A 139640-nucleotide genomic window follows, 5' to 3' on the forward strand; every position below is an offset into this window, starting at 1 on the left:
AGTTATTGTTGTCGAGCGTCGCGTACACTGTTAATCCAGACGTGATCCAGATAAGCTCTCACTGAGAGAAAATGAAAACGAAACTTAACGGCAGCAAACTATAAAAGCAACACTTCATGCTTGTTTTGCCAACACAACGTGGCGTCTTTGTGGTGTAAACACGGTGACACAAATGAATATTAATGAAGTTGCACAGTAGAGCGCGCTGATTGGTTTGAACCAAGCCTTACTCATGCATTAATGCAGCACACTGTAAGACGTAATAAGACTCACTCTGGCACAGATGCCCAGTCTGCACGCTGGAATACACGCTATTATGTCATGACCGTGACGCAGCTTCAAAAATTCGTTTCAAACAGGAAGTACGAATTTACTGGAAATAACGCAAAAACAACCAATTTACACTTTTTAGTGAAATATAGGTGTCCTAATAGTGTTTTTAGCAGTGTGGGACACATATACCACTGTCAACAGCTCAACACATGTGTTTTGGTGTTTCGTGACCCTTTAATGCAGTTTTAACACCATTGATGAGATGGTTGTTTGTGCACCACACCCATCCCCATTCTACAATTGTTACCATTTGGTTGAGATGTAGTCACCTCAACCAATGCAGAGAGAAGACCCTGTTGACTTCTCTTTTCTAAGTCAGCCCTTTTGGGAAATAAACATCAATTCACCATTTAGAGTGAAAGTTGGGTCGAGGCAGACTCATTTCTTACAGTGGTCAGGACTTGGTTTCACTTAAAGCTTCACTCAGTAATGTCTGATTTTATAAGACATACGTTACTGTTTTCGCCTCATTCATTGTACTCATGTCTGAATTTAATGGCTTCAGCTGATTAATCGCATATTGTATCAAGGTATAAACTTTGTAGTGATTTATCATCAATAAATCAGATTTTTTTGTTTCTTCTCCTGAAGCTCTGCCGCCATCAGTGAAGGACGAAGACAGAGTTTATTGAAGGACAGTGAGAAGATGAGTGATCCAGAACCCTGCACAATTAAACAGGAAGAGACTGAAGAACTAATAGGTTTGTGTTTATTCATTACTCTTCAATAATCAGGCTGGAGAACAGTGAGGTTGTTCATTATTAAGCACTTTCGACTAAATACTCTATTGTCCGCTATGTCCACAAGAGGGTGCAGGTGAGCACAATAAGCAAATAAAAACCAGATCAGCTTTAAAGAAAAAAAAAAATCGCTTTTTAAAACGCATAACCTCTCAAACAGCTGTTCTTAAACAAAATATAATTTCCTTAATGTGCAGTAATAACACAAGAAAACAAGCTTTAATAGTTTCATGTTAGTACAATTATATTAATGCAAAGTAGCAATCTGCCCTTTAGAATCAAGCTCAGTCACTACATCTACATAACGGTAATCAAAAGCACAGAGATTAGCATGAATCTATCGTATGTGGGACAAATAAACGTGAGGTTCATACCTGTCAACATTGGGATGTGAAAATAAGGGATCCCCCCACCCTCCAACATTAAACATTCGGATTAAAGAGCAGCGAATAATTCTCTCATTTAGATAAATAACAGAGGTGTGACTTGTACATGTACAGATCCATAATAAAACCATTCGACCGCTTTCCTTACTTTTTGTGCTCATTTAAGACGTAATTTGTTGTGTTTAAAAGAGAACCCACTGATATCGTCATAATTTGTTTTTAGTGACGTTTTTTCCTCGCCGCTGTCGCCACTGGCTTGCATGGTTCGGGACCCGTAGAGCTGCGCATCGATAGATTTGCTCCTCAGGGCTCTCAGTACTGTATATTAAACCACACTGAACTGAGCTAAACTGAACTGACACTTTACATTTACTATAATGTTCTATGTGAAGCTGCTTTGACAGAATCTACATTGTAAAAGCGCTATAGTAACATAGGTGAATTGAATTGATTCAATGTTGTTATTATTATTATTATTATGTGTATACATTTGTTCAAACACGCACCCAAAACCCAGTGTCCACTTTCGCACCACTTCAAATCGCATGTATAGAATCTGTTTGGAAAACCGTGTCTATTTATTATTATGGAGCGCATCTGACAGTCACGCACCGCTACGTGAACCGACTGTTTTGAGGATTGCATAGGAGGGGTTATTTTTATATTTGTTTCAAAGTGTTTTCATGCCTAAATAAATCGAAAGCACGGGACAGATTCACATTTAAAGGGTAAACGAAACCCCCCTGTCTCAGCAGGCTGTTTTCACACCTTTAGTTTGGAAAAGTCAGGAAAGTGGGTGTGTCTAGCTCTGTTTAGGTGGGAGTGTCGAAGGAGGGAAAGAAGGAAGCTTTTGCACAAAAAAAGGCAACCCGGGCTCATTATGGAAACGTAGTCTGGAGACTGCGGAATACGTCCCGGCGGGTACGTACGGCTGCAGTTTTTGTTTTCACGAATCTGCGAGAGGCCGCTGTTGTGCGCGTCTCAGACGCCTCTCCGCGCCCACGCTGATCTCGCGTGAACCCGCCGGAGGCCACTGACCGGATGATTGACTGCGCGACCGGCCAATCGGCCGACCCGCCATCCTCTTTCCCCGAACCCAACCAATCTTACCGATTGACCCGCCCGCCCGCTCGCTTCCCTAAACCCGAGCAACAGTTTACAAAAGCCGTCCAAAAAAAATAAAAGCCCCGATTTTTTTTTTTTTTTTTTTGCGCGCGTTTTCGGATTTCACCGCGTTCTCACCCTGTCACAAAACTCGTTCACTTAATTTTTGGGATTCTGTTTTTGTCTTACCTGATTGCTGGAACCGATCTTCCCCGGACTCGAAACCGGTCGCCGTGGTCGACTCCTCTCTGCATCTCGAGCCTGCCGACGTACACGGTGAGCTGATTGGACAAACGGGTTACAGCGGGGAATCCCTCCACAAGGAGGTAAGCAGTCGGCCGGCAAGCGGAAAAAGGAACGGCGTCACACCGCCCCGCAGCGTTCGCTTGAAAAAAATAAACGCGGCTGTACGTACCCCCCGGGACATATTCCGCTGTCTCCAGAAACGTCCGCGGGATTACGTTTTCAGAATGAGCTTGGGTTGAAAAAAGGAGTTTCCGTTTGGGCACGCGCTGATTTTCAGGCAGGGGAGAAAGACAGTGACTGTGTTTACATGGACATCAGTAATCGAATTATTCATTCATTCATTCATTTTCTTGTCGGCTTAGTCCCTTTATTAATCTGGGGTCGCCACAGCGGAATGAACCGCCAACTTATCCAGCAAGTTTTTACGCAACGGATGCCCTTCCAGCCACAACCCATCTCTGGGAAACATCCACACACACATTCACACACACACTCATACACTACGGACAATTTAGCCAACCCAATTCACCTAAATAATTCGATTACAGTTTCCCCCAAAGTCCAAAGACACCCGATATGTCTTTGGACTTTGGGGGAAACCGTAATCGAATTATTTGCCAAATTATTGATTTGTCGACTTTAACTGCATTTTAGCACTTTCACTTTCATTCAGGAGCATTTCCTGCATGCCCCCTGTGACAAACGATATATTTGATTCGAGGAGCTGCTGGAAGAGTGTTGTTTTAATGGAATGTTTGATACTGCACGCCGAATGGAAAATAAAAACTACATACACAGTAACTTAGAATTTGCTGAAAATAACGCAAAAACAGCCAATTTTCACTTTTTAGTGACATATATGTGTCCTAATAGTGTTTATAGCAGCGTGGGACACATATACGACTGTCAACAGCTCAAAAAAAAAGTGTTTTGGTACACAGGAAGTATCGGCTCTTCAATGTTTATTGCCACCCTTAGTGAAAAGATTGAGAATACGGGAAAATACTATTATGGGATAACAGTGGGATATAATTGTAAAATACGGGAGAATCCTGGGAAAAACAGGCGGGTTGACGGGTATGAAGGATACAGCGCAAATGAGTATTATAATGTTATAATAAAGCAACTATAGTTTTAGGAAACACTCATCATAACTGTTATGTATTTGTGTTTTTTGTGCTCTGTTTCTCTGTGTTTTTTTTCTCTCTCTCGCTCTGTTCTCCCATATCTGCTTTCATGTATTATCAGGTTCCGTTCATTGGTCCATTCAGCTGTCAGTTAATCCTCCCCGGTTACGTCACTCTTATGTCACATCCAATAAGCAAAGACCACCCGTGTTAAAAGCGCGCGCCAGACCACTCGCCTGCCCTTCCTTGCATTATTCTCTTTCTCTGCTTTGTCGTTTGTTTGTATTTATCGCGTGCGTTTAGAAATAACCCGTCTAACTGTGTTTTCTTGTTGCTCGTTTCTGTGTGCACGTTATCCGTCCGTTATTCGTACATCGTTCTTAGTTTATCGCTGTTTACGAGGCTTGGACGAAGCGGACAGGTAAGAAGGTCACGTGACATACATATTGCAACACATAGGACTGCTCTGCTGTCTAGTACACTAGGTTAGGGGCGAGCGCCACTCCTTGTACTTTTTGGATAGATAGAGTAGATAGTTAGGACTCGGAAGATCTTCGTGTGTTAATTATACTGTTTTTCACATAGTTAGTTAGCTAGATGCTTCTGGGGAGTTAGATTCAGTTTGGGTTTTGTTCTTTTCTTTAGCGCCGCCCGCGTCCCTTCTGCTAGCTCTCTTGTTTTTTCCATCTTTATTTGTCTCAGTGTTGTACATATTGTAAATAGTATATTTTTGCCTTACTTACTTTTTCTTTATTTTTGATTGATCATCTGTTGTTGTTGTTAACTTTGGGATTGTAAATAAAAGCACACATTTTTTGGCATTACTTTGGTTGTCTTTCCACTCATTCACTGTTTATATAAATATATTTTAAAGAGCCCATATTATGGTTTTTTGAAAATTCCCCTCCATGTAGTGTGTAACACCGCTCTAAGTGAAGTGAAGTATCCAGCTAAGGTGTAAATCTGTAAGAATACAGTGTTTAAAACTGTTGATTCATCTATAAAAGAGTCGACTCATAGTGCTTCAAACGATTCACGTGCACGCGCAAACCCGGGAGATTTCAAACCTGAGGCCCCGCCCTCTGACGCAAAAACCCAGACACACACACACACACCCACAAACACACGCACACAAACATGCTGGTCGATTGAAGTCACACTGCAGATGGATATTATCGAGGGTCTACCCAAAGATGAAACCTCAGCATTATAACCAAGCAGTTGGAAACTTCTATGCTACAAAGAATACTTCATCGGCGTTTGTTAAAGGAAGGATCAGTAAAGAGTAACTTACTGATGGACGTCAGGATTATTTTCTTCCTCCATTTCTCAAGTGTAAGTACGTGCGATTTAAAGTTGTTGCCTCGTTGACTCGAGCTTGCAAATGTATTTAGTTGTGATTTGTTACTTGTAACCACGTGTTCTGTATCAGGTTAACTGGCTATGTTCTCTTATCGCGTGCAAAGTCACGTTAAAAACGCGACGCGTGCTGCTTTGTTTACGGAGCTCCGTGGTAGAGGTCTGCAATAAATTTCCGAATAAATCGCTGGAGCGGTCGGTAACGGGTTTAATTTGGGACGGCAGCGGGCTGTCTAGCAATATCACGGATATTGCTATGCGAATGAGAAAGAGAGATAGAGCTTTGCTTGTGTGTCTGCTTGTGTGTGTGTGTGTGTGTGTGTGTGTGTTAGTGCGCACGTGCGCGTATGAGAGAGAGAGAGAGAACTTTGTCTGTTTGTGTGTGTGTGCTTGGTGTTGTGTGTGTGTTTATACAGACAGCTTGGCTGTCTGGACTGTATAGCTGGGTGATTTTTGGTTTTGTTCTCCCCCGCTCTTTAGCGGGATCAGGCGCGGCGGGCAGAAAACGGGGCGGGTCGGGCATCGGGACAACAAATTCTTCATATAAGCGGGAGCGGTCGGGTTCAGGCTAAACCTGGCGGGTGCGGGCGGAAGCGGATCGTTGTCGTCCGGAGGTGTGTGTGTGTTTTTGTGTGTGTGTGGCAGCTAAAGTCCACGCCTACACTATGGAGCGTGTATGAACTGTGATTACTTTTATATTGCTGATTAGCTATTGGGCATTACACTCTCTGACTGAAGGCAGTCGACCAATCGTGACAGACTGTAATCGGTCCAATCAGCGCAGATTAGCTTCGCGCTAAGGAGGGGTTTGGGAACAAATGAATCACTGGACGATTCATACGGGGGTTGCTGGGATAAATAGGTAAATAAATGCAGATTATAAGACCATGAAAGTGTTTTTTGACTTTGCATGCATATTAGACTGTTGTTGGAGACCCTTACAACCAAGATATGACCCAATTTCATGTATAATATGGGCTCTTTAATAAACAGTGAATGAGTGGAAAGACAACCAAAGTAATGCCAAAAAATGTGTGCTTTTATTTACAATCCCAAAGTGAACAACAACAACAATGAATTAATAAAAATTTTGTAACAATAACATTGATCAATTTCTAAATGATGCGTCCATACTGAATGAATAATCCTCCATGGTAAACTAGCCTCCTAAAATATAACTTATTTACTTAATTTTCAGATGTGATATTAAAGGTGAGTGAAGATGAGGAGGAACATCAGGTCAAGAGTGAAGGAAAAACTCAAGCAAACACAGATTATAGTGTTTCAATGGACAGAACAGCTGTGAAATCGTTCACATGCTCCGAGTGTGGAAAGAGTTTCAGACGACCGTCAGGTTTATCACAACATAGGAAGATCCACACTGGTGTGAGAGAGTTTGTCTGCTCTGAGTGTGAGAAGTCTTTTATTAAAGCTGGAGACTTGAGACGACACCAGAGGATCCACACCGGAGAGAAACCGTACAGGTGTTCACACTGCGAGAAGACGTTCAGTCTCTTACAACCACTGAAAGTACATGAGAAGATTCACACTGGAGAGAAACCGTACACGTGTAGTCAGTGTGGGAAGAGTTTCAGACAATCATCATCTCTTTATAAACACTTGAAGATCCACACTGGAGAAAAGAAACACCAGTGTGATCAATGCAGCAAAGCATTTTCGAGGCCTGCAGATCTGAACGTCCATCTTAGAGTTCATACAAAGGAGAAGCCGTATTCATGTTCTGAGTGTGGAAAGAGGTTTACACGGCAGTCAAATTTAACAATGCACCAGAAGATCCACACGGGTGTGCGAGAACTTGTGTGCTTTGAGTGTGGGAAATCTTTTATTAGAGCTGGAGACTTGAAACAGCACCAGATGAATCACACCGGAGAGAAGCCGTACGTGTGTTCACACTGCAACAAGAGATTCGGTCATTTAGGAGGTCTGAAAACGCATGAGAGGATTCACACCGGAGAGAAACCGTACACATGTATTCAATGTGGGAAGAGTTTCACACAGTTAGCACATCTTAATGAACACATGCTGATCCACACTGCAGAGAAAACGCACAAGTGTGATCAATGCGGGAAAGCATTTTTGAGGCCTTACGAGTTGAAGAGACATCTTAGAGTTCATATAAAGGAGACGCCTTTGTTCGGAAAGAGTTTTACACATCAACACAATTCACCTTCCTGAAAACTCTTCTCTGCATTCACAAAATCAGATTTCACAGTTGAATGTATGTTAATGAATTCCAACATGTGCACTAGAGCTTTGGGTTCGGGTGGGTTTGGGCTTAATTTCTATCATTTTAGACCGGGCCAGACTTGGGTAAATGAAAAGTCACGTAATGCATTTCGATTAATGTGAGAAAGTCATCAAATCGTTTGTTACAACATTAAAATCCCTGCAAAGGTGAAACGAATGATGGCGGAGACGTCAAAAAGAGCGAATTTTGAGTGTGGTCATGCCGGCCGCCAGTTCAAAAAGAACGGTCATTCTAGCCGCCAAGGGATTTCGGCGATCGCTCATACACTGCGTATTACGGTTGTGGGTGTAACGAGGAGACTGACACGGAGGGATGCAGTATGCAGTATTTATTAATCACACTCTCACTCAAACATTCAATTTGCACAAAGATGCGAACACACAACAACAGTAGCAGTAAAGGTTTTAAGGCTGGCGGCTGACAGGCACAGAATGATTTACCAGGCATGGGTCAAAAGCAGTCGGCGTGATTCAGAGTCCGTGTATCAGGCTTGGGTCGTGGGCAGGCAGCGAGTATCAGAGTCCGTGTATCAGGCTTGGGTCGTGGGCAGGCAGCGAGTATCAGAGTCTGTGTATCAGGCTTGGGTCGTGGGCAGGCAGAAGGCAAAGCAGAGTCAGGAACAGGCTGGAGTAATGCACAGGAGATCAGGCAGGATATAACGCTCAGTAATGCTGGCCGGGGCTGAACAAGACTTCGCACTGAGTGAAGGTTTGAGTGCGGCTTATAAAGGGTACGTGGGTCATTAACTGAATGGAGAACAGGTGTGCACGATCAGTGTAAGTGGATGATGTAATGCTAGAAGTCCGGAGATGGCGGCCTCTGCTGGCCAGCGAGGGGAATGACTGGGACCGAGTCGGTGACAGTGGGAATATAAATTTATATTTATATAATTAATTTTTTTTAAAGTTGTTTCCAGGGTGTGACAGACCTTAACATGTCTTAGTCTCCGGAGCCCTGAAGGTCTCCAAAGTAATGCAAATGATCAGTTAACTTGTTTTCTTCTTTCGGTCAACTGGATAGGCGGTTTCTGTCCCCAGAACATGATGAGACCAGGCCTGAAAAAGCAGTTTACCCTGCTGACTACAACCTTTCATTTGCATGCTTTGTTTGACTGTCCCGACCTACATGTATCAAACTGTATAAATGTATAATGTTTGCTGTGGAGTTTAGAGTTTGCTTTCGATGACGCCACAGCCACGCCGAGTTCTTCTTATTAAAAAGGATTCCGCTTTGAAGACAACCGAAAGATTCTCCCTGGTTTTTTGGGCTCTTAGAAGTTTACAACACGGTAGAGCGGTAAACAGCAATGAACAACAAGCTGACAGGAAAGATATCGAGGTCACTCGCTTTATTGAAACTGCTGTCATGGAAAATGAAATGGATGTTCTTGGCTGGTGGAAGAAACAATCCTACCCCAAACATGCTAAATTAGCCAGACCAGTACTATGTATCCCGGCCAGTAGGGGCAGCAGTGTACAGGCTGATTTATACTTCTGCTTCAAGCGCACGCGTATGCAACGGCGCAGCCTATGCAGACGCATATCCCTTGCTGTCGGCGTCGCAGACACGCACCTTTAAGAAATGTAACTACACGTCGCAACAACGCGTAGAGCAAGCTCTGTGATTGGTCAGCTTGGTAGCGCTGTCGAGTGTGGGCAAGACCAAGAGCCGCGCAAGCCTGATGGAGCAACTGTTTACAAGTGTGAAGTCCCGTAAAGGAGCTCCGGATGGAAAGTTTTGTTTTGTGTGTACCTCATAGTTAAAGTTGTTGCACGTCCGCCAGTTCCTGCCTTTAAATGAGCTTAAACCACTTATAGATCAAGGAAGTGCTCAGGAAAAACAAAACACCAGCGAAGAAACTCGACACAGAGACACATTAAGATCTCACTGCCAACTAGCGTTTCGGAAGTGTATTGCAGAGCAACAGAAACAGTGAGCAGAAGTATTAATGCACAGTTACGCAGGATTAAGGGTGTTCAGTGCTGATCAGTAAGCGCAGGACTGTGCTAAAGCCATCTACAGTCGATTCAATAATGTTCCTCTATAATAACACGTAGCCTAATCTTGCTGAGTAAAGGATTTCAAAGTCATTCATTTATTTATTTTCTTTTCAGCTTAGTCCCTTTATTAATCTGGGGTCGCCACAGCGGAACGAACCGCCAACTTATTCAGCATCTTTTTCAAGCAGAGGATGCCCTTCCAGCAGCAACACTTCACTGGGAAGCATTCATTCACACTCATTCACACACATGCACAAAGGACAATTTTAGCTCACCCAATTCACCTACCACATGTCATTAGACTTGTGGGGGAAACCGAAACCCACGCGAACACAGGGAGAACATGCAAACTCCACACAGAATCGCCAACTGACCCAGCCAAGGCTGGAACCAGCGACCTTCTTACTGTGAGGCGACAGCACTTCCTACTGCGCCACCGCGTCGCCCGGATTTTCAAATTATAACTAAATATTAATTAAACGATAAAATCATAATGTAGTCAGGGTATACAGGCTAATGTTGGCATTATTATTTCATTATTCTGCTTCACCGTCGCCTTAATGCCACAAATCCTGCAAAGCGTTTATTTTAAGTTCATTATTGCCAAATTCCCGTCATCATTTATCATTTATTTTAATTTCATTTGTTAAGAAAGACTTCTTTTCATTGGTGTTTTGGTCAGTTTAAAGGATGAGTGTATGTACCTAGGCCTGTTTAGATTGCTGAAGATGTTACGATGTTACAGAGGACTTATTTTATTTCCTTGTTCCAACTTCCAAGTGCCCTATAGCCTATGTTTGTTATGAATAAATTATGTTAAAACGCGTATAAACGACTCGTTCATGAAAAAAGGCAAAAGAGCTGTGTGCATGTGCACATATGAATAATGTCGGCTATAAACGGGTTCAGGATTTTAAAAAGCTGTCAATCAAAATGTACTTGTCGGGCCGAATTCTGTCAGACTCGAGCCCTATCGGGCTTAACTTTTATGGCCTGATTACAGATCTGATGTGCACGCTAAATAACAATTAGCATAATCCCCATCTGTGTAATTACATGTCCAGCAGTGCAGTGGAATATCCATTGGCTTGACTCCAGTATGTTTGGTAAATGCCAAAAAACACTTTATGCCTAAAAATGACGGTGGATAAGTGGTTAGCACTGTTGCCTCACTGCAAGAAGGTCGCTGGTTTGAGCCTCGGCTGGGTCAGTTGGTGTTTCTGTGTGGAGTTTGCCTGTTCTCCCCATGTTGGCTTGGGTTTCCTCTGGGTGCTCTCGTTTTCCCCACAGTCCAAAGACATGCGCTTTAGGGGAAATAAATAAACTAAATTGGCCATGGTGTATGGGTGTTTTTCAGTACTGTGTTGCGGCTGGAAGGGCATCCGCTGCGTAAAACATGTCGGAATAGTTGGGGGTTCATTCCGTTGTAGCGACCCCTGATAAATAAGAGACTAAGCTGAAGTCATGGTGGCGCATGATGTCATGGTGGCGCAGTGGGTAGCACAATCGCCTCACAGCAAGAAGGTCGCTGGTTTAAACCTTGGCTGGGTCAATTGGCGTTTCTGTGTGGAGTTTGCATGTTCTTCCTGTGTTTTTGTAGGTTTCCTCCAGGTGCTCCGGTTTCCTCCACAGGCTAATGATATGCGCTATAGGGGATCTTTTAGGGAGACTTTTCCTGTTCCTGAAAATGATTCCGATACCTACATCAGCAATGTTCGTTCAATTGAATAGCTATACATAGAATGGTGTATATTGTAATATACTTTACATGCATTTCCCAAATTGTGTTTTAATTTTTTTTTTATTTGTTTATTATCTGTTTTTGTCCCATCACTGTCATGGAAACTTGTCACAAAAGCAAATCCTCCTATGTGTAAACAAACCTGCCAATAAAACTCTGATCCTGATTAAGTGGCGAGTCTTTTTAGGGTCTTTGGTTGTGTTCGAAATGCCATACTTGCTTTATGCCCAGTATATAGTACACACTGGTTTTGGATGTCTTTGTCTGTCACACCCATTTCAGGTCTTTCAGTCTCTGTTAATGAGCTGATGATCTGAATCAGGTGTGTTTGGTTAGGATAGACATGGTAAGAGTGCAGAGCTGGTGGTCCTCCAGGAACGTGGTTGAGAAACACCGCACTATTCAAACACTTTCAACACAGGCTCATTCTGAAAATGTACCGCTATATACATACTTTTTTTGCCATTTTTGTTTTCGCGAATCCACCAGAGCGCGACGTGTACACTTTTTTCAGATTTCAAGTTTCTCTCTCGAGTGACGTCCGCACCTGCTTTTCTCACATAAATCCATCAGAGGCTGCTGTTGACTCACTGACTGACTGACTGACTGACCGACCAACCGATTGACTAACCCACCCTCCTCCTTTCCTAAACCCAACAAATAGTGTTTTCAAAAGCTCCAATTGACCAGCGCACACCCACTTCCCTAAACCCAACCAACAGTGTTTTCAAAAGCAATCTAGAAAAAGAGTGGCCTCCTGATTTTAACCCCGTTTTCAGATTTTACCACATTCTCACCCTGTTATTTACTTGTTTATTTAATTTTTTGGATTCTGTTTTTGTTTTGCCCACTTTCTGGGATCGCTCTTCACTGGACTCAAACCCCGTCATCGTGGTCGACTCCTCTTTGGGTCTCAAGTCTGCCAATGTACATGGTGAGCCACTGGGCAAACTAGTAACAGCGGGGAAAGCCGTCCACACGGAGGTTAGCGGTCAGCTAGTACATATGAAAAACTACTGCGTCAAACCGCTTCAAATCGTTTGTTTTAAAGACAAATGCAGCCATTCGTACTTCTGGCTACATAATTCACGATCTCCAGAAATGTATATAGGGCTACGTTTTCTGATTGAGCCTATTTTAAACATTTTTCAAAGCGTTTGATGTCTCAACCACAAAATAGCTATGTATTTATAATATTTATTAAGCAATTAACTGGATGACATAATGTACAAATAATGCATTATATGTAGATTAATGTATGATGATAGTGTTTAAAGCTATTTAAGAGATCATATACTGTATTATAAAGTACATTTCAACAGTGGTAATCTGTTTAGCTTAAATGAAATTGGAGTGATCCACATATATTGTGCGTTTGGTCGTCGACATGCGTATCAAATGTATTTGACCTTAATCACAAACTTGAATATACTTTCATTTTAAGATGTCGCTTAGATTTAAGTAAAGAGCTGTATACTTTTACACAGCTGCAGCCTAGTACTGGGAAACACCCATACACACTCATTCTCTCTCTCACACACACACATACACTATGGCCAATTTAGTTAATCAACTCCCCTATAGCGCATGTGTTTGGACTCTGGAGGACCTGGAGGAAACCCTCAGCAACATGGGGAGAGCGTGCAAACTCCATACAGAAATACCAACTGACCCAGCCGCGACTCAAACCAGCAGCCTTCTTGCTGTGAGGTAACCACTGAGCCATCGTGTTGCCCAATTTGTGTACTATTCATTGAAGTATGTGTTACATCCTGCTCGTTGGAGCTTGTGTACTGATTTGAGTTGTATTTAACAGATTCTGGATAATATAGTACCGCATGCATAGAGAATAACATACACACTGAATACTGCAGAGGAGGTATGGCATTTCAAAACACAGCCGTTAGTGCTTCACACTCCAGTCCGGTAGGTGTCGGTAGTGCGGCTTTTACTTGGTTTGCCTGCCGCCGCAAAACAACGAGATAAAGAGTCTTCAGAGCTGAGGTGAGTCGTTGACGCTTTTTCTCGTGTTTACACAACAATAAAACACACTTTACAGTTTATTAAAGCGACAATCTGCGACTAGTTTCTGCATTGAGTTCACCTCTATCTGTGTGTCTGCTGACCAAAACAATACAGCAGGCAGAGAGGAGCTCTGAGAGGACAATATGAGTGAATGTGTTTGTTTACTCTGCTTGTTTAAGTTTATCAACGTTTGTGTTTGTAATATCGCAAAGTATGATCTGTGAAGGGAATTTTGGGAATCATCTGCGGCAGATCTATGAAGTTTGCTGCAGAAAACAGCAAATTAACAGTTTGTGGTGCTTTATATTTGGGATAAATGCTTGGTATTTAAACTAGATGTTGATTTGAATGCAAAATCACGTAAACCCTCAGTATATAAGCTGATCTGCCAATCCTGAATGTTTTTGTTTATTTATTTAGTTTTTTTGAATGATTATTTTTTTTTATTTGCAATCAGGACAGTGGTTATAGGTGTCTCATGTCATTATATACAATATTATAGCCAACTATTATACATTCGTCCATCGGCTAGTAATTAAGGTGTTTTGTGAAGGGTAAAATTAACAAAAATTAAAATTAAAGTAAAAAGATGCATCTTTCAAGATACTTTCTCCAAAAACTCGCATAGAGGATTCCAGATATGCCAGAAATCAGCAGAGCCATAAGTCATTTTTTCCGAGGGTAAGAAAATGGCAATCTGATTTATCCACATGTTGACAGAAGGAATGTTAGGAGAGGACCACAACATAATACATTTTCTTGCGAGATATGTACAAAAGTGTAACAGATTCTGAATAGGTTTTCAGTTGTTTTAGTCTGAGGTTCAACCATATTATCAGAGCTGCTTAAATCCTCTCCATGTCAATAGTTCCTACTTTATCCTCATTCATTGTACTGATGTCTTTAGATCCACAAGTTCATCACATGTAGTTAATTTGCTTGATCTCTGCTGACTTGAGAAACTTACAATCACATGATAGATCACCTGCAAGATTTCATCATTCAGTGTAAATGAATCAGATTTCTCTTTCTTCTCCTGAAGCTCTGCCGCCATCAGTGAAAGACAAAGACAGAGTTTATTGAAGGACAGTGAGAAGATGAGTGATCCAGAACCCTGCAGAATTAAACAGGAAGAGACTGAAGAACTAATAGGTTTGCGTTTATTCATTACTCTTCAATAATGAGGCCGAAGAACAGTGAGGTTGTTAATCATTAACGTAGACATTGTGTGTGCTCACAACATTTGTGCTCACAGCATTTGTCATTAAAGTAACGCCAGAGGTAGTTAGTAGATCTGTGTAAAATGCCTGCCACCACAGCTGGAAAAAAATCCTAAAGGAAACACTGACATACATTGTTGCCATTAAATGAATATTTAGTTCAGTAGTTCAGATTAATCAAGTAAAATAAAAATGTTAAAATGCACTAGATTATCAGTGGATGTGCTCAGTGAAGTGATGATCAGTGTACCCTGTCAAAAACTCGCCTTTTATAATGTTACTTGCTTATATTTCAGATGTGATTGTGAAGGAGGAGAGTGAAGAACTGAGTGAAGATGAGGAGAAACATCATGTCAAAAGTGAAACTGAAACTGAGACCAATGCAGAACACAGTATCTTAATGGAAAGCACAACAGTGAAATGTTTCACCTGCACTCAGTGTGGAAAGAGTTTCAAGCACAAATGCTCTCTCAACGTCCACATGAAGATCCACACTGGAGAGAAACGCTACAAGTGTTCACACTGCGAGAAGAGCTTCATTCATACAGGACATTTAAAACGGCACCAGAGGACTCATAGTAGAGAGAAACCGTTTCATTGCACTGCTTGTGGGAAGAGTTTCAAACATTTGTGTTCACTGCAAAAACATTCAGTCAAGCTTCACGGTAAGTAAATCATGCACAGTTCCATTTGTTCCAGTTGTTCAGTATTTCTGGATTTAGTTTCAGTTTGTTCAGTATTACTGGATTTAGCTTCAGTTTGTTTAGTATTACTGGATTTAGTTTCAGTTTGTTTAGTATTTCTGGATTTAGCTTCAGTTTGTTCAGTGTTACTGGATTTAGTTTCAGTTTGTTCAGTATTTCTGGATTTAGTTTCAGTTTGTTCAGTATTACTGGATTTGGCTTCAGTTTGTTCAGTATTTCTGAATTTAGCTTCAGTTTGTTCAGTATTACTGGTTTTAGTTTCAGTTTGTTCAGTATTTCTGGATTTAGTTTCAGTTTGTTTAGTATTTCTGGATTTAGCTTCAGTTTGTTCAGTATTACTGGATTTAGTTTCAGTTTGTTCAGTATTTCTGGTTTTAGTTTCAGTTTGTTCAGTATTTCTGGATTTAGTTTCAGTTTGTTTAGTATTTCTGGATTTAGCTTCAGTTTGTTCAGTATTACTGGTTTTAGTTTCAGTTTGTTCAGTACTTCTGGACTTAGTTTCAGTTTGTTTCATTATTACTGTATTTAGTTTCAGTTTGTTCAGCATTACAGGATTTAGTTTCAGTTTGTTCAGTATTTCTGGATTTAGTTTCAGTTTGTTTCATTATTACTGGATTTTGTTCAGTATTTCTGGATTTATTTAGGATGATGTCAAACACCAGATGGGTATTCTTGTGTGTCCATGTTCGGCGCGTCTTTGTTGTCCTTTAGTATGACATCATATAATCTTACAGTGTGACATGAGTAAAATGTTTATGCTGTCAGACATGCTGCAGTCTTATAAGATTATTAAAAGTTGCACAATGTGAGCCAGGCTTTTACAGTTAAGACTTATATATGGACATCTGCTAGGGCATGCTATAGGAAATGGTTTCACTTGTTACTGTTTCGACTTAATAAGAGGAGTGTAAACTGCACAGGCTTAATGTTTAATGTGTAAAGTTTTGGATGTGTAACGCACAGCCTACAGCAGAGCTAATCCTTTAATGATGTTCATGCCTAATCAACTGTTGAGAAGATGCATTGATTAAAAGAGTTTTCGACATGTTTGTTGATTAGAGAGTTGCGTGCCTAATTTACATCTCTTTCTTAAAACGTAACTGTTTCTTTATTTAATTTTCAGACCTGATTGTGAAGGAGGAGGTGACTGAAGAACTGACTGAAGACATGAAGGACCACCTTATTGTTCATACAAATGAGAAGATACACTCCTGCTCTTGGTGTGGAAAGAGTTTTATACAGCAGTCGCATTTACGAAAACATCAGAGGATCCACACCGGAGAGAAACCGTGCACGTGTCCTCAGTGTGGCACGAGTTTCACACAATCGTCAAACCTTCTTCGACACATGCTGATCCACACTGGAGAGAAAACACACAAGTGTGATCAATGCGGGAAAACATTTTTCAGGCCTTCAGAGCTGACGATCCATCTTAGAGTTCATACCAAGGAGAAGCCTTATTCATGCTCTGAGTGTGGAAAGAGTTTTACACGGCAGACACACTTAAAATCACATCAGAACGTCCACACTGGCGTGAGAGAGTTTGTGTGCTTCATGTGTGAGAAGACTTTTATTAGAGCTGCGGAGTTAAAGCGTCACATGAGGACCCACACCGGAGAGAAACCGTACGTGTGTTCACACTGCAACAAGAGATTCGGTCAATTAGGGGGTCTGAAAACACACGAGAGAATTCACACTGGAGAGAAACCCTACACATGTACTGAGTGTGGGAAGAGTTTCTCACAATTAGCAGGTCTTAATGAACACATGCTGATCCACACTGCAGAGAAAACACACAAGTGTGATCAATGCGGGAAATCATTTTTGAGGCCTTATGAGTTGAACAGACATCTTAGAGTTCATACATAGAACAAGTCTTTGTTAGTAAGAAGTTTTACACATCAACGCAATTCACCTTCCTGAAAACTCTTGTCTGCATTGTCAAAGTCAGATTTCACAGTTAAACTTGTGTATGTTGATGAATTCCAATCATTTGTTAAAGGGTCACGAAACACCAAAACACATGTGTTGAGCTGTTGACATTGGTATATGTGTCCCACACTGCTAAAAACACTATTAGGACACCTATATTTCACTAAAAAGTGTAAATTGGTTGTTTTTGCGTTATTTCAAGCAAATTCGTACTTCCTGTTTAAAACGAATTTTTAAAGCTGCGTCACGGTCATGACATAATAGCGTGTATTCCAGCGTGCAGACTGGACGTCTGTGCCAGAGTGAGTCTTATTACGTCTTACAGTGTGCTGCATTAATGCATGAGTAAGGCTTGGTTCAAACCAATCAGCGCGCTCTATTGTGCAACTTCATTAATATTCATTACTGTCACAGTGCTTAGACGACAGAGACGCCACGTTGTGTTGGCAAAACAAGCGTGAAGTGTTGCTTTTATAGTTTGCTGCAGTTCAGTTTTGTTTTCATTTTCTCTCTGTGAGAGCTCAGCTGGAGTCACGTGTGGATTAACAGTGTACGCGACGCTCAACAACAATAACTTACGTGTCTAAGGAGGAACATTGTTTACCTGAGAGCTGTTCTCATCTGCAAACGCTGAGATCCGGATTCACTTGTAGTCTCCTCTTAATAAAGACGCGGCTCTAGTTGCTGGTGATTGTCCTGTCTCTACAGATTTGGTAAGTGAGCGACCAGTGCTCTTTATTTATTCAGTTTGTTCGTATCGAACTAAGTTAACTATTGCACCGAGTGTAAACATGTTAGCACCACAACCAAACTTTAACCTCGTGTAGGGTTTTTACCGCATTTAGTGACCGGAATAACACACGCGGCTTTCTGACACTACCTGCCGTGTGCATCTAAGTTTCCGGGAAATGCGGAGGGTTTTTCTCTCATTCGCCGTGCGGTATCAAACATTGCTTGAAAAATACACGCTTAGAGCAGTTCCTCAATCAAATATCTCGTTTGTCGGGAGGGACATGAATGAATTCCCTGAATGAAAGAGTCAAACTGCAGTTAAAGTCCAACATTTAATAATTTGGCAAATAATTCCACTACAGATGTCCATGTAAACACCATCACTTTCTCCCCTGCGTGTGTGGTTGTGTGTTTTGACTCTGAAAGTCAGCGCGTGCCCAAATAGACACTCCCACACCATGCCTCTTTTCTTCCTCCGACACTCCCCCCTAAACAGAGCTGGACACGCCCACTTTTCTGACTTTTTCCAAAGTAGAGGTGTGAAAACACCCTGCTGAAACGAGGGGGATTCATGGCCCTTTAATGGGACAACATCTAGCATAACTAGCATAATCCCCACCTGTGTAATCACATGTCCAGCTCTGCAGTGGAATATCCATTGGCTTGACTTCAGTATGTTTGGTAAATGCAGTTAATGCCTAAAAATGTTGGTGGCTCAGTGGCTAGCATTGTCATCTGACAGCAAGAAGGTCGCTGGTTCGAGTCCCAGCTGGGTCAGTTGGCTTTTCTGTGAGGAGTTGCATGTTCTCCTCATCTTGGTGTGCTCCGGTTTCTCCCACAGTCCAAACACATGCGCTATATGGGAAATGAATGAACTAAATTGGCTGTAGTGTATGAGTGTGTTTGGGTGTTTCCCAGTACTGGGTTGTAGCCGGAAGGGCATCCGCTGTGTAAAACATATGCTGGAAAAGTTGGCGGTTCATTTTGCTGTGGCGACCCCTGATAAATAAGGGACTAAGCTGACGGAGAATTAATAAATGAATGTGTATTGCAATGCACTTTGCTAAATGCTAAATTGTATACTTTTATTTTTATTCCATTATTTTCTGTGTTTTTCTCCGATGTGTGAATAAACCTGGCAATAAAGCTATGATTCAGTTTCGAGTCTTTGGTTGTATTTGTAATGGCACACTGGCTTGCTGCCCTATATACAGTACACGACTACAGTGCTGGCTACTAGATTTTAAAGAAAAGTGTGTAAGGCAGTGTGGACTATGTCAGTGTTTCTCAACCACGTTCATTTGGTGAAGGATCACCAAATCTGCATGTTTTGGATATCTCCTTGGTCTGTCAGGTATTTCAGTCTCTGCTTATAAGCTGATAAACTGAGTCAGGTGTGTTTGGTTAGGAAGACATGGAGAATGTGCAGAGCTGGTGGTCCTCCAGGAACGTGGTTGAGAAACACTGCACAATGCAAACATTTTCAACATTGGCTCATTCTGGAAATGTACTGCAATATACATTTCTGGAGAGCGACAAATACGTCCCAGGAGCTACTTTTTTTAGCAGTTTTTGTTATCATGAATCCACAAGAGGCCGCTGTGTACACTTTGATACCTCAAATTTCTCTTGCAAGTGCTGTTTGCGCCTGCTGTTCTTGCGTAAATCTACCATAGGTTGCTGTCGACTGACTGACTTACTGACCAATCGACTGACCCACCCTTTCCCTTCCTTAATCCAACTGATGTTTTAAAATGCACAGATTAACCAGCACCCACCCACTTCCCTAAACCCAACCGACAGTGTTTTCAAAAGCAATCCAGAAAAAGAAAAGCCCTCGCGTCTGCCTGACTTTCACCATGTTTTCAGACTTTTCCACATTCTCACCCTGTTATTTACTTGTTTATTTTACTTTTTGGATTCTGTTTTTGTCTTACCCGCTTTATAGAAGCGTTTTTTCACTGGACTCTGGGTAAACTCCTCTCTGTCTCTCAAGTTTGCCGATGTACATGGCGAGCCACTGGAAACTGGAAAGCCGTCCACACAGAGGTAAGCGGTCAGCTGGTAAGTGCAAAAAGGAATGTCATATCGCCCCCTAGAGTTTGTTTTAAAGACGTAAGGCAGCCATTCATACATCTGGCTAAGTAATTCGCGATCTCCAGAAATGTATATAGGGCTAAGTTTTTAGAATAAGCCTGTTAAACATTTTTCAAAAAGTTGTGCGATACAAGGTTGTAACATGAAATGCTCGCACTGAATGTTATTGTAGCACAGCTACTCAAATTGTTACATTTACAAATACATGTCTCAACCAAAAAATAAATGTATTTATAATTATTACAAAGCGTTTAACAGTATGATGTAATGTACAAATAATGCATTATATTTCAATTAATGTATTACGATAGTATTTAGAGCTATTTATAATATCTTGCACTGTATTATAAAGTACATTTCAACATTGGTAATCCGTTTAGCTTAAATTACATTGGAGTGATCCACATATATGGTGCGTTTGGTCGTCGACATGCGTATCTAATGTATTTGATCTTAATTACAAACGGGAATATACTTTCATTTTAGGATATCGCTTAGATTTAAGGAAAGAGCTGTATGCTAATTGTGTTATGCTATTGTGGAAATATAAATTTATATAATCTATATATAACTGAAAAGTTGTTTTTAGGGTGTCTTGGTACCAAAATGTCTTGGTTTCCTGAACTCTGACTGTCTCCAAAGGAATGCAAATGCAAAGTCGGTCAACTGGTCAGACGGTTTCTGTCTCCAGAACATCATTTGCGCACTGTTTTCATCCACTCTGCAGATTTACATGCTGATGAGATCAGGCATGAAAAGGCAAGTTACCCTGCTGACTCCAAAACTGAATTTGCATGCTTGGTTTAGCCTTCCCTCCTCCTAAGAACAAAATATAGACATGACATCTCTGCCTTAATTCAGACTTGTGATAAAACTCGCAGACTGCAGACCTCCAGTAGGCTCCTGCAGACACGTGGACTTCTTAAAGACGCTGTATGACTGCAGATTAACCAACACGACTCAATAAAAGAAATTCTGCTTGTTTTCGAGTCTCCTGGACTGGGTTCTCTCTATTCACTCATTTATTTTTTTACAACACTTCTAACAAATCTAATGCTTTACAAAAAAATGCACCTTTAATCTTAATCATCAGATGCGGACATCAGATTTCAGCATCAGTAGTAGGTCACCTGGGAATTTCAGACATACAGAAAATGTCTGTATTTATTCATTCATTCATTTTCTTTAGGCTATAGTCCATGTATTCATCACATGTGGAGGGGTCACCACAGTGAAATGAACCGCCAGCTTATCCAACATATATTTTACACAGCTGAGCCCTTCCAGCTGTAACCCAGTACTGGGAAACACCCATAAACACTCATACACTACGGCCAATTTAGTTCTTCAATTCCCCTACAGCACATGTGTTTGGACTGTGGGGGAAACCAGAGCACACCAAGATGAGGAGAACATGCAACTCCTCACAGAAAAGCCAACTGAACCAGCTGGGACTCGAACCAGCGACCTTCTTGCTGTCTGATGATGGAGGGAACCCACTTCAGAACATGCAAACTCCACACTGAAACGCCAACTGACCCAGCCGAGGCTCGAACCAGCAAACTTCTTGCTGTGAGGCAACAGTTCTAACCACTGAGCCACTGGGTCACCCGCTTTGTGTACTATTCATAGTATATATGTCACATACTGCGAATATAGCATGAGTTGGAGCTTGTGTACTGATTTCAGTTGTATTTAACAGATTCTGGAAAATATAGTACTGCATGCATATAGAACATTTGCGTACTAAGAACAAAATACACTGAATACTGTAGTACAGTAAGAGTAGTTTGATGGTATGGCATTTCCAACACAGCCTTTAATGCTTCACACTCCAGTCCGGTAGGTGTCGGTAGTGCACCTTTTTGTTGGTTTGCCTGCCGCCGCAAAACAACGAGATGAAGAGTCTTCAGAGCTGAGGTGAGTCGTTGACGCTTTTTCTCGTGTTTACACAACAATTAAACACACTTTACAGTTTATTAAAGCGACAATCTGCGACTAGTTTCTGCATTGAGTTCACCTCTATCTGTGTGTCTGCTGACCAAAACAATACAGCAGGCAGAGAGCAGCTCTGAGACAACATGAGTGAATGTGTTTGTTTACAGTGTTTGTTTGATTTAATCACCGTTTGTGTTCGTAATATCGCAAAGTATGATCTGTAAAGGGAATTATGGGAATCTACTGTGGCAGATATATGAAGTTTGAAGCAGAAAACAATCAAGTAATAGTTTATGGTGCGCTTCATTTTCAAAAGTTTAAGAAATCCCAGTTTCTGTGCATAGATGGGCTAATGCTAACTAGCAAATAATTTTTTTAGGAATAAATGCTTGGCATTTAAACTAGATGTTGATATAAATGCAATTTAAGTAATTACAATATCAATGATCGTGTCCTGCAAATCCCAGTATATAATAAGCTAATCTGATCCTGAATGGCTTTTAATTTAGTTTTATTATGAGGTTCAGTAATATTATTAGAGCTGCTAAAATCCTCTTTTTTCATGTCAAGAGTTCCTGTTTTTCCATCATTCATTACATTGATGTACTACAAACTTCCACAATAAGTTAATGTTATTGGTGTAACCCGACTTAAGCAAATCAAATATTGTATCACAAGATATAACATCATAATGTGTTTTTTTCCTCAATCAGTGTAAATAAATCAGATTTCTCTTGTTTCTTCTCCTGAAGCTCTGCCGCCATCAGTGAAAGACAAAGACAGAGTTTATTGAAGGACAGTGAGAAGATGAGTGATCCAGAACCCTGCAGAATTAAACAGGAAGAGACTGAAGAACTAATAGGTTTGTGTTTATTTATTACTCTTCAATAATGAGGCTGATGTACAGTCAGATTGTTAATCTTTACCAGGGGTGTTGCTAGACATAAATCTACTAGGGCATGGCCCCCCTTAAGATCCCCCAACCCCCAGTTTATTTTAAAATATTTAATACAAACAAATATAAATATATTATTAGTCTATTTTTTGTCGTAATAATTTATATTTATTCTAAATACAAACATTATTATTAATGTACAATTACTGTTCTAAATAAATAACAGAAACCAACCCTAAATGTAACTCACTGTAAAGACACAACTGTAGTGATATGCTAAGATCACTTAAGAAATCTCTTGCATGAATATTAATTATGACAATTTAGTAGAATACAAAACAATGTGTTTTCTAGAGTTATCTGTTGTCTTATGCGGTGTTCACACCAGACGCGGAACGCATGGATAAATTGCGCTACTTGCACGTAAATAGCCGCATGGACATTTGCGTTTACTCGCTTCATATGCGCGTCAAACCCCGCTTCATTCGCGCGTCAAATTCCCTTAAGAACAGAAGCGGATTCGCGTGATGGGCAGGGCTTTTGTCTGCCCTGTGACTGTAGCTTCGTTGCTAAAAGGCTAACATGGATTTTATGAAGAAAACAGCGTCGATATGTTTAGGGTCCTGTCTGAGTCCACTACATGCTTTCAGAGGTGCATCCAGCTCTGTGAGCTCATAAATTCCTCCAGAAACTGAACCTGGATAACGGAGGCTTTCAGCGGTGCTTCTGACTGAGCCCAGCCCAGTTTGATGACTTGTTGTCGGTGTCACCTGGAGGATTTCCCCCGGGACACCATCAACAGGTTCTACGTCACAATCACGCCCCCACAAGAGCAAGCTTCTGATTGGTTAATGCGGTGCGAATGTCCGCTAAAGTTCAGATTTTCGAACTTGAGAGATTCGCGCAAACGCTCAATAAGCGTGTCAAACGCGCAAAACGCTCAATTTGCCCCGCGCCATTCGCGCGTATCGCACTATTCGCACCACGCCATTCGAGGGTATCGCACTATTCGCACCGCGCCACAAGATGTCTATTTGCACGTTTGCATTGACGCAGCATCAGGCCCAACAAATTAATGTTATTAAGTCTTTCCTCCCTGACTCACCATCCCTCTTTTCAGCGTCATAGCCATGCTTTGCCAAAATAAGATCATCATCATCATATTTTTTCAACTTTAGGGGCCCTATCATACACCCGGCGCAATAAAAGGCGCAAGACATGAATGGGTATGATTTGTTGCTATTTTCAGACCAGCACAAGCCTAATTTCATGTGTTGCGCCACGTTGATTAAATAGCAAATCCATTTGCGGCACTTTGTGGACTCATGGGTGAGCTGGTCTATAAAGGAGGTGTGTTAAGTGCATTGTTGGAGCGATTTTGAGGAACTGAAATAGGCCGCACCATTGACCAACTAAACGCTGCTCTAAAGTCCAGCACAGAGCACGTTAGTTATGCGCCTATGCATGTTCAAACACTTACCCATTGCTTAATACACACAGGATGAACAGCAAAACACAAATATCTTTACAGATGAAAGAGAATTAAAGGATTAAATTGTTACAAAAATGGTTATTTTCTACATCAATATAAACACCACTGCCTTCATGCCTTCGTCACCTCGGGGTCTTTTCTTAGTTTATTCATGACTATTTGCATTTTTTAATGTTATTATTATTATTATTACCATCTGTGTGGTTTTGGAGACGTCTGCATAACCACATGTGGATATGAGCAGGACGTGTGTTTATATAAATCTCAGTTTTTTGACCACACTTCATTTTTATTGTTCATTTATTCCTTTGCTGGAGATTAGAACTGAATTTAGAAATAGTTTGGAAACAAATCTTTGCGTTTAACAAACTAAGTTAATTATGTGGGCTAATGGATGTCTTCAGTCGAGTGAGTGTCTACAGTTTTCTTACTCCACCAAAGTAAAGAGTAAAAGTAAAGAGGCTGAATGGAGGAGGCTCGTTCTTTATCCTCGCGCTGCAGATGCTCTGTTTAACTGTTTTCTCGCTAGTAAAGCGTTCAGTTTATCCACTTACAAAGTCACCATGTAAATAGCAGACTCTTAAAGGGAATGGGAGATTCCTGCATAAAAGGCTGTTACTCTGGTTTCACAAAGCATGAGCTCCACATATTTTATCAGCGTGCGTGTAAACAACCGGGATCCACACCGAGAGCGGAAGCGGCACATGTTAGGTGCACAGGAATGATTTTCTGCACGCATACATCAGTTTGTTTTCAAGTAAACTACAGTACATTGCTTTCACCAGCGTTGTTTCGGTTGCACATAGAGAATAAAGGGGCGCGCTCCATCGGAAATAACGAACATGATGGCAAATGTGAAATGGCCCCTAACATCTTTATTTATACATCTTTATTACCACTCTAAATTAATACACTTGCATGAAGTAAATCATATCTCAAATTTTTACTGGGGCATGTGCTCCAGTAACTGGGGTCTGGCGATACCCCTGATCTTTACAAATTTGTGATTGTTGTATCTTGTTAAAAACTCGCCTCTTAAAATGTTACTTTCTTATTTTTTAGATGTGATTGTGAAGGAGGAGAGTGAAGAACTGAGTGAAGATGAGGAGAAACATTATGTCAAAAGTGAAACTGAGACAAATGCAGAACACAGTATCTTAATGGAAAGCACAGCAGTGAAAGGTTTCGTCTGCACTCAGTGTGGAAAGAGTTTCAAGCACAAATACACTCTCAACGTCCACATGAAGATCCACACTGGAGAGAAACGCTACAAGTGTTCACACTGCGAGAAGAGCTTCATTCATTCAGGACAACTGAAACAGCACCAGAGGACTCACAGCAGAGAGAAATCTTTTCACTGCACTGCTTGTGGGAAGAGTTTTAAACATTTGTGTTCACTGCGAAAACATGCAATGAAGCTTCACAGTAAGTAAATCATACAAAGTTCCAGGGCTCCATTAAAGGGACATTTTTAGATGCTCGGTGTAGCATATCAATGTAAATAAAATACCATGAAAAAACTCTACCCAGCAGCTTTTTCACAACCAGAACAGAATTTAAAAAATTGCCACAGTTTGTTCAGTATTTCTGGATTTAGTTTCAGTTTGTTCAGTATTACTGTATTTGAAAGGGGTCTGGATGGAGACCTGATGCAGTGCAATCTGAGCTGCATCCAATGCTTTTTAATGCGCTCACCTAACCCTACCCATCACAATGACATTACTCACTCTATTGAGTGCATTGTGTCTGAGATTGCATGGCTGAATGATGCAATCTCAGCTTGCATCATAAAGGCTGCATCCAGATACTATTGCTAGATTCAGTTTCAGTTTGTTCAGTGTTACTGGATTTAGCCTCAGTTTGTTCAGTATTACTGGATTTAGTTTCAGTTTGTTTAGTATTACTGGATTTAGCCTCAGTTTGTTCAGTGTTACTGGATTTAGCCTCAGTTTGTTCAGTATTACTGGATTTAGTTTCAGTTTGTTCAGTATTACTGGATTTAGCCTCAGTTTGTTCAGTATTACTGGATTTAGTTTCAGTTTGTTCAGTATTACTGGATTTAGCCTCAGTTTGTTCAGTATTACTGGATTTAGCCTCAGTTTGTTTAGTATTACTGGATTTAGCCTCAGTTTGTTCAGTGTTACTGGATTTAGCCTCAGTTTGTTCAGTATTACTGGATTTAGTTTCAGTTTGTTCAGTATTACTGGATTTAGCCTCAGTTTGTTCAGTATTACTGGATTTAGTTTCAGTTTGTTCAGTATTACTGGATTTAGCCTCAGTTTGTTTAGTACTTCTGGATTAAGTATCAGTTTGTTAAGTATTTGTTTAGTATTTCTCATTTTGTTCAGAATTTCAGGATTTAGCTTCAGTTTGTTTGGTATTAGTTTTTGGTATTAGTTTGGTATTGTTCTTATATTATTGTTGAGGCATGTTAATGTGAGCAAAACTACAGATTGTTTATTTTTGCTGTGAGGAGTCTTTTCAGAACGTGAGTTAATAAATGTGTCACGGATATATGACGTCAAACTCCTGATGACTTATCTTACGTTTCTGAGTTTGGCGCGTCTTCATTGTCTTACAGTGTGACATGGGTATGATTATTAAAAATTGCACCGTGTGAGCCGGACTTTACAGTCAAGTCTTGTATGGACACCTGGCAGTGACATTGAATCCAAAATGGTGTAAATGCTTTCACTTGTTACTGTTTAAACTCAATAAGTGGAGCATGAACTGCACAGGTTTAATGTTTAATGTGTGAAGTGTTGGATGTGTAACGCACAGCCTACAGCAGAGCTAATCCTTTAATGATGTTCATGCTTAATCAACTACATTGATTAAAAAGGTTTTCGACAGTTAATCGATTGTTGATTAGAGAGTTGCGTGCCTAATTTACAACTCTTTCTTAAAACGTAACTCTGTTTCTTTATTAAATTTCAGACCTGATTGTGAAGGAGGAGGAGACTGAAGAACTGACTGAAGACATGAAGGACCACCTTATTGTTCATACAAATGAGAAGATACACTCCTGCTCTTGGTGTGGAAAGAGTTTCATACAGCAGTCGCATTTACGAAAACATCAGAGGATCCACACCGGAGAGAAACCGTGCACGTGTCCTCAGTGTGGCACGAGTTTCACACAATCGTCAAACCTTCTTCGACACATGCTGATCCACACTGGAGAGAAAACACACAAGTGTGATCAATGCGGGAAAACATTTTTCAGGCCTTCAGAGCTGACCATCCATCTTAGAGTTCATACCAAGGAGAAGCCTTATTCTTGCTCTGAGTGTGGAAAGAGTTTTACACGGCAGACACACTTAAAATCACATCAGAACGTCCACACTGGCGTGAGAGAGTTTGTGTGCTTCATGTGTGAGAAGACTTTTATTAGAGCTGCGGAGTTAAAGCGTCACATGAGGACCCACACCGGAGAGAAACCGTACGTGTGTTCACACTGCAACAAGAGATTCGCTCGGTCGGGTGATCTGAAAATACATGAGATGATCCACACTGCAGAGAAACCCTACACATGTACTGAGTGTGGCAAGAGCTTCACTAGAATATTATACATTTACAAACACATGAAGAGCCACACTGGAGAGAAAACAAACACGTTCGATCAATTATGCTGAACATTTCTGGTGGCTGAAGGATCATATTCAATTTCATGTAAAGCTACATTGATTTCCTTTGCTAGTAAAGAGTTTTACATCAGATTTCACTGTAAAAAGTGTGTATCCTAATGGGATAGTTCAACCAAAAATGAAAATGTACACTATTTACTCACTCTCAGGAGGTTCAAAACTTTTATTCAGTTCTATTAATCTTTATTTCTATAGCACTTTTACAATGTAGATTGTGTCAAAGCAAGTCTAGTAGATTGAAACAGTGTCAGTCCAGTTTTCAGAGTTGAAGCTCAGTTTAGCTCAGTTCAGTGTGGCTTAATTTTCACCGCTGATAGTCCAAACACTGAAAAGCAAATCCATCGATGAGTTTTCGACAGTTAATCGATTGTTTAGAGAGTTGCGTGCAGAATGGTCTTTGTTTGCATTCTGTCAACATCAAAATCTGCAGGACATCCACAAGTCTCAAACCATGTAAGCCAGTGGCGACAAACTTCACCAATCGATGAAAGTGAAGAAAAAAACAAAACCTAGAAAGAAACCAGGCTCTGTTGGGCACGACCATTTCTTCTCTGGCAAAACTTTTTGTGCAGAGCTGCAGTCTAGGCACTGGAGAACGCTGGACGTCCATCGTGGAGAAGCTGCAGATGTGAGTAGGTCACCGGTGGTTGAGTTTCTTTCATCTGCTCAACACAAACAGATATGGTAAAGAAATGTGAGAACCTCTAACCATTGACTTCAATCGTAGGAAAAGCTAATACTATGGACCTCAGTGGTTACAGGGTTTTTATCTTTCTTCAAAATAACTTCATTTGTGTTCAACAGAAGAAATAAAGTCATAATGGTTTGGAGCCATTTATGCAGGGGTGTCCAAACTCAGTCCTGGAGGTCTGGTGTCCTGCAAAGTTTAATTCTAGCCCCAATCTGACACACCCGGGCAAGCTAATCAAGCTCTTACTAGGCTTTCTAGAAAATGTGCAGGACACCAGCCCTCCAGGACCGAGTTTTGGCACCCCTGACTTAGGCTAAAGCCCCTTCAGCAAGGCGATGCCCTGAACTGGACTTAATTCACTAAGTGGTGCACCTCATAAAGAACCCTAAGCTTGCCTGGTGAGGCAGGGTGACTTGTTATGAGAACCAGGCTTGGGTATATATCCAAGATTTCTACCACTCCCTTTAGAAGTCAGATAGCGAACCTGCTAGTGCATTGATTTTCCTTTCCCTGATTTTGTAATGCTCGTCCTTGATAGTGATGGTCTTTGTTTGCATTCTGTCAAAATCTGCAGGTCACCAGCCCTTTGAGTTTGGACACCACTGCACTAGAGGAAGAGTAAAGGATATTAGAATATACATTTTTAGGGTGAACTATCTCTTTAATTTCAGTCATTTGTAAATAGGTAACTCTCAATCAGAGTAAGCTGTAATTTATAGGCGGAGATTATGCAAAGTAATTGCATGTGCAGAAACTATCTATGGCTAAAATATGTTCAATAAAACTGTCAATCTAAATGTTTTTATCCAGTTTCTAAATCTCAGGCACTCTTCAATAAATGTGCAGCTGGTGGCGCTTGAGAACACCAGATGATTTGGTTGCTATGCTTTGCATTCCATGACCGAGGGTACCCTTTTGGGGGGCGTGGTGTACAACTGAAAGTTTCAGTCGATGTCATTCTCATTTGAGGACATGTCTACAGTAAAGCTCAACAGGTCGTTCACATATCATGTAAGCAGCACTTCTCACAACACAGATGCTTTATACACGCAAACACTTGTGTATAAATGTTCATTACTAACTTTTCTATGAACAGGATTTGATTATAACTGCGGATCAATGACAGTGTGAAATAGCCTACTGTAACGTCTGCATATATATTAAATACATAAATTAACATATATAAACACATACAGAGCCTTACAGTCTCCAATATGTTACCAACTACAGAAAAACTACACAGAGCAGACATTTAGTCTCCTGATCATGCAGGGCCCATGCCCTGCGAGCCCGTCTGCTACGCCACTGTGTGACAATACAAAACAATATTACTGCTTCAGACATATGGACATATTGGATAATTAGGCAAAGTCACCGCACATACAACTTGATCTCCCATTGTTGAATTTGGTAAAAAGTGTGCAACATTTTAACACAAGAAAGTATGTTTTTTACATAATATACTGCAACGGCCCCTTTAAATATGAGATTAATGCAGCGAATTTTGACGCTCTTGCTGCCTAAGCTGAAGATAGACAGCGTTGTCGCCAGAGCGACGTTTGACGCTCTCGCCGCTTTCAGTGTGAACTTACAGTTATTGAAGTATCTCTCCATCTAATATTTATTTAAACTTGCTCTTTATTTTTAAAACTAACTGGATACATTTATGTTATACGAGCAATCCCTGCTGAAAAAAAACTGCTTGGCTGGTTTTAGCTCAGGGGTGTCCAAACTTTTTGGGCCGAGAGCCAGATGCAAAAAAACAAGCGTTGTCGCGGGCCAAATTTTACATACATCACACACACGCATATATATATATATATATATATATATATATATATATATATATATATATATATATATATATATATATATATATAAAATATATATATATATATATATATATATATATATATATATATATATATATACAGTTGAAGTCAGAATTGTTAGCCCCCCTAAATTATTAGCCCCCGTTTATTTTTCCCCAATTTCTGTTTAACGGAGAGAAGATTTTTTTCCCACACATTTCTAAACATAATAGTTTTAGTAATTCATTTCTAATAACTGATTTATTTTATCTTTGCCATGATGACAGTAAATAATATTTGACTAGATATTTTTCAAAACTCTTCTATACAGCTTAAAGTGACATTTAAAGGCATAACTAGGTTAATCAAGTTAACTAGTCAAGTTAAGGTAATTAGGCAAGTTATTTTATAACAATGGTTTGTTCTAAAGACTAAAGGGGCTAATAATTTTGACCTTAAAATGGTTCATAAAAAATTTAAACTGCTTTTTATTCTAGCCGAAATAAAACAAGTCTTTCTCCAAAAGAAAAAATATTATCAGACATACTGTGAAAATGTTCTTGCTCTGTTAAATATCATTTGGGAAATATTTAAAAAAGAAGAAATAAATCAAAGAGGGGCTAATAATTCAGACTTCAACTGTGTCTAGATAGACAGACAGACAGACAGACAGATAGATAGATAGATAGATAGATAGATAGATAGATAGATCATAACAAGAACCGCTGCTTAATTGAATGCATATAATAGCGACACCCGGTGGTTATTTATTAAATTACGTTCATTTTTGTATAGCGGGCCAGATTCTATTGATATTTATAAAAAGCCTCGCGGGCCGCCACAAAACAGATTGCGGGCCGCAGATGGCCCGCGGGCCGTAGTTTGGACACGCCTGTTTTAGCTGGTTGATCAGCCATTTTTTTGAGTGGTTTTGTTCCTTTATGGGCTGGTTTTCAGCCTGGTCTTCAGGCTGGAAAATGACCAGCTAAAACCTGCTTGTCCAGCCTGGATTAAGCTGGACATAGCTGTTTTTGGCTGGGCTCCCAGTCCCATCCTTGTTAGATTGGTCGAGCGGGATTTAGCGCGATTTAGCTGGTCATCTCTCAGCCTGACCAGCAAAGACCAGGCTGGAAATAGCCAAAACCCCTCTAAAACCATGCTGGTCAACCAGCTAAACCAGCCAACCAGCCTAGACTGGTTTAAGCTGTTTTTTTTTTTTTAGCAGGGATGACTTATATTAAACATTTTATTTTACATTTAAACAAGAAGTTTTGTTTCTTGACCGATAATTGTACACATTTTTAATTTTTAAGAGTCTTACAGTATTTCACCACACATTAAAATTAAGATGTCTTTTTTTGTACTTTGTTGTTCGGTGCGTTGATTCGCCGTTGCTTCCGCCTCGCTGTGATGACGTCAGCTCTGACGCGTTCATTCAGCGTCGAGTCTTCAGAGCTGAGGTGAGTCGTTGACGCCTTTTCTCGTGTTTACACAACAATAAAACACACTTTACAGTTTATTAAAGCGACAATCTGCGACTAGTTTCTGCATTGAGTTCACCTCTATCTGTGTGTCTGCTGACCACAACAATACAGCAGGCAGAGAGCAGCTCTGAGAGGACAATATGAGTGAATGTGTTTGAGTTTTACATGTTTGTGTCAGTAATATGGCTTTGTATGATCTGTGATGTCTCTTCATCCGACTTTTCATTCGACTGTCTGCTTGGTTTGTCCTGGGCTTTACACGCACCACTTAAATGTACACTCAAAGGCTCATGAATAACACTGTGTCTGTTTTTATTTGTCACTAACCCAACAGTCTATCTGAAGGATTTCATTTTTCAACAGTTTAAATAATTACTGCAGGAGCGGTTCTAGTTTTTTATGGCACCCTGGGCGAAACCACCTCAAACATCCCCTTCCCTATCCCCCATGAAATAAAGACACTATGTGGATGACTTTACATAAATATTAAATAATAAATCTTTATTTTTATATATACATTTCAGATAATTATTATAAATACATCTAAGTATGTTTATTTACTTTCAATAAATATAGCAATTTATTATTATTAATATTATACAATTATTATTCTAAATAAATAACAAATCAATCCTAAATGGAACTGAAAAAACAATGTAAAAACACAACTGGAGTGATGTTCTAAGTCTTTTGCATGAATATTAATTATGACAGATGTATAGAGTACAAAGCATAGATGTTTTATAGAATTATTCTGTTGTCTTAGACCCGACTTATGGTCGAGAATTAATGTTATGAATTCTTAGTTACCGCTCTGACTCATTATTCCACCTTTCTGCTTCATAGCCATGCTTAGTCAAAGTAACATCATCATCATATGATGTGAACTTTAGTTTTGACTTGCATACCAGCGTGCATGTACAGTAAACAATTGGGATTAATAGCGGCATGTGTGAGGCGCATGGGAATGGCTTTCTGTGCATATGCATCACTTTGTTTTCACCAGGGTTGTTTCGGTTGCACATGGAGAATAACAAACTTGCACAAGCAAAAGACGCCAAATGTGAATAGCCCCAAACATCTTTATTCTGGGATAAACACTTTAAATAATACACTTGCATAAAGGAAATCTTATCTCAAAGCTTTTCTGTTGCACCATCTCCCCAGCAAGATGCTGCCCTGGCCAATCGCCCATGCCTAAATCCACCACTGATTACTAGCTTCTAAACAAGATATTGATTTATTGTAATTGATTTATTATGCAAGCAGTATAAAATGAGCTGATCCGCTGCTGATCATGAATGGCTGTTTAATGAGTGTTTAATGAGGCTTATCAATATTATCATAGCTGCTGAAATCCTCTTTATTCATGTCAATAGTTGCTGTTTATCCCTTGTTCATTACACTCATAGATATATACACTAGATGTCGCCTGGCCTATTGTTGTCTATTGGACGGAATGCGTCAATAGCGCCGCCATCTTGCTACAGGGTAGCGCTCCTTTGAAATGAATGCGGGACCAAGGTACAGTGGAGGACTGTGGCCATCCAAAGCCAGAGATATACACATATACACATATATCTATGATCGGGAGTTTTCCTGGATGTTAGTACGTAATTTTTTTTTTTTCTAATTACGAAAATTATATTTTTACATCACTTTTCTATATTGATGGATCAGTGACCGCACGGGCATTCCTGACAAAAAGCTTGTGTTTGTGTGGAGAGAAATGTACTATCCACCCTCCGTGTTAAATTTGATCTAATCATGTCCTGAAACACAGCTCCTCTCCTGCTTTCACTCCTCATACTGACGGAGAGAGCGATTCGCTTGTGAATGAATCCCCCGAACGACTCTTTCACTAACGTTAGCCGACAATAATACAAGTTTCTGGCAGCGCAGCATCTCGTTGTCATATTTCTTTTGCATTGTTTGCTGATTATATTCAACAAAACTAGCATAAGCCGAGTGTTTAGTGCGAGTTGGAGCTGCTTTGGCGTATGGTGAATGCAGTAAGTGACTGTTATCATCAATAACGTTACCTGATTAGCACAAAAGTTCAGAACATACAAAAACAGAAAAAAACATAATATTACCTATGAAATGTTTTGCCTTTGTGCTTTGATTTCTTTGTTTGCTCGTTTCTACACCCGTAGACATTGCTAAAGTCCCGCATCTTCACGTAATAACACTGTTTGACTAGTGCGGTTGAATGACATTTTTCCTGGGAGCACTGTACCAATGTGGCGGCTCTATTGACGCATGCTCAGGGTCCCTATGCGAGATCTAGTGTATATATCTATGCATTACACTAATGTCTTACAATCCACAAATTGCAAGATTGAGTTATTTTTAATAGTCCCAGCTGACTTAAAATCACATTGTCACCTACAAGGTATAAATATAATATGTGTTTATTTCCTCAATCAGTGTAAATGAATCAGATTTCTCTGTTTCTTCGTCTGAAGCTCTGCCGCCATCAGAGTTTATTGAAGGACAGTGAGAAGATGAGTGATCCAGAACCCTGCACAATTAAACAGGAAGAGACTGAAGAACTAATAGGTTTGTGTTTATTCATTACTCTTCAATAATGAGGCTGAAGAACAGTGAGGGTGTTTATCTTTAAGCACTTCATCAGTTTTCGTGTTATTCTTAATTTAGATCTTAAGTGTAGAATATGAAACCTGAATAAATTGTAGGGTTGGGCGATGTTGACCAATTTGGCCTCGTACGATGTCTAATCACGATGGACGATGCCATCGTAGGGGGGGCGGGGGTGGTGGTTGTTAAATATCAATTAATTCATGACAAATTAATTAATTGTCGCCTACCCTTTTCACTACCTGAACCACATGGTATTAGCTTTACCTATAACCAAACCATAAAAGTAACACACAAATAACCACCTGTCAGTCACTTTTTTTCCCCGCGGGACTCGAATACGCAGTGATCTGTGTCCTTATAATGGCTTTTCCCACAGCTGGTGGAGGAGACGAGAGTTCGGTTGGAGTTCACTGTAGTGCAAACATTTTCACTGTTTTCACTGTAAAATCCTCACTGCGTGCGCAGATTTAGGAGACATTTATGCAGAGTGCATCTTTGCACCTTAAAACGCTTAACGCAGCACTCAGGAACAGATAAACACTTGGTATGTAAACTTGCTGAAGTCAAAAGCCTGCAATGCTTGCCCCGCCTTTGTGCTCTTTTTATTGGCTCACTGCTCTAGAACTGAACGCGAATGATTGGTTAATATCAGCTGTCAATCACTCAGTCAGTGCCTTCTGCCTTCAGATGACTGAGATACAACTGCGAAAATGTGAAGATGAGAGAATGAAAATAACACTGACAGATTTACCTACAGTTACTAATAATGGCACATCTGATTAGTGATCATGTGCTGAATGTTAATCCACCATTTACACGTTACAAAGAGTGGATTAAAGACTTCCAGTGGCTTCAAGTCTGCTATGAAAGTAGCTAAAGCCGTTCACTGTAAAGTCTGTGGGACGGGGTTTACAGGTAACAGCGTTTGACACTGAATCTACATATGTTAAGCGTGAGAGGTGCTGTATAATCCTTCATTTAATCCTCACCATGCTGTCAGCCGTGCAAGCGGCAGCTATATGTAACATTTAACACCGCTCGAGATAAGACCGTTATTGTTATTAAGATGACATGCAAATGATAAGTTATATATCAGTATAAATGTGGGGCGGGGTGATGGATCGTGATGCCGGCTCAGCATCGTGAAGATTTTCAGCCATCTGTGATGGATGATGGCATCGTCTATCGGCACAACCCTACTAAATTAATGTTACATGAACAAAATTATTGCATGTTCTCCCTGCATTCGCGTGGGTTACCTCCGGTTTCCCCCACAGTCCAAAGACATGCGGTACAGGTGAATTGGGTAGGCTAAATTGTCCGTAGTGTATGAGTGTGTGTGGATGTTTCCCAGAGATGGGTTGCGGCTGGAAGGGCATCCGCTGCGTAAAAACTTGCTGGATACGTTGGTGGTTCATTCCGCTGTGGCGACCCCAGATTAATAAAGGGACTAAGCCGACAAGAAAATGGATGAATGAAAGAATGAACAAAATTATAAGTCTCTCATGTCTATGTATAGGCCGAAACATCTTGTTTTTAAGTGTATAAAAGCCAATGTGCGAATATATTTGACCACTTACACATCTCAAATGCGCTTATTCATGATCTTTTGACTGTACGGATAAAATATAACATTTTCTTATTTTTCAGATGTTATTGTGAAGGAGGAGAGTGAAGATGAGGAGAAACATCCTGTCAAAAGTGAAAGTGAAACTCACTCACATACAGAGCAAAGTTTTTTAATGAAAAGAACAGGCAAAAATGTGTTCACCTGCACTCAGTGTGGGAAAAGTTTCAAATGCAAACAGAACATCAAGTTTCATGTGATGATCCACACCGGAGAGAAACCACACCGATGTCATCACTGCGACAAAACCTTTTTTAGGCCTTCAGATCTGAAGAAACATCTTAGAGTTCATACGAAAGAGACGCCTTGTTCGTGTCCTTCATGTGGGAAGAGTTTTACACAGCATTCAAGCTTAAGTAAACATCAGAAGATCCACACTGGTGTCAGAGAGTTTGTGTGCTTTGAGTGTGAGAAGACTTTTATTACAGCTGGAGCTTTGAAAAAGCACCAAAGGATTCACACTGGAGCGAAACCATATGTGTGTTCACACTGCAACCAAACATTCAGACATTCAGGAAATCTGAAAATACATGAGAGGACGCACACTGGAGAGAAACCGTTCGCTTGTACTGAGTGTGGGACGAGTTTCAGACACTCATCAGCCCTTCGTCGGCACATGCTGATCCACACTGGAGAGAAAAGACACAAGTGTGATCAGTGCGGCAAAATATTTTTGAGGCCTGCACAGCTGAAGAAACATCTTAGAGTTCATACATAGCAGAAGACTCTAATGCCGAGTTCAGACTGCATGATTTTCAGAGTAGTCGTGTCACAGATGTTTTCACACTGCTTGACTATCTGGGCTAGTGTTTGTCGCTGCTTTGTTTACACTGCAAGATGGATCAGGGACTTTCACATTGCATGACTTTACTATAAGAAGAATCGCCGACAACTTCATGCAAACTATGTCTCACAGCCAAAAACACGTTGTATATCTTTTGTTATTAACTACATAATGAGACAGAAGCCTTTAATGGGGTAGAAAATGTGCATATTTGCTCACCTGGGTTTAAAGGGAATTAGCCATTTCTCCTCAATGTTGATAATAAACTGATTTCTTTCTGTATGAAACGTTAAACAGACACGGTTGCTCCTGAGTCCTGTCAAACCTCCACTAGTTTTTCCTCCATTTCGTGGGTCCAAATAAACCGAAAATGAGCGCTTTTAACTTCTCCCCCAGCCTCCCGCTGGCCTGCAGCAGGTATACACACACGCACGCGCACACACACACAAGTGATTGCCGCTCTCTCATTGGCTGTAGGCGATCGCTGATGTTATTTTCAGTTAAAACTCAATTCACACGGCATGATTTGATTCGACGACAGCTCCAGATATTCAGCACGCCTAATATCTCACAGGCATCGGCGACTCATCGGCGATTCTCTCAGATCGCGTCTTTGATCGTTCATACTGTGTGATTGTCACTCACGTGCACGAGCAGCGATTTGTCTGTGATTTCAGGCATTTGTCGGCGATTTCTCAAAACCTGTCGGTGAGCCAAAATCGGGGCTAAAATCACGCAGTCTGAACTCTGCATTAGTTATCTATTATATAGGCTTTTTTGCATCCAAGTGTTTTTATTCAGCTTCAAAATCTCAGGCGCTCTTTTAATAATGTCCATCTGGGGGCGCTTTAGCGCAGTGTATTCAGTGTCTCAAATCAAATGCTACAAATCAACCGTTAAGGTCAAAGAAACACTCCATTTGCACCGTTTTATTTGCATCACATGATGTCTAATCATGTTTTTGCATTGAATTAACATGTAAATCACTCAAACTTAATGCTTCATGTCCGTCTAGTGTGAACACAACATTAAGGTTACATCACTATAGTACATTGAAGCACTATGAGTCGACTCTTATAAATGAATCAATAGTTGTAAACACTGTCCGCTTTCAGATTTTAGCCTTAGCTCAATATTTAACTTCACTTTGAGCTGTGTTACACACTACATAAAAGGTAATTCTCAAAAACCTGTAATAGAGGCTCTTTAATCAAAACATGAACAGGGCGGGGCATAGTGAAGCCCCTCCCCCTTTAAAAAACTGCCAATAGTGTTTGTTTTTTACAGCTCTGCCAAGTGAGAGTGTTTGAGCTCAAGCGCATCAAATGAAAACCCAATGAGAAGAAGGGGGCAGGGCATGTCAGACACGAAAGCATTTGATTGGTCAGATTTGATGAGAAACTAAAGTATGGGGTGACATCAAATAAACATTGATCCATTTAGGTGGAAATGACAAACTGCATGATTTGGATGTTTATATTTACGTTTGTATCTTCAAAAACGTGAATTTTGTCAACGTTTTGGCACAAACTGGATTACCGAAATCCTTAAAACACACATACTGATACTAACATCTGATTAAACATTCACTTTACGGGACCTTTAAGTCAAACTCTTGTGAGGAGAGTCTGAACCACTCTTAGCGATACCTTATCACACAACTCTTTTAATTTGTAATACACACATTGTTTAATTAGGCTATTTTCAGGCGACATGGTGGCTCAGTGGTTGTCACTGTCACCTCACAGCAAGAAGGTTGCTGGTTCGAGCTTGGGCTGGGTCGGTTGGCATTTCTGTGTGGAGTTTGCATGTTCTCCCCGTGTTGGCGTGAATTTCCTCCGGGTGCTCCGGTTTCCCTCACAGTCCAAACACATGCACTATAGGGGAATTGATTAACTAATTTGGCCGTAGTGTATGAGTGTGTGTGTGTGTGTTTGAATGAGTGTGTGTGGGTGTTTCACAGTACTGGATTGCAGTTAAAAGGGCATCCGCTGTGTTAGACATATGCTGGATAAGTTGGCGGTTCATTTCCCTGTGGCGACCCCTGATGAATAAAAGGACTAAGCTGAAGGAAAATGAATGAATGACTATTTAATCACCCTTAAGTGTTTACAAACCTTTATGAGTTTCTTCGTTTGAACACAAAAGAAGATAATTGGATGAAAGCTGAAACCCTGTAACCATTGACTTCCATGGTAGGAAAATCAAATACTATGAAAATTAATGCTTTCAGTTGTCCTAAAAGTGTCTTTTTTTCAGGACAGAAGAAACAAACTCAAACAAGTAAAGGGACAGTAAATGAGTACATCATTATCATTTTTGGGTGAACTGCCCCTTTAAGTCAACAGTTCCTCGCAGTACTACCATTCACGTCAAATAATTCAGCACCATGGACAGCACCTCGCAACGTCGTCCGTACCGCCCCGCCTCGCCGTGATGACGTCAGCGCTGACGCGTTCACTCAGCGTCAAGTCTTCAGAGCTGAGGTGAGTCGTTGACGCTTTTTCTCGTGTTTACACAACAATAAAACACACTTTACAGTTTATTAAAGCGACAATCTGCGACTAGTTTCTGCATTGAGTTCACCTCTATCTGTGTGTCTGCTGACCAAAACAATACAGCAGGCAGAGAGCAGCTCAGTGTTTGAGTTTTCGATGTTTCTGTTATATGGCAAAGTATGATTTGTGAATGGTAATCTTTTGATATATTAACTGAAGTAGAAAACTGTAAATAAGGAGTTTTTGATGCTTTAATTGTTTGAGTGAAGTTTTTAAAAGTTTATTTTGTTTCACTGTTTCTGTGCATGAATGCTACTGCTAACAATCTGGTTGCTTAATTGGTTTAAAACGTGGTATTTAAACTAGATATTGATATAAATACTTTAAAAAAAATAAATACAATAGTTTATCCTACAAACAGTTATGAAGCTAATAATATGCCAAAACAATCTGAATTTGAATTGTGTTCACGTGAATTATCGACGATTGTAATTTAATAAATGAGCATTTTTATATACGGTTAAAAATTGTTTTGAATTTCTTAACTTGAATATTGAACATCTGAAATGTAAGACAGCTGAATTTTTCAAGGCAGTAATTTTCATTTTTTGTGTTCTGAATCGACAGACTGCAGATGTTGGGTTTGTAAAAACACAGTTTTAAATTTGCAATATGAAAAATTTCAGAACATCAAACTGAACATCCTAAAATTCAAAACCAGAAATTCATATCGTAAAATTTAGATTCAGCAGAAAGTAGATCAGGGGTGACCAACAGGGTAGAGTGGACGATGACCGAAAAGTCCAACAAAGAATCACCCGCCTCTGCTTGATTCATAGTTATAGATGAATTACAGGATGTGAATTACGAGGGTGGGGGTTTGGGGTGGTCTGGAAATAGGTAAAAATAATATATTTTTTTAATCTACATATAGCCTAATGCAAAATTAAACTCAAATACTCACTAATATTTATTTTAGCTTTAGGAATAAGGTAGGCTGCTTTCAGTTTCGGGTCACATAAAACTCATCAAGTGGCTTCTATTCATTAGCAGCGGTGTAGCAACGGGGGAGGGGTGGGGGGGTTGTGCTAATTTAAGAAATTAGGTTAACAAGAAATCTCTGAGCGAGTCATTCATAGTGAGTCACTTAATACATTTATAAATGAGCCGATTCCAATGAATCTGAACGAACAATTCAGTGGCAAAGAGAGAGATTTGGTTGCACTCATTGGACATTTTGGTTTATAATGCTGGTCACCCCTGACCTACTTTCTGCTGAATCTGCATTTTATGATATTCAATTTGATGTTCTGAATTTCTTCATCTTGAAAACTTGAAACTGTATTTTTACAAACCCAATATCTGCAGTCTTTCAATGCAGAGCACAAATAAATCTAAAGATTGAAAATACATCCTTAAAAAATTCTGCCTTGAAAATTTTATTTGTCTTACATTTCAGATGTTCATCCATTTTCTTGTCGGCTTAGTCCCTTTATTTATCCGGGGTCGCCACAGCGGAATGAACCGCCAACTTATCCAGCAGGTTTTTTACGCAGCGGATGCCCTTCCAGCCGCAACCCATCTTTGGGCAACATTCACACACACACTCATACACTACGGACAATTTAGCCTACCCAATTCACCTGTACCGCATGTCTTTTGGACTGTGGGGGAAACCGGAGCAGCCGGAGGAATCCCACGCGAACGCAGGGAGAACATGCAAACTCCACACAGAAACGCCAACTGAGCCGAGGCTCGACCCAGCGACCTTCTGCGCCACTGCCTCGCCCATTTCAGATGTTCAAGTTATGAAATTCAAAGCAATTTTTAGCGGCATTTAACAATTCTTATTTATTAAATTACAATTGTCAGTAATTCAAATGAACACAATTCAAATTCAGATTGTTTGGCATGTTATTCGCTCCATAAACACTCAGCTTAAAGTGAGCTAATCTGCTGCCTATTCTTAAATGGCTGTTTAATGAGTGTTTATAATCCGAGGCTCATCAATATTATCATCAATATGCCAGTAGTCACTGTTTCTTATTTTTATTATATCGATCTCTTCACATTTTCAAATTACCTCAATGAATTATTATTGATTTATTATATTGATATAATATTATTTAGTTCCTCAATCAGTGTAAATGAATCAGATTTCTCTGTTTATTCTTCTAAAGCTCCATCAGTGAAAGACAAAGACAGAGTTTATTGAAGGACAGTGAGAAGATGAGTGATCCAGAACCCTGCAGAATTAAACAGGAAGAGACTGAAGAACTAATAGGTTTGTGTTTATTCATTACTCTTCAATAATGAGGTTAAAGAACAGTGAGGTTAATCTTTAAGCACTTCATCAGTTTTAGCACTTTTTTTAATATTGTTTTGGCCTAAAGTTTAAAATATAATATCGTAGCTCAGTGGTTCCCAACCTTTTTTTTTTTGCCTAAGACCCCCCTTTTCCCCCGGGAAATATTGTAAGGCCCCCGTCAACATTTAATGATATTATCGCACATATAAGTTTGCAGTAATAAAAAGCCTAATCATTTGCGATCTCCAGCAGTTGATCTTCTTCCACAGCCATGCTGCATTCACCTGATTTGTTGACAAATGGGTTGCGAATTCATATCTTGGCAGTTGGTGGGTCATTCACTGGGTCTTTTCCCCTTAGTAAAGAAACTTTCCAAAGACGTCTGTTTCTTACTCATTTTGCTGCCTGTAGGTTAAATTTTGGGTGCTCAAGTGACCAAGATGTAACCCCGAGAGTTCGGTCATTTTTCAAAATAAATGACTTTTCAAAATAAAAGCTCGTTCAGACTCGGATAATAAATAAAACGGAAATAATTCATGATTTCTTGTGCAGCCTGGTACCAGTTGATCTCCGGACCGGTGGTTGAGGAATAGCATGGTTTCCGCTACATTCATTCTTCCATGGCGGGGCGCCACGCTAAAATTCATCCCGCCACGGCTACATCACAGCTTCTCATTCAAAACATTTTATTTTTTTTAATAGCGGGTGATAGTATAGCCGTTTCAATTCACTTCAGGACGCATCAATATCGCTCTGTAGGTTTATTGGAGACATTCATGAACATTTCTAGCAATTCTAATAAATGCTGGAGACATACTCGTTACATAAACGCACTAAATCGCACTTCAGCAGCGTTCATTTGAGAGCGCACAAGAAGATCTGCACGCTCTTGAAGCGGCTTATATTTGAGGGGCGTGCAAGAAGCTTTGTGCACGAGCAGAGGAAATCGGCGCGTGGAATGCAGAGGAACTCCTGCTGCATTTGCATCTGAGTCTGCTGAAACTCGGCTTCAACCGCCCCAATTCACACATATGGTCATTTCAATGTTTGAATGTTCTAAATTAACCAAACTGACTTTAACTATCATGTTTGATATCATTTGAAATGTCTCAGTGCGATTGGTACAATGGTCTCATCCTCTCAGAAATAGACATAATCAACACAATAAATATATAACTTCAGGCATCTTTTGAACCACTGTGAAGGGTGTGACTTTTCCACAGGCAGCACTAAATGCGAAAGCCTTTTGTTATACACACAGCCCTTTCCTTGAGGGAATTCTTGGATTACTTAAGGTAAGGTTTGAGAAAGGCTCAGGGTGATTCTGCCTACTCAGATCAGCCCGTAACATGGAGCTTACGCTCCACCTTATGTATAATTTGAAGTCAGGTCTGCATCTTTTCATCTTGGATTTATCTTTGATAATTTGATGTTTGTATTGATCATTTATGAATTGACTGATTGAATTGGCATAATACATTTACCTGACTAATAAATTGTAATGTTTGACCATATTTTGCTCACTCTGTAATTATTAGTTCTAGTAGATTACGCTGTATCCTTGTTTCCGCACGTCTTGCGTCAGGTCAGTAGACGGACTAAAATCCAGTTGAGATGGAGCATTGGGCACACTAATTGTGTTTTAGGGATCCGGCTGACTCTTGATATTGATTCAAGTGTACTTAGGTGGAAAGGGCGTTAACTTCCGTCTAGGTCAACAAGGTGTTGCACGACTAACCTAGATTGGGTACCCGACCTTTGTTTGAAGGTAATATTATTCTAAATTAAGTTCATATGGGAAACCATGGGCTTGGTGAAAACCAAAGTTACTATAGAGTCCAGTAGTCGGGTACATTTATAATAATGTCCTAACCTCTAATTAGAAATGATATTGTCTTAACTCAAGGGTGTACACCTAAGCGGGACTAACTAAAGTATTTTCGAACGAGCACGCTGGTAGCGGCCATCTAAAGTATTTGTCAATTTACCTCTGTTTAATATTCAAGACTGACCGGAGTGTGACCGTGAGGGACGCCTTCGGCCGGGGCGATTTCTCTGATCGACATGAGCACCCGAATGAACGGATGTAATAGTTACTAGTGAAGACAAAAGGTTCAAACATTTATCTAAATTACATATTGATATAATCTTCTTAATGTTTTATGATTGGAGTCAGATAAAACGAGGATAAATATATTAATATTCTAAACCACCTCATACTAAAATTGGAGTCAGATATGAGTTAAATTCAAGGTAAATCAATATTGTGCACTGGAAAGACCGAACAGGCATTAAACCTTCATCCACCAGTGGACAACGGCATTGGGCCAACTGGGTGGACCTTACATAGGCTATTACATAAATGCGATCTCTACCAGTAATACTGCGCTCACGGCATTTGTCATTGAAATACCGCCACAGGTAGTTGGTAGATCTGTGTAAAAAAAAAAAAAAAAAAAAAAAAAGGCCTGCCGCCACAGCTGGAAAACATCCTAGAGGAAACACTGAATACTGTGTTAGGGGATAAAATGAACTAAGGCAACAGGATCATTCTCCTAATTGTCCACTGCTAAGACATTTTTTAAATATGACGCGACCCCCACAAAGCTCGTGGGCCAGGACCCCCCTGTTGGGAACCGCTGTCATAGCTGACCCACCCTTTAATGTTACTCATTTACTTCATTTTCAGATGTGATGGTGAAGGAGGAAGAACTGAGTGAAGATGAGGAGAAACATCATGTCAAGAGTGAAGATGAAACTCAAATGAAGATCGAGCATAGTTTATCAACGGAAGGAACAGCCGTAAGAGATTTCACCTGCACTCAGTGTGGAAGGACTCTAGCCTCCATGTTCGATCTCAGGCATCACATGATGATCCACACTGGAGAGAAACCGTACAAGTGTTCGCACTGCGACAAGAGCTTCAATCGTTTAGGAACCCTAAAAACACACATGCTGCTCCACACCGGAGAGAAAACACACACATGTGAGCAATGCGGCAAGTCATTTTTGAGGGCTGGAGACCTGAAGAAACATCTCCGAGTTCACACAGAGAGGAAGCCTTATTCATGCTCTGAGTGCGGAAGGAGGTTTTCGATGCAGAGCAATTTAACAGCGCACCAGAAGATCCATAGTGGCGTGAGAGAGTTTGTGTGCTGTGAGTGCGAGAAGACTTTTATTACAGCGGTAGACTTGAGACGACACCAGAGGAGTCACACTGAGGAGAAACCGTACAAGTGTTTACACTGCGACAAAACGTTCAGATATTCGGGACATCTGAAAGTCCACCTGATTATCCACACTGGAGAGAGGCCGTTCATATGCACTCAGTGTGGAAATGGTTTCAAGCGATCAACGCACCTTAATCGACACATGAAGATTCACACTCCCTTTGTCTCACATGAGGATGAACACTGGAGAGAAGACACACAGATGTGATCGGTACTGCCTACCGACCTTGGTGGATTCAATGGTGCCAGCATTAAAAATCATAGGCTGTGGACAGTGTGAAACATGGATTGTGCCAAGGACTACCCAACCATTCTGGAGGATCGTGTGTGTCCTGAAGGCTGTACCGTTCAAATTAATCAGTTCGTCTTTATTTCAATATCGCTTTTACAGTTGAAAAATGTAATAACAATTACAAATTGAAACGGTGTCAGTCCAGTTTTCAGACTTCACACAGTTCAGTGTGGTTTTATATTCACTGCAGAAAGTCCAAACACTGAAGAGCAAATCCATCGATGCGCAGCTCTACAAGTCCTGAACCATGCAAGCCAGTGCCGTGTTATCAGCATAATAATGCACCAATACACACAGCAGGACGGGTGAAGGAGTTTTTTAATAAACATGGAAGTGATGTGGAACATGTCCAATGGCCTGCACAGTCACCAGATCCTAACATTATCAAGTCACTTTGAGTTGTTTTGGGGGAGCGAGTCAGGAAATGTTTTCCTCCACCGGTATAACAAAGTGACCTGAAGAAGAGTCCCTCTGGCCACTATGCAAGACTTGTATCTGTCATTTCCCTGGATGAATTGCTGCTGTATTGGCCCTACACCAGGGGTGTCCACACTCTGTCCTGGAGGGCCAGTGTCCTGTAGAGTTTAGCTCCAACCCTAATCAAACACACATGAACAAGCTAATCAAGCTTTTACTTGATATACTAGAAATTTCCTGGCAGGTGTGTTGAAGCAAGTTAGAGCTAAAGTCAGCACGACACTGGCCCTCCAGGACTGACTTTAGACACCCATGCCTTACACCAGGGGTGGCCAATCCTGTTCCTAGAGAGTCACCTTCCTGCAAATTTCAGTTGCAACCCATATCAAACACACCTGCCTGTAATTATAACGTGGTGTTCAGGTCCTAATTAATTGGTTCAGGTGTGTTTGATATGGGTAGCAACTGAAATCTGCAGGAAGGTGGTTCTCCAGGAACAGGGTTGGCCACCCATGCCCTACACCATATTAATGAATTACTGTGGTCTAAAACCAGGCCTTTAAGTTTCATTGTTCAACCCCTGTTTATCATTACGGAGAAATCATTAATGGCAGCCTTAAATTCCTAAAGTTGACCCTTAGGTATTTGTTCTTGCAACCTAAGTTTTACCACGGGTTCCCTTTTTTAGCTTAATGCATGGGTCTTAAACTTCGATAATTAAAAAAAAACCTTGCAATTTGGTGAAATAAGTGTTCCAAATTTCTGCTCTTTACCCCTCCATAAAAAAATGTTTAGTCCGATGAGGACTAATGATCTATGTTTTTTTTTTTCAGGGGCCCTAAATCCTCTAGTTATGAGGCCAACACTGGACGACATAGTTAATTTACTCGCCTGTCCAGTGTTTGAACTATACCTTGGCCTTTGGAGAAGCCCACTTTGGGGGTCGCTTTAATCTTGAGAGTCCCTTGCCACAATGATGTAGGGCAGGGATGTCCTACACTGGTCCTGGAGGGCCAGTGTCGTGCTGACTTTAGCTCCATCTTGCTTCAACATACCTGCCAGGAAGTTTCTAGTATAGCTGGTTCAGGTGTGTTTGATTAGGTTGGAGCTAAACTCTCCAGGACACCGGCCCTCCAGGACTGAGTTTGGACACCCCTGATGTAGGCTATAAAACACACAGGATCGCTGTCCTTAAGCAGCAATGTATAAGCACAAAAAATCTGTAAATATAAAACGAATATTTATATAATTGTAACTAACATTACAATGTAGGCTAAATGAACTTTATCGCTAAAAAGTGCTTGTTTACCCATCAATAACTTTCTTTGAGCTTTAAATATCTTTTGAGAGATTTATTTTTATAAACAACAACAGCCTACCTGCAGTGCTTCTGAGAGGAATACATCCATATAAAATCAACAAACATGAATAGGTTTCACTTAACAACAAAATAAAAAACCTTGTCAGGTAGCCTATCATTTTACCATTCGTTCTTTAAGTTCAAGATGATGATATTAAGGACAGCATTTGGTTTTGTTATTTTACATAGGCCTATAAAATGGGATCTCACTTTTCACTCTGGTAAAACGTAATTGGAAAATGAGAGAAACACCATTGAAAGGGGTTCAGTTCGGTCAAGTTTACAGCAATGCCATGGTGCTTAAAAAGAACGTTATTAGCCTACTGTATGAAACAAAAAGAAGTACAATGTCACATCATTTGTTTCGGTAAACGAATAAGCAGTAGCCCCTTTCACACAGTGATACCGGTAAATATCTGGAAAATTTCCGGAACGACTTTACCGGTATATTCAAAAAAGCGCTGTTTACAGAGGCAAGGACGTTACGGAAATTTTCCGGAAAAGAGCATTCACACATCCATTCCAAAATACCGGTACATTCTGACATCATTCACCACAAATGAGCTTTAAACGGCTGCGCTTGTGTTTGTAAACATTTGACTAAATTACAAACTCTGTGGATGATCAATATTGTGAACAACTTTCGCAGGATCACTTTCGCATGTCGAGATGTTCATAATATGTGCGTGTGCAGGCGCTCACAGGCTGTTTCACAGGCACACGCAAAGCTTGAAGGTAAACAAACAACGGCTTATCATAAGCATCTCATCGATGATTATTTACACAGTTGGCATTAAGAAGAACATATAAACGTGATCTGACTAACTTCTAGCAGCTAAATGTGTCTGGAAAAATATTCAAAGGTTTTATTCTCACAAACCGCGCGGACGTGAATGCGTCTGACTGTTGTGATTGGCTAAAGCAGACGTCTCACGTCAGCACGTTCTAGACGTGCACGCGCTTATTACGGCAATCTTCCTTCTGCATTCACACAGCGCAGCATTCCGGCAAATTACCGGTAATGTTACAACTTTTCTTTCCGGAAAATAGCCAGAATGAATTTACCGGTATTTTCAAAAAGGACCTGTTCACACATACAACCTTTCCGGAAAATTGCCGCCAATTTTCCGGAAAGGTCTGTATGTGTGAAAGGGGCTAGTGTCTCAACCTACATTTGAAAGTGTCTGGCTGTGACTGTTTGACTCCTCAGTGCCCCCACATCTTGATGCTCATTACAAAAATAGCATGTGTAGTTATCTTTTTTAAATATAAGCTGTGAATCGCCGTCATGCATGAATGATATTTTTGCACTTTTACACATAATAATCCATGACCACATTACACAATACTGAAACCGCACATCAAAATAACACATTGTCAATATTTTTGTTATAGTTTCACAAATCAGGTTTTCAGGGAAGCCCATGTCTAATTTAGGGGAGCATGTAGTTGTAGTTCGCACCCTGCGCCTGTCGGGTATTCCCGAAGCATTTAGTGTATATGTTGTTTATATAGTTAGGGTGATATTAAGACTAAATGTTAATCATTCATAATTATGCACATATTTTTTTCAGAAAAAGCAGCTAATGACATTTTAATAAAAGGCTAATAATAACAACACAAAATTAGTCGCGATGATAATTTGTATCGATGACTTGTGAGCAAAATGGTTGTATACTTAATAATATTAAAAATAACGTGGAAAAAGTACATTAAATGCAAGAAAATCTAGTCTACTCAGACACGCAAACACAATCAGTTTGTGTGTAAAACTCTTAACCAGGTTTAGGATGAAGAAACATCACCTTAAGTTTTGACAGCAGCTTCATTGTGGGATTCAGATCAGCTTATAGATGGAGTTCCTCACCAAACAACCCTATATGAAGCTTTTATTAATGTAGTCGTCTGTCATTTTGCCTCTTGATACAATTCAATCTTGTTAATATTTTGCTTAAAACAAATTGGTAATTAGATTGTTCAACAATGTTTAATGAGCTTCGAGCTGTTATTAAATGTTTTCATTACATATTTTGTTTAAAAGAGTTGTCTTCTGATTGAAGTTACCTCAGGAAACATGTTTATACTGTCAGCGATAACGTGGGACTGTTGCATTGGCTTTTTTTAATTTGTTGAGTGTACTTTAAGCGTTTAAAGTGCCTAATAAACAGTATTTTTCACCTCACGCATGATTACGATGGCCTTTGTTTACGTTAGCAATTGTTTTGACAGCTAATTTGGCGCGTTGTTGATGATCCGCCGTTGCGGCCGCCTCGGCGTGGTGACGTCATCACTGACGCGTTCACTCAGCGTCGAGTCTTAAGAGCTGAGGTGAGTCGTTTTCGCTTTTTCTCGTGTTTACACAACAATAAAACACACTTTACAGTTTATTAAAGCGACATTCTGCGACTAGTTTCTGCATTGAGTTCACCTCTATCTGTGTGTCTGCTGACCAAAACAATACAGCAGGCAGAGAGGAGCTCTGAGAGGAAACATGAGCTCAGTGTTTGGGTTTTTCCACATTTGTGTCAGCAATATCACAATTTATGGTCTGTGAATGTAATAATGGGGATCTACCGCGGTAGATAAAGATTAAAAATATATGTATTATTTATTTACATATGATTTTCTAGTTTATGTTCAGTGATGTGCTTCTGCTAACAATCTAATTACTTTATTGGTATGAATTCCTACTTCATAAAACTTGTTATGAATGCAATAATCTTTTTAATTATTAATTACAATAGTATTCATTTCATCATTGTAGCACTCATTATAAAATGAGCTGATTTGCTGCTGATCCTGAATGGCTGTAAATGACCATTTACTACCTGTGGCTCATTAATATTCAGATCTACATTAAATAAGTTTTGTTGGTGTTCGCTGTATTGAGCAAGTAACATATACACACATTGTGTCACCTGCAATAATATGCTTATATTGTTTCATCAATCAGTGTAAATGAATCAGATTTCTCTTTTTCTTCTCCTGAAGCTCTGCCGCCATCATTAAAAGACAGAGACAGAGTTTATTGAAGGACAGTGAGAAGATGAGTGATCCAGAACCCTGCAGAATTAAACAGGAAGAGACTGAAGCACAGATAGGTTTGTGTTTATTCATTACTCTTCAATAATGAGGTTGAAGATCAGTAACGTTGCAGGGATGCAGACTGAAACACGAATAACAGCATCATTACAATATTAAAAATATAAAATGTGTACATTTTGCATTATAATTACCACTAATATTTTAATGTTGAAACTTTAATCATTTGTTTTTAAAAAGTTTTAGAATTTGTTAATATTTTTTATTTTATATTTCTAGATGTATGTTCAAAACATTTGCTCTGAAGTTCTATAATGAGAAGTAAACTCCATTTACTATAATGGAGTAAATTTCTGTGTATATACCTCAAAATGTAATGAACAAATGGTCCTTTACATGTGGTCAATATACAGTCAAGCGTGAAATTATTCATACCCCTGGCAAATTCTGAATTAAAGTTAAAATTTGTATGCAACCACATAACTGATGATGATTCGCATGTGTGTGTAGGGGTGGGACAACCACATAACTGATGATAATTGGCATGTGTGTGTAGGGGTGGGACAACCACATAACTGATGATGATTGGCATGTGTGTGTAGGGGTGGGACAACCACATAACTGATGATGATTGGCATATGTGTGTAGGGGTGGGACAACCACATAACTGATGATGATTGGCGTGTGTGTGTATGTAGAGGCGGGACAGACACATAATTGATGATGATTAGTGTGTGTGTGTGTGTGTGTGTAGGGGCAGGACAACCACATAACTAATGTTGATTGTCGTGTGTAGGGGTAAGACAACCACATAACTAATGATGATTGTTGTGTGTGTGTGTGTTTAGGGGCAGGATAACCACATAAATGATGATGATTGGCGTGTGTGTATGTATTGAGGCAGGACAACCACATAACTAATGATGATTGTCGTGTGTGTAGGGGTAAGACAACCACATAACTAATGATGATTGTTGTGTGTGTGTGTTTAGGGGCAGGATAACCACATAACTGATGATGATTGGCGTGTGTGTATGTATTGAGGCAGGACAACCACATAACTAATGATGATTGTCGTGTGTGTAGGGGTAAGACAACCACATAACTAATGATGATTGTTGTGTGTGTGTGTGTAGGGGCAGGATAACCACATAACTGATAATGATTGGCGTGTGTGTATGTATTGAGGCAGGACAACCACATAACAAATGACGTACAGAACATGTCTCGAACATGCATTGACCAAATGAGATGATAGTACTTTTAGGTCAAACTAATAAAAAAAAAAGTGTATAACTTGTAATTAGAAATCTTATATTAAACACACATGATTTAAATGTGTTATGTCTATAAAGGGGCAAAAGAAATTGAGTCTATAAAAGCAAATGTGCAAACATATTTGACCGTTTAAACACAAATGCTCTTATTCATGATCATTTCTCTGTATGGTTTAAACAGTCCAGAGCTGCATATGCTGTAAGAAACCAGCCTCTTAAAATGTAACTTACTTTTCAGATGTAATAGTGAACGAGGAGAGTGAAGAACTGAGTGAAGATGAGGACAAACATCATGTCAAAAGTGAAAGTGAAACTTACACAAAGAGAGAAAAAGGTTTTAACTGCACTCAGTGTGGAAAGTGTTTAACCAACAAACACACACTCAAGTTTCACATGATGATCCACACTGGAGAGAAACCATTCAAGTGTTCACACTGCGACAAGAGCTTCATTTGTTCAGGATATCTGAAAACACACGAGAAGACCCACACTGGAGAGAGACCACACAAGTGTGATCAATGCGGCAAAACATTTTCGATTTCTTCAGAGCTGAGGAAACATCTTAGAGTTCATACAAACGAGAGGCCTTATTCATGCTCTGAGTGTGGGAAGAGTTTCGCACGACAGTCAAGCCTAAGACAACATCGGAAGATCCACACTGGTGTCAGAGAGTTTGTGTGCTTTGAGTGCGAGATGACTTTTATTACAGCTGGAAATCTGAAACGACACCTGAGGACTCACACTAAAGAGAAACCTAACAAGTGTTCACACTGCGACAGGAGATTCAGTCAGTTGCAATCACTGAAAATACATGAGAGGATTCACACTGGAGAGAAACCGTTCGTATGTTTTGAGTGTGGGAAGGGTTTTTCACATCAGTCTCATTTTAAAGCGCATCAGCATATCCACACCGGTGTGAGAGAGTTTGTGTGCGTTGAGTGTGGGAAGGGTTTTATTACAGCCGCAGACTTAAAACAACACCAGTGGTTTCACACTGGAGAGAAACCTTACAAGTGTTCACACTGCGACAAGACGTTCAGTCTTTTACAAATCCTGAAAACACATGAGAGGATTCACACTGGAGAGAAACCGTACGCATGTACTCAGTGTGGGAAGAGTTTCAGACAATCATCACACCTTAAAAAGCACATGAAGATCCACACAATGGAGAACACAAATGTGATCAGAGCGGTAAAACATTTTTAAGGCCTTCAAATTTGAAGAAACATCTAATGTTAGAGAAAGTTTATAATGGTGCATTTGTTAGAATTTAATTGATGATTGCCACGCATCTTTTATATATACACTTCATACTTCCGACAATTAGATTATTTTCAATGTAAATAAATTCTATATATTTTTGTAATTCCAGTAACTTATCAATTCATTTAAACTATTATTATTTATAATACCTGTAAACGTATTCTGTTTAGTTTAATTAAATTGTCATTTGGGTAGTAGACCCTTTTCACATCACCTGGTTTCTCTGCAACGCAAGTCGTCAAAGTTGGGAAACTTTGAGCGCAGTGAATAGGAGAATACAACAAATCGTTTTTTACAGTCCTATTTGCTAAATTAATGACCGAAAAACTCCAGGATGGTGTTACCAAGACTTTCAGAAAAAGAAAAACGATAGTGTGAGACTGATAGTGGTAGCCAGAAGAGAGAATAACGTCAAATTTACTGTCCTGTCCCATAGACGCTGTATTAGAAATGCCTCCTACAAGTGGTAATTCGTTTTTCGTCTCGTAATTCGTTTTTTTTTTTTTTTGTAGTTTGAAGCAAAGATGATATAATACATTCATAAATGTATATAAATGCTCATACGTTTTTCAAAATCAAAATATTAAAAACTTACGGATTTAAGATGCTAATGACCCTTATGCCTAGTTCAGACTGCGTGATTTTAGCCCCGATTTTGGCTCGCCGACAAAGCGGGAGGCTGGGGGAGAAGTTAAAAACACTCTTTTTTGTTTATTTGGACCCACGAAATGGAGGAAAAACTAGTGGAGGTTTGACAGGACTCAGGAGCAACCGTGTCTGTTTGACGTTTCATACAGAAAGAAATTAGTTTATTATCAACATTGAGGAGAAATGGCTAATTCCCTTTAAACCCAGGTGAGCAAATATGCACATTTTCTACCCCATTAAAGGCTTCTGTCTCATTATGTAGTTAAGAACAAAAGATATACAACGTGTTTTTTGCTGTGAGACGTAGTTTGGACGAAGTTGTCGGCGATTCTTCTTATAGGAAAGTCATGCAATGTGAATGTCCCTGTCGCCGATCCATCTTGCAGTGTAAACAAAGCAGCAACGAAACGCCAGCCCAGATAGTCAAGCAGTGTGAAAACATCTGTGACACGACTACTTTAAAAATCATGCAGTCTGAACTCGGCATTAAATGCGTCATAAGTCTTGTAAAAAGGCTTCGTTAGATTTCCATATTTTCGATTACATATTTTACATATTAATATATAATATTGGCTTATTGTTTAAGCTAACAGTGTGTGGGTGTTTGTTTGTTTGTATATGTGCTCTTCACTTTCCGATCAACCCCTACTGTTCGTCACTTACCAGCTACTGTCTATTAGGTCTGTGCAATTGTCAAAAATTCTGTTTCGATTTTGGCTTCCAACGATTATGAAAAACCATTAATCGAGATAAACGATTAGTCCATCATATACCGCCCCCTTTTCAGTTGTGCACATTTGTTGCTCTGCAAAGCTCAGTTCCACCTGAAAACGACTAAAAGCATGTACTGGAATGTAATGTCTGCAGCACGGGATGCGCATCATTCATTGAAGTGCTTTTGAATTAATCATGTTTTTAAAAGTGTGAAGTGTGCGCGCTCAGCCTCAGAGACGAGCAGAGCACACACATCTGCAGTCATCTTAATGTGAGCGCTTTAATAATCGAATACATGGAAATTTGTGTCAAAACAAATTTTTTTTAAAGAAATATCAATTAAAAAGTTATGATTTTTCCCATAATTGAGCAGCCCTACTGTCTATAAACTCAATATACTCTTCAAATACTTGTTATTTTTGGCTATAGATTACTTTTCACTGTTTCTTAGACTCGACAACTATATTGGTTATTATCGTTTTGTTCAAATAAAACGATCATTTTTAAAAGCAGAAAGTCTCTGGAGACTCGCACTCTGAATCAAATTTTCAGCCTCTAATGTCATAATAATCGTTCCTCTGTACATTTACAAGCAACATTCTCAAATCATTTCCTTCATTTCAATGTATGAATGTACGTTTAAAGATCGGCCAGTTGTGTATTAATAAAAGCACTTGTTATTCTTTGTGATAAATGATTCCTTTGTTTTAGAGTTCTACACAAGCACATGACTCGAGCAGTCATGCAAAATGTCACATTATCAATTTAAGTGGATTTCTTAACGTTTTTTAAACGGTATTTTACCTCACGTGCTACTGAGTAAACTTTTGTCTGTAGTATGTTGTGTTGCGTTTTTTTTATTCATAAATGTAAATGGGCAGTGAAAAATTTACTCACTTTGATATAGAAACAGGTCATTATCTATGCACGATAAAAGAAACCAAAAATACCAAAGCAAAAAGAACTGTTAATTATTTTAAAGCCTTAAATTTATTTTTTTTTATAATTATTTTTTTCTTTTTATATTGTACTTGATTGGATGTTAATATAATGTTGTTATTGCCCTTGTATGCTCTGTGTTCTAAAATTGCAATAAAAAAAAAACAAAAAAGAAAAAAAAAAGTTGTGTGGTGCGATTTTGACCCGCCTCGCCGTGATGACGTCAGCGCTGACGCGTTCATTCAGCGTCGCGTCTTCAGAGCTGAGGTGAGTCGTTGACGCTTTTTCTCGTGTTTACACAACAATAAAACACACTTTACAGTTTATTAAAGCGACAATCTGCGACTAGTTTCTGCATTGAGTTCACCTCTATCTGTGTGTCTGCTGACCAAAACAATACAGCAGGCAGAGAGCAGCTCTGAGAGGACAATATGAGTGTTTGGATTTATCTGAGTAATTTTTGTCCACGATTGTATGAGTAATTTCGCAAAGTATGATATGTGAAGGGGAAAATGGGAATCTGCTGCATCAGATGTATTAACATCGATGCATAAATGATTGAATTGATAGTTTTTATTGCGTTTTTATGTTCTTAAGTTCTTCTGTACAGGTGCTTCTGCTGACAATCTTAATGATTTGTTATGAATGTGTTCGTAGTATATTAACTATAGATCTAAATACACATCAATAGTAAATTAATCAAGATTTCTCTGTTTATTTTTTGAAGCTCTGCCTCCATCAGTGAAAGACAAAGACAGAGTGAGAAGATGAGTGATCCAGAACCCTGCAGAATTAAACAGGAAGAGACTGAAGAACTAATAGGTTTGTGTTCATTCATTACTCTTCAGTAATGAGGATGTACAACAGGTTGTTTAGCACTTCATCGGTTGTACAACGTTTTCATGTTACCTTTGTTTATAATATGTAGCCTATTTAAAGGGTACAGCTCTTATTTTAATTAACATGAAACCGTAAAATTCATTTTTTGCCACGTTTTATTGATAATTGAGAGACATGCATAAGTGTATGAGTTTATAAATAAAGTATTGAGCTGTTTTGAACTTTGACTGTGGCGCACTCGCTCTGCTGCTCCTATCCAGTAACAAACCAGGCTTTTTATGGTGTAATAAAGTGGATGGGATTCACAGCACATCACTTTCTGTGTCTTGTGTGAAAGCTGCTTCTCTCTGAGCCGTGGCTGCAGCTGGAGGGAGAGTGAAACCAGTACACTGAATACTGCTGGGCAGTGTGGCACAACGTAATAATTAATTTTTTTGATAGAAATTGCGATTTTAATTTGCTCAATATTTGTTGTTTGTTTGTTTGTTTGTCTTATTTATAGAGCACATGATGTTGAGCACATGATGTTATATGAGAACAGATGTTGACCAAAGTGCTTTACAAAAAGACCAGCATACAAAATCTATACCTATATATAAAAATTAAGCAAAATATATAAAACAGATTAAAATTAATTAATTACAATCAAAGGCAAGAGACCGAAGGTGATTTTTTAAAAATAATAAGTAAGTAGTGGCAACAATTATGTGACGGCTCTTAAAAATGATCTGTTTTTGTTTGGCGTCTGTGACTTTGAAACCAAAATATTCCCATATTGCCAATACTGTTTTTCTTTGATGTTAATTAATCTATTAATGCTTGGGAAACACAGATGCCATATACAATAATACAAAATATGCCTTCGAAATAATACATACAGTTGAAGTCAGAATTATTAGCCCACCTTTATTTACTTCTTTTTGTAATATTACCCAAATGATGTTGAAGAGATTCAGGACATTTTCACAGTATGTCTGATAATATTTTTTTCTTTTGTAGAAAGTCTTATTTGTTTTATTTCGGCTAGAATGAAAGGAGTTATTATTTTTGTAAACCCAATTTTAGGGACAAAATGATTAGCCCCTTTAAGCTATATTTTGTTTAGATAGTCTACAGAATAAACCATCGTTATACAATAACTAACCTAATTGCCCTAACCTGCCTAGTTAACCTAATTAACCTAGTAAAGCCTTTAAATGTCACTTTAAGCTGTATAGACGTGTCCTGAAGAATATCTAGTCAAATATTATTTATTGTCATCATGACGAAGATAAAATAAATCAGTTATTAGAGATGAGTTATTAAAACTAATATGATTAGAAATGTGTTGAAGAAACTGTATATGGCCCATTTCCAATGATAGGTATGGTTTGGTATGCTTTTATGGCCGTTTCCACTGTCAAAAGTTACCTAAAACCGAACCATACCCCTTTTTGGGTACCCTTTCGAAAGGGTACCTAGCACAACAAAAGGGTACCAAAAGGCGGAGCTGGACGCGCAGCTGAACGCTATTAGTTTACAGAGATATAAGTGCGGGACTGCGACTGACGCCTCCATGGCTGCTGGACCAGTTGGCTACCCGCACTCATTGGATTGTTTCCATATCCCCTGTTCCCATCCCCTGTGTCAATGTTGTGTCTTGCCGGTGTGCTCATGGCAAGATTGGGTAGTGTTTTTCTGCCTGTTTTCACTTTTCCCATACAAGAGCAAGCTGAGAGGGTGTTTTTTTGGCCTAACTCTCCAGATGTATCTTACGTCCCTTTTTTTAGGTTAAATGCTACCTCCTGTGACCTGTCTTCCCCTGATAATTGTGATGTTTATGTATGGTTGGGGGTAGAGATCTGCGCAGGACTAAATTTTGAATCCCGCTCCCGCCCGGACCCGCCAGGTTTTAGCCCGCACCCGACCGCTCCCGCTTATATTAAGCACTTGATGTCCCGCTGCCCGACCTGCCCCGTTTTCTATCCGCCGTGCCCGATCCCGCTAAAGAGCGGGAGGAGAACAAAACCGAAAATCACCCAGTTATACAGTCCAGACAGCCTATAACAAGCTGTCTCTATAAACACACACACACACACACACACACACACACACAGCACCAAGCGCACACACACACACACACACAGACAAAGCTTTCTCTCATTCGCACGCGCGCGCCCTCTAACACACACTCATAAGCACCAAGCACAAACGCACCCCCCCCCCCCCCACACACACACACACACACACACACACACACACACACACACACACACACACACACACACACACACACACACACACACACACACCTACCTCTCATTCGCGCGTGCGCATACATACATACATACATACATACATACACACACACACACACACACACACACACACACACACACTGCAACAAACAAGCTAAACATAGCATCGTGCTATTTCATTTACACACATACATACGCGTGCTCACTCGGGAGTCGGGAACGATATTGCTAGACAGCCCGCTCCCATCCCAAATTAAACCCGTTACCGACCGCTCCCGTGATTTATTCGGAAATTTATACCCACGCTGTAGAAATCTGGTCGGGTCTCTAGTTGGGGGGTCAAATTCACTATACTAAAATGTATGTGACAAATAAAGGCCTGATTTGATTTGATTTGATTTGAGATATGCACTAGCTTGTGCAACAAGCAAGCCAGAATGTAAACAAAGGAAGTGCCATTTTTAAATACACAGCTGCGACATAACATCGCAATACTATATGCATATAATAATGAGCCTGGGTCGACCTGAGTTCAAACAAACAAATGCTAAGAAGAAGAGCATAATCTACCCAGTGCCTCATAGTTTTTTACAAGGCCGTCTTAAGCGCTAGTGGTTTCGCTTTCTTACGTCTATATATTACGTCTATATCGCACGTCTATATTCGAAATAACATAAACGAATAGGATGGCATGTAAACATCCCTGTTCTTGCATGACCAGCATACTCAACTGGCATGTCACCTATTGAGCATGTTTAGGATGGTCTGGATCTGCGTATACAACAGCTTGTTCCAGTTGCAGCCAATATCCAGCAACTTCTCAGCCATTGAAGAGGAGAACAGTCCACAGCCCACAATCCATGACCTGATCGACTCGATGTTAAGGAGATGTGCTGCACTTTAGGAGGCAAATGCTGCCCACAACAGATGCTGACTGGTTTGAAGTCATGAAAAGTGCCGAGTTTATATTATTGAGTGTGTTTGACCACCTGCAAATTTCACCCAAACACTAGGCTTGGGCGGTATCCAAACTTTGAAACCGTCAATCCTCCTCCCTATTTTACCCCGGAATCCGGTATTACCGTGCATAATAAAAAAAAATGACATAAAGCTCAGACAGCGTCACCAAACTGTTGGCTTGTGCCTAAACTATTCAAAAACTGAATACCGTTTATGCAACCTGAGGTTCGCGGTCAGCTGTTTGTCTTGTTCGTGTTAGAGATCTGCGTGGGACACAGATACACACACAAAGAGCGCGAGAGAGACGCACAACACCACACTCTCTCTCCCTCTCTCACACAGACACACACACACAAAGAGAGAGAGAGAGAGAGAGAGTGTGTGTGTGTGTGTGTGTATGTGTTTCCGGAAAAAAGCGCGGGAGCGGTCGGTACAATATTGCTCCTGAGCGAGCGAGCACACACTTATCCACAAAGATGCTGTGTGTGTGTGTGTGCGTGTGCGTCTCTCTTTCTCTCTCATTTACACACACACACACACAGAGAGAGAGAGAATCAAGCGACACACAGACAGCATGCTCGCTTATTAACACTGTTACGAATTAAAATAAAAATCCTTAATCAAAAAGAGATATAACCAAAACGTAACAAAATAACAGGGATTAAAAAAATATATACTCCCCCGCTCTCTCTCTCCCCAAAATATATACCAAAAACACAACCACTGATAATTAACAAGAAAATATGATTTATGATTAAAAAAAAATATGATTCAGCCAAAATAAATGACAATAAACCAAGCTAACTAAATTAGATTAAACTTCCCTAGAAAACAAATAAAATAAAATACAGAAAACTTACCTCCCTACTAACAAACACAAGAGAAAACGAAAATAACAAACCTAACCATAACAACCAAACCTCCCTGCATGCTCCGAGCCCGACAGGGAGACAGATTACCGGGCTTCAATCGCAAAATTAACAACAACACGCTGCATCTCACATAATCCCACAAAGAGATAGAAGATAGAACACTCATCTGATCGCTAGTCTCCACAGAGCACAAACAGGGAATCGAGAGAGAGTGGAGAGCCATTGAACCCTTGTTCTCTGCAGGTTTTTATAGCCGCCGCCAATCCAAGCGCCAATCAAGATCCGTCCCAACGTAATCCGCTGCACCTGCGAATACTTAGAGCGAGAAAGCGAGAGAAAGAGAGAGAGAAACACCAAACACAAGCCTACACTACACTACTCGTAACAACACACACACACACACACACACACTCACTGCAGGTGACTTGGTGCGCAAATCGAAATCCCATCTCACCTCTCTCTCTCTCTCTCTCTCTCTCCTCCACTTTCCCATCATGACAATCACGCATACGTATTTGTAGGCATTAAATAAATAATATGTATTATTTATTACTTGTCACCTATTTAAGTGCATTGTTTTTATGGCGGTATAACGGTATTGAAACTGACACCGTTGCTATTTGTAGATCCCGCGGTATACCATATTACCGTATTACCGCCCAAGCCTACCAAACACACACTCATGCTCTTATTCAGTGTTTTTAGTTCCTTTTAAAATGTGACTTGTTAATTTTCAGATGTGATGGTGAAGGAGGAGAGCGAAGAACTGAGTGAAGATGAGGAGAAACATCATGTCAAAACTGAAACAATATCTCACACAAAAACCGAACAAAGTTTTTTAATGGAAAGAGCAGCTGAGAATGGTTTCATCTGCACTCAGTGTGGAAAGAGTTACAGCCGCAAATGCGCTCTCAAGCTTCACATGAGGATCCACACCGGAGAGAAACCCTTCAAGTGTTCGCACTGCGACATGAGCTTCTTTTGTTCGGGATATCTGAAAACACACGAGATGACCCACACTGGAGAGAGACCGTTCGTGTGCGCGCAGTGTGGGAAGAGTTATAGCCACAAAAACAACCTCAAGCTTCACATGAGGATCCACACTGGGGAGAAACCATTCAAGTGTTCACACTGTGAGAGGAGGTTTAGTAATGCAGGACACCTGAAACATCACAGAATGATTCACACAGGGGAGAAACCGTTCACATGTGCTCAGTGTGGAAAGAGTTTCACACGGCAGTCGTGTTTAGCACAGCATCAGCAGATCCACACTGGGGTGAGTAAGCATGTCTGCTTAATGTGTCAGAAGACTTTTATTAGAGCTGGGAACTTGAGACAACACCAGATGACGCACACTGGAGAGAAACCGTACACGTGTTCACACTGCGACAAGAGCTTCAGCCAGTTTAAAGTGCTGAAAATACATCAGAGGACTCACACTGGAGAGAAACCGTTCACATGTACTCAGTGTGGGAAGAGCTTCACACAATCTTCACACCTTAATCGACACATGCTGATCCACACCGGAGAGAAAACGCACATATGTGATCAGTGCAGCAAGACATTTTTGAGGCCTTGCGAGCTGAAGAGACATCTTAAAGTTCATACAAAGAAATCTTACTCTGTAAAAAAGCAACTAAGTCCTTCCTGAAAACTCGCCAGACATCAGATTCAATGCTTAAAGGTATGTTAATCAATTCAAATCATTTGTGTAAAGGTCACATGTTCAGCTCAATTGACCCTTCGCAAAGCCACACCCAGGGCGGGTGCATCCATAGAGGTGACCTAGGCGGCCGCCGAGGGCGGCAGAATAGAGAGGGCGGCATCCGAACACTTCCCGCACCACCCGCGACCACAGTTATACCCGCGCCTAGGGTGGCAGAGAGGGCGGCATCCGAATATCTCCCGCACCACCTGCGTCCGCAGTTATATCCGCGCCTAGGACGGCAGAATAGAGAGGGCGACATCCGAACATCTCCCGCACCACCTGCGTCCGCAGTTATATCCGCGCCTAGGACGGCAGAATAGAGAGGGCGACATCCGAACATCTCCCGCACCACCTGCGTCCGCAGTTATACCCGCGCCTAGGGCGGCAGAATAGAGAGGGCGACATCCGAACATCTCCCGCACCACCTGCATCCGCAGTTATACCCGCGCCAAGGGCAGCAGAATACGTTCTTAGCTTTGATAACCGGTCATTTTTGTTTTCACTTTCGTTTGAGGGCGGTGTGATCGTCCTTTGCCTAGGACGGCAGTTCAGCTTGCTCCGGCCCTGGCCACACCCAAAAACCACCACCCACCAATCGTGGCTTAGCAACCGTAGCTACGCGCAGGGGCTCTGTCAAGCTTTCCAGCGAGGGAAACAGGCCAAAGCGTTGTGCTTATTATGGATTGTGCAAATCTAATACCCAGTATCCTAAAAGTTTAGACTGGATGGTGGAATTTTTACCCTTTTCAGAACCAAAAACCCAAGAGGAGAAACGCCAGCGTGGATGAAGCCGTGTGAGGGGCGCTGAAGAAGCGGAGATAAGTTGGTTTTGTTTTGATATTCCAGACACTTTCAGTGATCGACCGACGACAATAACTCACACACCCCTTACCCTAAACAGATCTAAACTGTGTTACAAAAACACAAAGCCGCTTATGTTTCACTTATGTCTCAGGGCTCAACAATAAGGACTGCCCGATGGCCCGGGGCCAGCATGAGAGATGTTCGGTACAGTGGAGAGAATCGTTACTGGCCCGATCAGGCCAGTGCTGCCTTGTCATCAAATTTTTATTTGCCTGCTACTATCAATTGTATGCAAAATTAGAAGTCTTAGAACCGAGAAACAATTTGTGCTTTTAAGTCTCAGAATGCTACGTTTTCTGTAAAGTCGTAAACCCCATATTGCTTTTTGGTTCCTTTTATCTGATTGGTTGTTGTGAGCACGTTATTTTTTTTTTTTCCACAACCTGGTAAAAACCAGAACAGTGAAGAGATGACAGCATCAAATTATGAGGCTAAAAGAAAAAGTCTGTTTCCAACGATGTGGAAAAAGATATTTACATGGGGACAACACAACGAAAAAAACGAAGTGATGTTTTGCATAATTTTCCATCACTTTTAAGTCAGCCACTTTTTGTTTAGCAATGAAATACCTGCACATTTTCTAGATTCAAAGGCATTATTTTTGACACATTATTTAAAATATGTGGCTAAAAAAAATAGCTATTTTTTATTTATTTATTTTGGTGGGGCAGGTAAAAATCTGAACTGCTGGTCCAGTCGGGCCAGTAGAAAATGTCCTTAGTGTTGAACCCTGTGTCTTATTCCTTTTTTTTCTCTTGATATTATGAGCACTGCTCCGTTTAAGCCTTCGCAATATTAACGTAGTCATGCTAATAGCGAATAGGTCATAATGACATGAGTTATTGATCCGGCGGATACAAATCTGTTGCTAACTTTACTGAACTTCTTATCTCCATCTATTTCAAGCTACGAATATTTGAAATTACAAATCAACAGAACAAAACCGAGAGATGATCACAAACTGAGCACTTGCGATCAATATACTTTACCCCCAGCTGTTCCTCAGTCATTTATAAAGAGCAAACATGCTGACAGTAATATCTACTGTACATTGTTATTGGTCAAAGATGCTAATATTCAGCACAAGTCCATCAGTTTCCCCTTTCTGGCTGCTCTTTCTATGATTGACCTATGTAGAAGCTCTGTCCATGCGTGTTTCTTCGTCGGTGAGTAACGCTGTATTTCATTGCAACAATTAATCTATCAGGCTTTTTGGCTAACAATAGAGAAATCTCGGTTTCATTAGTTATTATTCGATTATTTTTAAATTTCTCCTCTCCTGCTGAGCTGTTGAATGGTTAGCGTATGAGGCTAATCAATTTTGATTGAATTATTCTCTAATCTGTTGCCTATTATGTGGTGAATATACCCCTGTCATGCATACTGCACTCCTTTTTTTTATTTGGCTTTCTTGGATATCTCACCTGTTCACCAAAAATGCCGAATTATATCCCTGGCAATGTCTGACACCGGCGCACACACATTGTAAAAGCCATGCCAGGCACGAAAGCTTGACAGGCTTGGCAACAGTAACTAAGGAGGGCGGGGCTTAGCGAAGGATCAAATACAATTAGCATGTGTTTCATAATTATACAAAGAGGAAAGCGGGTGTTTCCAGTCATCAAGCCCTTCAGTTCCACTCGAGGTCTCCATGACCTCTGACCTAGTTTCTCGCCTCCTGAAAATAGAGTGACAAAGAGACCGGCAAACACACTGAACATTCTTATATTAAGCAATGTGCTAACTGCATTCATTATTCAGTAATCATATTAATAAAGTTATGAGAAAGGATAAATGTTGATCCATGCTGGGATGGATTGGAAGGCAGAAATCCGAATTCATCAGTACACAAATTGTACTAAATCTGATACCTTAAAATAGTTAGCATTCATATCTTAAATGTCCTATTGTTCTGTTTGATCCCCTTGAGGAGAACCACCCCATGACAATCTTTGTACTTTTATTTTGGAGTGCAGATTGAGTTTTATTCATATAATTTTTAAAACTGAAACTGAAACTAAATAGTTTTCGTTTGTCATTTTTATAACTATGTTACTATTTTCCCAAGTGTAAGAAAATATCAGCGTTTGGTAAACACTGTCAGTATCACCTTTGTTTGAAATGACCTGATCTGATCCTGTTTATATGACATATCTAGCCATGACAACAGCTCTCGGATGAGTTTTGAAGAACGAAACGATGGATCGTGTCAACAACTAAATCCAGCTAGTTAAGTAATCTACGTACGAAGAACAGACCCCAGTGTGTTTCACATATGCAAACAAACACTTTGTGAAGTTTATTCATAAACTATTTTCAAGAGGAGCACGTGATTATGATTGAACACGGCTGGTTCTTCATTAGCATGCACGATCCACCAATCAGGCCATTCCTAACCCACTATACAGAGTCAGGGTTTTTTCACTACAGTCATCTTCGATTTGAAGAATCCCCCCTTCCACCCCTACCTTTTCACCTTTCCCTCCATAGGGCAGCACGGTGGCCCAGTGACTAGCACTGTCGCCTCACAGCAAGAACGTCACCGGTTCTAGTCCTTCAACAGGCCGGTGGTCGTTTCTGTGTGTAGTTTGCATGTTCTTCCCGTGCTTGCGTGGGTTTTCCCCGGGTCCTCCAGTTTCCCCCACAGTCCAAAAACATGCACAACAAGTAAATTGATAAATCTAAATTTGCAATACAGGTAATCTCTCATAATGCAGCATATCTTTTATTAGCATTCAATTTTTAGTCATCAGCTCATATCAAGGGGAAGTTGTCGAGATCTACCTGAGCTCAAGGCTCCCCTCTCTTCCTCCAAACGGGAGGGAGCCCAGGGCTCAAGAACCTTCGAGCTCAGGGCTCTCTCCCGGGACAGCATGCCAAACTTGCTTATAATCAATCATCAGCTAAGTGTGAACTCTTGAAATGGCTAATATGTACTGAATAAGTGTGAGAGACCATATGCGGCATCCTATGCCGAGTTCACGTGTGATTATTTTATTTTGTGTCCTGATTTTTCTCGTCTGAAGCTATGAAGTGAGTTTGGTGTAAAAATGTGTTGTTATGTGGAGTAGTGTCATGTGTTTAGTATTTACAACTCGATACTGGAAATCAACTGGCGCATTAAATGTTTTTGTTTATTAAACTGTTATTTTAATTTTTTTTAAATGTGATTATATTAGTAATTTCATTAAACTTGATATATGCGACAGCAAAATTAGTATTACGTGTTTATTTTTTTCTATTTTTATTTTCAAAAAAGTGAATTTCTAAGTGTTTAAGTGCCTAATAAATAGTATTTCACCTCACACATTGATGTTTGTCTACATTAGCGATTGTTTTGACTTGTCGGCAGTCAAGTATTAAATATTGGCATGTTTTTTTTATGTAATTATTTTTATTGCAATTTTAGAACAGAACATACAAGGGTAATAACAACATTATATTAACATCCAATCAAATACAATATTAGAAGAAAATAAAAAAAATACATTTATTCACAAAACAAAATTTAAGGCTTTAAAATAATTTACAGTTTCTTTTATCGCGCGTAATGACCTATTTCTATTTTAATGTGGGTAAAATTAGTTTTTTTTTGCTGATTTACATTTATGAATAAAAAATTCCATTTAAAATGAGCAAATTAACATTATGCCAAATTTTGAAGTCGACTGCATTCGCATAAAAATAAACATCTTTTTCTTTGAGTTCCAATCCAATATTTGTACTCTGCTTAACAAAAAAAGAAAAGATCTCACCAAAACCTTTGTGTATAAATACAATCATAAAATGAATGAAAGCACATTTCACATCAACATCTATCCTGTTTACAGGATAAATACGTTGAACAATTTTAAATGACACCTCTCTAATTATATTTGTTAAACAAAAACGTCTGGAAATCTTAAAAGTCTTGTTCCAGTTAACATCTTGAAATTGAGACCTCAAATAACCAATGGCTGAAGGAACATTGACAATCCGGCAAGTCATTCTAAGATAATTATTATTACATTTTTTCTTTTATATTCATGCCTTCCAACTAAAATATACATTTGTATTTTGAACTATAGCATTTACTAATAATTTCTTAAGCTCAGAGGTAATACCATTAATTACCATCATATACTCTTTAACAGGTATATATAAAGGGAAAGTTTTTCTAGAAACTCTAAATAGGTAAGCGCATGAGCATTATATTTTAAAAGTTGTGCACTGCAAAAAAAATGCTTTTCTTAATTAGATTTTCTGTCTTGTTTCTAGTCCAAATATCTACAAATTCTTAAATCAAGAAGCATTTAGATAAACAAAACATATTGTCTTGTTTTAAGAAATAATATGCCAAAATGTAGTGAGTTTTTCCTTAAAACAAGCAAAATAATGTTGTTTTTTGGTTTGTGATAATCTATTCGGTGTGTAATTGATCTATTATTCCAAATTAAACTTTTGTGAGGGGACAAATTGTGTTTGTATATAATCATCCATGATAGCAATGCCTGTTTGTGAAAATTAGAAAGTTTTATGGGAAGCTTACTAATATTAAAATTGCAATTAAGAAATTCAATGCCACCTACTGTTTCAAAAATAATATTAGGTTAAATTTTTTGAGCCCACTATTGTTGACTCAATATTGAATATTGTTTTGTGTCCACTTAATTTTAAAAATAGTGTTAGATATTTCAAAGTCTTGATTAAACGGAGATCCTCCGTTGCGCCCGCCTCGCCGTGATGACGTCAGCGCTGACGCGTTCATTCAGCGTCGAGTCTTCAGAGCTGAGGTGAGTCGTTGACGCTTTTTCTCGTGTTTACACAACAATAAAACACACTTTACAGTTTATTAAAGCGACAATCTGCGACTAGTTTGTGAAGGGTGTAATGGGAAACGTTAAATTAATAGCTTGTTCAGCTGTTTATTTTCTCATTTATTTTTCTGTACAAACGTGCTACCGCTAACGACCTGAGTTATATTTTATGGATACTTGAATGGTATTTTTTAGCAGATATTGATGTAAATACAAGGGATTCCATGTTTACAATGTAGTTAGTTTATCCTACAACCGTTTTATAATGAGCTGATTCTTAATGGCTGATTAATGAGTGTTTATAGTCTGGGCTCATCAATATTGTCAGAGCTGCTGAAATCCTCTCATGTCAGTAGTTCCTGAGTTTACCTCATTCATTATATACTAATGTCTAAAGATCTACAAGTTGCCACATTAAAGGTGCAATATGTGATTGTGCTGGTTGAAAGATTCTTCACATCCCAGTAGTAATATTACTACTAGTTAATAATCATTGTATGCATAAAGTATAACACTTTGCTTGCTACACAACTGAAAACATGCTAGATATAATATACTTTTTCAAAAAATGTTTGAATGTTTCGAATTGGAGATTTACATCAAGTTTTACATGATTTAATACATTAAATGTTATTGGTGTCAGCTGACTAGAGCAAATCACATATTGTATCACTTACAAGATATAACATCATATGTTTGCTTTCCTAAATCAGTGTAAATGAATCAGATTTCCCTGTTTGTTCTCCTGAAGCTCTGCTGCCATCAGTGAAAGACAAAGACAGAGTTTATTGAAGGACAGTGAGAAGATGAGTGATACAGAACCCTGCAGAATTAAACAGGAAGAGACTGAAGAACTAATAGGTTTGTGTTCATTCATTACTCTTCAACAACGAGGATGAAAAACAATGAGGTTATTAATATTTAAACACTTCATCAGATTTACTAATTCAAATATTATCTTACATTTCATCTTAACAATATTATGTGTTTAGAACATTGGAAAATGAACTGAAATTAACTTTACGGCTCAGATAAATTTTTGGTAGTACTTTAAAATAATGGTCCACTAGTTAATGTCAATTAATGCGTTTTTATTACAGGAACAAACAATAAGCAATACATTTACCATGGTATTTATTGAACTTTATTAATGTTAATCATAGTCAACTGGACTGACACATTTTCAGTATATACTAGAACTTATATGTTAAGCTGCTTTGACACAGTATACATTGTGAAAACGAATGGTTTCCTACATTCATTCTTCCATGGCGGCCCGCCACGCCAAAATTCATCCCGCCACGGCTACATTACAGCTTCCCATTCAAAACACTTTATTTTTTTAATAGTGTGTAATAATCGCACCAAAACATGTTAAGGGTAAGTGAATTATAACAGCGCAAACTTTTCTTTAACCGTAATAGTGCTGTGCGTCATTTGTTTACCCTTTAAGGTTACGTACTGACTGGCTGACTGACAGGTGCGTGATGCGTGAGGCCAGAAAACACGACGCATAGCCGTTTCACTTTAATTCAGGACGCATTAATATCGCTCTGTAGGTCTATTAGAGACATTCATAAATATTCCTAGCAAATCTAATAAATGCTGGAGACATAAATGTACTAAATCACACTTCAGCAGCGTTTATTTGAGAGCGCACAAGAAGATCTGCGCGCTTTTGTCCCGGCTTATATTTGAGGGGGCGTGCAAGAAGTTTTGTGCACGAGCAGAGGAAATCAGCGCCCCCCAGAGCACAGAGATTCGCATGCTGTAGGCTATTACATAAATGCGATATCGACTTGTAATACTGCGCTCACAACATTTGTCATTGAAATAACGTCACAGGTAGTTGGTAAATCTGTGTAAAAAAAGGCCTGCCGCCGAAAGTTAACCACCCCCTTGTGCTCCATCATGCTAACATCACAACTCAGAAGACACCTTTTCACCTCAGTGTGAAATCTCATCGCTATTTAATCTCACAAGATCTTTCGACTTGAGATCTCGTCACACCCTTATGGCCCTATCCTACACCCGCCGTAATAAGACGTGTATGGCGTGATTTGTTCCTATTTCCATACCAGCGCAACCTTAGGCCCCGTTTACACTAATGCGTTTTAGTTTGAAAACGCATAAGTTTTGCTACCGTTACGCCAACCGTCCACACTACTCCGGAGTTCTCGAGCGCTGAAAACGGAGCGTTTCGAAAACGCTGGAGAGGCCGTTTTCATTCTGAAATGCTGCTGCTCCGTCTCAGTGTGGATGATGGAAAACGGAGACATCTGAAAACGGAGGCGGGGCTGCTGACATTCGCCTCTCTGATTGGGGCTTTTCCTGAATATTAAGTAGCCCACACACAGTTCAGTCCTGCATTTTCTCCGTGAAAGTTCAGACTTCGCATGTTTGATCAAGGCTGCAGTCTCCCCCTTCTCAGTTTGATATGGAAAACAGACTATACCGAGGACACGGGTAAATCTTCAAAGGGAACAGTGTACTTTATAACTTCATTCACATCACCCTGGCTACGTTGTTTCACTTTCTCAACAATAAATTGTATACATGATTTAAGGAACTGCCTATTTTTATTTTAATATTAACAACTAAACAGACAGCAGAAATGTTGAGGCGCCGTGCTGCATGAGCGTCATCTTCACTGTGTGGATATTTATAACAAAACGGAGCCGATAACAACTGCCTCCTTTCAATTTCAGTGAAAATACGAAACACACCCTCTCTTCTGCTGAATATCAGTTTAATAATCAATAATGGCCATTATAAAAGTATAACATACAATAAGTTTATACATTATAGGAAATAAAGGCAAGCGATCAGTCAATATACAGAATACGTGGTTTCATCAATCATTAACTTATCTTTGCGCTCAGCCAAAACACGTTACCTGAGAACAAGTAAGATTCTAATGACCAAAGTCAGGGAATATGTCGTTAGATAAAGACAACAAGATGAATGAAATATCCCGTTTAATAAATATAGTGAGATATTAGATCCAGCGGTAGATGCTTGATGAGAAGTCCGACTAGCAGAGCTCTCATCTGGGTAGATGAGCTGCAGCGCTTGCCAGAGAGTGTGTGTGTGGTCACGTGATGTGCGTTTTCAGCGTTTTGGTGTGGACGGAGAGCAGTTCAGAATTCTGGGTAAAACGCGAGTGTGGACGCGGATCGTTTTCATTCTACAACGCCGTTTTAAAACTAAAACGCACTAGTGTAAACGGGGCCTTAATTTTCACGTTTTGCGCCACGTTGTTTAAATAGCAAATGGGGATACTCAGTTCGGTTAATTTTGCCAACCAACAACCACCGCTCTTTAATCGAATATTAACCGTTAACTGGTCAAATTAATATTAAATTACTATTTAATTATATAAATAATTGACGTGTCTATTTTGTGTGACGTATTAAATATTGAGTTTTAAAATACTGATTTATTTTAATTTTCAGATGTGATGGTGAAGAAGGAAGAACTGGGTGAAGATGAGGAGAAGCATCATGTCAAAAGTGAAGAAGAAACTCACATAAAGATCGAGCATAGCTTTTCAGCGGAAAGAAAAGCTGTAAACGGTATCACCTGCACTCAGTGTGGAAAGAGTTTCAATCAGAAAAACAATCTCACTATTCACATGAGGATCCACACTGGAGAGAAACCGTACACATGCACGCAGTGCGGGAAGAGCTTCAGACACTCGACATCGTTTAATAAACACATGATGATCCACAATGAAGAGAATCCACATGAATGCGATCAGTGTGGCAAAACATTTCCAAATAACTTCGAGCTGAGGAAACATTTTAGAGTTCAAACAAACGAGAAGCCTTATTCGTGTTGTGTGTGTGGAAAGAGTTTTACACGACAGTCGCATTTGAGGAAACATCAGAAGATCCACACTGGCGTGAGACGGCATATGTGCTTCGAGTGTGGGAAGAGTTTTATTAGAGCTGCAGACTTGAGACGACACCAGATGATCCACACTGGAGAGAAGCCGTACGTGTGTTCACACTGCGGCAAGAGCTTCAGACATTCAGCACATGTGAAAACACACGAGAGGATTCACACTGGAGAGAAACCGTACTCATGTAGTGTTTGTGGGAAGAGTTTCAGACGCTCATCAAATCTTAATGAACACAAGATAATCCACACCGGAAAGAAAACGCACAAATGTGATCAGTGCGGCAAAACTTTTTTGAGGCCTTGCGAGCTGAAGGAACACGCTAGAGTTCATACAATGGAGAGGCCTTATTCATGCTCTGACTGTGGAAAGAGTTTTAAAAATGTGTCATATTTAAATAAACATCTGAAGCTCCACACTGGCCTGAGAAAGCATGAGTGCTTTGAGTGTAAAGAGACTTTCATTTATTCTGCAAGCCTGAAACGACACCAGAGGACTCACACCGGAGGGAAACCGTACACATGTACTCAGTGTGGGAAGAGTTTCATACAATCATCGCACCTTAACAAACACATGAAGATCAACACTAGAGAGAAAACACATATGTCATCATAACATAACGCAACACTTTCCTTTAAGGGTATTTAAGTAGCACATTTATCTATTAGGTGACAGGACGACTGGTTGCCATCATTCATTCATTTTCTGCCGCTTTTCCGGGGCCGGGTCGCGGGGGTAGCAGTCTTAGGAGAGAACCCCAGACTTCCCTCTCCCTAGCCACTTCCTCCAGCTCTTCCGGTGGGATCATGAGGCAATCCCAGGCCAGCCGAGAGACATAGTCCCTCCAGCATGTCTTGAGTCTTCACTGAGGCCTCCTCCCAGTGGGACATGCCTGAACACCTTCCCAGGTAGGCGTCCAGGAGGAATCCGAAACAGATGCCTGAGCCACTTCAGCTGACTTCTCTCGATGTGGAGGAGCTGCAGCTCCACTCCGAGCTCATCCCGGGTATCAGAGCTCCTCACTCTACCCATAAGAGTGCGCCCTGCCACCCTGCGAAGGAAACTCATTTCGGCCGCTTGTATTGGAGATCTTGTCCTTTCGGTCATGACCCAAAGCTCATGATCCTTGGTGTAAGTAGGAATGTAGATTGAGCGGTAAATCGAGAACTTTGCCTTTCGGCTTAGCTCCTTCTTTACTACAACGGACCGGTACATCGGCCGCATTACTGCTGTCGCTGCACAAATCTGCCTGTCAATCTCACGCTCCATTCTTCCCTCACTCGTGAACAAAACCAAGAGATACTTGAACTCTTCCACCTGGGGTAAGGACTTTCCTCCAACCTGGAGATGGCAAACCACCTTTTCCCAGTGGAGCACCATGGCCTCGGACTTGGAGGTGCTGATTCTCATCCTAGTCGCGTCACACTCTGCAGCAAACTGCCCGAGTGCATGCTGAAGGTCCATCTTCGATTAAGCCAACAGAACAAAATCGTCTGCGGATAACAGAGATGAAATCCTGTGGTCCCCGAACCAGACTCCCTCCATCCCAAGGCTGCATGTTGAAATTCTGTCCATAAAAATTATGAACAGAATTGGTGACAAGGGGCTGCCCTGTCGGAGTCCAACATGCACTGGAAACAAGTCTGACTTATTGCCGGCAATGAGAACCAGACTCCTACTCTGTTCAAACAGGGATGAGACGGCCCTTAGCAGAGCGCCTCTGACCCCATACTCCCCGAGCACCCAAAAATGGATTGCAATCCAGCGAAAGATAAATGCGGTACAGGGATATTCTTCTCCAGAGCACCTAAGCACACAGCTAAAATAACAAAGGAGTGGTTTCACAACAAGTTCTAGAATGGCCCAGCCAGAACCCTGACTCAAACCCAATTGAGCATCTCTGGAGAGACCTGAAAATGGCTGTCTACCAACATATATCATCTTACCTGCCAGAACTGGTGACGATCTGCAAGGAGGAATGGCAGAGGATCCCCAAATCCAGGTGTGAAAAACTTGTTGCATCTTTCTCAAAAGACTCATGGCTGTATTAGATCGAAAGGGGGCTTCTACTAAATACTGAGCAAAGGCTCTGAATACTGAGGACCATGTAATATTTCAGTTTTTCTTTTTTTAAATAAATCTGCACAAATGTCAACAATCCTGTGTTTTTCTGTCAGTACGGGCTTCTGTGTGGACATTAATGAGGGGAAAAAATGAACCTAAATGATTTTAGCAAATAGCTGCAATATAACAAAGAGTGAAAAGGGCGGTTCGAATACTTTACACTGTATATAACTTTTCCCCAACTGTGGTGATGGGTTCGGTAAGCTATATGGAACGTGATTATGGCTCTGTTATGCTGATTTCCCCGTTTATTTAATGGTTTTATTCATTCATTTTCTTTTCAGTTAGTCGCCTTATTAATTCGAGGTCGCCACAGTAAAATGAACCGCCAACTTGTGTATGGGTGTTTCCCAAAACAAATGCTGGATAAGATGGCGCTTAATTTTACTTAGCCCATATTAATAAAGGGACTAAGCTGAAAAAAAATTATTGTATGTATGCATTTGTTTTAAATGGGTTGTTTTTGTTCCACTCACATACATTAAACGTTTAAATATCTATTAAATATGGTACTAATATTATTTAATCTGTTCACCTAGTGTGTGTACAGGCTGTGTCGGTGTGGTAATGGGCTGGTGTGGCTACAGTGCCAGGGCTGAATTTTTGTCCCAGTCCGCCCCTGATGTGTTAGTGTCAATGATCCATCTGAACGATAGAGACGGTAATGCACTTGCTAGTCTGCGATCCGCCGTTAAACCACAAGAAGAACTCTGTCCGTTGCTTCCGCCTCGCCGTGATGACGTCAGCGCTGACGCGTTCATTCAGCGTCGAGTCTTCAGAGCTGAGGTGAGTCGTTTTCGCTTTTTCTCGCGTTTACACAACAATAAAACACACTTTACAGTTTATTAAAGCGACAATCTGCGACTAGTTTCTGCATTGAGTTCACCTCTATCTGTGTGTCTGCTGACCAAAACAATACAGCCGGCAGAGAGGAGCTCTGAGAGGACAATATGAGTGAATGTGTTTGAGTTTTACTTTGTTGGTGTGTTTGAGTTTATCAGCGTTTCTATGAGCAATATCTCAAAGTATCTGAATGGAAACAATGGGAATAAATGTGTATCAAGTTTGATGCAGAGACGCTTTTTGGCGCTCTTTTTTTCCCAACGGTTTTTCTGATTTCTCAGTTTCTGTACAGACGCGCGACTGTAGTATTTGAGTTATTCCACGTTTGTGTTCGTCATATCGCAGAGGATTATCTGTAATGGGAATCTACTGAAGCAAATATATGAAGCTTGATGCAGAAAACTGTAACTTAATAGTTTGCGAAGCTCTTTATTTTTACTATCCACCTTTTTTGATTTCTCAGTTTCTGTACGTACATGTGCTTTCACTGATATAAATACAAGAGTTTAGATATATTTTAAATTTACCATGTTATTTGTGAAATGTGTTTTTGTGTGTTGTTTGCTCTATATATGTGTATATTCATATATACAGTTGAAGTCAGAATTATTAGCCCCCCTGACTTGTTCGCCCCCCTGTTTATTTTTTTTCTCCATTGTCTGTTTAACAGAGATATTTTTTCAACCCATTTATAAACATAATAGTTTTATTAACTCATTTCTAATTGATTTTTTTAGTTTTTTGCCATGACAGTAAATATTTCACTAGATCTTCTTCAAAACACTTCTATACAGCTTAAAGTGACATTTAAAGGCTTAACTAGGTTAATAGGCAGGTTAGAGTAATTAGGCAAGTTATTGTATAACGATGGTTTGTTCTGTAGACTAATGAAAAAATATATAGCTTAAAGGGGCTAATAATTTTGACTAAAATGGCTTTTAAGAAATTAAATGCTGTTTTTATTCTAGCCAAAATAAAACAAATAAGACTTTCTCCACAAGAAAAAGCATTATCAGACATACTGTGAAAATTTCCTTGCTCTTTTAAACATAATTTGGGAAATATTTAAAAAATAAAACAAATTTAAAGGGGGGTCAATAATTCTGACTTCAACTGTATATGATCAATTCTAGCGTTATAAGTGTAATGTTTGCAGTAAAAACTCCAAACATAAATTAGAAAAAGTATATGTTGACATTAGATTGAAACATTTCTTCTGTTTATATTTTCCCAAACAACTTATTCTGGGATCAGAAAAATATTAATCTGTAAAAAAAAAAAAAAAGTATACTTTAAATGAGAAAAATCAGCATGCGTTTGGATGTGACAAAAAATGTTAGCGAGTTAAAAATATGCAACACATAAAAATGTATAAAAATTCTGTGAATTAAACTGCACAACCCAAAAGAAATAATTCTCATCAAAAGGACAAGAGTCGGCGCACTGTAGAACAAAAATTATTGATTTTATTTTATTGAACATTTTTGCATTTATAGGGAAAAAACTTTATTGTGGATGTGACAGATGTGAAGTTTCCACTTGTGTGACTTAAATATGTAAATCAAATATAATAGTTTGAAAACATTGACAGAGACATTTTTGAGTATTTTTACAGTACTGTAGAATACAAGCCTACACAAAAACCCTATAAAGGGTTTCGCTATTTTGGTAAAAACTTATTTTTTTTTCATGGCAAGGTTGACATTTGCATGCAATTGCTCATATATATATTAATTAATTAATAATTAATAATAACATAATAATTAATTAATCCTGCAAAAACTCTGTCTGTTTAATGAGTGTTTATAGTCTAAGGCTCATCAATATTATCAGACCTGCTGGAATCCTCTTTATTTCATGTTTTATTTCATTTATTTTACCGATGTCTCCAGATCTACAAAATACCACATGAAGTAATTTTCTTTTTTGTGTCTGCTGACTTGAGAAAATCACATAATCACATATTGTATCCCAAGATATAACATCATAATGTGTTTATTTCCTCAATCAGTGTAAATGAATCAGATGTCTCTGTTTATTCTACTGAAGCTCTGCCGCCATCAGTGAAAGACAAAGACAGGGTTTATTGAAGGACAGTGAGAAGATGAGTGATCCAGAACCCTGCAGAATTAAACAGGAAGAGACTGAAGAACTAATAGGTTTGTGTTTATTCATTACTCTTAGATAATGAGGCTGAATCTCCAGGTCTCTCTGTGAATAAGCTTGAGTTTTCTCCTTTAGTGACTGATGAGTGTCAGCATGTTCAGATACTGTTGATTCTCAGTGCCAATTTCACCTAGTGAAGTTTCACAAACTTCAAGAGGAGCGCGTGATATGATTGATCACATCTGGTCTCTCATCTGTAATCATTCCAAACTCTCTATAAATAGCCCGACTAGCATTACTCACGCATCATCGTTTTTTGGAAGAATCCCCCTATCCACCCCATCTCCACCTTTCCTCCTTTACCAGGGGGAGCTCCCGAGAACTACCTGATCTCTTACCCCCTCACATGCTCATTGACCAGCCGGGAGCCCTGGGCTCAATTATCTCCGAGCTCACGGTTCTCTCCCGGGACAGCATGGCAAACCTGCTAATATTATCAAGCAAAATCTAAGTGTGAAGTCTTGAAATATTAGAGAGCATTTAGACACATTGTCTGTAGACAAAATAAAAAGTTGATAATTTTATACTTTGTTCAATTGTTTAGTCACTAAAAAAAAAAAAATCCAATAAGGATGCACGATAAATCAGTGGCTATATTATTATCGGCCGATAAATGCTATTTTTAATGTTATATCGTTAGAAGTTTGATGTCAAAATTAGGCTGATATCTATAAGTATCTCTGTATCTCTTTGGCTCGAGACTGCGGGTCTTATTCACTTCCATTCATTTTTAGATGTTTCCTTCTGCAGTCTGATATTTTCTTACATTATTCTGCGTTGTCTGTATTGTCATGCAAGCATTTGTTTGTAGAGCGAGTAGTTAAACTGTTTTCTGCAGTTGATTATTTTTAGTCATTTCTCCCATAGGCGACTGAATCAGAATTTTTAAAACAAACGCAAAAACAAGCGCACATCGCATTTCAGAATGAGGTCAACAACTGAGCTTTCCGTACATTATTCATTCCTTCAGAGTCCGCCCTTTCTTTGTGTGCTATTGCTGTGCGTTAATTACTCAGTTAGTAACCATGAATCTTATCACTGTAGATATGTTTGACAGAGTGTCATTGTGTATGTTGCTTGCCATGTGTGGTTGATGTAAGATTGCATTCAGTTTGATCTGCATATTTATAATGATTATAACGAGCCCTTGTTATAGCTATAACCACGCACACATAGTGATTCGATAAGCCATTTACAGCAACCCAAACAGCAGCAGGGGAGAGTGCGCGTGTAAAAACTGAACACATATTCATAAAACATTTAACATTGTTCAAATAAATCAAACCATAAACAAAACATACCTCGCTCTGCTTGCCAAAGGGATATTAAGGGTGCTTTCACACCTGTGGATCAATTCTTATGTTCAGAAACAGGAATTAAAACTGTTACATTGTTGCTCTTTGTTTTTGGTGCGGTTTGCTTTCACACGGCAAAGTTTCTAAATGGACCAAAAGAGCTAAAACAAGTCACGTGCGAGTATTACGAGTCCTTATTTTAATTATGACATTGAGCAATAAGACATTATAAGCGAAAAGCTGCGCTTTCATTTTGAACGGTGACACCCACAGGTAATATTTTTTCATACATAGCAGTTGGCTCGAATTATGCATTGTAGGCTTTACATTATAGAGGGAAATAACAGATAAACCAAGACTGCAGTTCGGTCAATTTTCCTAAAGGATAAACATCTCTTGTTAATAGGTAACATGCTTTCACTTTCATATTTGACATGAAACACACATTTACAGGTAGGAATGACATCCCGCCCTACTCATAATTCCCTCTTCATATAGCTGTATATATACTTATTACATATCCATAATACACTGGGAAATAGCCTGGTTTGGATCGTATCGCTTTCTCACTACAATCAATCCGCTCCAGAGTTTGTTTCAATCGAGCCGAGTCTACCTCATTCAGACAGTCTTGGACCAATTAATTTGGCGCGGATCCGAGCACGATTGCTGGATTCACATATGCCAAACAAACTGTGCTAGCTGGGGAAATGTGCCAGGTTCCGAAACAAAAGTCTAGGTGTAAAAGCACCCTAAAGGCTGGTTTATACGTCTGCGTCGAGGGATTGCTGTGACCCACGGCACCTATCTTGCACGTAGTCATGCATTTATACTTCTGCAAGCTGGTTGTGTTGTTCTGCAATAACACTTCTGAAACTCTAGCTGGCTCTAGGTTTTTATGTTCCTCTGTGTAGAGTTTCTTCACGGGTGTTTTGTTTTTTCTTAACGCTACCTTAAAAGTAGCTAAAACGCGCTCATTCAGAACGTGCAACAACTTTTATCAAAACGTAAACACAACACAAAAGTTTCAATCTGAAGCTCCTTCACGGGACTCTTGTAAACACTGGCTCCAACAGGTTCACGCGGTTCTCTGTACTGCCCACACTGGCCGCAGCTACTAAGCCGACCAATCACAGAGCTTGCTTCATGCATCGTTGCAATGTATAGTAAAAAAAAATTTGAGACAAATGGAGACAGTCCCCCCACCTTCCCTTTTTTGTTCTTCCCTTTCTGCTGCAACTTCTAGCCTCCAGCCCCCCGGGGGCTCTTGATTTTCTTCCGTGAAACCCCTTCCCACTCTCTTCACTTCTGTCTGCGACAACCCACAACCTCATCAACACTCCTCCCTCCTCTTCACTTTGGTCGGCAACATTCCCCAAAACACAACAACCATCCCAACCATAAACACCCCCCAAAACCGCCCTGCTCTACGCTTGCATGAGGGTGGCATGAGCACCCAAAAGGTGGCACAGTCGTCATTTGCTTAGAGCAATTGGCTTGCACAGCTTTTGGGTGCAAATGCGACTGCGACTATTGACGCATAAGTATAAATCAGCCTCTTAATTGTTAAAGGATTTAATTTAACCACTCTAGTGTGTGCAACCCCTAGTTTATAACGTTTCAAATGATTTCTGGATTACCTCCAAGATTGCACGATGTTTGTTGTATGGTGTCTCATTTTATATATTGCCCTTTCTGCCTGCTGTTTATGTAGCCGCCAGGCCAGCAATTTGATTGCATTTGGGCCTGCTTCATACAACTGCCGCTATATAAAACTGCCCCCCCCCCCCCCCCCCCCCCCCTGTCTTTTTTAATATTTGATAAATTTCTTGTTTTATAGCTCTTTTTTTATCAAGGAGCAGACTGATCTTCTGTTTTTTTAACTGTCTAGCTATATTTTTTTCTCTAATTTAGGGTTTTGCCGTGTCCAACAATATAACTGCCGTGTCCAACTGAAAACTGATCTTCAGTTCTTTATTCATGGGTTCTACATTTAATAAAGTGATTTGCTCATGTTCAAGTTTATCATTAGCTAGGATATATTTACTGTCTCAGACTAGTTCGAAATAGAGTGAGTTTAGTATTAAGATTGAAACTTCCCTTTTCTTACCGGCTTTAAATGATGAGTAAAAAGTAAGCCACATTTGTTAAGTTTTTCATGTTCATCTGTAGATGTACGGCATCCCTGCAGTGCTTCTGTTTGCTCTTTCAATACCAAGTTTGTCCCCCTGTAACAGATTGCCTAGTTCTACGTTTTCCAACACCTCATATTATTATTATATCATAGTGTATCTTCCAGGTCCACTAACACCAGGTTCGACTGAACTGTTCTTTGATTGCAGAGGAGCTGAAATAGGGTGCTGGGATAAACAGTTTTTTTAAACAAGTTTAGCAGCGGCCAGCTAGTGAAGTGCTGTGCAAGTAAACCTCATGCCTCCAACCTGTAAAGGAGACAGACGCTAGAGGCCAAGACCTCCTTGGTAGAGCAACTGACTTCATGCGGAAGGTCGCCAGTTCAATCCCACCCTGGAGCGGGTTGCGTGGCGTAGGACCGGAGGGGTTACATTGATGCTGTGACCCGGATGGGAGTGAGGTTTAGAGTGTAGTAGACACCAGCTAGTGAAGAGCAGTGCAGGTAAACCTCAAGCCTCATTCACGCTATGAACAAATCGCAGCGGGAAAGCAACAATCGAGCGTTCATTTTAACAGGGAGCGAGAGGCTTTCGACGACATCCGTCTACGCATGCGACAGTGACTGTTGGCGACCAGGTGGACATGTCGAACGACACAACAAAATTGAGAATACTTCAACTATATTGAAAAAAAGATAAAGAGCGACTTTCTCAATGAAGAGCGATCCTCTCTCAGCTTGGTCAGAGGCCGGTTTTATTCATCCTGTATATACCAACACAGACCTGCATTTGAAGCAGGTCGCCACCCAGAGCGACAGGCAGAGACAAAGTCATTGCTAGTCTGAATGAGGCTTCACTCCTTTGACATCTAAAGGTGCTCTAGCAACATACACTAGAGGCCATGGTCTTTAGCCTACTTGGTAGAGCAACCGACTTCCATGCAGAAGGCCGATCTTAACCTAGAGAAGGTTGGGTGGTGTAGGACCGACGGTGTTACACAAGGACAAATGAAAAGTAATGTGCTCTTGGCAAGTTGCTTTTCCAGGATTATTTTTGTGGCATGTCTTCTGCACAATCACTGCAAAGACACAGGTGTTAGTCATTTGCCAATTGATCAGCTTAAAAGTCGCCATTCCGATTCATTTTTCATCATTTCATCAGTTCATCACTTGACTGTACTATTAAAAACTAGCCTAGAAGTGGCATCTGCTGTAAAACTAGCCTTTTAAAATGCACCGTATTTACTTAATTTTTTAGATGTGATGGTGAAGGAGGAGAGAGAAGACCTGAGTGAAGATGAGGAGAAACATCAGGTCAAGAGTGAAGAAGAAACTCGCATAAAGATTGACCATAATTTTTTGATGGAAACAACAGCCGTGAAAGATTTCACCTGCACTCAGTGTGGAAAGAGTTTCAGCCAGAAATACAATCTCAACGTTCACATGAGGATCCACACTGGAGAACAACCTTACAAGTGTTCACACTGCGACATGAGATTCCATTGTGCAAGAAACCTGAAATCACATGAGATGCTTCACACTGGAGAGAAACCACACAAATGCGATCACTGCAGCAAAACCTTTATAAGGGCTACAGATCTGAAGATGCATCTAAGAGTTCATACAAAGGAGAAGCCTTATTCATGCTCTGTGTGTGGAAAGAGTTTTACACAGACGTCAAGTTTAAGGAAGCATGAGAAGATCCACACTGGAGTGAGAGAGTTTGTGTGCTTTGAGTGTGGGAAGAGTTTCATTAAAGCTGGAGACTTGAAACGACACCAGATGATTCACACCGGAGAGAAACCGTACAAGTGTTCACACTGCGACTTGAGATTCAGGTATTTAGGACACCTAAAAGCACATCAAATGAATCTCACTTCAGAAGAACAGTTGGCGTGTACTCAATGTGGGAAGAGCTTCAGACAATTAACAAAACTTAATCGACACATGCTGATCCACACGGGAGAGAGACCACACAAATGCGATCAGTGCTGTAAAACATTTTTGAAGGCTTCAGGGCTGAAGAAACATCTTCGAGTTCATACTAACGAGAGGCCTTATTCATGCTCTGTGTGTGGAAATAGGTTTACGCAGGCGTCAAGTTTAAGAAAACATCAGCATATCCACACTGGCGTGAGAGAGTTCGTCTGCTCTGAGTGTGAGAAGAGTTTTATTACAGCTGGAGACTTGAGACGACACCAGATGATTCACACCGGAGAGAAACCGTACAAGTGTTCACACTGCGACAAGAGATTTCGTAGGTCTGAACGCCTGAAAGCACATGAGATAACTCACAGAGAGAAACACACAAATGCTATCAGTTTTGCACATCAATGAATTTTTTTATTCCTGAAAACTCTTGTTTGTATGTTAATGAATTCCAGTCATTTGTAAGTAGGGCACATGTAGCTTAATTACAATTAGCATATCTCCAGGCATGAATTGCAGCTGTGTAATTGTTTGTCCAGCAATGCAGTGGAATATTTATTAGTTTGGCTCAAACAACAGATCATTTGTTTGCGATGATTTGTAATCCATGATTGTTAAGTAGTATCTTGCTTTTAAAAATAACACTGTAAAATATAAAAAAAGTAAAAGGTCATTCGTTTTAAAAGGTTAGAAAAGTGTAGCAGCCAGTATTATCATTTATTAAGTATGTACAAATTGTTGCTTGTTAAGGATCTTTACACTTATCTATAAACAATACTGTTTATACGATACATTGGATGTTTTTTTTCATTATTTTTTTATACTTTCTTCGAGCTGTTATTTAAAAAAAAGTTTTAGATTACATTAAGAATTTTATACACGTTTTACAGGTCTGCAAAGAAGTACTACGTTTTTTTTTTATTTAGTGTATTTATAAAAATGTTTTAAGTGACTAATTAACAGTTTTCACCTCACACATTGAATAAAACAGATTTTTTTTTTTGGCCTACATTAGCAAATGTTGTGTTTGTCGAGGGTTAAATTATTATTTATTACTATTATTATAAGCTTTGAAACATTGCATACAGTAATTATACAAATTCAGATATATGCTATATCCAGGAACATTACAAGAATTGCGACAACAACCAGAAATGATAATGAAGCAAAAACAACAGGGGAAAGAAAAAAAAGTATTACAAAATACTCATATACATATAAACAAAAATAATAACTTAGGAGACAATCATCAACTACAGCGGGGGATCAGTACCAGAGAAAAATTCCTTCATAAAATTGAACATTAAATCACTCTTTCTGCTTTTAATGTGCATTAGAGACTTTTTCAAAGTTTCCATTTCTAATTTAAAAAATTTGCATTTTGGTATACATTTCGCAAATTTCTGTTCATGAATAAAATATTTACCTTGCAAGATGTAAAAATTAACAAAATACTCGAATGTTCTTTTTGTGTGTGGAAAAGTGCAAATGACTTCTTTTGAAGAGAGCCTGTAATTAACATTTCTTTGCCTGAATAACACGACACTAACATCACTCCAAAATTTAAGAGAGACATCACAGTTATAGAAAAGTTGAGACAAGGCTTCCTCATGTATATTGCAAAATGTGCAAGATTATCAATATCCATGAATTTAGATAAAGTGACTTTGCAAGGATACATTTTGTGAATTATTTTAAAGTGCACTTATTTTAAAGGCAAAATTTAAAAGGGATTGATCAAGTAGCTTTTCAATTAAAATCAATATTTTTTTTTTATTCCAATGATATTTCCCTCTAGGAGACATTTTGTGTTTATATAGAAACAATTGTTTAGTTTGTTTATTATTATATGATGGAGAAAGTATGTCAAAACTGTCAATTTTTAATTCTGGGACTATTTTTTTAACGCATCTATAAGAAAAGTGATTATTAAATTAGTTGCATTACACCAGCTGGAATAGCCTTTACCACTTGGTGAAATTCTTTAAAAGGAATTAGAAAGTTATGCAACCTCATATAATCTTCATAACAGAGTGTATTTCCATTATCATAGAAGAAATCTGTAACAAAATGTTTCTTTGAAACGATTTATGTAAAAATACAGATTTGTTTCTAGAGGTAAAGAGATAATTATTCTTTTATATATTTTATGAGGACGTTTTGACGATCCGCCGTTGCGCCCGCCTCGCCGTGATGACGTCAGCGCTGACGCGTTCATTCAGCGTCGAGTCTTCAGAGCTGAGGTGAGTCGTTGACGCTTTTTCTCGTGTTTACACAACAATAAAACACACTTTACAGTTTATTAAAGCGACAATCTGCGACTAGTTTCTGCATTGAGTTCACCTCTATCTGTGTGTCTGCCGACCAAAAACAATACTGCAGGCAGAGAGGAACTCTTTGTGGTGTTCATAATTTTCTAAATTTCTTTGTGATTTCCCAGTTTCTGTGCTGCTGCTAACAGTCTAAATAATTCATAGGTACGAAAACGTACTTTTTGAAGTAGCTACTGATATAAATGAAATTTTTAATCATTATTTACAAAAGTAACCAGTATAAGAATGAACTGAGTTGTTGCTGATCCTAAATGTTTGTTTAATGAGTGTTTATAATCTGAGACTCATCAATATTCAGATCTACATCAAGTTATTTTTACTGGTGTTACCTGACTTGAGAAAATACCATATTGCATCACAAGATATAACATCATTAAGTGTTTTATTTAATCAATCAGTGTAAATGAATCAGATTTCTCTGTTTGTTCTCCTGAAGCTCTGCCGTCATCAGTGAAAGACAAAGACAGAGTTTATTGAAGGACAGTGAGAAGATGAGTGATCCAGAACCCTGCAGAATTAAACAGGAAGAGACTGAAGAACTAATAGGTTTGTGTTCATTCATTACTCTTCAATAAAGAGGCTGAAGAAGTGTGGTGTTAATCTTTAGGCATTTCATCAAATTTATTTTTCCCCATATGACCGTTTATTCTAAGAACTATTGTGCTTAGACTGTGTGTAGTTGTTTAGATTGCTAGAGAATCGTTCAAACACTAGCTCTAAAGTGACGTTAGTGATTTAGTAACGGCTTCTGCTGTTCTGACGTCAGCAGATGTGAATGAATGGCTGAAGAAAGTAGTTCCTCTTACAAAATGGTTTTGAAACTAAACGCAATATCACGAGTAGCAGTGCAACGTGGCTGTATATCGTTACTGGTGGGACACCTAAGGCATTCGGCCTGCGGCTTTGTGCCAATGCACACCTCCTACCAATGCTGATATACAGCCACATCGTGTAACAGAGGCCAGCCAGTTAATGCTGTGCAGGTAAAACCTTACTCCTCTGGCCTCCAAAGGTGCTCAAGCAGACGCTAGAGGCCATGGTCTTTAGCCTCCTTGGTAGAGCACCCGTCTCCCATGCGGAAGGTCACCGGTTCTGAGCCTTTACTGAATGAGCACTGTGCTGCGTCCGACAGATTGCACTATAATGTTTTTCTCTTCTTCTTCATTCTTTTATATCACATTTTACCTGTTTTTATGTTTTTTTAATTAGTTTTATTATTTGTTTTTATTTATTTATTTATTTTTATTCGTTTATTTTTTTATTATAATTTTTTTATTCTTGTTTATGTAAAGCACTTTGAATTGCCACTGTGTATGAAATGTGCTATATAAATAAACTTGCCTTGCCTTCTATACCAGCTCGGAGTGGGTTGGGTGGCGAAGGACCGGCGGCATTACAATTGCACTGCTACTCATGTGATTATGCTCATATATATCACCTAAAATTATTGAACTCATGTATATGTGTAGTTCGAGAAGTCCATATATTGATTATCGTGAAAGGCCTAAAAATTAGAATAAAATAATATTCGATTTTGGGTGTAAAAAGTAACCTCTCTGTTAGGTGACTGTGCGAATGTGTGATGTTAATGGGTTTTACCATGTTATTACATTTAACAATTAATTCAATCATTTAAAGGGCCATGAAACCCCCTCGTTTCAGCAGGGTGTTTTCACACCTCTACTTTGGAAAAAGTCAGAAAAGTGGGCGTGTCCAGCTCTGTTTAGGGGGGAGTGTCGGAGGAACTAAAGTGGGATGGTGTGGAAGTGTCTATTTGTGCACGCGCGAGTTTCAGTCAAAATACACACACATGAGAAAGTGATGCTGTTTAACCTACATGGACATCTGTAGTGGAATTATTTGCCAAATTATTAAATGTTGGACTTTAACTGCAGTTTGGCTCTTTCATTCAGGGAATTCATTCATGCCTCTCGCGACAAACGAGATATTTGATTCGAGGAACTGTTCTAAGCGTGTATTTTTCATGCACTGTTTGATACCGCACGGCGAATGAGAGAAAAAAAACCTCCGCTTTTCCTGGAAACTTGCACACGGCAGGTAGCGTCAGAAAGCCGTGTGTGTTATTCCGGTCACAAAATGCGGTGCTAACATTTCTGCACTCAGTGCAATAGTTAACTTAATTCGATACGAACAAACTGAATAAACAAAGAGCACTGGTCGCTCACTTACCAAATCTGTAGAGACAGGACAATCACCAGCAACTAGAGCCGCATCTTTATTAAGAGGATACTACAAGCAAATCCAGATCTCAGCGTTTGCAGATGAGAACAGCTCTCAGGTAAACAATAATCCTCCTTAGACACGTAAGTTATTGTTGTCGAGCGTCGCGTACACTGTTAATCCACACGTGACTCTGAGCTCTCACAGAGAGAAAATGAAAACGAAACTTCACTGCAGCAAACTATAAAAGCAACACTTCACGCTTGTTTTGCCAACACAACGTGGCGTCTTTGTGGTGTAAACACTCTGACAGTAATGAATATTAATGAAGTTGCACAATAGAGCGCGCTGATTGGTTTGACCCAAGCCTTACTCATGCATTAATGCAGCACACTGTAAGACGTAATAAGACTCACTCTGGCACAGACGTCCAGTCTGCACGCTGGAATACACGCTATTATGTCATGACCGTGACGCAGCTTCAAAAATTCGTTTCAAACAGGAAGTACAAATTTGCTTGAAATAACGCAAAAACAACCAATTTACACTTTTTAGTGAAATATAGGTGTCCTAATAGTGTTTTTAGCAGTGTGGGACACATATATGACTGTCAACAGCTCAAAAAATGTGTTTTGGTGTTTCGTGACCCTTTAAAAAAAGTACATTAAAGACACTTATGATGCTATGCTGAGGGTGTGAATCGCAAACATTCACAAGCGCTTGATTTAAAATACACTGTTTTAAAAAAGTCAAAAGTTAAATAGCCTCCTTGAAATGTTACCTATTTACTTAATTTTCAGATGTGAAGGTGAAGGAGGAGAGTGAAGAACTGAGTAAAGATGAGGAGAAACATCATGTCAAAAGTGAAACTGAAAGTGACTCAAAGATTGAACATAGTGTTTCAGTTAAAACGACAGCTGTAAAACGTTTCAACTGCACTCAGTGTGGAAAGAGTTTCGTACAACCCTCACACCTTCATCAACACATGAGGATCCACACTGGAGAGAAGCCTCACAAGTGTTCACACTGCGACAAATCATTCAGCCATTCAGGACATCTGACAGTACATGAGAGGACTCACACTGGAGAGAAACCGTACACATGTACTCACTGTGGGAAGAGTTTCAAATGCTCATCACACCTTAATGAGCACATGATAATCCACACTGGAGAGAAAACACACAGATGTGGTCACTGCGGCAAAACATTTTTGAGGCCTGCAGTGCTGAAGAAACATCTCAGAGTTCATACAAAGGAGAAGCCTTATTCCTGTTCTGAGTGTGGGAGCAGCTTTACACAGCAGTCAAGTTTGAGAAGACATCAGCAGATCCACACTGCCGTGAGAGGGTTTGTGTGCTTTGAGTGTGAGAAGACTTTTATTACAGCTGCAGAATTGAGTCGACACCAGAGAATCCACACTGGGGAGAAACCGTACACTTGTACTCAGTGCGGGAAGAGTTTCACGCAGTCAACACACCTCAACAAACACATAATGGTCCACACTGGAGAGAAACCATTCACATGTACTCAGTGTGGGAAGAGCTTCACACAATCATCACACCTTACCAGCCACATGAAGACACATGGTGCAAACCATGTTTGAGGCTTTCAGAGTTGTAGAAACATCTTAGGGCCTTGATATATGTTGAACTAAGTTCTGTCGTTCTCTGTTTGAGGGCAGGGAGAAGTTTGTAGGGATGGCTGACGTGAAACTGACGTTTCGACACAGTGTTGTGATCCTGAAGCCTGAGTGTTTCAGATCACTGCACCAAAGCATGATGTGAAATGCCCTGGTCACGTGACTAAAGTGTTTCAAAACACCAGGCTGCGTCCGAAACCGCCTACTACTTAGTAGGTACTGCATTTGAATTTAATAGTACTACTAACAGAATTATTACTTATTGGGCCTAAATCTTGCACACAGCAGATCTCGCAACTCAATTTACAATTAGAGGGATACAAAGTTAGCTTTAGCTCTACTATAAAAGATCTGGGTGTCATATTAGACAGCAATCTAACTTTTAAAAACCATATATCCCATGTCACAAAAACTGCCTTCTTTCATCTGAGAAATATCGCTAAATTACGAAATATGCTATCCATCTCAGATGCAGAAAAGCTAGTCCATGCTTTTATGACTTCGAGACTGGATTACTGTAATGCTCTATTTGCTGGCTGCCCAGCATCCTCTATTAACAAACTTCAATTAGTGCAAAATGCAGCAGCCAGAGTTCTGACCAGGTCTAGAAAATATGATCATATAACCCCAATTTTATCCTCCTTACACTGGCTGCCTGTTAAATTTCGTATTGAATTTAAAATATTACTTCTCACCTATAAAGCTCTAAATAATCTAGCTCCTGTTTATCTAACCAACCTTCTGTCTCGCTACGAACCAACTCGCTCCTTAAGATCTCAAAATTCAGGGCTTCTGGTAGTACCTAGAATAGCAAAATCAAGTAAAGGAGGTCGAGCCTTCTCTTTCATGGCTCCTACACTCTGGAATAGCCTTCCTGGTAATGTCCGAGGCTCAGACACACTCTCCCAGTTCAAAACTAGATTAAAGACCTATCTGTTTAGTAAAGCATACACTCAGTGCATCACCTAGCAGGTTCCACACTGGCTTCTACATCTTGCTTATATACACTATGAACAGCAGCTACGCTAATTATTCTCTTTATTCTCTATTTTCACCTGGGGATACTCATCCCGAGGTCCTCAGATTAGGCGGAGTCACTGATTGGATCCAAGACCAGCGACGTGATGATCCCAAGGATTCCATATCCGGGACCAGGCCATATCCTGAGCTGCTGCTGCGCTGATGGTCGTGGGGAGTGGAGAACATGAGTCTGATTCCAGCGACGCTCCAGGGACAGACGAGTCTTCATTGAGGCCATCTTCCAGCATAAACCACGGCGAATGAAGTTCTGCACAAGACTTTTGGCCAGCGGAGAAATTAAAATGGTCGTGCCCAACTGAGTCTGGTTCTCTCAAGGTTTTTTTTCTTCACTCCCATCAGGTGAAGTTTTTTTTCCCTCTCCGCTGTCGCCACTGCCTCGCATGGTTCAGGATTGGTAGAGCTACGCATCGTTGAATTTGCTCTTCAGTGTTTGAACTCTCAGTAATGATTAAATCACACTGAACAGAGCTAAACTGAACTGAACTGAACTTAAACACTAAAACCTGAACCACACTGTTCCAGTTACTATGACCATTTATGTGAAGCTGCTTTGACACAATCTACATTGTAAAAGCGCTATACAAATAAAGCTGAATTGAATTGAATTGAATACTCTGCCTTTAGAAAAGTGCGTTCTATACAGTATGAATGGAATTCGGACATACTACATCCGCCATTTTTTCATGGTCACGTGACCTTCCCGCGTCAGTTGGAGTTCAGTTGCTGGAAGTAGTAGGTCATCCGGGTACTTTTCGCATACTGATTTTCGAATTCTACGAATTCACACATACTACTTGGTTCGCATACTGATTTCAGCATACTATATAGTATGGAAGTATGTGGTTTCGGACACAGCTCAGGTCAATTCAGAAGTGTTTTGAGACCTGGCGAATCTGCGTTTGACTGACAGGGTCAGAAAAAAATATCTCATGTAGCCTAGTGGACTGTGCGTGTGCACAGAGTATCTGTGCTGCAATTAGCCCGAGTTCAAATCCCGACTTGCACAAATACACTGAAATTATGACTTGATGATTTTTAATAATGTAATTTTTATGACCAAAACAAGACGTATATATATTTACAAAGTGTCCATTCAGATGTCAAACCAATGCTAAAACAAAACATGTTACAAGAACAGAGCATTTCAAACCTAACATCTATAGCTTCATCAAACCTGGATTCAAACCTATTATCTCTGCAGGCTAGTCAGGAACTCTCATCGCTTCACTAAATCACTCAAAACCTCAACTCTACAACGTGGGGTTTAATACCTCAATTAGCTGAACTGTTTCTTTGCGGAAGCTGTTTCAGAGCAGTACATAAAACATGACCACATGGTGTCACTGTAGAGACGGGATTCGAAACGATTCGTAGCTTTGACACTTGATTTGACTGAGTTTGGGCTTTATTTTAACGACCTAGAGTCTAAAGTGCAGGGGTCAAAAGCATTAAGGGCGTGTCTGAATCCATTTTTGCTATTTTAAGGATGAAAATATGGTTTGCGCTGTGGCAGGGTTGTGTTTATTCTCTTAATGAGTTCTGGGTGTGTTTTGAGAATAAACCAATCAGAGTGCTATCTCACATTCCATTAAAGAGTCAGTTGCGTCGCACCATAGCGCATTTTCTATTTACATGGCGTACTTTGTAAGTTAAAAAACTGAACGCTTCACTAGCAAGAAAACAGTTATACAGATCATCTGCACTGCGAGATTAAAGAACAAGGCTCCTCCTACTTTGACTTTCACTTTCCTTTTTTCGTGGATTACGAAGCTGTGTTGTACACAGACATCCGTTAGCCTACATAATTAATTAAGTTTGTTAAGCACAAAGATTTGTGTCAACTATTTCCAAATTCAGTTAAAATTTCTAGCAAACTATTAAATGAACAATAATAACAAAGTGTGCTAAAAAAACGAGTTATATCCAAACACACATGCTGCGCACAGCTTATGCGTTCTGTGCTGAACTTTAGACCTGCTTTCAGCTGTTCCTCAAAATAGCAACGCACCACTAATGCGCCTTAACACACCTCCTTTCTAGACCGGAACACCCATGAGTCCACAAAGTAAAGCAAATAAATTTGCTATTTAAACTATGTGGCGCAAAACGTGAAAATTAAGGTTGCGCTGGTCTGAAAATGGCAACACATCTGGGAAAACATGTCTTGCACCTTATTGTGGCAGGTGTATGATAGGGCCCTTAGTGATTCATGTAGCCTCACTTTGCCCATCACGAGAAGTTTGTAAAGACTGATTGTCAGTATTGACCTGCGATGCTGAAGTGCGCTCAATTTTTAAATGTGTGTTAGAACTTCATTTTCAGTTGCCTATAAGAGAAATGCATAGCCACAATGCATAGCAGAAAATGGTCAAACTTGCTCTACAAACGAGTATGAAGTCATTATGGAAAATAGTAAAATACTAAGCTAGTTTTATTTGTATAATGTTACGTTTTTTTTTTTTTTTTTTAACAAATGTTCATTGCTTGTATGTTTTATTGAGTTTTTTTAAACTTGTGTACATTGTGCCTACTTTACACTTTCAAAGGATATACACAATATGTTTGTTGTTAATGTGTCATTAATTTTTAATCTGCTTTAAGCTGTTGTTTTTATTTATTATATTATTATTATATTTTGTTTAAAAAAAACTAAACTTGTTTACTTGTCGGAAAAGATCATGTTATGCTTGCTGTATCTGTCAGCCATGAAAGACATTTTCTTTTTAGATTTCTTTTTAGTGTCTTTTAAACAACATTTCACCACACATTACTAATTAAAATGGCTTGATTTGTCCAAACTAACGATTGTTTTGATTTATCAGTAGTTTGGTGGATAATTCTGTTATTTGGCTTCAGGCCCGTAGCCAGCCTGGTAACATGGGTGGTTCTTTTTTTCTCAAAAAGTGGACCTTTTTACAGGATTTAAAGATCCAATTTATTAAATGTATACTTGAGATTAGCAAAACTGATAACCTGTTTTTTTTTTTTTTTTTTTGCAAAACTGATGACCGTTTTTTTTTTTTTTTTTGGAGGAAACATAACTCTTTATTATTCACTTGCACACTAACTTTTTTTTTCTGAGTTTTTTTTTTTATTGTTTCAAGAAACTGTATAATACAATTTAGAATATAGTAAAAGATAACAGTTCTTTTACACAACAATCACATTACATACACAAGATAAGAGTAAAACTACAACACAGTACATAAAAAAACTAAAAAAAAGACAGTATAATAAAAAAGAAATAAATATTCAAGTAGCATGAAAGATCTCATCATATTTGCTCAAGAAAGAAGTACATTTCTTATTTTCAATTAATCTAAGAGATTTAATTAAATGTTCTATTTCACATAAGAAGTCAATAAAGATTGGATTTTTTTTAAGAAACCTCTGTTTGTAAAAATAAAATTTCCCAGCAAGTATAAGAAAGTTCACAGTGGCTTCTAACGCCTTGTTTTGGTTTTCAAAATAGCAAATAACATCCTTAAGGTACAAATTACCACTCATATTAACCTTGGAAAAACAATATGAGCTTAAATCATCCCAAAACAGTGATGATACATCGCAAGAAAAAAATAAGTGACAAATGTCTTCACTCTCATTCTTACAAAATGTGCAAATATCAGTAACATCACAATATTTGGATAAAAGTGCATTACATGGGTAAATATTGTGCAAAATTTTAAAGTGCACCTCTTTCATTTTATTAGGAATACAGAATTTATATGGTAATAACCATGTTTTCCTCCATTGAATATTAACAATTATGGATCGCAAAACTGATGACCGTCGTTGCGCCCCTCTCGCCGTGATGACGTCAGCGCTGACGCGTTCATTCAGCGTCGCTTCTTCAGAGCTGAGGTGAGTCGTTGACGCTTTTTCTCGTGTTTACACAACAATAAAACACACTTTACAGTTTATTAAAGCGACAATCTGCGACTAGTTTCTGCATTGAGTTCACCTCTATCTGTGTGTCTGCTGACCAAAACAATACAGCAGGCAGAGAGCAGCTCTGAGAGGAAAACTACTTGTGTGAGGAAACTCCTTTTCCACGTTTGTATTATCAATATCGTGAAGAATAATCTGTGAATGGAAAGAGTGGGAATATATGGCGACAGTAGAGGGAGAAAACATTACATTAAGCTCTTTATTCTTAAAAGGTTTTTCTGTTTTCCCAGTTTCTCTACATAGATTTGCTACTGCTAACAATCAAAATACTTTATTTGCTATGCGTAACGTTACGTGGATAATATTTAAACTAAGTATTGAGGTAAACGTGAAAATATACAATTTAATTAATTACAATAGTAATTGTTTTATCCTTTAAACATAAATACAATGATATATAAAAAGAGCTGATCTGCTGCTGATCCTAAATGGCTGTTTAATGTGTTTACAGTTCATCAATATCATCAGAGCTGCTGAAATCCTCTTTATTTCATGTCAAAAGTTAGAGTTATTCCAATATTCACTATACTGATGTCTAAAAAAATCTACTAATTGCCACATTAAGTTTGTTGTATTGGTGTCAGCTGACTTGAGCAAATCACATATTGTATCATAAGATATAACTCAGGCCTGTAGCCAGCCTGGTGAAAGGGGTGGGGGTTTTTCCCAAAAGTGGACCTTTTTGCAGTTATTTGCTTTATTTTATATTTAATTAGGAGGTTTAAATACTGAATTTTAGTGACATTTTAAGCACTATATAACCACATGTTTTGATGTCAAAAACATTTTCTAAACATTCAGAGTAAAGAAATATAAAAACTATACTTATTTTTATTATTATTCAAATGTATACATCATATATCATTGGAAAATAATTTGAATCTGTTAAAGTTTAAAATTAAAACTAGCCTGTTGTCTTATTTTAGGCAAATAACAAGCTGGCCAGCCAGCACATTCAACTTTCTTCAGCCATGACGAAGCGACAGCCAACACAGGATTCCTCTCAAAACCTTCTCCGATGGGTTATTTTCACAATTTATTATAGAATACCTGTAAAAACAGGACAAATGAGCTCATGTATGGGACAAATTCTGGACCTTTGTCAGTCAGGGCTGGGTCTTTCGAACCACCTGAACCCACCCTTGCTACGGGCCTGTAACATCATAATGTGTTTATTTCCTTAGTCAGTGTAAATGAATCAGATTTCTCTGTTTGTTCCCCTGAAGCTCTGCCGCCATCAGTGAAAGACAAAGACAGAGTTTATTGAAGGACAGTGAGAAGATGAGTGATCCAGAACCCTGCAGAATTAAACAGGAAGAGACTGAAGAAAAAATAGGTTTGTGTTTATTTGATACTGTGTTATATATATTTGGCTTGTGCAATATGGCATAAATATATCACGATTTTTTCCACAATCTTTCTGAAATGGGTTTATTTAAAACGGAAAATTAAGATTGCGCTAGTTTGAAAATAACACGTCGGGCCAAACAAGTCTTGTGCCTTTTTGCGCTGGGTGTATGATAGTGTCCCAAAGGTGGATGTGGCAGAACTTGATTTGAGTGGGCGGAGAGATCTAGCTCCTCATTTGCATTTAAAGCAGAGATGCCCAAACTATAGTCCACAGGCTAAAGTAGGCCTATGGTAACCTTTGATTTGGACCGTCATCCTATCTGAGAAAAGAGGAAGGAGATTGTAGGAAATGCCTTTAACAGAGATCATCATTTCTAACTTAAACCCTTTGTTTAATTGTTGAGCTACAAAAAAGCTAACTAAAATTAAATTTTTCATTTAGATGTTTTGAATATTCATCAAAGGCGGCAACACCAAAGCTCCAAAAATACAAATTTATTAAATTAAAAAAGCTGACACAAAGTGTGTAACATTTTGAATAAATTATTTAACGTTTTGAATAAATCAGATTTTTTTTAAAAGTAAATGCTGTCAGTCGACAGAGGACAATGCAGAAAACATCAGCGACCAAATCAAGGCAAAGGCAGCATCACTCCGCATTAGACTCTATTGTTATAAATAGGATTGTTTATGTCTTATTGGAAAAACTTCATAATAAAATGTACAAAAATGTATCGCTATTAATACGGTTCAAGTATTTTTTCCTATTTATCTTTGAAATATCAATACATTTGGAAAATACCATGCCAACTTTAATGCAGTACAGTTTGGTATATTTACCGTCGACCCATAGCCCTCAAAAGAAGATTAGTATTTGCACTTTTCGTAACAAAAAGTTTGAGCACCCCTGATTTAAAGGCACAACAACGTTACAATTCACTTTGACATTTTCAACTGGGTATAACAAATGATCTGATGTGTATATTGAGCTGAAACAAAAGCCCCTTTCACACATACAGACCTTTCCGGAAAACTGTAAACAGGCTCTTTCTGAAAATAGTTCCAGCTATTTTCCGGAAAGAGAAGATGTAACATTAACGGTAATTTGCCGTAATGCTGCATTGTGTGAACACAGAAGGATTGCCGGAAAGAGCGCGCGCAAGTCAGGAACGTGCTGACGTTAGACGTCTACTTTAACCAATCAGAACAGTCAGACGCATTCACGTCCGTATGGTTTATGAGAATAAAAGCCTTTGAATATTTTTCCAGACACATTTAGCTGCTGGATGTAAGTCAGATCACGTTTATATGTTCCTTCTTAATGCCGACTGTGGAAATAATTATCGATACGATGCTTATGATAAGTTGTTGTTTGTTTACCTTCAAGCTCTGCTTCCTTCAGTTGCTTGACGCGTCACGTGTGCGCGTGAAGCAGCCATGAGCGCCAGCACGCACACATATCATGAACATCTCGACATGCGAAAGCGTTCCTCTATATTTTCATCGAAGTTGTTCTTAACACTGATCCATCCACAGAGTTAGTAATGTAGTCAAATGTTTACAAATACAAGCGCAGCTGTTTAGAGCTCATTTCTGGTCAGTGATATCAGAATTTACAGCTATTTTGGAGTGGCTGTGTGAATGGTCTTTTCCGGGAAAATTCCATAACGTCCTCGTCTGTGTGAACAGCGCTTTTTTTTTATTTACCGGTAAAGTCGTTTCGGAAATTTTCCAGATATTTACTGGTATCACTGTGTGAAAGGGGCTTAAGACTATAGAATACACAAGACATGCCACTCGTGAACTTTTGAATGGGGAAAAGTGTAACTGCCAATATGGCGAATGAAGCCCCGCCTTCTAATACAGGAGCCAATCAGCTATTGCTATATCAAGAATAAAACCCGCCTTCTAGTACAGGACCCAATCAGTGATTGCCATAGAATGACAATTCTCTGGGGGAGGGGCTGGGACCAGACATCAGTTTATGCAGATTTTGTGTGATACGAATATTTAGAAATGAAACTAAATAGACAGATGTTGTTTAGTTTTATTGGTTATTCGTTATTTTAAGTTTAATCGTAAGCTTGGCAAGTAGTTTTGGAGAATTTGATGTTTCCATATTCAAACAGAATGCCTGAGTGATGGCCGCCGAGTGAAATGACTTGCCTTAAAGGGACTTTAAGGAGCGCTGAAACCTCACAGACACATTCTGGAGACATAAAAGACTTATTTAGCGTCTGGTTAAATGGCCATAATTGGAGCCGATTGACTATATAGGTAAAAACTAGACTGTGTAAATGTAACTTATTCACATAATTTTTCAGATGTGATGGTGAACAGTGAAGAACTGAGTAAAGATGAGGAGAAACATCATGTCAGAAGTGAAACCCAAACTCAGTCAAAGACTGTACGTAGTTTTTCAATGAAGAGGACAGCCGTGAAATGTTTCACCTGCACTCTGTGTGGAAAGGGTTTCAGTTATAATCGCCCTTTCAAGCTTCACATGATGATCCACACTGGAGAGAGACCGTACAAGTGTTCACACTGCGACAAAAGATTCAGTCAGTTTGGACACTTGAAATCACACGAGATGATCCACACTGGAGAGAAACCGTACACGTGTGATCAATGCAGCAACACATTCCTGAGGCCTTCAGACTTGAAGATCCATCTTAGAGTTCATACAAACGAGAAACCTTACTCATGCCCTGAGTGTGGAAAGCGTTTTGCACAGCACGCACATCTAAAACTGCATCAGCATGTCCACACTGGTGTCAGAGAGTTTGTGTGCTTTGAGTGTGAGAAGACTTTTATTACAGCTGGACACTTGAAGCAGCACCAGATGATCCACACAGGAGAGAAACCGTACACGTGTTCACACTGCAGCAAAACATTCAGTCATATAGGACACATGAACGCACATGAGCGGGTTCACACTGGAGAGAAACCGTTCGCATGCACTCATTGTGGGAAGAGTTTCAGAGTTTCATCCTCCCTGAATTCACACATGCTGACGCACACTGGAGAGAAAACGCACAAGTGTGATCAGTGTGGCAAATCGTTTTTGAGGCGTTCACATCTGAACAGACATCGTAGTGTTCATACGAAAGAAAAGCCTCCTTCTTGTTCATTAAGAAAGAGTTTTAGACGTTGATTAACTTTTATCTTCCAACCATTTATTACAAACTTATTGATACACATCAGTTTTCGCCATTAAATTATGCGAATGTCAATGAATTCCGATCGTTTGCTAATAGGGAATTGTACCCGATTAGGGATGCATGGTTAAGCTGCGGTCACACTGGACTTTTTTCCCCACAGACTTCAATTCATACGCACGCCAATGCATCAGACTGGATACGCAAGGTCGTGCATCAAGTTTCGCAGTTCACTGCTGAGCAAAGTTCAAGCTTGGCGAACTCTGACCTGCGAAATCACATCACTTGACTGTGTGAGACCAATCGACAAGGCCGGATTAACCAATGGGCCTTATGGGCGCAGGCCCAGGGGCCCGTGCGCACTAGGGGCCCCTGCGAGGGGGGAGAAAAAAGGCAATTTCAGAGTGTCTTTTTAGACTAATTGCAAATAGCGCATCTTGTTGGAATAAGCTATTCAGGGTTTATGACCATCGATGCCTGATTGATTGAGACAAGATGAGTAAAGAGCGATTCAGCACTACAGTCTCAGTGGCGCACCTCGTAAAGCGCACAGCATCATCTTTTGACGCGATTGATCATCAACTCGGTTTGAATCCACCATCAGCTGAACTCGTGCTACTTTTTTTCTCCCCATTACATATCAGATTGGAAATATATTTATTTTTAACAGGAAGGAAACATTTTTTTAAAATAATGCAAATGTGATATAAAGTCACAAGTGTCTCGCGGAAACGTCAGTTTTGAAATAACCCGCACTTAACTGAGCGGACTTTAGTGTAACGTTAGTATCGGTCATCATAAATCAAAAATGAGTGGACAAGTGGATTTAGCAAACGCGAGAGAAAGAGGAGAGGAGGCATCTTATTGAGGCATTTTCCATACACACCTTCTTCAAACAGACCCATGATCAGAAAAATGAGGGTACAGAAGAAGACGTTATGTTAACGTTAAATAAGTAGCAAGAATTAACCAGGCAGAGGAGGCTAACGGCAGCGCAGCGTGGACTGGATTTATCATGTGAGAGACAGACAGAAAAAGGAGAGAGAGAGAGGAGAGAGACGGAAGAGAAGAGGTATAGTGTGTGTGATTTCGGATACTTTTAGGTTTATAATCAAGTCTTCATCACTAGAAGAGTAGAGAATACAGAAAAATACAGAAAAATACAGGGAGAGGAGGAGAGAGACAGTAATACATTAATAAGTGTGTATTATGAATCCGATTCATAGAACTCAGATTCATAGAACTGGATTGGAGAAGCATTGTGTGTTATATGCTATGCCAATATGCTTTATAAGTTTGTAAAAGCAATACATTAAAATACCCTTTTTAAAAATTATATACTATAGTTTTATATATACTAGTTATATTAGTATTTTTATTAAATGCTTTGAAAAATAAGTTAAATCTTTGTAGACTATAAATATAAATGTAATATATATCATTTATTTAAATATGTGGGCAACAAATTGAAGATTCATTTTATTTAAAAATTATTATATTATTCTTATTTATTAATTCAACTATAGGGGTGCGGCCAGGTAGGGGGCCTTACAAGACAATGGCCCAGGGGCCCCTGAGTTTTTAATCCGGGCCTGCTAATCGAGGATCAAAACATGTCCTCTCTGGACAGAAATGTAAAATATAGAGCAATCGCTCGCTTTTTTAATGTCTAATTATCTTGTTTAATTATCCTGTACAACAGAATTTCGCAAGCTCAAACTCTAGTGCGACCGCAGCTTTAATCAAAAAAAGATCACAATCTTGATTCTACCCTAAACACGATCCTAATCCAGCATCTCTATGACTCTGCCAATTATATTTTCTAGGTCAGGAGAGAAGCATGAAGGAGGCCGCACAAGTCTTCACATTGTTATATATACTTAGCTCAGCAACATGGACACCTCTAAATGGAGATGAGAGTCACATACTGTAAGCAGAGGTCGCGTTAGACTTTCTCATTGTCCGTCATTTTGATAGAGAGGGTTGTAAAAATCCCGTCATAACCTCTTATTGAGCGTCATTTAATTTGCATATTTTCTAATTGCTTTGTTCATTCATATTTTAATAATGATCTTGCATTCCGGGAGATACGGGACATGGATCGGAAATACGTAAGACTCTCGGGAAAAACGGGAGTGTTGACAGGTTTTTGCAACTACACACAATTACAAGAGGAGACAAAACAAGGACAATCGCCATCACCTGGACAGGAGTGGGAATTACAGTTAGCTACACATTACAATAGATCCCTTTCAGCATAATCCGTCAAAATGACGGATCACCTTCAGATTTTTCCATCACTGCTGAAAAAAATCTGTCAATGACGGAAAATATTTGGTTAACGCGACCTCTGACTGTAAGGTATAATTCACCCAAAAATGTCATTTCTGTCTTCATTAAATGACGTATTTGTGGCTGTGAAATCGCACAAGAGCTGACCGTGAGCTGTGTGTTTAGAGAGGTCGTGTGCGCCCCTGTGTACTTTAGTAAACAGAACCTACATAGGCTGTGAATATCAGGTAATAAAGTTGTAAATATCATTCAGTTTGGAAGCCATGCATGAAGTATAGTTTGCATGTGTGTTTTTTTGTGATGTGATGGCAGACATGAAATGAACAGCACTCGGAAGTGAAAGTGAAACCGAAAGTAAACACCATATTTCAATGAACAAATCACATTTTAAAGCTATAATTATGACTAGCATACGTTTTTCTTTCATAGCGAACACAAAGTATTGTGCATGAGAATAAGCATTTAACAGTGCGAGTATAACTAGTCCAGTCTAATTAATGTTGAATGTAATGCAGGAAGGAGTCTGATAATGATGAATGTCTTATTTCGCTACTGATAAAAAATGGTCTAATAATGTTTTCAATGACAGATTGCAAGCATGTCTCAAACATAATAATTCAACTTCATAATTATATATTGTTGTATTCTGATGTCATCACTTTACTGTGCATTAATGACCAGGACAAATGTAAAGTCTGTTCAAGTCCACCATTCCAGGCCTATACAAAATTGAGCATCTTAACCAACAGTACACCTACACATTGTCCTAATATCAGTATTGTTTATTTTACCATATGTTTGAGAATAACAGTAATAACAGCCTACTGATATTAACGGAATTATTTTACATCTACAGAAACCTGATATTGCGATGTTTAATTTTTCTGCGAAATATACATTTCCATATCAATAGAATTTCATCAGATGTTTGATTGTTCCCTCTCAGACCATTTTAATAGCTGTTTTTCTGGGAAGTCTTAACAGTGTTCAGGTAGAGATATTGAATATTGAATGCTTTCCCAAATATCAGAATTATTAAATCAGGGTTCTTTAAAAAGTACAAAGAAATTGTTTTCAGAAATAATAATGAAGTAATTTCCTTACAACAAGCTAAATAATCTGCCAATGGTGTATTATATATATATATATATATATATATATATATATATATATATATGACCACATTTCTAGAACTGCTCGATCGTGCAGATTCGCACTCTATAACATCAGAAAGATCCGACCCTACTTATCTGAACATGCAGCTCAACTCCTTGTTCAAGCTCTTGTTCTCTCCAGACTGGATTACTGCAACTCTCTACTAGCCGGGCTTCCAGCTAACTCTATCAAGCCTCTTCAACTGCTCCAGAATGCAGCAGCACGGATGGTCTTCAATGAACCTAAAAGAGCACATGTCACTCCGCTGCTCATACGTTTGCACTGGCTGCCAGTTGCTGCTCGCATCAAATACAAAGCTCTGATGTTTGCCTACAAAGTGACTTCTGGCCTAGCACCTTCTTATCTGCTCTCACTTCTGCAGATGTATGTGCCCTCCAGAAACTTGCGTTCTGTGAATGAACGTCGCCTCGTGGTTCCATCCCAAAGAGGGAAGAAATCACTTTCGCGAACGCTCACGCTCAATCTGCCCAGTTGGTGGAATGAACTCCCTAACAGCATCAGAACAGCAGAGTCACTCGCTACTTTCAAGAAACGACTAAAAACTCAACTATTTAGTCTCCACTTCACTTCCTAATCTGCAATTGCCTCTTTGAACATCACACTAACTGTACAAAAAAAAAAAAAAAAAACTAATACTACTAATACTTCCCTTCTTAGACTTTACACACCTGAAACTTGCCTTTAGTACTTATTCATTGTTGCTCTTAGTTGTGTAAATTGCTTCCTTGTCCTCATTTGTAAGTCGCTTTGGATAAAAGCGTCTGCTAAATGACTAAATGTAAATGTATATATATATATATATATATATATATATATATATATATATATATATATATATATATATAGTAATTTTTTAAATGTAGATATTTGGACAAGAAAATGGTGTGAAAATATGTGAAATAACTCTGTATAGTCTTTATCGTCCAAATAATTAAATACAACTAATGTGTATTGCACCACCAAACGTTATTATTTGTTGTGCCCAAATGTTTGAACTCTTGAAATGCTCAGAGTCACAGGCCTAAAGAACATGTGCTAGTAATACTTTCACTCTATAATGGATAAATCTACAAATAACATCTTAATAATGGGTTAGAACAGCGACGCTTTTATTTTAAATGAGATTTTACTGGAACCAGCATCACTGAAAGATTGGACATGAAAATCATCTTCGATTAATCGCCCCTGTACAAAAAGTGTTTTGCATTAGACGTAAATAAATTTTAGAAACAAAAAACTTCTACTTAAGTCGATGGAGATTAAACCAGAATAAATAGCTTTGCTCTTGACATGTAAATAATTAAATATCATTATATGATTAATTTATTATTCTGATTCTGTAAGAAGCGAGGCAGTGGCGTAGTAGGTGGGGCTGTCGCCTCACAGCAAGAAGGTCGCTGGTTTGAGCCTCAGCTGGGTCAGTTGGCATTTCTGTGTGGAGTTTACCTGTTTTTCTCATGTGCGCGTGGGTTTCTTCCGGGTGCTTCGGTTTCCCTCACAGTCCAAAGACATGAGGTACAGGTGAATTGGGTAGGCTAAATTGTCTGTAGTGAGTGTGTGTGGATGTTTCCCAGAGATGGGTTGCCGCTGGAAGCGCATCCGTTGCGTAAAATTATTTATTCCGCTGTGGAGGCCCCGGATTAATAAAGAGACTACGCCGAAAAGAAAATCAATGAGTGAACCTGTAAGAAAAAAATGCTGTTATGTTTTATTAAAAACAATTTTATTACTTTAGGAATGTACAGTTTTAGACTTATGCCCGTCAGCTATGAAATAAGCCTATTACGTTTGAATTTAGTGCATTTTAACAGCGGTTTTAGTGCCTAAAAACACCTTTAAATTTGGCGAGTTTTTGTTGATCTTCCTTTGCTCCCGCTTCGCAGTGATGACGTCAGCGCTGACGCGTTCATTCCGCGTCGAGTCTTCAGAGCTGAGGTGAGTCGTTGACGCTTTTCTCGTGTTTACACGACAATAAAACACACTTTACAGTTTATTAAAGCGACAATCTGCGACTAGTTTCTGCATTGAGTTCACCTCTATCTGTGTGTCTGCTGACCAGAACAATACAGCAGGCAGAGAGGAGCTCTGAGAGGACAATATGAGCTTAGTGTTAGTTTTTCTGTGTTTTTATTTGTAATTTCACAACATATAATCTGAGTATTTGAGTTTTACTTTGTTAGTGTGCAAGAGTTTATCAACGTTTGTATGAGGAACATCTCAAAGTATCTGAAAGGAGACTTCAGGATGTGAGTGATGAGTTTAATGAATGTTTATAGTCTGAGGCTCATCAATATTCAGATTTTTAGATGTAAGTTAATGTCACCTGACTTGAGCAAATCACATATTGTATCACAAGATATAACATCATAATGTTTATTTCTTCAAACAGTGTAAATGAATCAGATTTCTCTGTTCTCCTGAAGCCCCATCAGTGAAAGACAAAGACAGAGTTTATTGAAGGACAGTGAGAAGATGAGTGATCCAGAACCCTGCAGAATTAAACAGGAAGAGACTGAAGAACTAATAGGTTTGTGTTTATTCATTACTCTTCAATAATGAGGCTGAACAACAGTGAGGTTGTTACATTTCTCTGCATTTCTTGAATATCTGCAAACAATATCGAATATTAGATTTTCAGACACATTTGCTGGAGCGAAGCCCAGCTAGAGGGTAGACCAGCGGTTTCTAAACTGTGTGAAGCGCGCACTTGAGTAAATTATAATGATGATTTTAATGCGTTTACTAGAGGGAATATAATTAATGTCAGGTACCTGTAGAGTTAATGCGTTCAGGTAAATTATATACAAATAAAATGGAGCAGGTGCTTTTAAAAATAATAACTGTGAATGAAAGTAAAACTGGTGAGCCATCTGACGAAAAAGTGCCCTCCTGAATCAGATCAGCAGTAGGCTGTGTCCTTCTGGATCTTTCACTTACTTTAAAGAGACATACTGACTACGTTTACATGGACATCTCTAATAGTTATTTGCCTTAATCTGAATAAAGGCTCCTACACACAGGGACGTTTTTAGTTTGCGTTTATCGTCAGCGTTTTACGACACGTTTTTCAGTGTTCAAACCCAATCGCTTTTCATTGGCGTCAAGCAGAAGAGTATGCTAAATCACTCTTTTGACGTTAAGGCTGATTTATACTTCTGTGTCAAACGCCGGCGTATGCTACGGCGCTGACGCATAGCCCTTCGCCGTGGCCGTCAGCGTCGCTGACGTGCACCTCTCAAAAAATGTAACTACACGTCGCAACGACGTGTATCGCAAGCTCTGTGATTGGTCGGCTTGGTATCGCTTACGAGTCTGGAGAGAGCCGTGTGAATGGTGCGAGCCTGATGGAGTGATTGTTTACAAGTCTGGAGTCCCGTGAAGGAGCTCCGGATGGAAAGTTTTGTTTTGTGTTTACCTCATAGTTAAAGTTGTTGCCCGTCCGCCGGTTCCTGCCTCAAAATGAGCGAGTTTGAGCAACTTGTACATCCCGGAAGTGTTCAGGAAAAGCAAAACAGCAGCGAAGAAACTCGACGCAGAGGAACATTTAAACCTCACTGCCCACTAGCGTTTCGGAAGTGTCAATGCAGACCAACAGAGACGGCAGCAGAAGTATAAATGCACAGCTACGCGTGTTGCATGCGCCGTGAGTTACGCCGGTCACTTGACGCAGAAGTATAAACCAGGCTTTAGATGGCGCTGCACAACTATAAGGTTCTGACACCCGGTTATAACACAGAAGAAGTGGAGGAGCGGAAGTTCACACGCTTGCTGTTAAATTTACTGGTGACTCGAACAAGCATGGATGGTTCAAACAGCAGCTCCAGCTCTAGCGATGAAGAAATGATTAGTGTTCACTGAGCAATAAGCATCTCCACGTTCATATCGCCTCTGGGCATCTTCTTCAATGTGCGCTCGCATTGACAGTAGTGAAAATTGGACAAACTTGATGGAAGGTATGTGTCCTAAAAGTTTGAAAACCCCTGGGGTAGAGTAGTTATTCTGACACTGTTAAACGCTTGTGTGCAATACTTTGTGCTCACTATGAAAGAAAACAAATCAAATGCTTGTCGTAATCAACTCTAAAACGCGATATGATCATTTACATCAGGGGTGTCCAAACTCGGTTGGAGGGCCGGTGTCCTGCTGAGTTTAGCTGCAACTTGCTTCAACATACCTCCCTGGAAGTTTCTTGTATACCTAGTAAGAGCTTGATTAGCAGGTTCATGTGTGTTCAAATGCGGTTGGAACTAAAATATGTATGACACCGGCCCTCTAGGACCCAGTTTGGACACCCCTGATTTAAATGATTTGCACTTTCGGTTTCACTTTCACTGCCGAGTGCAGTTCATGTCACGATTAGCTGACAGCGCAGCAGCATAATGACACCAGTATGGATAAAAGCTAAACTCTTAAAATGTGACTTATTAATTTTCAGATGTGATGGTGAAGGAGGAGAGTGAAGAACTGAGTGAAGATGAGGAGAAACATCATGTCAAAACTGAAACCAAAACTGAATCAAAGACTGAACACAGTGTTTTCATGGAAAGAACGGCTGTGAAAGGTTTGACCTGCACTGAATGCGGAAAGAGTTTAAGCTCTCAATTTGATCTCAAGCATCACATGATGATCCACGCTGGAGAGAAACCACACAAATGTGATCAGTGCAGCAAAACATTTTTGAGGCCTTCAGAGCTGAAGAGACATCTTGGCGTTCATTCAACGGAGAGGCCTTATTCATGCCCTGAGTGTGGAAAGAGTTTTAGACGACGGACCGATTTATCACTACACAAGAAAATCCACACAGCAGTGAGAGAGTTTGTGTGCTCTGAGTGTAAGAAGACGTTTACTAGACCTGAATACTTGAAAATACACGAGAGCATTCACACTGGAGAGAAACCTTTTGAGTGTTCACACTGCAACAAGAGATTCCGACTGGCTGGGATCCTTAAATATCACAAAATGATTCACACTGGAGAGAAACCGTTCACATGTACTCAGTGTGGGAAAGGTTTCACACAAGTATCAAACCTTAATGAACACATGATGCTCCACACTGGAGAGAGACCACACAAATGCGATCACTGCGGTAAAACGTTTTCGAGGCCTGCAGACCTGAAGAGACATCTTATAGGTCATACAAAGGAGAAGCCTTATTCATGTTCTGAGTGTGGGAAGAGTTTTGCACAGAAGTCACATTTAAAAGGCCATCAGAAGATCCACACTGGCGTGAGAGAGTTTGTCTGCTCTGACTGTGGGAAGAGCTTTATGAAAGCTACAGACTTGAGACGACACCAGCTGATTCACACTGGAGAGAAGCCGTACGTGTGTTCACACTGCAACAAAGCATTCAGAGATTCAGGATACCTGAAAGCACATGAGAGGATTCACACTGGAGAGAAACCGTTCACTTGTACTCAGTGTGGGAGGAGTTTCACACGATCTTCCACTCTTTCTGAACACATACTGACGCACACTGGAGAGAGAAAACACAAATGCGATCACTGCAGCAAAGTATTTTTGAGAATTTCAGAGCTGAAGAGACATCTTAGACTTCATACACAGGTGAAGCCTTATTCATGATCATTAAGAGAGAGTTTTACACCTCAACGAAATGAAAACTCTTTATATTAACACCAGATTTCTCAGTTAAACAGCCCCTGTTGTGCATTATAAAAGGTAAAAGTTTGGTTTTGGGGTCTCCAACAACAGGCTGATGTGAATTCATGTTCAAAGAACACTGTCATTGTCTTATAATATGCATTTATTTTTATCTAATGATCCCAACGACTCCCATTTGATTTTAAGCGTTCAGTGAGAAACTGAAACGAAACTCACACCGCGGCTTATTAAGAGTGACAGCGCTCATGATTGGTGTGTGGGGTATTACAGGTCTGCATTTAAACTGAGTGTAGAAAGGTTCTTTGTTGTGGGAAGAAGAAGACATGGTCGGCGATAAGATAAGAGAAAATTATTCTTTATTTTGAGTGTCCGATAGCACAAGGTTTAAAAGTGCGTGCAGTGGCTCGGCTCGCTCTCTCTCGACTGGTCTCTCCAGCTCTCTTAAGGCAGTGGCTGCGTCCAAAACCGCATACTTCCATACTTATATAGTACGCTAAAATCAGTATAGCTGCGTCCCAAATGGCACACTATGCACTCATGCACTATGTACTTACACACTCAACAGCATAGTATATGTATGTAGTGTCGTCCCAAATGGCGCACTAATGTTTTTTTACTAAGCGGATATTCAAAACGTTTCCCTGATGATGTTTGACGGTTGCCAAATCAGTGAAATAAACGACCGAATTATCAAATAATACCTGCCGTGAGTATAACCGCATTCACCATCGGAAGGCGCTATAATAATCGCTCTCGTAGGATAATTTTGCTTTCATCATCCAAAATAAATAAAGTTATCCAACATGTGCGCCCGATAGCTCCGCCCCTTCCGCTACGTGAGCAAACCTGCGGTCGTTGAGTGCGTGAAGTGTCCATCATTACACACTTCATTTTAGCGGCCGAATGAGTGCATCATCCGGGTAATTAAAGTGCACTTATTATTTTTAGAGTTTTCAGTGTGAACACACTACTTACACTATTCATACTACAAAATGGCATAGAATAGTGCATAAGTATGCCATTTGGGACGCATTTATGTCTGAATTCATAGAATTCGAAAATCAGTATGCGAGAAGTACCCGGATGACTTACTACTTCCGGCGAGATTCTGGAGTGCGCATCCTATCACATAATGCCCCACGAGAGAATTAATGAATGGGAGTAGAGCGACGCAACTGACGCAGGTAGGTCCTGTGACCATGACAAAATGGCGGATGTAGTACGTCTGAATTCCATTCATACTTTTCACATTCATACTGAATAGAGCAGTGGTTCTCAAACTTTTTTCACCAAGTACCACCTCAGAAAAAAATTGTCCCTTCAAGTACCACCATAATGACCAGTATTGAAATACAGTAGCGTAGTAGGCCCAGTAAGGCAGCTACAACTCTGCAGTTTAAAATCGTGACAGATTAACTACTATTATTAAGAATTTTTATTATTATCAGCCACTTTAAACATTATAAATAGTTTGAACATTAACACTGTACTGTGCTTATATGTAAAAAAATAAATAAAACAACCTGGAAATGTTGCTTGGACCTCATAAATATAGGCTATATGTCATCATATTCATATATGAACCATTTTTGATCAATTTTGAAATATATGTTGTATATATGACATTGATATTGGATTACTCTGCGTACCACTAGAAGGAAGCCTGCGTACCACTAGTGGTACACGTACCACAGTTTGAGAACCACTGGTATAGAGCGTACTTTTCGAACGGCCGAGTAGTGCGTTTACATTTAAATGCAGTACCTACTGAGTAGTAGGCGGTTTCGAACGCAGCCAGTGTCTCTCCGGCTCAATCACTAGAGAAAACTGGTGTTAATAATTCTTTCTGATTGGGCCACTGACCAGCCGCCGGTGTCTCCACTCGCTCTCTCCCCTTTCTGGGTGTTCGGCCACGCTCTCCCCACCACACTGAGCATCTCAGAAGATCTGTGTTTGTGCATTAAGTGAAGACTAATATTGAAGCTCGAGAACTGAAACTGCAGGAGAGTATTCAGACTGAAGAGAAACCGTAGAGTTTTGGCCACACACATTACATTACAAATACAGTCTTTAGAAGAAAAAATGCTTCTTTGATGAGAGCGGCTGCTTTTTCAAGTGGAAATACAGACATTACTTTGATACCATTGAGCTAAAATATTGCTTGGAAAGTCAGTCTTATGTCCAGAACTTTCCATCGCTTTTAACTCGACCAGTTTCTTGTTCAAGCACTTAAACAGAAAGCATTCGATGACAATACTCGTCATCAAGGAGGACATTGGCGCCCAAAAACACAGTGGCACAACTCGGCGTAAACAGGCAAAATTGGATTTGTGTGCAGGATCGGAAGTGAAGGTATCTTCTGAATGTGAAGAGGATACCTCACTGCAGTGATTTTCATACTATGGATACCAGTGGTATCCTGTTTTCTTCATGTGTTCTTTTGTGTTAAAAAAAAAAAAAAGACAAACAGCTTTGGAATAGTGAATGATGAGAGAATTGTAAGCTTTGGTTGAACTATCTCTTTAAGTCTTATGTATACGTCAAACTGCTGTGATCGACCCATTGTAATGTTTCTCAGTGAATATTAAATAACTAAAAGAGCTGCAGTTTATTTTGTATTTTTATAGGTATATTTGATATGTTTTAAATGTAACTTCAAAGCAGAGTAATTAGTAATCTGATTACTTTTTACATGAAGTAATTAGTAATGTAATCAAAGTACAATTTTCCAGTAGTAGTCAGTAACTTGTCATTATTACTTTTTTAAGAAACTGGCCTCCAACACTGGCCTCCTGATATAAATATAATTAGGTACACGTAAAATTTTTGAAAGTTTTCAGGCTGTTAGTCTTTTATTGACTTTTTCAACAAAGAAAAGCTGTACACTTTCAATGAAAGATGTGATACTTTTTTTTTTTAATTCGGTGTTTGTAAACAACTTAACATTCTTACATTTTATTGAAAACAAATTTCAGTTACTTCAGCAATAGTTTATTTTAGAAATATCTCATTCAATCATGAATTGTTGTTTTGGCTTGTCAGCTTTTAATTTGGCGGGGTTTTGTTGCTTCACCGTTGCTCCCGCTTCGCCGTGATGACGTCAGCGCTGACGCGGTCATTCAGCGTCGAGTCTTCAGAGCTGAGGTGAGTCGTTGACGCTTTTTCTCGTGTTTACACAACAATAAAACACACTTTACAGTTTATTAAAGCGACAATCTGCGACTAGTTTCTGCATTGAGTTCACCTCTATCTGTGTGTCTGCTGACCAAAACAATACAGCAGGCAGAGAGCAGCTCTGAGAGGACAATATGAGTGAATGTGTTTGTGTTTTAACATGTTTTTATTTGTAATTTCACAACATATAATCTGAGTATTTGAGTTTATCAGTGTTTGTATGAGCAATATATGAAGGGAGATAATGGGATTGATGTGAGTGTGAGTTTAATGAGTGTTTATAGTCTGAGGCTCATCAATATTCAGATTTTTAGATGTAAGTTAATGTTATTAGCGACACCTGACTTGAGCAAATCACATATTCTATCACAAGATATAACATCATGTTTATTTCCTCAATCAGTGTAAATGAATCAGATTTCTCTGTTTATTCTTCTGAAGCTCCATCAGTGAAAGACAAAGACAGAGTTTATTGAAGGACAGTGGGAAGATGAGTGATCCAGAACCCTGCAGAATTAAACAGGAAGAGACTGAAGAACTAATAGGTTTGTGTTTATTCATTACTCTTCAATAATGAGGCTGAAGAACATTGAGGTTGTTAATCCGACATTTGTTTTCGCCTCTGCGTGGATCATAACTGGAGAAAACTGGACTCTTGCTATATATATAAATAAATAGTCAGAGCTCTAAGGTTATTTTCCTCATGGTTAGTCATCATCATTCAGCCCACAACATCCAAATGAACTCCAAGACATGATTAGGAGGTCTTTTCTTGAAACTGAAGCTCTTGTTTGACATCAGAAAATTAGTTATTGAATCGTTCCAGCACGAACAAATTTGACAGACTTTGGTCTTACACAGGGAACCATTTTCCTCTCTACAATCTATAAACTCTCACCAAACATTACATTCACCAAATCGTCCTCAAAATGATGATAGCGGGCTTTAATGTAGCGTCATTTTATTTCTTTTGTTAACACCTGAGTCTTTTATATGTTGACAATGCATTGGTAATGCAAATTAGGGCTGGGACACACCAAGCCAGTGGTCGGCCTTTGGGCTTCATTGGTCAGCGTTAGTCTGGCTAGTTTGTTTGGTGTTGTCCACATGTCACCTCCCGTCGGATTAATGTCTGAAACGATTAGCCCAATTCAGTATGTTGAATCGGCAACGGCTGAAGAGAGTGCTCTGATTGGTTACTTAGCAAATAATCAGAGTGTAAGTGTATCGCAGTAAAGTAACATAGCAAGTCAACAATTCAAATCAGGAAGGAACACAAGGAAGCCGGCTGTAATTTTGCTGCATTTCTTCAATATTTGCAAACAATATTGAATATTATATTTTCAGGATAAACACAGATACATGGACACAGGGCCGGAATGGGACTCCTTTTCAGCCCTGGAGTTTCAAGCCTCAGACCGGCCCACCTCAGTTCACGACTGACTATATTAAAATAAGGTCATTTCCAAATCAGTTTCTAATGACACTATCACGTCTTTTTTTGAGAAAACAGCTTATTTGGAACTTAAAATGTTCAACAACCCTTACAGTATTATATGTCTTAACAATAAAAATGTAAAAAATAAATTACTCAGTCGAGGATCGAACCCGGGTCTGCGGCATCATAAACTAACGTGCTATCCACTGAACCACAACAGCTATATTATAAGTTATATCATCATTAACCTGCAGGCTGCAACCTGCTCACTGAGCTGCGAGAAAATAGATAAAAAGAGTAGAGATGAGGTAAAATGATGAATAAGAAGGCTGTGGTCAAGTAAATAAATAAAGAAAGAAATTTAAAAAGTGTGACTGCTGAGAGCAACAGATTCTGGAGCTAGGGATGCCGGCCCTCGCGGCCAAAAAACGCACCGGCCCACCGGAAATTCTCCCGGTCCTCCCGATTAGCCATTCCGGGCCTGCATGGACACCGGAGCATTTTTAAGTCACTTCAGTCAGCTGGTTTGTCTATAAGCTGACATACGAGCGATCGGCTGATGAATCTCAGCTTTAAAACACTTTAGTGTCCCTGTATCTGTGGTTACACTCAGTGGTGAGTTTGGTGAACCGATGACCTTCACGGCCAATCACAGTCGTTTCTGTTTAGTGCGTGAACAATGGCAGTAGGGTTGCGTGATGTTGACCAATTTGGCATCGTACAATGTCTAAAGTGAAACGTTGCGATGGACAATGGCATCGTCATCATGTGAGGAGGGGGGGGGGTGTTGATAGAGTGCGCGAGGAGGGATCCAGGGGTGGACCAGGAGGGAGCCGCACGATATCCAGGAGATTATCACTCGTTTGCGGGCATTTTGAGTCCTGCAAATGCTAAGAGTCCCGGAACTTCCCGGAATGTCTGAATGTCACGTTTAACAACTAAAGTGAGACGTGATCCAGCGGTACATCCTTTTTTTTCTTCGCTCTCCTATCAGGTGAAGTTTTTTCTCCCTCTCCGCTGTCGCCACTGGCTCGCATGGTTCAGGATTGGTAGAGCTACGCATCGATGAATTTGCTCTTCAGTGTTTGAACTCTCATTTATGATTTAAAATCACACTGAACTGCGCTAAACTGAACTGAACTGAACCACTAAAAACTGAACTACACTGTTCCAGTTACTATGACCATTTATGTGAAGCTGCTTTTACACAATCTACATTGTAAAAGCGCTATACAAATAAAGCTGAATTGAATTGAATCCTTGATAAACTGTCCAACGTGCACTGCACTCTTGAGCTCAGAGGAGCACATGAGAGTGTGTGGCTGTGTGTGTGTGTGTGTCTGTCTGTGGTCACGTGATGTGCGTTTTCAGCGGACGGAGGGCTGTTCAGAAATGCTAAGTAAAACACGATGTGGATCATTCTTGTTCTAAAATGCCATTTTGATACTAAGAGGTATTGACGTTAACGGGTATATCCAGAGTATATGTGTGAACTCAATGTAGAGAATCATTAAAGCAATGCAGTTAAACACCAGCTTATCACTCTATCCTCAACCATAACCCCAATTAATAGCAATGACACACCCGTTCAGTCTGAATGGTAACAAACTCAACTGATGAAAGACAAAGTCCAGCATTCTACAGCTCTCTTCACAAAAATGTTTGCAACATACAAACAGCTTGGTTGTATCTGTAACCCTGATGGCATCACGGGGAAAGCCATGCAACAAACCTTGTGGATCATAGAAACAAACATCTACGACCCTTCATTTCTACCTAAATGCTGCATGCTGTGCACAATCTCACGTCCATAGAGGCGACCTAAGCGGCCGCCTTGGGTGGCAGAATAGTGAAGGCAGCGCCCGCCACACTTTCGTCCATGACCCAGCTGACTGTATGGGTAAAAACTAGACTCTTAAAATGTGAATTATTAATTTTCAGATGTGAAGGTGAAGGAGGAGAGTGAAGAACTGAGTGAAGATGAGGAGAAACATCAGGTCAAGAGGGAAGAAGAAACTCAACCAGAGACTGAAGATAGTTTTTTGGTAGAAAGAACAGCTGTTAAAGGTTTCACCTGCACTCAGTGTGGAAAGAGTTACAGCCGCAGACAGACTCTCAAGCTTCACATGATGATCCACACTGGAGAGAAACCTTTCAAGTGTTCACACTGCGACATGAGATTCAATCATCCAGGAAACCTGAAAACACACAAGCTGCTCCACACAGGAGAGAAAACACACAAATGTGATCAATGCAGCAAAACATTTTTGAGGGCTTCAGATCTAAAGAAACATCGTAGACTTCATACAACGGAGAAGCCTTATTCATGTCCTGAGTGTGGAAAGAGTTTTACACGACAGACAGATTTATCACAACATAGGAAAATCCATGCTGGTGTGAGAGAGCATGTCTGCTTTGAGTGTAAGAAGACGTTTACTACAGCTGTATACTTGAAACGGCACCAGAGGATTCACTATGGAGAGAAACCGTATGAGTGTTCACACTGCGACAAGAGATTCAGTCATTCAGGAAACCTGAATTCACACCAGATGATTCACACTGGAGAGAAAACACACACATGTGATCAGTGCGGCAAAGCGTTTTTGAGACCTTTAGATCTAAGGAAACATCTTAGAGTTCACACAACAGAAAAGCCTTATTCATGCTCTGAGTGCGGAAAGAGTTTTAGACGACAGAAAAGTTTATCACAACATCAAAAAATCCACACTGGTGTGAGAGAGTTTGTCTGCTTTGAGTGTGAGAAGACGTTTACTACAGCTGAATACTTGAAACAGCACCAGAAGATTCACACTGGAGAGAAACCGTATGAGTGTTCGCACTGCGGCAAGAGATTCAGACTTGCAGGTACGCTTAAATATCACAAAATGATTCACAATGAAGAGAAACCGTTCAGATGTTCGCAGTGTGGGAAAGGTTTCACACAAATATCACACCTTAATGAACACATGAAGATCCACACTGGAGAGAGACCACACAAATGTGATCAATGCGGCAATGCATATTTTAGGTCTGCACAGCTGAACAGACATCTTCGAGTTCATGCAAACGAGAGGCCGTATTCATGTTCTGAATGTGGGAAGAGTTTTACGCAGAAGTCACATTTAACAGAGCATCAGAAGATCCACACTGGTGTGAAAGAGTTTGTCTGCTCTGACTGTGGGAAGAGCTTTATGAAAGCTGCAGACTTGAGACGACACCAGATGATTCACACTGAAGAGAAGCCGTACGTGTGTTCACACTGCAACAAAACATTCAGACATTTAGGATACCTGAAAACACACGAGAGGACTCACACTGGAGAGAAACCGTTCACTTGTAGTCAGTGTGGGAAGAGTTTCGCACGATCATCAACCCTTAATGAACACAAGCTGATCCACACTGGAAGGAAAACACACAAATGTGATCAGTGCAGCAAAACGTTTTTGAGGACTTCAGAGCTGAGGCGACATCTTAGACTTCATACACAGGTGAAGCCATATTCTTAATCTTTAAGAGAGAGTTTTACACCTCAGTGATTCATTTACTCCGAACCGTACTTTTGCATGATGCTAATCTCGGGGTGATTGGTCTGATGACCCAGTGTGTCGTGATTGGTCGACTGCATTCATCTTGAGACTGAGAAAATGCCCATCACAGCTTATCAAGAGTGAGAGACGGTGATCGGTGTGTGGGGTTTTACAGGTCGGCTTTTAAACTGAGCATCTCAGAAGATCAGTGTTTGTGCATTAAGTGTGTGAAGGCTATTATTGAAGAACTGAAACTGCAGGAGAAGATTCAGACTGAAGAGAAACCGTAGAGTTTTGGCCACTCGTCTAGTCTACTCAGACACCAAACACAATCAGTTTGTGTAAAACTCCTCACTAGTTTTAGGATGAAGAAACATCATCCAAAGTTTTGACAGCAGCTTCATTGTGGGATTCAGATCAGCTTATAGATGATGTTCCTCACCAAACAGCATAACTGAAGCTTTTATTATTGTAGTCGTCTGCCAATTTGTCTCCTACAGAATTAGGTTTAAAGGACACCTAGGTTACCCCTTTTTTCAGATTTAATATAAGTCTTTTGCGTCTCTAGAATGTAGTTTCAGGTCAAAACACCCATCAGATTTTTCATTATACCTTTTACAAGATCCTGTTTTATACATTTCTCCACCAGGGGGTGGTTTTGTCGTACTGCGCCTTTAAGGCGAGACCTCTCCAGATTAGCTTTGCGCTAAGGAAGGGTTTGGGAACAAATGAATCGCTGAACGATTCATATGGGAGCCGCTGGGATAATTGGGTAAACACATGCATATTATAAGACAATGATTGTGTGTTTTGACCTAGCACGCAGATCAGCCTGTTGTTGGAGACCCATAAAACCAAAATATGACCTTTTTCAATGCAAAGTAGGGGCTTTTTAACGTGTTCAATTCAACCAGCAGTAAAATGTATACAGTTTTTTACAGATATGAGGAAAATCTAATAAATGGTACTGAAACTGACCAATCTCCAGGGGCCTCATGTATCAACGCTGCGTACGCACAAAAACTTTGCGTACGCCAGGTTTCACGCTCAGAATCGCTCACGTTTGGATTTACTAACAATGAACTGAACGTGGGAATGTGCGCAGCTTCACGGCAGCTTTCTGGCTGGCGTACGCACATTTTTTGTGCGTGTCTGTTTTATTTCCATTGGCGACTCCTAGAGGCAGTTGTGTTAAATTCCTCTCTACAAAGTGTCTGAGCCGTGCAATGGCAGCTGTATGAGACGGGTTCATATAGTAGGTATATAAGGTTTCCATACCATGCAGTTGACCAGCTAAACATTAAAGCACAATTTGCAGCGGTCGCCTGTTTTCCCAATGTAATCTGAGCAATCTACTGCACGCACATTGCTATAAAGACACTATCTGAAGATGAATTTGCATGCGTGAATCAGAAACATTTCCATTCAATAATGTGCAAATAAAATATGATGCACAAACTTATTAATGATTCCTACTTCTTTCTCGTGATAAATAGTGGGCAAAATCTGATATGTAGCGGGGAAAAAAAGAAGAAAGTGTTCATCAGACGCTGGATTCGAGCCGAGTTCATGCTTGAACGTGTCAAAACATGTTGACATGCGTCTTATGAACTGCGCCACTGAGACTGCTAAGGGTACTGCAACATTTTACAGATATAAACCACATTATTTCTTTTTTTTTAATGCACTCAGTGCGATGTTCAGACCCAACTGTGTTAACCGCATCAGCTAAACTCTCCCACTCTATTTTTTTTCTTTTGTTGTTAATTCCGGAGAACAAACTTGCAAATAACACCGCTTTTCTCCGGTCTACCTCTGAAAGCAGCACCTCCAATTCACATTCTGTTCAAAGTTTCTCTTCTTGCTTGCTTTTGCCGTTGCTTTTTCGTTGGTTTTTTCCATTAGCATAGTCATTAGCATATTCATACGGGGGAGGAGGCAGGGAGGGGTTTTGTGCTCGTGCATGTTGCGCTCAGTTTCACGTTCATTCGGATGTTCAAAAGAATATGCGTGACACTCGGCGTACGCAGTGTTTCATACATCTGAATTTTTTTCTGCGTACGCACATTTACAGCTTTGAGCGTACGCAATGTTTTAGTATGATTTCCACGCAAGTCTTCGTACATGAGGCCCCTGGTCTCTTCAAGAGCTTGAGTTTTCTCCTTTAGTGACTGATGAGTGTCGGTGTGTTCAGATACTGTTGTTTCTCATTGGTTTTCTGGTTTATAAGCATGTTCAGTTCAATTGGTAACATGCAGAAGATACCTCTATGCTAATCACATGGTTATGATAACATGTACAGATAAAAACTAGACCTAAAATGTGACTTTTTCATTTTCAGATGTGATAGTGAAGGAGGAGAGTGAAGAACTGAGTGAAGATGAGGAGAAACATCATGTCAAGAGTGAAGAAGAAGCTCAGTCAGAGACTGACGATAGTTTTTCGATAGAAAGAACAGTTGTGAAAGGTTTCACCTGCACTCAGTGTGGAAAGAGTTACAGCCGCAAAGAGAATCTCAAGCATCACTTGCTGATCCACACTGGAGAGAAAACACACAGATGTGATCAGTGCAGCCAAACATTTTTGAGGCCTTCAGAGCTAAAGAAACATCTTAGAGTTCATACAAAGGAGAAACCGTACTCATGTTCTGACTGTGGAAAGAGTTTTAGACGACAGAAAAGTTTAGCACAACATCAGAAGATCCACACTGGTGTGAGAGAGTTTGTCTGCTTTGAGTGTGAGAAGACGTTTACTACAGCTGAATACTTGAAACGGCACGAGAGCATTCACTCTGGAGAGAAACCTTATGTGTGTTCACACTGCGGCAAGAGATTCAGACTGACTAGTCTCCTTAAATTTCACAAAATGATTCACACTGGGGAAAAACCGTTCACATGTACTCAGTGTGGGAAGAGTTTCACACAATCATCACACCTTAAGGAGCACATGATGATCCACACTGGAGAGAAAACACACAAATGCGATCGGTGCGGGAAAACATTTTTCAGGCCTTCAGAGCTGAACAGACATCTTAGAGTTCACACAAACGAGAAGCCGTATTCATGTTCTGAGTGTGGAAAGGGTTTTAGACATCAGTCACATTTAATAGCACATCAGCATATCCACACTGGTGTGAGGGAGTTTGTCTGCTCTGACTGTGGGAAGAGTTTCATGAAAACTGCAGATTTGAAACGACACCAGATGATCCACACTGGGGAGAAACATTACAAGTGTTCACACTGCGACAAGAGATTTAATAATTTAGGAAACTTGAAAAAACACAAGCTGATCCACACTGGGGAGAAAACACACACATGTGATCAGTGCGGCAAAACATTTTTGAGGAGTGCAGAGCTGAAGATGCATCTCAGAGTTCATACAAAGGAGAAGCCGTATTCATGCGCAGAGTGTGGAAAGAGTTTCACACGACAGACAAGTTTAAATGAACATGAAAAGATCCACGCTGGTGTGAGAGAGTTTGTGTGCTTTAAGTGTGGGAAGAGTTTTATTACAGCTAGAGCCTTGAAAATGCACCAGCTGATCCACACTGGAGAGAAACCGTACAAGTGTTCACACTGCGACAAGACATTCAGACATTCAGGATACCTGAAAACACATGAGATGATTCACACTGGAGAGAAACCGTTCACATGTTCTCAGTGTGGGAAGAGTTTTGCACGATCTTCATCTCTTACTGAACACATGCTGACGCACACTGGAGAGAGACCGCACCAATGTGATCACTGCAGCAAAACATTTTTGAGGACTTCAGAGCTGAGGAGACATCTTAGGCTTCATACAAAGGAGAAGCCTTATTCATGATCTTTAGGAGAGTTTTACACCTCAGTGATTTTTTTTCTTTTGCATGATTCTAATCTGTGGTGGTTGGTCAACTGCGTTCAACATGAGTCTGAGGGCGTACTCACACTAGGCTGTCCGAACATTGCCCAGGCCTGTTTCCCAGATGGTTTGAGAAGTGTGAATCGGGCTCAGGAGCAGTTCACTTGGCCGGCTCTGGCCCGGTTGGAAGAGGTGTGCCAGAGTGTGGTTCACTTGGGCTTTGGCGTGGTACACTTGTAATGTGAGTGCAAAGCCCACCTAAGCCCGAAACTGAAGACAAGACGTGACTCTTAAGGGACTGTTTCATATGTGTTAATTAATCAGTCTTACTGTTCAGTGAACGCAAACTGTCGTAGATTATTAAATACGCAAAACCCCTCACTGCACGACAGCTGCACCTTCAGCAAACCTCCTAACTCCTGCAGCACGAGGACTTTGAGCGTCAAAAGTGGCTGATCTGTTCGGCGAAATATTTGACTGCATGTCAAATGACATAACTAAAGAAATCTCCACTGTGCTGAGCGAGAGCGCGTCTCTACTGAACAGCTCATCATTGAGGATTTAAGCTTGCTCGGGCCTGAATGCGATGCGAGCGCAGGCTGTCAGGGGGAGAAGGATTCGGGACAAGCGTGCTTCGGCCCGGTTTTAGGCAACTGTACATAGTGTGAGTACGCCCTGATAGAAAACGCCCACCACAGGGTTTTACAGGTCGCCCTTTAAACTGAGCATCTCAGAAGATCTGTCTTTGTGCATTAAGTGTGTGAAGAACTCCTCACCAGCTTTAGGACGAAGAAACGTCGTCTAAAGTTTTGACAGCAGCTTCATTGTGGGATTCAGATCAGCTTATAGATGGACTGACTTTACTGGCACCTATTCTTCTCAATATCTTTCTGTTTTTGAAACTACAACAAAGAGGGGGAAAGTATATATATATATATATATATATATATATATATATATATATATATATATATATATATATATATTCACTTACTTTAACATGTTCAATTCAACCAGCAGTAAAATGCACATAGTTTTTATAGAAATCTCAATATGCATATGAGGAAAATGAATCAAATGAGGCCATTTGAATTGAATATTAGCAGAAAAGCGTATTTCTTACACCACCAGCGTAACGTGTAAGCCATGAAAAAGTGTTTGTTCAATAAAATACAGGCGGTATAAAACTGATAATAATCAAATGACCCTTGCATATTTACAAAAACAGAGCTTTAGTAAAATTAGAGCACTTTTAATTTAAAACAGAAATAATGTGCATTGGCGACCACGTGAAAAATGAAAGTAAAACTGAAATACAGTTTAAAATAGAGCAGTCCTTTAATTGGCCAATAGGTGGGGGTCAAAACCATACGTGACCATATGCACAACAATTATAGTGATTCAAAACAAATGTTTTGGGGGCCGAATCTTGTTATATTTTTAAACATCAGTTGCGGGCCGGAGGAGGGAGGGGGCTGTAAATGGCCTGTGAGCCGGGAGTTTGAGACCCCCTTGCATTAGAAGAAAAAAGGATTCTTTTACATCACGTTTTCCACTGCAACATCAGTTAATGAGCATTCATTCATATTGTCATGGTTCTGCCACTCTGGTCTTGTAAATTCTTGTTTTGGTGGCAGAGCTCTGACACTAGCTCAGTCTCGTTCTGTTTCTGTCATTGTGTGTCTCTGTGTGCTTGCTGCGGCCGCGCGGTCTTTGCGTGCCTCAGACGCGCGCGCTCTTGTACTCGTGTTTGTGTTTTCGTCTGTCTGCAGCGCGGAGTTTCATTCCCAGCGTCTCAATCCAGTTGGTTTCGGTTTTGGTCGGCGCTGGGATGAAACATGCACGCTGCGTGTGTGAGCGCACGGTGAGTGTTGTCATTCATCGTGTGCTCGTGTCTTGCGTCTGTCAGAGCACGTGGCTATGTGTTTACATTGTGGTCACGTGCTTTTCTCGTGTGCTTCAGTGTTGTGTTTGTGTTGTCACAAACATGCGGTTAATGAGTTCTCTCATTGGCTGCATGTTCTTGTCCTGTTATGTGAGCGCATGGCTTGTGTTGTCTCTCTGTGTCATGCGCTCTCCCGTCTATTGTGTTGTCCCACCCTCCTTGTTATCCCATTATTAGTTCATTGTGTTCACCTGTTTGTGTGAATTTTCTACAGTTCCCCTCACATTTGCTGTCCTGTGCCTGTTTGTCATCACATGTTGTTGTTCGAAGTCTTGTCCTGTCCTGTTTCCAGTCCTCATCCTTGCCAGCCTGCCCAGTCCTGTTTGTATGTGTACAATTTGTTTTGCTAATGTTTTCCCCCTCGGGGTAGTTTATTTTGCATTTTATTTTATTTTTATTATTTAATAAAATCCCATTTCCCTGCATTTGAGTCCTCGCTCCTTTTTCCCCATTTCCCATCCACAACCCTGACACATATATCATTCATTTTCTTGTCGGCTTAGTCCCTTTATTAATCCGGGGTCGCCACAGCGGAATGAACCTCCATCTTATCCAGCAAGTTTTTACGCAGCGGATGCCCTTCCAGCCGCAACCTATCTCAGGGAAAAGTTAATGAGCATTCACTATTAAATTGCTGGAGAACGCAAGCAGAAATGGCTGCTGACGAGAGCGGCTGCTTCTTCAAGTGGAAATACAGACAGTACTTTGATTTCATTGAGCGTAAAAACTCAAATCTAGTCTCTAAAGAACTTTCCACTGATTTTAAGAGTTTTCAAACCTTTGTTTCAGAACCTGGTGCGTTTCTCCAATTAGCGCGGTTCGTTTGGCATATGTGAATCCAGCAATTGCGCTCAGATTGCGCCAAAACAATCGTTTCGAGATCGCCTGAATGAGGTGGTCTCTGCTCGATTGACACGAACTCTTGAGCAGATCGATTGTAGTAAGAAAGCGATATGATCCAAACCAGGCTATATCACAGTGTATTACGGATATGGAGTAGGCATATATGCGGCTATATGAAGAGAGAATGAGGAGTAGGGCGGGATGTCATTCCTATATTTAAATGTGCGTTTCATGTCAAATATGAAAGTGAAAGCATGCTGAATTATTAACGAGAGCTGTTTATCCATTAGGAAAAGATGACAGAACTGCAGTCTGGGTGTATCTGTTATTATTCTTTGTAAAGCCTATAATGCATAAGCCAACTGCCATGTATGAGAAAATCTTATCTCTGATCTATATTTGGTGACGATGTCTGTGGGTGTCACCATTCAATATTAAAGAGCAGCTTTTCGCTTATATTGTCTTATTGCTGATCGTCATGACTTTAATAAGGAAATAAACTCTAAAAAACAAACCCTGACACTCTGACCAATGTGAGGAGAGTTTACTCACACGTGACTTGTTTTAGCTCTTTTAGTCCATTTAGAAACTTTGCCGTGTGAAACCGAACCGCACCAAGAACAAAGAGCAACAATTTTAATCCCTACATTTAATGTATAATTGTATTTATTGTAAATTCTTTCTCAACATTCTACTTCTTGTATTAATATTATATGTTAGGCACCTATGGTCTGACAGTAACGTAATTTCTATTCTCTGTATGTCCTGTACATGTGGTTGAGTTGACAATAAAGCTGACTTTGACCATAAAGCTGACAAACCGGTTTGGAACGAGTGAATGATGAGAGAATTGTAAGTTTTGGATGAACTATCTCTTTAAGTCTTGGTATATTTCAAATGTTTTGAACGTAGCTTCAAAGCAAAGTAATTAGTAATCTGGTTACTTTTTTACATGGAGTAATTAGTAATGTAATCAAAGTACAATTTTCCAGTAGTAACCTACCCAACTCTGGTCTCCTGATACAATTCATATTATTAGGCAAAAGTATTGAAATTTAAATGTTTTATTTGTATAATGTTAAATTCTCATATGAATGTTCATGGCCTGTACTTTTCTGTTTTTAGGCCAGGTGTGGGCAAACTGTAGGGCCAGTGCAGGCCCGGCGCCAGGAAGTCAAAACTGAGGGGGCACTTTAAATCCATAGGGGGGCACTAGACCTGGTGACTGATTTTGGTCTCTTGTTTTTTTCATTTAGGCTATTTATTCACATTTATTATTACTTTGCATTACTGCCTAAGTTACTGACCTAAGGCAGTAATATAGGCTACGTTTTAATAGTAATAACAATATGCAGTTTCGCTATTACGAATTTTATTAACGATGGTAATGCATACCGCTTATTAATGCAGACGGATCATGGCTTCAGTGCCAAACGAGTGCTTTAAATCATATATGTTATTCTCCTTATTTCCATTTTATTTCAAATAACAGGCCTATGAATGTTTAAAGTTTTAGGTAAAGACGTCAAATTATGCCCACACATGCACGCTGACCCACGATCTGACTATTCATTTAACTGGTAAATTAATATAGTGAAATCAGCTTAACCGAGTCATCACGCTTCACGTAGCCTATTATCCAACCAACATCACTGTTAGGGAAAAGCTAAATGTTACAATCTAATGTCATTTAAAACAATTACTGAGTTACATTTTAATGCATTAGTGTAGCCAGAAAAATACCTAAAAAAGATACCAAAATTCACATGTTATTACCGTGAAAATTGGTTAAATTTTGGCACGGATAACAGGCAACTCAATATGCTATGTGACTTTTTTTTAAATCATTTTAAATGTAAAAACAAAGATTTATCTTAGGCTATCATAAGTGTGCTTTTTTCGTGATATTGTAAACCATCATAAACCATTAGGTTACAAGGCCTACCCGTCATTTTATTTATTAATTATTTTATTTATTAAGCCTTTTTTAATAGCTTGTTTTCAGGTTATTTTCATTTTAGGCCATGAGCTACAAGTCAAAACAAACTCGATATGTTGTATTTTATCTCTCAAAATAGATCTACAATATATTTTATGTTGTTTAATTTTGCATGAGCCAATAGCAGTATAGCATAAATTACATATTTTTAAAAGATTATCATTCAGCCTACCTGCAGCGCACAAGGTTTCTCGGTTGATCTGCGGTAAATCCACTTAAGCACTATATTCCATTTATAACACTGCAAACTTGACTTCGCAGGCCGTTCATCTTTAAACCCAAAAGGCATTTATTATGTGTTATACCTTGACTGCTGCTGCATAATGGGATGTTTCTCTACACAACTGTAAAAGTGCGCTTTTTAGCAAAATGAAAGCAAACTTTCAAAGGGTTCTGCGTTTTGTCAATTTTAGCTTAATTGTAATAATAATAATAATATTAATAAATAAATTTAAATATTATTTATAGTGTAGCCTACTGTGGGACTGTGCAGTAAACTATTTATTTTTATTAAAACATTTTTATTAGGCTACATCTTCCCGAACTAATAAATGACTGGCATTTGCGTCTCTGCTAAAATTAATTTAACAGCAAATTTCTTATGTGTTTTTTCCTTTTAGAGCTCAAGAGAGTTGTGTTTAAATAATTAGTTAACTAAAGCATGTAATGAATTAAGCTGCTCCTATCATGTCACACACTTTTCTCTGTTGTGAGTTGAGTGCGCCTCCATCGCCGTGTGCGCGTTTTAAAGGCTATTTACGGGCGCACCAGACCTGACGCGGGGACCGGATCTCTGAAATATAGGACTGGCTTTAATCTCACCATTTTCATAATTCAATTGCTATGTCATATATTTTAAAATATTTAAATGTGTGTTCTGAAGGTTGGAACGACGGGGGTGTTAATAATTAATGACAGAAATAATTTTCAGTTTGAGTGAACAAACAGTTTGACTAGTGTTGGAACAGAACTCTGCAGGGACACCGACCCATCGAGGATCAAGTTTGCCCATCCCTGTTTTAGGCTGTTAATTTTAATCAACTTTTTTTAACAAAGAAAAGCTGTACACTCTTAATGATACTTTTGTTCTTTCGTTGTTTTAATTTTTTTCATTTAAAAATATAATTTTTGATTTTTTACATTTTATTAATAACTAATTTTAGTTACTCCAGCAATAGTTTTAGACATATGCCTGGCAGCCATGAATGCCTATTATGTTTGCTTTTTAAATTTGTTAAATGCATTCTAACGTTTTCAGTGCCTAATAAAACGTTTAACCTCGCACAATTGGGTGAAGTGTTGTTTCGTCTAGATTAGCGATTATTTTCGGTTGTCAGCTTTTAATTTGGCGGGTTTTTGTTACTTCACCGTTGCTCCCGCCTCGCCGTGATGACGTCACCACTGACGCGTTCGCTCAGCGTCGAGTCTTCAGAGCTGAGGTGAGTCGTTGACGCTTTTTCTCGTGTTTACACAACAATAAAACACACTTTACAGCTTATTAAAGCGACAATCTGCGACTAGTTTCTGCATTGAGTTCACCTCTATCTGTGTGTCTGCTGACCAAAACAATACAGCAGGCAGAGAGCAGCTCTGAGAGCACAATATGAGTGAATGTGTTTGAATTTATTCATCAGCGTTTGTATTAATGATGTTATAAAGTATCTGAAGGCAAATGAAAGGAATAAATGTGTATGAAGTTTGATGCAAACACGTTAAATAGTTTTTGGCGCTCTTTATTTTCCAACGGTTTTTCCAATTTCTCAGTTTCTGTTCTGTTCGCGACTGCTGACAACCTGATTACTTAATTGGTGTGAATACTTAAACTAGATATTGATATAAATACAGTGTTTCAATTAACTACAATAGTGATGAGCTCATCCTGCAAAATGAGAAGATCTGCTGCTTTTTAATGAGTGTTTATAGTCTGAGGCTTATTAATATTCAGATCTACAAATTTAAATTAATGTTATTGGCGTCACCTGACTTGGGCAAGTTACATAATCACATATTATATCACAAGATATACCATCATGTGTTTATTTCCTCAGTGTAAATAAATCAGATTTCTCTGTTCTCCTGAAGCTCTGCCGCCACCAGTGAAAGACAAAGACAGAGTTTATTGAAGGACAGTGAGAAGATGAGTGATCCAGAACCCTGCAGAATTAAACAGGAAGAGACTGAAGAACTAATAGGTTTGTGTTTATTCATTACTCTTCAATAATGAGGCTGAAGAACAGTGAGGTTGTTAATCTGACATTCGTCTTCGCTGCTGTATTGATCATAACTGGAGAAAACTGGACACTCACTGACCGCAGTGAAACTGACCAATCTCCAGCTCTCTCTGTGAATAAGCTTGAGTTTTCTCCTTTAGTGACTGATGAGTGTCGGTGTGTTCAGATACTGTTGTTTCCCAGTGTTTTGATTTTCTAGTTTGTAAGCATGTTCAGTCGGTAACATGCACAAGATAAACACTAGACTCTTAAAATGTGACTTATTAATTTTCAGATGTGAAGGTGAAGGAGGAGAGTGAAGAACTGAGTGAAGATGAGGAGAAACATCATGTCAAGAGTAAAGAAGAAACTCAGTCAGAGACTGAAGATAGTCTTTCAGTGGAAAGAACAGCTGTGAAAGGTTTGACCCGCACTCAGTGTGGAAAAAGTTTCAGCCAACAGACTCTCAAGCTTGACATGATGAGCCCCACTGGAGAGAGATCTTACTCATGTGATCAATGCAGCAAAACATTTTTGTGGCCTTCAGATCTAAAGAAACATCTCAGAGATCATACAACAGAAAAGCCTTATTCATGTTCCGAGTGTGGAAAGAGTTTCAGACTGGCTAGTTTCCTTAAATATCACAAAATGACTCACACTGGGGAAAAACCGTTCACATGTACTCAGTGTGGGAAGAGTTTCACACAATCATCAAACCTTAATGAACACATGAAGATCCACACTGGAGAGAAAACACACAGATGTGATCAATGCAGCAAGACATTTTTGAGGACTTCACAGCTGAACAGACATCTTAGAGTTCATGCAAACGAGAGGCCGTATTCATGTTCTGAGTGTGGGAAGAGTTTTACACAGAAGTCACATTTAAATGGCCATCAGAAGATCCACACTGGTGTGAGAGAGTTTGCCTGCTCTGACTGTGGGAAGAGTTTTATGAAAGCTGCAGGCTTGAGACGACACCAGATTATTCACACTGGAAAGAAACCGTACAAGTGTTCACACTGCGACAAGAGGTTCAATAATCCAGGAAACCTGACAAAACACATGCTGATCCACACCAGTGAGAGAACACACACATGTGATCAGTGCAGCAAAACATTTTTGAGGCCTTCAGAGCTGAAGATCCATCTTACAGTCCATACAAAGGAGAAGCCTTATTCATGCTCAGAGTGTGGAAAGAGTTTTACACGACAGTCAAGTTTAAAAGACCATCAGCAGATCCACACTGGTGTGAGAGGGTTTGTCTGCTTTAAGTGTGGGAGGAGTTTTATTACAGTTAGAGCCTTGAAAATGCACCAGAAGATTCACAATGGAGAAAAACAGAATGTGTGTTCACTCTGCAACAAAACATTCAGACATTCAGGATACCTGAAAGCACATGAGAGGACTCACACTGGAGAGAAACCGTTCACATGTTCTCAGTGTGGGAAGAGTTTCACATGGTCATCAACCCTTAATGAACACAAGCTGATCCACACTGGAGTGAAAAAACACAAATGTGATCAGTGCAGCAAAAGGTTTTTGAGGACTTCAGAGCTAAAGAGACATCTTAGACTTCATACACAGGTGAAGCCTTATTCCTAATCTTTTAGAGAGTTTTACACCTCAGTGATTCATTCAGTGATGCTAATCTGTTGTGATTGGTCAACTGCATTCAACTTGAGACTGGTAGGAAACACCCACCACAGCTTATCAATAGTGAGAGACGGCACGTGTGAGCAGTGTGTGTGGTTTTAAATGGCTGCTGACGAGAGCGGCTGCTTCTTCACGTACAAATACAGACATTTGATTTCATTTAGAGTAAAAACTAAAATATTGCTCTGAAAGTCAGTCTATGTCCAGTCTCTAAAGAGCTTACCACTGCTTTTAAGGGTGCTTACATACCTAGACTTTTGTTTTAGAACCTGGTCCGTTTCTCCAGTTAGCTCGATCCGTTTGGCATATGTGAATCCAGCAATCTCATTCGGATCCGCACCAAAACAATCAATCCAAGATCGCCTAAATGAGGTGGTCTCTGCTCGATTGAAACAAACTCTTGAGCAGATTGATTGTAGTGAAAAAGCGATATGATCCAAACAGGGCTACATCACAGTGTATTACGGATATGCAATAGGCTTATATGCTGCTTACCGTCTGACCCAAGTGTGCCGCAAGCCTGTGTTTGAGTGAAGGTCTCGGCCGTTAGATCGCCCCCTGGGGGCTGGCTGCAGTACAAGTCATAAAGCCCGCCTCCTCCGTGTTAATGAAGGAGACTTGAGCCCAAATAAAAAAAAATATTACACTTGCAATAAACTGTCCCGAAAGATGGTTCTGGTGGATTAAGGCACTGGTTATTGTGCTGAAATAGGTGCAGATCTTCATTTTTGTAAACAGTTTGTTTTTAGCAGTAATTTAATGCTGGGCGTGTCATCGTGATTGACAGTTGTGATTGACAGTTTCTCAAAGCAGCGCGTCTGAGCTTCGGCAGGAGACTGAAGTGTTACTATTCGATTTCTGTGTTATTTTACCATGACAAAATGAGTTCAGCAGTAAACTATAGTTTCTGACATGCATGATCCTGGTGGAACACTGTTTATTCGCTAAGGTCAGGGCTTTTTTCGGGCTTTATTAGTTTGCTGATACACGCCTAACCACCCAGATAGCAAAATACACTCGGGCCAGTTCCAGCTAGATTCTAGCCTGCCAGAGACTTACCCCTCAGACTGACTACCTCTGCTGGACCTACTCCGGATGCCTGGACTCACTGCCCGATTTCAGCCCGAGTCAATCGAGCCAGATGCGGCAGCCGAGCGAGCCGGCGCTGCTGCATGCGAGCCGGAATCAGCCCGCGACGCCGCGAGTAGGTTATGCGCTGCGGTCCGGAGCTGGCGCGATTAAATATATAAAACCCTCATATTTGTTAACGTTATTACATCCATTTGTGTTGATATGACAGCAAACGCATGCTGAGAAGTTCGGGGGGCATGGTTGATTTTTCATAAAGCGTTTGGTTGGAAGCTCGACTCTGCTCATTTTCGCGGCTCCTCCTCTGGCTCCATCAGACAGTCCTTCTGCGCATGTCAAGGCTCCAATTTCAGCAGTGTTTTGCGACAGTTTGTGCCCGTCAAGCAGGCGTTTTGCCCTCAAGGCGTTCAATGGGAAAAGGGGCTGTCGCGTCGTCCATATTTTTTACAGTCATTGGTCTGACCACTCAGTCAAGAATTCTGATAGTAAGCAAAACTTATAGGTCATGTCTTATTGAACATTTATAGTTGTTAGGGCTGTAACGATTCACGATATGAAATCGAAATCGCGACACTCAGATCTACGATCCTGTGTCGCGGTGTGATGAGGGGGAATCGCGACACACCCCGTGACTACCTTTCCAATAACGTCACGCGTGCCTGCAAAAGTTGAGCTAGTTGAAGAAGAACGTGAGGAAACACTTTTTTTTCCGCTCGACATTACGAGCACTGCTACGTTTAAGCCCTCGCAATTAGCATTTAGCCGGGAGAGCTCGCACGGAGCTCTTAGTAAGGGACTGTCTGAATGTGTCAGGAATATCAAAAACAAAACCAACTTAACCCCGCTTTTTCAACAGACAACGGCAGAAACATTGCCAGTGCTGTCAAAGCATTGTTGTTAATGTGGCTGCGCAGAGAGGGATGGGCGTTCACCAGATGCCCCGACTCCTCTGCAGAGGAATCTTTTCTGTAACCTTGCTGTGCGCTTTCTGTTTAACCCTTTGGGAGTTAACGTTACGTGCTGACTGACAGGTGCGCGATGCGTGAGGCCAGGAAACAGGACGAAGCTTTCAGTTAAGATGAACACAGTTTCTACAGTTATACTTTATTTAGAGATAAAGGTATATGGCTCTGCATATAATCACTCTATCTTGCTGGAGTTTATAGCCGCTTCGCTTTACTTCAGGACGCATTAACACTGCTCTGAAGGTCTAATCGCTGTTTTAAGTTATCCAGAGCTGTATGAATGTACAAATCTTGAATATCACAATAGTATTAAATATTACAATTGTAACAACACAGACAGCAACACTTTTGCACAATCGATACCCAGCTGATTCAGTCGTTTCATAAGAGGACCGCGCCTCTTCTCTTCTTTTTTCCTTGTCAACATAAAGACAGTGAGGTGCGCCTTGTTTTCGGCTTATAAAGCATGTATGCACATTAATGCAATAGCATATTTAAACAACAAAACTGTTTACAAAAAGTCTACATATGCGCGCGTTGTTGTCTTTTCATCAAGCAGCGCGCGCACTTGAACCACGAGGGAGAGAGAGGAAACCATCAGGACATATTCTTTAAAATAATGATTTCTATTAAAAATGTAAAAGGTTTTGTTATTAAAATAATAACAGCGGGGCATTAAATAAATGCATATTTTCCGTGGAGCGGGCAATTTGAGGAAGTCTGCGATATTTGTTTGACGGAAGAAAAATGATTGGAAAAAAACAGCCTATGCCGGTTATTAAAAATAATCAGTCAGTATTTTCGTTTTGTAATATAACAGGGTTCAACGCTAATGATTTTTTATACAGGTCCGATCGGGCCATTGCTTAAGATTTTTACTTGCCCTGTCAAAATTTTCACTAGCCCCACCAAAAAAACTAAAAAGTTAATAGCTATTTCTTAGCCACATATTTTAAATAGTGGCAAAATTATGCATGTGAATCTAGAATTTAAACATTTTAAATATGTTAATAAATGTATAATGAGCAAAATTCAAGATTCAAGATTTTATGCAAATGAAAGAGCAGTATGAAAAATGTGCTGGTGTTTTAATGCAATTCTAAATAACTTTTTATAAAAATGGCTTGCCAAACTGACAACTGTTTTTTTTGTTGTTCTTTTTTTCAGTTTCTTAATTTTGTACCCATGTAATGGTCTGCTTCTAAGCCTTTAGAAACGTTTTCTTTTAGCCTCATTGTTTAAATTTGCTACCATGTTGCCATCTTTTCACTGTACTGGTTGTTACCAGGTTACAAAAAAAAACAAACAAAAAAAACATTCTCATCGTTACTGGCCGATAGGGGCCAGTAACAATCCTGTCTACTGTCCCGAGTGTCTTTCACGCTGGCCCCGGGCCACCGGGCAGTCCTTATTGTTGAGCCCTGTATAAAAAATAATTATTTAAATGAAAATAATTTAGGGCAGTCCTATTTATTTTATTCATTTTATTTAGATTATTCTGCTCTTCTGTGCTAAACACTGCAGGTGCGTGAAGATGCTCTGTTGTTCTGTTCTGTTATTAATATGCTAACATTTAAAAATAAATCGGTAGCCTATGTTAAAATGCAATATTTAATGTGTCAGACACAAAATAGACACGTCAATTTGTTTAATATAAAACGAATAGTAATCTGACCAGTTAACCGTTAATAACCGATTAATGAGCGGCGGTTGTCGGTTAGCAAAATTAACCGAAATGAGCATCCCTAGAATTTACTTTTTCTATGTAAGAGAACTTGATTGAACCATCTACACAATGGAGTTTAGTTCTGTTTGGTTTTTCAACAGTATTTTGTTACAAAGAAAACGAAAGTGATGTAGCTTTGGCTATTTATATTGTTAATAATTTGCATAGTTAATATTGTTCTTTGATGTTTAGTTTATAAAGATTTTTCAAATGTTATTTAATAAAAAATAGTTTTAAAAATCTTTTCCCACCCCACACGAAAAAAAAAATCGTGATACGAACCGAATCGTGGGTCAAAAATCGTGATACGAATCGAATCGTTGGTTTGGTGTATCGTTACAGCCCTAATAGTTGTCCCTAGGTATATTTAAGAACATGAATCAACATATAAGCAATTACAAGCACATTATTTAGACAGTTTTAAGCTATTTATGCACATAGCATCTACCCGAGGTGCCCACCGCGTACGGAAGCTCCGGCTTCCATAGCCAGAGAATCTCCTCCATGTTCAGCTGCGCTAGCTGTTAGTGATGGGTAGGCCCACACGGAATCTGCGCGCGCAGATTTCCTGCAGATTTCCACAGATTTTTAGCCCGTCATTAATTCTGTTTTTTTACTTGAGTAAATGTGTGTACATCTATATTTATTCAGTTTTTAAATAAATTTCAGTAATATTATTGACTAATATGAAAATCTTCATCTGATTTTTGTACAATGCAGTGTGTACAGTAATACTTTCTGTCTTTTAGTAGAGATATTATATGAGAGACTTGCTTTGTTTACCAAATACAGTGAATCTAATTGGATTTGCATTTTAAACATTGAAAAAAAGTTACAAAGGTATTACTTTTTAATTCACTTGTTAAGGTTTTAGTTATGATACTCCCAAAATAATTCCGCAGAAATCCGCAAATTTTTACCAAAATTCTCCGCAGAAATAGCAAAAAAACGTTGGCAGATTCCGTCTGGCTGTGTGCATTCAGAGGAGGGGGGGGTCAGGGGAGGGTAAGAGCAGATGAGGGTCAGAGAGAGGTAACATCTCACTGCCTCTCCGTTCATTAGTCTTGCGCGCCCTCTTCTGGTCACGTCGTGCTCTACGTTCACACTTGACTGATTCAGATCAAGATGAGCCCTGAAGTATTGGAATGTCAGAGTACAGGAGAGGTTTGCGTTTGTATCTTCTTCGTCTCACATTAATAATGGCATCATTTACTAAAAATATGTCAAACTGCTGTGATCAACCCATTGTAATGTTTTTCAGTAAATATTAAATTGCTAAAAGAGCTGCAGTTTGTTTTGTATTATTATGCGTATATTTTATGTTTTAAAAAAGTAACTTCAAAGTAAAGTTATGCCTCGTTTCCACTGACTGGTACAGTACGGTACGGTTCTGGTCGGTACGGGTCACCTTTATCAGGCTTGCGTTTCCATCACAAAGGGTACGCTTTTGGTGGGCGTGGTGTATGACAAAGTTTAAATCGACGTCATGCTCGCTCGAATTAATGTCTACAGGAAAGCTGTACAGGTCTTTCACTTATCATAATGAGCAGCACTTCTCACAAAACAGATGCTTCATACACATAAATACTTGTGTAAAAATGTTTATTACTAACTTTTCTATAAACAGGAGTTGATTATAACTGCAGATCAATGACAGTGCGAAATAGCCTACTGTAACGTCTGTAATTATATAAAATAAATACATAAATGCAACATATATGAACACATACAGCCCCTTACAGTCTCCAATATATTATTAATTACAGAAAAACTACACACAGCAGACATTTAGTCCTTATTTAGGTTCATAAACAACATGCAATATAGCCCACAGTCAGCGCAAACCTCTCATCTGTGTCTGTAATCTTCACCAGCACATGTAAGCTCTGTAAGAGAGTCATTTTGTCATACCCAGTTCATAATAGTCCAAAAGGCAAAGATAAACACGGCAGTTTGTTCATGATTCAGGTTGCTAAAACAATTTTGCTCCTGTGTTTTGACAGCTTTTCTTCGTTTCATTCTGGCTTCACTCTCGCGCTTGTCCTTTTTTTTTGAATGGATCAGATGACGGACACACTTCAATAATCACACACACGTTGTTAACATCTGCTCAACAAGTTCGTTATGTCAAATATAGAAGCGCTCGTATAAGGTCAAATATAGGGCTCGTAAAGCAACAACAGGACACGGCAGATTTTTCTTCTTGGCTTTGTGTCTGTTCATCGAGACAACGTCAAGGTTTGTTTGAGCTTGGGTCATCCATGGCTCGTTTTTAAATGCATGTAGTATTTCCATGTAATGTCTCGGCTTTGTATTTTTAAAAAAAGCATGGCGGTTCCTTTGTTTACGTTGTGTAGCTCCACGAGCTCGTGACGTATCTCTGTAACCAATCAGCGTTCAGCTGCACGTTAAGCTCCACCTTTTGGTACCCATTCTCCTGTTTGGTACCCTTTCGAAAGGGTGCCGAAAAGTGGTATGGCACGGTGTGGTATGCTTTTTGACAGTGGAAACAGCCATAAAAGCGTACCGAACCGCACCGCACTGTACCACTCAGTGGAAACGTGCCATAATTAGTAATCTGGTTACTTTTTACATGAAGTAATTATTACTGTAACCAAATGACATTTTTCCTGTAGTAATTAGGCAAAAGTGTCGAAATTTAAATGTTTTATTTGTATAATGTTAAATTCTCATATGAATGTTCATGGCCTGTAATTCTCTGTTTTTAGGCTGATACTCATTTATCGACTTTTTCAACAAAGAAAAGCTGTACACTCTCAATGAGAGATGGTATATGTAATATTAGTTTTTTCATATTTATTTTTATTTGGGTTTATTTAAAAAAAACATTTTTAGAATCTTACATTTATTAATAACCAATTTTAGTTACTTCAGGAATAGTGTATTTTAGACATATGTCTGGTAGCCGTGAATGCCTATCATGTTTGCTTTTTAAATGTATTAAATGCGTTTTAAAAATGTTTTCAGCGCCTAATAAAACGTTTCTCCTCGCATGATTAAGTAGGGTGTTGTTTCATCTACATTAGCGATTATTTTCGGTTGTCGGCTTTTAATTTGGCGGGTTTTTGTTGCTTCACCGCCTCGCCGTGATGACGTCACCACTGACGCGTTCATTCCGCGTCGAGTCTTCAGAGCTGAGGTGAGTCGTTGACGCTTTTTCTCGTGTTTACACAACAATAAAACACACTTTACAGTTTATTAAAGCGACAATCTGCGACTAGTTTCTGCATTGAGTTCACCTCTATCTGTGTGTCTGCTGACCAAAACAATACAGCAGGCAGAGAGCAGCTCTGAGAGGACAATATGAGCGAATGTGTTTGACTTTATCAGCGTTTGTATTACTAATATTATAAAGTATCTGAAGGGACACAATTTAAATAAATATGTATGAATACAATATAAATGTTGCTGACAATCTGATTACTTTATTGGTGTGAATACTTAAACTATATACTGATATAAATGCTATTTTTTAAAATTATTCACTATAGCAATGATCTTATCCTGCAATCACTGTAAAATGAGCGGATCTGCTGCAATTTAATGAGTGTTTATAGTCTGGGGTTCATCAATGTTCAGATCTACAAATGTAAGTTAATGTTATTGTAATCACCTGACATGAGCTAATCACATATTGTATCACAAGACATAACATCATAATGTGTTTATTTCCTCAGTGTAAATAAATCAGATTTCTCTGTTTCTTCTCCTGAAGCTCTGCCGCCATCAGTGAAAGACAAAGACAGAGTTTATTGAAGGACAGTGAGAAGATGAGTGATCCAGAACCCTGCAGAATTAAACAGGAAGAGACTGAAGAACTAATAGGTTTGTTTTTATTCAATTCTCTTCAATAACGAGCCTAAAAATCAGTGAGGTTGTGCGTGTGTGGATATATAGGGCTCGAAATTGCGACCATTTTGGTCGCATATGCGCCCGAAAATTAATCTATGCGACCTCATAATATATTTGGGCGCATTAGTGCGATTGCAGATAATGGTTGTGGTGCGACCTGTTTTGTTTTTTTTCTAAAAACGTGCTGAATCGCTCTTCCCTGCCGCTATATTGGTTCATATTAGCTGTAAATCACTCAAGGTATTCCGCTGTCAGATGACAGGGAAGGAGCTTTTATGACCACGGGAAATACAAACAGCTGAAGAGTAAAAACTTAAAGCACACAGGTTTGCAAACCCCACCTAAAGTTGAGGCGCAGATGAAAGCGATCATGACACGTCACGTGGTGAATAATGATCCGCCAGCTGTGATCAATTGAGTACGCGCTTCTTGGAGAAGTCGCCCGAATCTCCATGTGTTGCATTCACTGCGTGTTCAGCGCAAATGTCTGCTAAAAGTCAAATCTAATACTGTACATATCATCGCCAAAGAAGCTCGCCTTTACTAAGTTTACACTGAAACAGCGGCTCATAACAAAGACCGGTATTGCGCTGATGGTCACAGCAAGAATCCTGCTCTGCCTGCTCATAAATTGGGTCGGCTGACTCGCCAGCTCTTCCACAAACACAGAAACATGAAGATCAGCTCAGACTGAACCTTTAAATTGACACAAACTGAAACCAAAACTTTTAAAGAGTGATAGAAGTGAGACTTTACTTATGGCAACTTTCTTTTGTCAATTCTTTTTTGAGGTGTATATTATTATTTTTTTTATTTACTGATGACTGCTTTGCAGCTTTCATCATTGAATTGAATGATTTATTATAATCTTTTGTTTGTTTTGTAGCAGAAATATTATTTATTAAATTGACATGCATATAAAAACAGCAGTACAAAATCAATATTTCTTACTGCAATGCTTCATTTTTGTTTGATGCAAACTATACAATTATTTTTCATAAAGGAACAGACTTTTTATAGCAGATAACCTACATTCAAGCACATTCAAGGCAGCATCATAATGAGAAATGCAATTCATTGTTACTATTATTGTCATTTTTTATCATCATTAATATTCTATGGCCTAATTATTAGACATTCATTTTGGAATTATTGCACACAAATATCAATGTCTTCGCAGCTTTAGTTAGATAGTTGTTTCTGGTTTTTGTCAGTCCTATTAATGTTGTTTTAAAATACAATAAATCCCTTAAAAAAACAATTTGCAGCGGTGCTCATTCATTTTTGGTGGGTGCTCCTAAATTTTTTCTGTTGCTCCTAAATTTTTTTTTGGTGCGCCTAAATATTTGAAGTTGGGAGCACCGGTGCTACCAAGTAAAAAAGTTAATTTCGAGCCCTGAAATATATATATATATATATATATATATATATATATATATATATATATATATATATACATAAATATATATATATATATGTATGTATATATATATATATATATATATATATATATAAATATATATATATATATATATATATATATATATATATATATATATATATAWAWATATATATATATATATATATATATATATATATATATATATATATAATCTCAATATCTCACAGTGAATCAATAGTATTAAACACAGTACACTTTCAGATGTAAACCTCAGCTGAATGTTTTCATTCACCTACAGCTGTGTTACAGACTGCATGACAGGTCATTTTCACAAACTCATAATAGGGACTCTTTAATCTTCTGCTCCTATGGGGTTCATAAAATGATATGGCTCGATGGATTTTGCTTTGCGTTAGACACCCTAGACATGAACCAATGGGACTTCTTCAGTCAACATCATGGCATTTATACTGTTTTGACACTTTTTACATTTTAAACTTTGGTAAAACAGTTAATACTAACCAAAAAGAACTGCTCAACCGCGAACACATCCAGTTCTTGCACAGTCACCTTCGGTCAATCATGACGATTGCGCCCGGTCTCAGTGAATCATGCGTAGTGAGAGTACATCTTCAAATGTGTCATGACTATGAAGATCTTGCACATCTCAGCCAAACACATTCTTCATGATTATTTCACTGCACAGATAAACTCTAGACTCTTAAAATGTGACTTATTCAATTTTCAGATGTGATTGTGAAGGAGGAGAGTGAAGAACTGAGTGAAGATGAGGAGAAACATCATGTCAAGAGTGAAGACGAAACTCTCGTAAACACTGAACATGATGTTTCAGTGGAAAGAACAGCCCTGGAATGTTTCACCTGCACTCAGTGTGGAAAGAGTTTAAGCTCTAGATGCCATCTCAAGCGTCACATGATGATCCACAGTGGAGAGAGACCACACAAATGTGACCAGTGCAGCAAATCGTATTTGAGGGCTTCAGAGCTGAAGAGACATCTCAGCGTTCATACAACGGAGAGGCCTTATTCATGCTCTGAGTGTGGGAAGAGTTTTAGACATCCGACACATCTAAAAGACCATCAGAAGCTCCACACTGCTGTGAGAAAGTTTGTCTGCTTTAAGTGTAAGAAGACGTTTACCACAGCAGAATACTTGAAACGGCACGAGAGGATTCACCTTGGAGAGAAACCTTATGAGTGTTCGGTCTGCGACAAGAGATTCAGACTGGCTAGTCTCCTTAAATTTCACCAAATGACTCACACTGGTGAGCGACCGTTCACATGTACTCAGTGTGGGAAGAGTTTCACACAACTATCACACCTTAGGGAACACATGCTGGTCCACACTGGAGAGAGACCACACAAATGCGATCAGTGCGACAAAACGTTTTTCAGGTCTTCAGAGCTGAACAAACATCGCAGAGTTCATACAAACGAGAGGCCGTATTTATGTTCAGAGTGTGGGAAGAGCTTTACACTTCTGTCCCATTTAAACGGCCATCAGAAGATCCACGCCGGTGTGAGAGAGCACGTGTGCTTTGTGTGTGGGAAGACTTTTATACGAGTTTCAGACTTGAGACGACACCAGAAGATTCACACCGGAGAGAAGCCGTACGTGTGTTCACACTGCGACAAAGCATTCAGAGATTCGGGATACCTGAAAACGCATGAGAGGACTCACACTGGAGAGAAACCGTACACATGTGCTCAGTGTGGGAGGAGTTTCGCACAGTTCGCTCACCTTAATAGACATTTGCTGGTGCACACTGGAGAGAAAAGTCATGAATAAAAACAAAACCTTTTTTAAGGCTTCAGAGCTAAAGAGACATCTTAGAGTTCATACAAAGGAAAAGCTTTATTCATGCTTTTTAAAGGGCATCTATGGTGAAAAATCTACTTTTCAAGCTATTCGGACAGACATATGTGTGTATATATAGTGTATAGACCAGGGGTCACCAATCTCGGTCCTGGAGGGCCGGTGTCCCTGCAGGTTTTAGCTCCAACTTGCTTCAACACACCTGCCTGGATGTTTCAAGTATACCTAGTAAGAGCTTGATTAGCTTGTTCAGGTGTGTTTGATTAGGGCTGGAGCTAAAATCTGCAGGACACCGGCCCTCCAGGAACAAGTTTGGTGACCACTGGTATAGACCATCATATTGGGGTGATATAAACACACTCAGTCCTTTTTTTTTCAATTTAACAACATATAAACGGTGCACCAATTGGAGCGGTTTTTAGACCGACTGCAACTTTACGTAGTAGTGCAATCCCCCCGCCCACAGAATTCATTGACAGCTGTGCGCATTAACATGTCCCGGTAGTCACCTGTTTATGTCAACAAGGCCAAGCAGACATACGCATAGCAACCGGGAATAAAAGGTCTGTTCACTAGGATCAGCAATCATCATCAAATGTGATTAAGAGTGAGTTTCACATGTTTAAAGTGTTTTAAAACAGAGCACGTGTGTAATTAATTACAGCGATTTACTTCAGCTTTACTTCATCAGCACAGCCGCGTGTCAAAACAATTATAAAAGAAGACGCTTCAATCCCGGTTTGTGGACATTAAATCAGGTTTATTTTGTACAATAACATAACAGACATCCACACAGCAGTGGAGGTTAGCCTGTATCCTGTCACATTTGAGTGCAAAAACAGTGCAAAGCTAAGCGCGCTCTGTTTGTCGGCCTGTGTGTTTGTGTGTGCATGTGTAACGCTTCTCTTTCTGATGACGCAAACACAGAACCGCGTTCTGCGTTGTTTATTCTGTAACAGAAATATACATCCTCTGGCAACAGTATGCATTTAAACATGCGTCGCCTTTCTGTATTCAGCAACCATTTTCTGCTGTATTGCCACATAACGTCATTTTAAAAAAACATTATTTATTTACAAAAGTTCAACATACCTGTAACAGAAATACACATCCTCTGGCAACAGTATGCATTTAAACATGCATCTAAAAAAAACAAACAAATAGTAAGACATCACCCCTGCACATATTAATGTCATCATTCCAGCTACACATAGCATGAGCAAATTTAACCACACAAAGTTGGTCACACACGGCAATCACTCGACAGATTTAATCTAAAACATCACTTAATGTTCGTATTGGGGCTTGTATGTGTTATTAATATGTGTTAAAATACAAAAATTGTCACATTTAGCTGGATCACATTTTACCTACCGCCTTTCTGTATTCAGCAACTATTTCTGCTGTAGACGGGGCTTTGCAGGTGAAAGGTGAAAGAAACAATTACACACTGTTGCCACAAGAGGTCTCTCAACAACCACAAAATAAGCCATTTTGGTGAAAGACAATTAAACATTATTTTAACCCTGTTACAAGTGAACTTTGAAACGATATTGCATGTGACTCAATGCAACTTCACAACAAATACTGATTAAGTTTGTAAAGTTCTTACTGTAGTATTTCTCACAAACGCTACGTGAGACCTTCTTCCTTTAAGTCTGTCTATTGTCTGACCCAGCCGAGGGAGGAGATTAGCACGTGGGAAGGGTCGTAGAAACAGTAGGCGGGGAAGACTCGTCTT

General features: G+C 39.6%; 10 protein-coding genes across 26 annotated transcripts in view; all 10 read left to right on the forward strand.

Moving 5' to 3' along the window:
• The window catches only part of si:dkey-1b17.9, a 22592-nt gene extending 3510 nt beyond the window's left edge, over window positions 1-19082 (forward strand). The window contains exons 2-7 of the mRNA XM_009295810.5: window positions 925-1034; window positions 6494-7488; window positions 13236-13309; window positions 14373-14482; window positions 14847-15215; window positions 16378-19082. Of these exons, the coding sequence (XP_009294085.2) occupies window positions 925-1034; window positions 6494-7488; window positions 13236-13309; window positions 14373-14482; window positions 14847-15215; window positions 16378-17123 (2404 nt within the window). The 3' untranslated portion in view covers window positions 17124-19082. The remainder of the gene's footprint in view (window positions 1-924; window positions 1035-6493; window positions 7489-13235; window positions 13310-14372; window positions 14483-14846; window positions 15216-16377) is intronic.
• A 2825-nt stretch (window positions 19083-21907) lies between these two features.
• On the forward strand, window positions 21908-29472 carry znf1159 (zinc finger protein 1159). The gene is made up of 4 exons (XM_021469388.3): window positions 21908-21935; window positions 22706-22815; window positions 25403-25765; window positions 27278-29472. Exons 2-4 carry the CDS (start codon window positions 22761-22763, stop codon window positions 27970-27972), a joined length of 1113 nt encoding a protein of 370 aa, XP_021325063.1. The 5' UTR covers window positions 21908-21935; window positions 22706-22760; the 3' UTR covers window positions 27973-29472.
• A 2415-nt stretch (window positions 29473-31887) lies between these two features.
• znf1169 (zinc finger protein 1169) lies at window positions 31888-54868 on the forward strand. Of its 4 annotated transcripts, NM_001386829.1 has the most exons (7): window positions 39120-39471; window positions 41664-41767; window positions 44481-45225; window positions 48499-48566; window positions 49412-49418; window positions 50082-50191; window positions 51648-52775. In NM_001386829.1, the coding sequence occupies exons 1-7, from the start codon at window positions 39422-39424 to the stop codon at window positions 52613-52615; spliced, it is 2052 nt and encodes a 683-aa protein (NP_001373758.1). In that variant the 5' UTR covers window positions 39120-39421; the 3' UTR covers window positions 52616-52775. The 4 variants fall into 4 exon arrangements, with proteins under 4 accessions (XP_073792252.1, XP_073792253.1, XP_073792254.1 ...); XM_073936151.1 differs by lacking the exons at window positions 39120-39471; window positions 41664-41767; window positions 44481-45225; window positions 48499-48566; window positions 49412-49418 and adding an exon at window positions 31888-31946 and having other exon boundaries at window positions 51648-54868; XM_073936152.1 differs by lacking the exons at window positions 39120-39471; window positions 41664-41767; window positions 44481-45225; ... (2 more) ...; window positions 50082-50191; window positions 51648-52775 and adding exons at window positions 31920-31946; window positions 34439-34532; window positions 36225-39052.
• Window positions 54869-55189: 321 nt separating this feature from the next.
• si:ch211-255f4.6 lies at window positions 55190-73325 on the forward strand. 2 transcript variants are annotated; one of them, XM_073936263.1, is made up of 6 exons: window positions 55190-55240; window positions 55701-55795; window positions 60620-61530; window positions 67150-67226; window positions 68002-68111; window positions 70706-73309. In XM_073936263.1, the coding sequence occupies exons 1-6, from the start codon at window positions 55191-55193 to the stop codon at window positions 71764-71766; spliced, it is 2304 nt and encodes a 767-aa protein (XP_073792364.1). In that variant the 5' UTR covers window position 55190; the 3' UTR covers window positions 71767-73309. The 2 variants fall into 2 exon arrangements, with proteins under 2 accessions (XP_073792364.1, NP_001410476.1); NM_001423547.1 differs by lacking the exons at window positions 55190-55240; window positions 55701-55795; window positions 60620-61530 and having other exon boundaries at window positions 67174-67226; window positions 70706-73325.
• On the forward strand, window positions 71760-83876 carry znf1154 (zinc finger protein 1154). 6 transcript variants are annotated; one of them, XM_073936154.1, is made up of 5 exons: window positions 71760-73153; window positions 73815-74061; window positions 76168-76277; window positions 80969-81971; window positions 83794-83876. In XM_073936154.1, the coding sequence occupies exons 2-5, from the start codon at window positions 73940-73942 to the stop codon at window positions 83801-83803; spliced, it is 1245 nt and encodes a 414-aa protein (XP_073792255.1). In that variant the 5' UTR covers window positions 71760-73153; window positions 73815-73939; the 3' UTR covers window positions 83804-83876. The 6 variants fall into 6 exon arrangements, with proteins under 6 accessions (XP_073792255.1, NP_001373763.1, XP_073792257.1 ...); NM_001386834.1 differs by lacking the exons at window positions 71760-73153; window positions 83794-83876 and having other exon boundaries at window positions 73913-74061; window positions 80969-83082; XM_073936156.1 differs by lacking the exons at window positions 71760-73153; window positions 83794-83876 and having other exon boundaries at window positions 74011-74061; window positions 76130-76277; window positions 79922-82648.
• znf1179 (zinc finger protein 1179) lies at window positions 83816-91631 on the forward strand. Its single transcript, NM_001423344.1, has 3 exons — window positions 83816-83882; window positions 84409-84518; window positions 86954-91631. Exons 1-3 carry the CDS (start codon window positions 83833-83835, stop codon window positions 87754-87756), a joined length of 963 nt encoding a protein of 320 aa, NP_001410273.1. The 5' UTR covers window positions 83816-83832; the 3' UTR covers window positions 87757-91631.
• Window positions 91632-92652: 1021 nt separating this feature from the next.
• znf1184 (zinc finger protein 1184) lies at window positions 92653-108982 on the forward strand. Of its 7 annotated transcripts, none has more exons than XM_073936885.1 (4): window positions 92653-92832; window positions 102830-103065; window positions 103181-103284; window positions 105193-108982. In XM_073936885.1, exons 3-4 carry the CDS (start codon window positions 103230-103232, stop codon window positions 106335-106337), a joined length of 1200 nt encoding a protein of 399 aa, XP_073792986.1. In that variant the 5' UTR covers window positions 92653-92832; window positions 102830-103065; window positions 103181-103229; the 3' UTR covers window positions 106338-108982. The 7 variants fall into 7 exon arrangements, with proteins under 7 accessions (XP_073792986.1, XP_073792982.1, XP_073792980.1 ...); XM_073936881.1 differs by having other exon boundaries at window positions 102830-103003; XM_073936879.1 differs by lacking the exon at window positions 92653-92832 and adding an exon at window positions 102642-102692 and having other exon boundaries at window positions 102938-103003.
• A 482-nt stretch (window positions 108983-109464) lies between these two features.
• Window positions 109465-121041, forward strand: znf1002 (zinc finger protein 1002). Its single transcript, XM_073936769.1, has 6 exons — window positions 109465-109520; window positions 109992-110095; window positions 112930-114476; window positions 115084-115096; window positions 116857-119277; window positions 119322-121041. Exons 1-5 carry the CDS (start codon window positions 109471-109473, stop codon window positions 118335-118337), a joined length of 3195 nt encoding a protein of 1064 aa, XP_073792870.1. The 5' UTR covers window positions 109465-109470; the 3' UTR covers window positions 118338-119277; window positions 119322-121041.
• Window positions 121042-124511: 3470 nt separating this feature from the next.
• LOC108181160 (uncharacterized) lies at window positions 124512-130198 on the forward strand. The gene is made up of 3 exons (XM_068216530.2): window positions 124512-124581; window positions 125225-125334; window positions 125648-130198. The coding sequence occupies exons 1-3, from the start codon at window positions 124532-124534 to the stop codon at window positions 126955-126957; spliced, it is 1470 nt and encodes a 489-aa protein (XP_068072631.1). The 5' UTR covers window positions 124512-124531; the 3' UTR covers window positions 126958-130198.
• Window positions 130199-133895: 3697 nt separating this feature from the next.
• LOC100536344 (uncharacterized) lies at window positions 133896-138901 on the forward strand. 2 transcript variants are annotated; one of them, XR_012397596.1, is made up of 4 exons: window positions 133896-133948; window positions 134525-134634; window positions 136812-138034; window positions 138188-138901. XR_012397596.1 is itself a non-coding variant. In XM_021469408.3 (3 exons), exons 1-3 carry the CDS (start codon window positions 133899-133901, stop codon window positions 137870-137872), a joined length of 1221 nt encoding a protein of 406 aa, XP_021325083.2. In that variant the 5' UTR covers window positions 133896-133898; the 3' UTR covers window positions 137873-138901. The 2 variants fall into 2 exon arrangements, 1 of the variants encoding a protein (XP_021325083.2); XM_021469408.3 differs by having other exon boundaries at window positions 136812-138901.
• Window positions 138902-139640: the final 739 nt, after the last annotated feature.

Source organism: Danio rerio, chromosome 22 (assembly GCF_049306965.1).
Source record: "Danio rerio strain Tuebingen ecotype United States chromosome 22, GRCz12tu, whole genome shotgun sequence".
NCBI lineage: Eukaryota > Metazoa > Chordata > Actinopteri > Cypriniformes > Danionidae > Danio > Danio rerio.

What these genes read in the sequence shown, in the direction of transcription:
- znf1184 (XM_073936879.1), top strand. Translation starts at nt 102,643, where the DNA reads ATGACGTCAGCGCTGACGCGTTCATTCCGCGTCGAGTCTTCAGAGCTG. An exon ending in GTCGAGTCTTCAGAGCTGAG is followed by an intron (nt 102,693 to 102,937) that starts GTGAGTCGTTGA and finishes TTACTTTGTTAG; the next exon opens with TGTGCAAGAGTTTATCAACG. An exon ending in AGAGACTGAAGAACTAATAG is followed by an intron (nt 103,285 to 105,192) that starts GTTTGTGTTTAT and finishes ATTAATTTTCAG; the next exon opens with ATGTGATGGTGAAGGAGGAG.
- znf1169 (NM_001386829.1), top strand. Translation starts at nt 39,422, where the DNA reads ATGACGTCAGCGCTGACGCGTTCACTCAGCGTCAAGTCTTCAGAGCTG. An exon ending in TGGAGAGAAGACACACAGAT is followed by an intron (nt 45,226 to 48,498) that starts GTGATCGGTACT and finishes TTCACAAATCAG; the next exon opens with GTTTTCAGGGAAGCCCATGT. An exon ending in AGAGACTGAAGCACAGATAG is followed by an intron (nt 50,192 to 51,647) that starts GTTTGTGTTTAT and finishes CTTACTTTTCAG; the next exon opens with ATGTAATAGTGAACGAGGAG.
- LOC100536344 (XM_021469408.3), top strand. Translation starts at nt 133,899, where the DNA reads ATGACGTCACCACTGACGCGTTCATTCCGCGTCGAGTCTTCAGAGCTG. An exon ending in GTCGAGTCTTCAGAGCTGAG is followed by an intron (nt 133,949 to 134,524) that starts GTGAGTCGTTGA and finishes CTTCTCCTGAAG; the next exon opens with CTCTGCCGCCATCAGTGAAA. An exon ending in AGAGACTGAAGAACTAATAG is followed by an intron (nt 134,635 to 136,811) that starts GTTTGTTTTTAT and finishes TTCAATTTTCAG; the next exon opens with ATGTGATTGTGAAGGAGGAG.
- znf1154 (NM_001386834.1), top strand. Translation starts at nt 73,940, where the DNA reads ATGCACTTGCTAGTCTGCGATCCGCCGTTAAACCACAAGAAGAACTCT. An exon ending in GTCGAGTCTTCAGAGCTGAG is followed by an intron (nt 74,062 to 76,167) that starts GTGAGTCGTTTT and finishes ATTCTACTGAAG; the next exon opens with CTCTGCCGCCATCAGTGAAA. An exon ending in AGAGACTGAAGAACTAATAG is followed by an intron (nt 76,278 to 80,968) that starts GTTTGTGTTTAT and finishes TTAATTTTTTAG; the next exon opens with ATGTGATGGTGAAGGAGGAG.
- LOC108181160 (XM_068216530.2), top strand. Translation starts at nt 124,532, where the DNA reads ATGACGTCACCACTGACGCGTTCGCTCAGCGTCGAGTCTTCAGAGCTG. An exon ending in GTCGAGTCTTCAGAGCTGAG is followed by an intron (nt 124,582 to 125,224) that starts GTGAGTCGTTGA and finishes GTTCTCCTGAAG; the next exon opens with CTCTGCCGCCACCAGTGAAA. An exon ending in AGAGACTGAAGAACTAATAG is followed by an intron (nt 125,335 to 125,647) that starts GTTTGTGTTTAT and finishes ATTAATTTTCAG; the next exon opens with ATGTGAAGGTGAAGGAGGAG.
- znf1179 (NM_001423344.1), top strand. Translation starts at nt 83,833, where the DNA reads ATGACGTCAGCGCTGACGCGTTCATTCAGCGTCGAGTCTTCAGAGCTG. An exon ending in GTCGAGTCTTCAGAGCTGAG is followed by an intron (nt 83,883 to 84,408) that starts GTGAGTCGTTGA and finishes GTTCTCCTGAAG; the next exon opens with CTCTGCCGTCATCAGTGAAA. An exon ending in AGAGACTGAAGAACTAATAG is followed by an intron (nt 84,519 to 86,953) that starts GTTTGTGTTCAT and finishes CTTAATTTTCAG; the next exon opens with ATGTGAAGGTGAAGGAGGAG.
- znf1002 (XM_073936769.1), top strand. Translation starts at nt 109,471, where the DNA reads ATGACGTCAGCGCTGACGCGGTCATTCAGCGTCGAGTCTTCAGAGCTG. An exon ending in GTCGAGTCTTCAGAGCTGAG is followed by an intron (nt 109,521 to 109,991) that starts GTGAGTCGTTGA and finishes ATTCTTCTGAAG; the next exon opens with CTCCATCAGTGAAAGACAAA. An exon ending in AGAGACTGAAGAACTAATAG is followed by an intron (nt 110,096 to 112,929) that starts GTTTGTGTTTAT and finishes ATTAATTTTCAG; the next exon opens with ATGTGAAGGTGAAGGAGGAG.
- znf1159 (XM_021469388.3), top strand. Translation starts at nt 22,761, where the DNA reads ATGAGTGATCCAGAACCCTGCAGAATTAAACAGGAAGAGACTGAAGAA. An exon ending in AGAGACTGAAGAACTAATAG is followed by an intron (nt 22,816 to 25,402) that starts GTTTGTGTTTAT and finishes CTTATTTTTTAG; the next exon opens with ATGTGATTGTGAAGGAGGAG. An exon ending in ACATGCAATGAAGCTTCACA is followed by an intron (nt 25,766 to 27,277) that starts GTAAGTAAATCA and finishes ATTAAATTTCAG; the next exon opens with ACCTGATTGTGAAGGAGGAG.
- si:ch211-255f4.6 (XM_073936263.1), top strand. Translation starts at nt 55,191, where the DNA reads ATGACGTCAGCGCTGACGCGTTCATTCAGCGTCGCGTCTTCAGAGCTG. An exon ending in AAAAGCAACTAAGTCCTTCC is followed by an intron (nt 61,531 to 67,149) that starts TGAAAACTCGCC and finishes GATTAAACGGAG; the next exon opens with ATCCTCCGTTGCGCCCGCCT. An exon ending in AGAGACTGAAGAACTAATAG is followed by an intron (nt 68,112 to 70,705) that starts GTTTGTGTTCAT and finishes TTTAATTTTCAG; the next exon opens with ATGTGATGGTGAAGAAGGAA.